Below are 144179 nucleotides of genomic sequence, written 5' to 3'. Positions count from 1 at the left end.
TTGCGGGTCCCCGGTAGAGAGAGAACTGGGGACGCGGTGGGAGATGTGATGCCCACCGCGGGGAGGCTGTAGCAGAGGCGGGCCCAGTTATTTGAGTTGTTACATACTTAGTTCTTTCTGTTAAGCAGTACTTCAAGCGGCGCCTGAACAGCCTGCCACACCCGGCCGTGGCCACCGGACGCCCATCCGTGCTGGGAGGGGCGAGCGGCTAGGTCCCCAGTGAGGCGTTCGTGAGCGTGTGCCTAGGTTCGGCTGTTCAGCGGAAGCTGGCGTTATTAATGATAACCACATGTTTTAGTTCTTTGTTAGCACTAAGCAAAATTGTTTTGCAAAACTCTCCATGCTTACGATGATCCTGAGCGACTCTGTCCGAGAAATTGGAGTTTTGCTGGAAAACTGCAAAGTGGTCCCAAAATATTTTACAGGGAATTGACATCGAAGGCAAAAGGAAATTTGCAGCTATACATTTGCTTTTACAGTTCCTTTTCTGTAAACCCTTATTTTTGGTGATCTAAAAAAAGCGTTGCCTGACATGTTTGAGATTTTTACAGCTATACTTTGTTGTGTAATGTTATGGTTCCCATTCCGTAAGATGTTATTTTTGATGATCTAAATAAAGCAGAGCCGGTCTTGTTGCAAAGAACCATGAGGGAGAGTTTTCACTGTGGCCTTGTCCTCCTTCTTTATCGCAAAGGAACGGCAAGGTAACATCTTGACCCAACTTTTTGTTTTACTTCGTTTTATCTTCGAGCCTTTTTTGGTCAGGTCTTTAGTTTTCCTTTCCTTTGATTTTCTGTCCTTTGACAGCTAGACTAGTATGGGGTTCCTGGAAGTTGGTGCAGCTCTTGGCTGTCTTGTTGCCGCACCCTGGGCTGGTCTAGCGCCAGCCCGTGGATCCACCCGCCCCGCCCATCCTGACCAGCCCATGATCTCTCAGGTCACCCCTCTGATCCTATCTTAGTCTCTCACAGCCTCCCCTTCGCCTCTCCACCGGGATGTTTTAGAAAACCCAACTCAGTCGAGGACAGGCCAGCACCACACAGGCCGTGACCATAGCACCTGCCCTTCCTTGCAGCTCGACTCAGTGGATCGCACTTTGCCAAGATCACTTCTCACGAACAACAAGGGCCACAGGGAACTTGTCACATTTTGTAAATGGTCTCATCCAAGAAACTTGGCACCTACTGACGAGTGAGAATCACAACTTCGAAATCAGACTAGACATTATCATAGTGCACTTAGTTGCTAAGTGACTTAGGTTTTTGGTGTCCAGTCTGGAGTTGCATTCGGGTTCATGATAGGTTTCATTGCCATTTGCTTTCTGCGGTGGCTGTTTCAAGGTGGCGCACCAGCTGTGTGCTCCGGATCGTTGAAAAAGTGTAATCGGCAATTTTTCATCGCCTGGGAAGGAGACACTCTCCCTGACAAGAATCTACTTGTCAAATGTCACCAGTGAAATGAACACAGACTGTCTCTTGGGACATTTCTATAGTTTTATGTACCTTGAGTTGACAATTAATTCACTTCCTCATAATGAGAAGCTACTTCCTTTCCCTGAAGGCATTCCTGATTCACAGCTTCCCTTAAGCTGATTATTTGCAGCTTAGGTTGATTTAAATAAATAAGTATTGAAAATATTATCTCTTATATATTAACTTTTCCTATAATTCATCGATTAAAATATAATTTAAATGCCTAGACCATCCTTATCCTTGTAAAAATCGTACATTATCCCCTTTTTGTCAATTTTTAAATTGTTACTTTCCTAAACTGCCAAACCTGCAGTTATGTGTCACATTATATTGTGTTAATGTTTTCCTTTTGAATCATGTAAAGGCATATTGAAATTAAAATTTCAATAACCTGCACGTCAGAATCTTGTACTAAAAACCACTGAATTATACACTTTAAAGTTGAACTTTATGGTGTGTGAATTATCTCAGTTAAAACAGAGATGTAGGTATTGGCTATGGCTAAAACTGAAGAAAATACACCATGAAAACCCATTTGCCTAAAACATTTACTTATTTTTAGAGAGAGGGGAAGGAAGGGAGAAAGAGAAGGAGAGAAACATAGTTCGGTTGCCTCTTGTACACACCCCAGCCAGGGCCTGAGCCGGCAACCCAGGCGTGTGCCCTGCTGCGAGTTGGACCCATCGTCTGTGGGACAGTGCCCAACCAACTGAGCCACACCAATGAGGGCGAAAACTCATTTTTGAGAACTTCAAAGGCTGTTGGATCCAATATTCCAGCACGTCCTTTTTCCTGCATCCTTGCCCAAGGCCAGCCAACGCATCCTTTTCTCCACTGAGTTCACACTTCCCCCGCAGTTCGGAACACCCAGTGCTGTGCCTTCGTATAATTTCCTTCATACGCAAACATGGAGTGGACCAGTGCTCGAACTTCTTTGACTCCCAAATTCTGCATGGCAGGGCGTAGGAGTAAGTATATACTGATTCTGTGATATAAGCAATAAAAGGTTAATAAACAGGCTAGTGACAGCAGAAATAACATGAATTCAGAAGAATGCAAATCGTAGTTCATCTTGACAAGTCTTCATTGTTTAGCATTTTGTGACATCCATCTTCCTCCTTCCGCAAGGTCATGAGAAACCGTAGGTAATAAAGAACTCGACTTTTCCTATTGATTTGTACTATTCTCACCCGGGTTTACAGCCTTCAGCGGAATGATTTAATACGTCATTTTGGAGATCTGCTTTGGCACAAGGTAAATTACAGCCGCCTGCAGTTCTGTTTACTGCTCAATATTCACTGTTGTAAAGGTGACTTTCGAGACAATTTCAGGTTGTCAGCGTCTATTAGTTGTCCATTATTGTCCGGAAAATGATTTGTGAGTTGTATAGAGACACACCTATTAGTGTCAGGATGAGCGCTGTTGGAATGTGTGTGGGCTGCACTGAAAAGAAAGCGAACACCAGAAATGCTGTATTGGAGCACATAAAGCTTAACCAGTCATTGCATTCAAACCCTTTGTTAATTTGGTGGTCCTTAAGAAGCCGTGGTATGGTAGACATTGAAAAATGTTTCTAGCCCTGGCTGGCGTAGCTCAGTGGATTGAGCGCGGGCTGCGAACCAAAGCGTCACAGGTTCGATTCCCAGTCAGGGCACATGCCTGGGTTGCAGGCCATGATCCCCAGCAACCGCACCTTGATGTTTCTCTCTCTCTCTCTCTCTTTCTCCCTCCCTTCCCTCTCTAAAAATAAATAAATAAAGTCTTTAAAAAAAAGTCTCAAAAGATCACATTTAAAAAAAAAGAAAAATGTTTCTAAATCTTCAGACACACACACACAACACACACACCATATCCATGTCCCTAACCCTTGAAATATGAATTTGCAGTTTCTCTTATCAAGAGGTAGGGATCTACTTTCTCTACCCTTGAACTTGGTCTGTTTTTTTCCTTCTGCTGAGGGCTGACTTTTCCATAGATCACATCCAGGGAGCTGCTCTGCTACGTACAAAGCCCAGACTAGAATGGGTTTGGGACTTGCCTTAGCCAAGAAAATATGGCAGAAGTGAATTTTGCTTGACATGTGAACAAGTCCAGACTGACCTGACGGATAAGAGACAGGTTGCCTAGTTATTCTCAGCATTCAGCCAACAACCAGTTGACTGTCCCAGAGGGTGAGTGAAACCATCTTAGGCCAGCCAACCCCCAGCCTACCTACCAGCCCACTACAGATGCACAGACAAGCCAACCAAACTGCCAAGTCTAGCTTGGTTTAGCAGAACCTCCCAAGTGACCTACAGATAGTTGATCAGTAATAAATGTGTATCACTTTAAGCCATGGTGTTGTGCAGTGGTTTGTAAGGCAGCGATAGCTAACAGCAACCTGCCTTTGTGGTGTGCATGTTTTGCACCTGTTGATGGAGCAGCTCACACCTCACTGCCTGGGCTGAAACTGCTGAAATCCTGGAATGTTCGGAAGCCATTTGCTAACCGAGGGGCATGTACCTGTTCCTGCTACTGCTCATATAGCAAGGAAGAGAATGGATAGAGACAGCCATGCATCTTTGGGATCTTGGAGCTAGCACAGCATTAGTTTTTGTTTTCTTTAAGATTTTATTTATTTCTTTTTAGAGAGGGAAGGGAGAGAGAAAGACAGAGAGAGAGAAACATCAACGTGCGGTTGCTGGGGGCCATGGCCTGCAACCCAGGCATGTGCCCTGACTGGGAATCAAACCTGTGATGCTTTGGTTTGCAGCCTGTGCTCCATCCACTGAGCTACACCAGCCAGGGCTAGCATTAGTTTTATTTGTAAGAAACTTAAAGTTTGCAGAACAGAAGAAAGAAGAACACAAAATATTTTTTCACCATAAAATTAAGTAGTAGTATTTTGTCAGATTTGTTTCCAGCCACTGTTTTAAAAAAGAAAACATTTCGGATTTTGCTAAAATTCCCTTCACCATTACCCGGCTCTCTCCCCCTGCACTTTTCCAGAGGAAGTACTACCCTGAGGTTGAGGTGTGGACTCAGATCATGCATACGCATCGCCTTGATCTTGTACTCTTCCTCATGCTTTTGACACGTGTATAGATGCATATTTACACACATGCAGATACATGTGTACACATAGGATATGTATAATACATGCTGATATTATGTACATATACATAACTACATCAATTTGTGTTCTTACATATACACACATCTAGTTTAATCCTTTAAACTGCTAAGAGCCTATCACATGCACGTAATATCCTGTATTAATTTCTTTACCATTGTTGCACACTCAGATGGCTTCCAAGTTCCTCTTTTACAGATAGTGCTGCAAAACAGCCCTGGCCCATAGTTCCTTGTATCCAAATGGCAGCCTCTCTCTAGGCCATGCACTCAGAATTGCTGGATGGTCAGACACATGCTTTTTCACATTTTCTAGAGTCTAAAGTTACCCCATTAGACAGGAACCTGGCTTTATAAGAGTTCCCGGGTGTTAAGTTTCAGGGAAGTCATCTTGCGGGACAGATTTATAACACGGAGCTAAAAGAAAAGAAAAAGTGGATGAAAACTTGAAATGATTTTGAGACATTCCACGTGACCTCATTTCATATCACCCCACCCCAGTGTTTTTATGCAGTATTAGGAATTGTTATTTGGTGGTCCCGTGGAAATGACAAAAATGAAAAAATTGCTAAATTGACAGTGGTAAAAAGCAGGGGAAGAGACGATGGTCTGCCACTTGGCTCCCTAATTGATTTCCAGGCCAACTATTAAGGACATTATGGAAAGGAGTTCAGTGGTCATCCAAGGAATATTTCAGCTATTGTGTTGAATAGAGCAAACTCACCACGTTCGATAATTTCCAGGGGATCTCGGGTTTATTACTCAATAAGGCAAACCAGTTCTTTTGGTTTTCTCAACTGAGAGGTCAAGTTGAAAAACCTGTGTGTACCATTCCAAGACATGATATGGCAAACGTAGCACGCGTGGTGTGAGCCAGCGTAGGTCAAACAATATTCTCTCGGTAAACGGGACAAAGTCGCTCTTGTTGGTTAAGCAGTCAGTAGCTACATGTCCTTAGTGTTTACACATCTCCTGTCAAAAGTGAGTTAGTCCACAAGAAGACTGTCCTCATAATAAACATTCTTCTCAAGAAATGGTGTATACCCTTTGTCCTTTGGATTCAGTGAAGACCAGCTGATCTAATAAGATGATGTCAGCATCAGCGTTACTGCTGTCACTGTGTAACCGTATTAGAAAGCTGCCTGAGGTTTTTCGATTTATGTCAGGTTACGTTACAGATGCTCGGTAATGCAGCCGGTCTTAGTTTACAAGTCTTACAACTGGTGATAAGAATTGTTGCTTTGTAGAAGACTGTCATGCATTTTGTACAGAAATATGTAGAGAAATAAAACTATTGGGAAACGCCCTGGCTGGTGTAGCTCAGTGGATTGAGCGCGGGCTGCGAACCAAAGTGTCGCAGGTTCGATTCCCAGTCAGGGCACATGCCTGGGTTGCAGGCCACGGCCCCCAGCAACTGCACATGGATGTTTCTCTCTCTCTCTCTCTTTCTCTCTCTCTCTCTCTCTCTCTCTCCACCTTCCCTCTCTAAAAATAAATAAAATCTTTTAAAAAACTATTGGAAAACTACATCCTGGTCCTTAAAACTTCCAAGCCAGATCTATCACAAAGTCAAGATTAAAATGAGTAATAGAATAATAATCATAATAATGAATGGAAGTCTTGCTTGTTCCCGGAAGTTACTCTAACAGGAACATCTGGTGCTAGTTTTTCAGTTCTGTCCTTTAAGGTTTTTAGAATGAAGGCTCTGGTTTGGGGAATGTCCAGTATACTTTGTACCCTCAAGGGAAATTTTATAAAGAAGTTCCAAGGCGTTGCCAGTTTTCCTTCGCCGCTCTGCTGCGCTGTTTTTCTGGAAAGGGGAGTCTGCGCATCCCGTCCGTCCTCTGCCGGCGTGCTTCCGATCTGTGCCAGGAGAGGGCGCTGGAGAGGGACCGGAGGACGCGCGCGGGCGGGGCTCTGTCCCCACTACCGCGCTCTTCCAGTCCCTGTTGGGATGGCTTCTCGCCCTGGGGACAGCCGCTGCTTCCAGGGGGGCCTCCTGGGCTGCGCGCCTTCTTCAGAAGCCGGAGCCTTAGCTCCCAAGGTCCCTTCCCCAAAGCCCGTGCCCCACGACAGCCAGGCGGCAGGGCTCCCTCCTCCACAGATAACAACACGCACTATCAACAACACTGTTAGGGCTCTTCCTACATTTGCCAAATTGCTGTCCAGACGGATTACTGTGAATAACCCTCTCACTGGTTTTGCATGCAAATGCCTCTAGAAAGCTCCCTCCCACTCAATTGTTGTTCATTAACTCATCATTGTCTTTTACTGATGTTTACCTTTAACTCTGCAATTCCGTGGATCCCAAGTGATAGTGGAGACAGGGGTGGGGGTGGAGTTGCGACAGAGACCGCATGTTCCACCAAGTTTCAAATAGGTTATCACCCGATCCTTTACAGGTAAAGTTGGCCAAACCCAATCTACCTTTTCAAATATATTGCAATCATACCTGCCTATTTTTTTAATTTTCAGAAACTGTTGTTAGATCCTTAACACTCGTAATTATTTAGGAGGCATTTTTCTCCTTATGTATCAATTATATTTATCAAAGGTGATCGCTTTTTTCTTTGCAAGAAATTTGCTCTTGTATTTCTAACAATGCTATATTTCTCTGTGTTCTAATATGTTTATTTGTATGCTTTAATTATTTTCTTCATGCTACTTAGACTTAAAAAACATTTTCTAAAAATGTGAAGGTGCTTATTCACTACTACTAGTAGTAGTAATAATACTATTAAACAACCAATCTCCATTTCTTTGAAAATCCCATGATACCAACATTTTCAGCCCCCAAATAAAACCAACTTAAAAAGTAAAAGGTGCAGACACTTCAGAGCACAATGAACAAGAAGGAAAACAAGTCATTGACTCCCTCCCCCACAAACATACTCAGTTGCCATAATCATTTTAGGGTTGTTTTCTTCTAGTTCCCTCTTTGAGGCACCCGTGTTTCAATAGTTAGTGGAAGTCCCTCTAGTCTTTGAGATTGACATTCAGCTTGCTGAGCCGCCATGTCCATACTCCACAGGAAACTGAGTCGCTTGCTCCAGGCTTCTGTGACCCCAAGGGGACTTGTATTGTCATGTTCACATCAGTTTCTCCTTTCATTGCTTTCCTCTCTGGAACAGTTTTCTCTTTTCTCTGCCAGTTGTTACCAACTTTGATCCTAGCACTTAGTCAATGACAAGTTGCCTTCATCAGCATACTTACTTCAACTCGACAACTATCTTTTTGGTTCCGGTCAAATCATTCTTTCTCCTGACCTGTTTTCTGTGTAATAACACAAGTAGAAGGGGAACGAATGCTGTCTCCAAGGATGAGATTCTGAAATTCCTAAAACTGAGGTGGGGGATTAGAACAAAATCTTTCCAGAGGTTGGTTTGTGTTTGGTAGCTTACTGCTGTTGCCAGGTGATTTTGCGGTCTTAGATGATTCTCCACGTGTTCCCTGTAGTTTAGGAGATGTTTTTCCTGCTCACTGCTCTCTAAACAGACTGGTGTTTCTTGCTCTTAAGATATAAAAGATGATGGAGTTGGCCTGTTTTAGAACTATTTTTTAGATATTTTTTAAGTCATCTTTTAAAATAATGTTTAAAAGAGATTTTATTTATTTATTGTTAGGAGAAGGGAGGGAGGAAGACAGGGAGAGAAACATCCATGTGCAGTTGCCTCTCATGTGCCTCCCACTGGGGACCTGGCCCGCAGCCCAGGCATGTGCCCTAACTGAGGATCCAACCAGTGACCCTTTGGTTCTCAGGCCGGCACTTAATGCACTGAGCCACGCCAGCCACGGCTATTTTTTAAACATGTTAACGTTTTGAAATACTAAAAGGAACATCAAAACCTTGAGTTCGTTTACTGCTGCGTAATGACAAAGGTTGGTGGTTTCAAACAAGGACTTCTCTGCGCAGCCCCGTTGGTTGCCTGGACTGAGCTAGCAGTTCACCATGTGGTGTTGCCACCTCTGTGACCGCATCCACCTGGGACTGACAGGACCTCTCTCTCCAGCAGGGGGCACCCACTTTCCACGTGGTGACTCAGGGTGCCAGGAGCAAAGCCGAGGCTGCTAGGCATCTTCTGCTATATTCTGCCGTCAAAGCGGTCGCAGGGTTCCCCAGATTCAAGGCGAGAGAAAGCACACTCCATGTTCTGGGTGGGGAGAGCGCGGGGAGGACTCTCGGGCAGCTTCAAGCAAATCCCATTCATTACATTCAGGAAAATAGCACTAGATACTGAAATGTTACGTATCTGACGTTTATTGTGCCACAGAGACAGTGAGGATAAATACGTAAATGTCTAGTGCATCTATTGGTAAGGGCCAGATAATAATTAATTTAGGCTTTGTGCCCTGACCAGTCTCTGTTGTAACCCCTGAACCTTCCCATCGTCGGTGGAAGCAGCTAGAGACAATATATGTTTACATATATACACACACACAAATATGTACATATATACACATATGTATACAAAAATAACAAGCACAAGCTCATTACAGCTCATTATATATAAATGAAGAGACAGCACTGGGTACCAATACAACTTTCTTTACATTACAAAAACAAAACAAAACAGGTGGTGGGCAGGATTTGTCCTGTGCGCTGTCTTTGGCTACCCTCGATCTAGAGAAATAGTACTTTTCCTGCATCCTAAAGGGATTTCAAATGAATTATAGGAAGGAGATTCAGATTCTAATCACCCCCACGTAAACCATCTGAAACTAACTAAAGTTAATATACTAATGAGCAGTAATGAGCTTGTACTTGTTTTTTTTTGTATCATTAACATCACCACATGCTATTAACATCATCCGCCGTCACGTGTGGAGTTTGTTTACTTCCTGAGAGCAATGCCCGGGGAGACAGGCTTTCTCTTCCCTTACCTCCCATCGCTTTTCAGACTCTGGAAACCCGCTTCACGTCCTCAGAGAAAGGATATCTGACAATGTGAAATCCTGCTTGGGAAGCAAAAGGTGAGCTGTGGGCCAGTTTCTATTTTGAACATACATTTACCAGCTTTATGTTCCCACGACTCCAAATATCTGAGTTCTTGGCTTCTTAATAATGAAGTGATTTCAACATCCTCTTGACCACTTTTTTTAACCTCTGCATTTTTCTTTTTTTTTAAAGATTATATTTATTTATTTTTAGAGAGGGAAGAGAGGGAGAAAGAGAGAGAGAGACATCAATGTGCGGTTGCTGGGGGTTATGGCCTGCAACCCAGGCATGTACCCTGGCTGGGAATCGAACTTGGGACACTTTGGTTCACAGCCTGAGCTCAATCCACTGAGCTACACCAGCCAGGGCTAACCTCTGCATTTTTCTGTAAACCCTCTACATCTCATATGTGCACCGTGATACATTAGTGCTTTGTAAGGACAGTTTGCTGGGGTTTTTTTCACATCCATGCACGTCCATAAGTGGGTGGTAACTGTGGAGAGATTTTCATCAGTATGCATACCATTTAAAAGTGCAAGAGATCCCAGGGAAAATCATTTCCATCCTCAGCACCAAAGATACTTCTTTTCATCTATTTTTGGGTGTGTGCATTATATAAATCAATTATGCCATTCTTCTCATTGCTGCACTATGGTTGACATTAAATCCAAAGAGAAGTATTTGTTCCTGAAATTGAAAAAAGGAAGCTAAACTATGCGATCTTCTGAAATTTTTAAAAATTTATTAATATGAGAGAGACAGAGAGAGAGAGGCATCGATTTGTTGTACCACTTATTTATGCATTCATTGGTTGGTTCTTGTATGTGCCCTGACCGTGGATGGAACCCACACCTTTGTGGTCTTGGGCAGTGCTGTAACCAAGTGAGCTACCCGACCAGGCAACACGATGCAATCTTGTATGCAAGTGTTTTCCAAAGTTTTAGTCATGTCATTGCTCTTTACAACTCGTAGGCAGACAAGGCAGCTTCATCTGCAGTTAGCACATTGCAGTTTCTTTTCTACCTGCAAAGGACACATCACAATAGAAAAGTCCTTGCCCACAGGGCCTAGCCTTCTCAGGTGTTGACCGACAGGCACCACCAGTCTGCCAGAGCCAGGGTGAAAATGTTACCTTTTGTTGTCCCTTGGTCACATTCTCCAGGGACCCTCCAGGCCACAGAGGGAGGGGCTTCAGGCCTAGTTCCCGGTGCATGCGCACTGGGAAGTGCAGTGGAGGTCTGGGAGAGTATGCTCCACTGTATGCAAAGCAGGGGTGAGAACCCCCACAGCTCCCCGGGGAGTCACGTCTCCCAAGCGCCTGCTTAGTTAAGTACGAAGGGATTGTTGAGCTGCTCTTGCGATCCTGCCCAGATAGCTCATATTTCGTTCAAATAGCGCTGGGCATTGTTCAGTGGCTTCCCGCAGAGAGCACTGAAGTCCTATGTCCCTCCTCTCAGCTCCTGTGCCCACCAGGACTCGAGGAGCTGTCTCAAGAGTGAAATAAAAGTAAATAGAGTCCATTGCTAACACCTTCGTTTGGAAGTGGGTTTTGCCTTCCTTCCTCCTAGGCCCTCTCCAATGGAAGCTCCCTTTGTATTATCTTGTCCTTTTCTGATGTTTCCCTTCAACTCCGAGCTCTCCGCATGAGGAGGGCTGGCTTCTCTCCTGACGGGAACGGATCAGGCTTCTAGAACGCAGCACAGAGCCTCGGTCTCTGGGAGGGCCCAGTCTTCATTTATGCTTTCTTGAGGAAACTCAATCCACAGCGATGCAAAGATTGTTTTGTGTTTTTTTTTTAAATTGCATCCACCAGCCAGCTGACTGGCACTTTTTTTAGACCTATGAAGTTACCACGCATTGCAGTTTGTTTCTCTGAGCTTCCTTTCAGAACCATCTCCTTTGATTTTTGTCCTATTTCCTTTTTCTACCATCTGTTGACATCTCTTCTTTAGAGATACCAGAATTGAGACATTACATATGTCTGAAGCTGTTGGCTGATGTTGGCGAGTCAAGGTTTAAGAAGGCAGTCAAGCGTCCGCTATGAAGCGGGATACAGTAGACCCCCTTATCCGCGGTTTCCCTTCCCGCGGTTTCAGTTCCCGTGGTCAACTGCGGTATGAAAATATTGAATGGAAAGAAGTCCAGAAGTCCACCATTCATGTTTTAAATGATGTGCTGTCCGGAGGACGGTGATGAAATCTCACTCTGTCCAGCTCCGTTCCGCCCGGGATGTGAATCATCCCTCTGCCCGCAGCCTCCGCGGTTTGTACGCTAGTTTGTATGCTAACCCCGCACTTCAGCCACTTAGGAGCAATCTTCGCTAGCAGGTCAACTGTCTCATTGCAGTCCTTGTGTTCAAGGCGCCCTTATTTTACTTAATCATGGCCCCGAAGCACAAGGGTAATGACGGTGGCAATTCAGTATGCTAAAGAGAAGCCATAAAGGACTTCCTGTAAGTGAAAAGGTGAGTGCAGTTCAATAAGATATTTTAAGAGAGACCACGTTCACACAATGCTTGTTAACAGTATATTGTTATAATTCTATTTTATCTTAGTTATTGCTGTTCATCTCTTACTGTGCCTAATTTATAAATTAAGCTTTATCATGGGTATGTATGGGTAGGAAAAAACCAGTGTATATAGGGTTCGGTGCTATTCGCAGCTTCAAGCCTCCACAGGGAGTGTGGATAAGGGGGAACGACTATACCCATTTTCCTCTATTTTCTCAAAGGCACAGAGTAGTGTGAAAGTGCCAGTCATGAGTTTTTTGAAGACTTAGAAATGACAGTTCCTTTATTTTGATTTCCTAGATGAGGGTGTAAATTGCTACGTCTCAAGGGTCTGGGCCTCGGCAGATGGGAAATGAACGCTCTGCCGCATGCCACTCACCTTGCAGTCTGGCTGCCTTACTAGAAACATCTATCTCCTTTCTGCGGACGGGCACGTATACAAGTACTTTAAAGAAATGATTATTTCAATAGACTGCTCAATACTTGTAAACTACTTATTTTATCTTTAATGTCTCACTGCAAACAATAGTATCCCAAGGACATTTTCCTCTTTCCCAGATTTCCCTCGTCTCAGTGAGCCAAATGCAATCTTTCCCTCTGATGCACCACCGCATCAGCTTGCTATCAGGATATGCAAAAAGACTCATGGGATGCACACTGTTGTCAGTGTTGGCGACTTCATGCTGTATTCCGACCAAGGCAACCCAAGAGCATGTCTTTTTAATATATGGAGTGACTTAAGACAGAACTGCACAAATAATACTTAGTCATTAGTGGCAACCGTGTCTTTCTTGCCGGGAACTTGCTGGAATCATGGTTTGGCCGCCAATCAGCTTGAGTCACACGCTCTGGTGGCCCATCGCGCCTACTGAGCTTCACAACGCCCAGGTTGACAAATAAAGCGTGTCTTGGCCCCTCTGACCGCAGCACCGTTTTTCACAGTTGGCTGTTTCGTAGCTAATTTGTCAACATGGCGTCTGCTCTCAATTGCATTAAATTAAGTGCTTAACTGGGGAATTACTCCATGGTTTTGTAGTGTTCTTTTGCCTCGGTGTAACAAGGAGCTCATGCCACGTGGTATGTATAGGTAGGAAAAAAACAGTCCTCGTAGGGTTTGCTGTGATCTGCAGACTCAGGCGTCTGCTGGGGGCATTGGAGTGTTACCTTTTTAAAAATGTTGGTCCAGGATAATTACTGCATGCCTTAGTCACATAAGATACTCAATAAGCATTTGCTAACTGCACAGATAAATGAATATTTTTACTATAATGCTTTCTTTTTTTTAAGATTTTATTTATTTTATTTTAGAGAGGGAAGGGAGGGAGAAAGAGAGAGAAAGAAACATCAATGTGCGGTTGCTGGGGGGTCATGGCCTGCAACCCAGGCGTGTACCCTGACTGGGAATCGAACCTGCGACACTTTGGTTCGCAGCCCACGCTCAATCCACTGAGCTACACCAGCCAGGGCTATAATGCTTTCTTAAAATATTAGGTATACAGGATTATCTTGCCTCTTAAAATGAATGATTTTAGATCATTGTATTTTATGTTTGTCTCCTTTAGAGTATCCTCTTGCAATTTATTTTCTGAAGAAATGAGTTCTTTGTCTTGGGAAATTGCTCACAGTCTGGATTTTGCTAATGCATTTGCGTGGTAATTGTTTAACATGTTCCTTTGTCCCTCTGGTTTCTCTACATCAGGGGTGTCAAACTCATTGTCATCGGGGGCCACATCAGCCTTGTGGTTGCCTTCAAAGGGCCGAATGTAATTTCAACTCCTTAACAGTTAAGGAGTAGTTACATTTATACAGGCCTAACATTATTTCAGCCCTATAAAGGCAACCGCAAGGCTGATGTGGCCCCCGGTGAACATGAGTTTGACACCCCTGCTCTACATTGGAGATAGATCCAGAGACTTTATCAGGTTCAAGATCAGATTCTTTGGCAAGACTACTTTGATAACTGCTGTTCTTGTTACTTAGATCAAGTGGCAGTTCATGTCTGGTTGTCTCCCTGGTTGTGATGGCAGCAGCCATTGATGATTATGGCACATACATCTCTGAACTCAATGGGAGTATGAGAAATGGTGTCCGTAATACCCAGCCTCTAAGCCCCCTATGCTTCGTGCCTCCTCACATTCATGCCCTTACATGACGTCCTTCTGCATTGTATCAGGATTGCTCTGCATAAGCGGGAGAAACGCTGGTATGCCACTTGTGAGGTGAGGACATAAAAGGAAGTATAGCTTCTGCCTGCCTGTCTCGTAGGTCACTCTCTCTGAGCAAAGCCAGCAGCCATGTCATGAGGACCGCATGGAAAGGAGCTGAGGTCTCCTGCCAACAGGCCCGGGAGTGTGCTTGGAAGTTGAGTCTTCATGTGGCTGTGGCTCCAGCTGGCACCTTGGTTGCACCTCCTGTAAGATCCTGGGCCAGAACCCTTAACTTAGCCACTCCTGAATTCCTGACCCAGAGAAAGTGGGTTCTTTAAAGCTTCTGTGTTCTGGGGTAATCTGTTACTCAGCAAAGAGAACTGATTTAGCATATTCTAATTCTTTCAATCCTAATTGATTAGGTGGAATACTTCTATAAAGAGAAACTTTCCTCCTGGCTGCCATAGCTCAGTGCATTGAGCGCAGGCTATGAACCAAAGTGTCGCAGGTTCGATTCCCAGCCAGGGTACGTGCCTGGGTTGCAGGCTATAACCCCCAGCAACTGCACATTGATGTTTCTCTCTCTCTCTCTCTCTCTATCTCCCTCCCTTCCCACTCTAAAAATAAATAAATAAAATCTTAAAAAAAAGAAACTTTCCTTCAACAACTATTTGGTTACTCTATGGTATAGTGGTGTAGAAAATAATAGTCATTCTTTTAACTCAATTAAAATCATACCGTGCATATTCTTTTGTACACACATACATGTCTATGTATATATATATATAAATATACATTCACACAAGTATATAAAAAGATAGATAGATTTAGAGGCAAATTTAAGGAATTTAGAGCATTCTCTTATATTTTTAAGGGTGTCCTGAGCATCATATGTTACTGTTTGTGTTATATTCTACTGAGTTTATTTAACCATTCCTCTTTGTTGGAAATTTGATTTGCTTTTAAGGTTATTTTTTTTTAGATCACAGTCCTAAAAATATAATTGTTGAATCTAAAGTTATGGGTATTTTGAAGGCCTTATACGTTTTTCTAAATTACTTATCAAAAAGAAAATACAATACCTACTGGCAAAGGCAAAATCTGTGTGGCTGTTTCACTGTTTTCTTGTCAGGGATGTTTGTTATTTATCCATTCAGCGTTCATACCACAAACATGTATAAAGTGCCTACTGTGTGCCAGATGCTGGTCATGAAACCAGCCCCTAAAACCTCAACTTTCTTTATCTGTCTGGTCCCATAGAACCTTACAAATTTCATTTGAATTTTTAAAAAAATTTTAACTTTTTATTGTTAACACTACTCCAGATGTCCCCATTTCTCCCCATCCTTTGCTCACCTCCACACAGCACCCACCCCTCTTCCCTCTGCCCATCACCACACTTTTTAAAATATATATTTATTTAATTTTAGAGAGAGGAGAAAGGAGAGAGAAAGAGGGGAGAGAAACTTAAACTGGGGACCTGCCCTGCAACCCAGGCATGTGCCCTGACCAGGAATTGAACCCGTGATCTTTCGGATTGCAGGACAACACCCAATCCACTGAGCGTGTCCACACTGTTATCTGTGCCTTTGGGCTATGCAGATAGGTTGTTTGGCTAATCCCTTCACCTTCTGTAGTTTAGTTCCCCCCTCACTCCTCCCCTGACATTTTTTATATTTACTTTTAAAATGTGTCTTGATACCTCTTTTTTACCCTCTGAGCCGGGCAGGCATCTACTTCTGTCTACCCCCTGCCACCAGCCTCGAAGACTACAGAACCTTTTCTCTCCAACTCGCCCCTGTTTCTCTGGGAAGCCAGATAACCACCCTCATTAGGACAATGAATTAAGTGAGGTGACTTTGATTCATCCACTGCCACTATCCATTCTAGTAAATGGAAGTGTACATCCCTTTTCAGGCCATATTTTATTGAGCTTGATTTATTATTTCTCACAAGAATAGCTTTCCCTGAAAGTCCTAGAGGGAACGCAACCTTGTAAAGACGCAGCAAGACATTTTCTAACAAAGAGTCTTTTGTAACGGATACTTTCTTCCTCAAGGAAAGAGACATGGAGCAGTTTCTTTTTAGCCAACATTTAGGGTGATAAACTGAGAGCTGAGATGAGATTTGCTTTGCAATTGCTATCTCCTAGGTTACATCTTTAAAGGAACCAGTGCTTAATTCTAGATCAAATCACCAAGTAGAGTTGTTTCTTGTGAGGGGCTACTACTGAAGTGCTTTCAAGTTCATTGTTGACGATTACTATCCCATCCTTCATTCTCAAAGTAAGGGGGGGAATTTAGCAAGTCAGACAAGTAGAAAATAGCCACTGCCTATAGCCGCACCACCCAGACATGATCGCCACCAGTATAGTCACTTACTCTGTCATGCAGGTGGCTCCTTTGGCTGACTACAGGTCATTTCTCAAGATTTTGGATCAACTGCCCTGGCTGGTGTGGCTCAGTGAATTGAGCACTGGCCTGGGAACCAAAGGGTTGCGGGTTGATTCCCAGTCAGGGCACGTGCCTGGGTTAACGGGCCATGTCCCCAGTAGGGGGCGCGAGAGACAACCACACATTGATGTTTCTCTCCCTCCCTTTCTCCTTCCTTTTCCCTCTTCTCTAAAAATAAATAAGTCAAATCTTAAGAAAAAAAAATATATAGTAGGCACTACAGGGAAAGGGTAGGATTCTAAGACCAGGGCTGGCAGGAAAGGAGAGGCACAGGCACCCCACCACCCGGTATTTCCCAGAACGGAGTGTTAACGGAGGGCTTGCCCCTGCTCAGTTTTCATTCCTGTAGCAGAGCACGGGGGGCTACCTTGTCAAGGGAGGCATGACCAGAAGGTTGGCACTGGGAGGTCTCTACTTGGTTGCCAGCTATCTGCAAGACTTGTCCAGAAATGCTGAATATCCCCAAGGCCTATGGTTGGAGTCCATGGGAACTTGTTGCTCCTTCTGGGTCAGGAAGGGGACCCATGGCAAGCTGAACTCAGGTGCGGTCCCTCTCACTGGGGGAAAGGGCGGAAGTGTCCCTCTGACATCTTAGTCCAGGTGACAGCAGCTGAGGTCGGGGGTGGGACCTTGAGGCACCCCTGTGCCCTAACTTTCTCTTAGCTGCTTGCATGTTTTGCGAGGCCTATTACACTATCTCCCTATGCACAGACACACACACACACACCTATTTTACACAGCCTTCAAAGTGCATTCTAGTTTACTCGCACAGTTCTTCATACTGCCTCGACAGCTTAAAGCAACCTTTCAGTTCTGCTTCATTTCGAGTATAATCTGAACTTGGACTTGGTTTCGCTAATGCTATCCTCTTGTTTTTACATTAAAACAGCAAATAATCATCTTTAGGTTACGAAAACTGGATTTGTGTGCACCTTGCCAGGACAGACCTTTCATGTCGGCCAAACCATGCATCCCATCTACGTCTGTGTCCGTCGCCAGATCTGGCTACTTCTCAGCTCTGGGGGATAAAAAAATGAGAAAGGGTGAGGTCCAGGCCGTGGCTCCTTCCTTTACCTGTCTATTTCCGTCAAAATTGGGATTTTCCCACAAAGAGGCAGGAGATCATTATAAGCCCATCATGTGATGTCTGTTGAATTCCTCGCACGGAGAGAACAAAGCGGGGCTGAATTGACCGGGCAGGAGATTGTAGAAACTGCGAGGCGAGGGCAAGGAGCAGATATCCGCTAAGCGCCCGGAAAATATCCGCCGCAAAATCTGGCTGCGGGTTTGCGCGAAGAGGAGACAGGAAAGGCACGTGCGCAGTTCGGCGCCTGCTGAGCCGGAGCACTTTCATGTATTTCCTGATCCCAGCTTCCCAGCAACTCCTGGAGGGCTCTGCGGCCCGCTGAGCTGACAAAGCGACACAGAACTAAATAACGTGCAGCTGATAAGGGGAAAAAGCAGGGCTGGCAACCTGGATCTGTCCGTCTCCCGGAGACCACGAATTTCCCACTAGCGGGGCCCCTGACGCATTCACGGGCCCCCATCTGCCACAGAGAAGATTGAAGATTCTGTTTCACTGCCGTTTTGGCATCGGCAAACATAATCCAGGCTGTGGTCATTATCATACGTACATTATTATTAGGTTCTTGTTTGGCTTCTGATCTTAAATAAAAATTGAAATAATTTTCATGGGCTTCTAAACAGCGCGGGCCATGGACCCTGGCCTCATTGTTGTGCGGATGGAGAAGCTGGCCCTGTCCACTCCATCATGATTCCTCCTTCAATTGCCTTGTCTTATAGGAAACGGGAGAGACGAGGGAAACCAGAGCTTTGAGGTCAAGAGAAGCAGAAGAAGCCACAGGAGCAGAGAATGAGTAGCACGAAGCAGAGTTTTAACGCCACTGTGATCAGTTGCTTTCAAAGTCTTCCTTTAGCATTGGAACTCTGTTGTAACGGGGGCGGGGGGGTGGTTCTTATCTGCATTGTCAGTGTATAAAATTGAAGTGGGTGGCTGCTGGAGCTCCCATTCCTGGCTACCCTCCCACCCTGAGAGCCTCTGGAGGGACCCTGTACAGACCCTTAAGGTACATCGGCACATAACCTGAAACTTCCCTTCTTTCCCAGGGGAGTTCAGTGGGACCCAGCGAAGCTAAGCTGCTCGCGGTTGCTCCGCACATCGATAATAACACTTGGACCCTTAGGCCAGGGCGGTTTCCACTAGCCTCCTCCCCTGCTTTGCCTTGCTGGGTCTGGAGAGTCACAGTCAAAGCCAGTTCTGAGGCCTCTACCCATGATGCCACTGGAAGACCGGTGAAAATAGTGATGGGTGAGCAGCGACCTTCTCTCCATCTCCAGATGACTTTTTAACCGCGAGTTCTCTGTCCCCTTGGCATGTTGGTGTGGGACCAGCGGCTGTACTGAGTCAAGCGCAGGACTCTCAGCCACCACGCTGCCCCTGCCATGCGGAGGGTGCTGTGAGCAAGACCTGACCAGCCAAGGACGGAGAGGCGTCCCTCATGCTCCTGCACAGTGGAGTCTCATGGACAGAAGCTGGCCCCAGCTCTGATGCCAACTCTCCCCTCCGGGCTGTAGGTCACAGCCGTGTGATGAGTTTCCCTGAGGGTCGAGGGAAGGACGGCTCAGACGGCAGTCCAAGCAAGGGGCCCATCTGGTTGTGACGTGGGAGTCACAGTCAGAGCCCAATCCCCTGAATGATATAGGTTTTGCTCGACAAGAGTGCCACACGTCATAGGTGGTTATAGAGAATGAATGAAAGAAGAACTGGTGACGGTGTTCCGACACCAGAGAGGTTTGGGGTTTCTCTGTGGGATCCTCTTGGGGCTCGAGGCTCGGCCCATCACGTCTGCCCCATCCTCCCTGTGACAGAGCCAGTCGTTCCTGTAAGATTCGCTCCTGAGGAGCCTGGGGAACAGTGAAAGCCTGGGGAGGGAGGTCCCTCAGCTGGGCTGGGGCGGAAGACGGAACGTGAGGACGGACTCACACAAACCCCTTGTTACCCTCTCGTCGGCATCAGCTCTGCGCTGGGCTTCATCCTTGGTTTTTGCATCCGCATGCAGTCAGTCATTCCTAAGGACAAAGTGAGGCGTGAGTTTCAGAAAATACAGACATTCCACTTCTAGGTCTGCTGGGTGACCTTGGGCGATTTATATAACCCCTGGAAGCTTCACGTTCCCTGTCTCAACAGTGGACAACAGTGCTGCCTAATTCACATCATTGCTTTGAGGATCCGTTGTGGTAAACGCTTAAGTGGCGCCGAGTCACCTCTCTCCTGGATGTGTGGTGTGTCTCAGGGAAATTCTCCCACAGATACATAAGCAGCGTTCTGAAGGTGTGCATTGTGATGCTCAGAGTAGCACAGTGGGGGAAATGCCACTGTGCTGGGGGTTCTTAGTAAACCGGGATGAAAGCGTACCCCGAAGTACCTGCTAGCAGTGAGGAGGAGCATAGTGAATTTGCGCACAGCAACATGGGTAGATCCTAAACACAATGCGTGTGAAAAAAAAAGTCAGAAACACAGTGGTGTGGGTTTACACCCCGATGCCGTGCATGTAACATAAAATACGGGTACACAAACGGACCCCGAAATGCTCTACAAGGTCACATACAAATGATACAAATCAAATGCGTTTGAGCCGTGGTGCGGAGGCATTGGAATAGAAAATAAATAAATAAAGCAAAATAAGGCCGTGTGATGAAACCCAGTGATGAAACTGTGCCATAAACTGGGGAATTTCAATGAACCCTCCGCATCTGAAACCCCAAAATCAGTTGCTTAGCAGGGAGCCCATGACACACCAGGCCTGGGTATACCTAACGAGTTCTACCTAAGTCAAGGGCAGGGTTTCTTAGTCTCAGCATGATCGACACTTCAGACTGGATCACTCTTCCTCATGGTGGGAGGAGCAGGTGTGTGCATTCTAGGAAATTCAGCAGCATCTGTGGCCTCTGCCAGCTAGACGCTAGGGGCATCCCTTCCCTAGCTATGCCAATCCAAAATATCTCCTGACTTTGCCAAATGTCCCCAGGGCCACGGAGTCACTCCTGAGGACAGCCACTGACAGAGTGCTGATAGCAGAAGTGAGGATGGGCTCCCAGGAGAAGAGTCGCCCTGCCGTGCCCTGCACGAAGTTATAGGTCATAAGTCTGTATTTTGTGTGGAAAAGCTATGTCCAGGCACAGAAGCAAAGAAAGAAATAAGGAAGAGCTAAGTATCAATAACAGTCAGACCTCTGTACCACTAACAAAACAGAATTCCCTGTGGACAGCACTCACCATTGGAAGACTAGCATGTTTCATTTGTAACAAAGAAAAAGCACTCCATTATAAAATGTGTGTATGTGTAGATAGATAGATACATGTGCTTGCAAATACATTCACACATACAAAATTCTTCCGTTACTCATTCATAAGAAGATAGTGTTCTGAATATTCTTATTCTTCCCCTGTTGGTTCTAAGTACAGTGAAATATTATACTTTTCTTTTTGACTTATCTTCTACACAGTCCACAATTTGGCAGAGTGAAAGACTATTAATTCTTCAGGAGAAATTTGGGAACGTTCCATCACATAGTGGCTATTCCGTAAATTACAAGCAGACACCCTGTCCTGTGATTTCGTCTGCTCTGTGGTATATAGCTTAAGGCGTTCTCGTGTCCCTTGTATTTTGTCACTTGTATGTCCCTGCGGAAAAGTCGTTCTTAGTTTTAAATATATTATTAGCATCCCTTGAAAACATCTGCTTTGTAAACATCCCATCAGTTCTGTTTCCAGACATGTTTGTGATCAAACTGGGAGATAGTAGACAAGGTAAAAAAAAAAGGGGGAATGAGGATGTTGCAGCTTTGTAAAACTCTGGCTGGTGTTAATTGAAAATGAAAGCACTTCATTCCCCTTGTCATTTTGATGTATCTCTGAATTTTTGTAAACGGATTTTCTTTTAAGCTTCAGAGATTACAAGCTATGCAATATTCCAGCGCAGCTGGTATAATTGATTAGCTGCATCATCCATTTTAACAGTGTAGTGGCTAGGGTGGAACATAATAGATTCTAGGTCCAGCTTTCTGAGTTGAACTTCAGTCTATTGCATCGCAACCCAGGATAAAACTGTTTTTTTTTTTTTAAATAGATTTTGTTCATTTATTTTTAGAGACAGGGGAAGGGAGGGAGAAAGAGAGGGAGAGAAACATCAGTGTGTGGTTGCCTCTCATGCACCCACTACTGGGGACCTGGCCCGCAACCCAGGCATGTGTCCTGACTGGGAATTGAACTCGTGACCCTTTGCTTCACAGCCCGGTGCTCAATCCACTCAGCCACACCATCCAGAGCCAAAACTGTTTCTTTAGACTAAGTTTCTGTTTGACATTAGTGTTTTCAAGTGTACTACAGCCTTAATTTTGCAGGAATGGTTTTTTACTCCAAGCTATGAATATATGCTACTTGGGTTATGGTTAGTTAGTTCCTGCACTCAGATAGATGGGTAGAAGACCAAAGGAAGACCTCTCTATTTTTAGACAATAAGTTCACTCAGGGTCAATAGATGTACCTGAAAGGAAAGACTTTTCTCAGATAACAGAAACAAATTTTTATGAAAACGTATTATTATCTTCTAAGTTTGAATATGTTTCTGTAGAATGACAGATATACATCTTAAACACCAAACTGAGAAAAAAGGATTTCAGTGTACCAGAATTCCAGTATGAGCTCCCTGCCCGCAGTTCTACGTCAGCTAGGAAATTTTTTCAACGACCATTATAAAATATGAAAAACTGGTTTATACATTCACACATAGCTGCTAATGTTTGAGTCCTCTAAACTTTCTCAATACAAGCTTTATATATCATATATAAGCTTTCTCAACAACATATTGCTACTTGTTAAACGTCATTTCTCAACCTCTGTCCGGAGTGATGAGAGACAGTGGAGCAGTGGCCCCGGACTGGACTCGGGTTTGGAATCTGCACGGTGCAGCATGGGATGCTGGGAGCCACGTGGTCTACTGAGGTCCCAGCCCAGGGAGAAGCAGCTGTGCTCCAAACTCCTTGAACTTTCTCTCAAGCAGCAGAGCCAGAGGGTTAGAGGTGGATTAGGCAGAGGTCAAGACTTCACAGTTCAGAACCCAGGAGGGATAAGACTGGAGGTTTGAGGCAAGACAGAATGGAGAAACCATTGTAAGAATAGCTCCTTGCACACTCTCCAATTTGTCCTCCAATCCCAGCGTATGGATGCCAGCCACAGTTCAAGGGAGAAAGGGCTGCAAATTCGAGGCTTGTTAGGATTGCCCGACAGGCTCGCTGGAGGCGCTAAGGGGGGCCACAGAGCCAACAATGTTTTTGGAGGGAACCGCAGCCACGGGGACACGGGACCGCACAGTTGTCATGATAGAACAGGCATAAGATGCCATGACATGTAGAACGAGGGAAACTACCTTGATGACAGTAAGCGAGCTGCAAACAAACGCTGTTTGCTCTTCCTCACGCGCCCTGGTGCCTACAGACTCCTCATGCTGTTACAGCCCAGAGAAACAGCGCGAAAGAGGAACTTCTGGTTATTCCATGCTGTCTCTTTGATAGAAGGTGAGCATTAGCAAAACAGTGTTAAAACACTCGCTGCGGTTTCTGAGGACATTGCTCTCTCTGAAGCCTTTGGAAAAAAATCTCCCTGCCGTTCTAAAATCGTGGCTGTCCTACAATGATTCTGAAAACTTGATTATGAGTGGGAAGCATGGAAGCAACCATGTATGCTACCCATGAAGAAGAAATTTCTATTCAGGCATAATATACAGGCAGTAAGATGCAAATACCTTAGGCGCACAGTTCTGTGAGTTCTGACGAAGGAATACAGGCACACGGCCGTCGCCTGAGTCAAGATATGGAACATTTCTGACTCCCCAGGAAGTTCCCTCACGTCTCTTCCCACTCAAATCTGCCCCTAGTTCTTCCACCGAACCCCAGGCCATCTCTATTTGATTTCTTCACTATGGAGGCTGTGTTTGTTCTGGGAGTTGATATAAACAGGAGTGTACCATCTGTTCTTTCACATCTGGTTTCATTCACCCGACGTACTGATTCGGAGTCATTCACGGTGTTGCATGCGTCCGTAGTGCATGCCTTCCTGTTGCTGAGCGATGTGACATTGTATGACTGTACCACACTGTGATTACCCACTCGCTTGTAGGTGGAAACTGGGTGTTTCCTGTTTGGGGCTGGCGTGAATACAGTTCCTATGAACACGTATATGCAAGTCTTTGTGTAGACGTGTGCTTTCATTTCTACTGGGTAACTAACTACCTAGGAGTGGAATAGCTAGAAGTAAGAGGATGGAAACTATATAAGAAAGTGTCAGACTCTTCTCCAAATATGTCAAACCATTTTACACCCCCTCAAGAATGTATAGGAACTCCTGTTACTCCATATTCTACCCACCACCTATTAATGCTAATCTCTTCTCTTTTTTCTTTTCTTTTTTCTCTTTTTTTATTGTTGCTCAAGTACAGTTGCCTTCATTTCTCCCCCACCACTCCCCTGCACCCCAGCCACCCCCACTTCCCACCCTTGATCCTACCGCCTTCGGTTTTGTCCATGTGTCTTTTATACATGTTCCTGAAATCCCTTCCCCCTTTTCTTGGATTTATAGTAGTATCTCATTGTGGGTTCAATTTGCATTTCTTGCTGACTGATGATGCCGACTACCTTTTCATGAGTTTATTGGCCATCTATAATCTTGTGTGAAGTTTATTTTCAAGTCCTATTTAAAAAACATCATAGTTGTTTGGTTTTTTATTATTGGTTTTGAGCAGTTCTTTTTATCATCTGGATTCACCATTATGGATTATGTATTGCAAATCTGATTAGAGTCTGTGGCTTGCCTTTTTGTTTTCATAATGGGGTCTTGGTGAACAGAAGTTTTTAATTTTGATGAGGCACAGTGTATCGCTTTTTATTTTATGCTTAATGTGTTTTGGGTCATGTTGAACCACATCTTTGGTTATAACAAGGTCAAAAAAGGTATTTTCCTATGAGCTCCTCAAGGAATGCTATGGTTTCTGCTTTTACATTTAAGCCTGTTTACTGCTTATATAAAAAACCTGTCAGGGACATGAACAACTATTTGACAAAACCTCTTTGTGAAAATAATGGCATGCCAAACATATGTCCTAAAAATAAGTTATTCAGAGTGGCCTATTCAATTGCGATCGTGTATTGGTAAGCAAGTGATTTAGAAATCAGCTGCCTTTCACAGTGTTGGAAGAGCTTGCTAATTGTTGTTAACTCACTTGGTAATAATATGGGAAAGACGGTCTGGCTGAATTCAGTTTTGCTAACAAAAGAATGCGCGGGCTTTCACATACATTTCTTTTACACAGATGCATTTCGCAGTTTGAAATAATGTCTTATCAATGACATATTGTCTCTAGAAATAGTTACAGTTTTGGAAATCTCTTCCCTTGGCATCTATGCAGAACAAGTCACCGGCCCTTTTCCTTTATGAGTGGCGCATGGCGAACCGTCCAAGAGGCGCTGAGGGTGGTCTTTATCAGCAGCAAGGCCAGTTGTTACAGACTATGTCCATCTTTTTTTTTTAAAGATTTTATTTATTTATGTTTAGAGAGGGAAGGGAGGGAGAAAGAGAGAGAGAGAGAAACATCAATGTGCGGTTGCTGGGGGCTGTGGCCTGCAACCCAGGCATGTGCCCTGACTGGGAATCAAACCGGCGACCCTTTGGTTTGCAGCCCGCACTCAATCCACTGAGCAACACCAGCCAGGGCCAAAGATACATCTTGATCATCTAATATCATTCGCTTATTAATTTGTACCCACATGAAATACATAAATGAATAACTATCAGTTTTCTCTAGACACAGAACTAATAGGATATATGTGCGTTTACATACAGGGTGGGCAAAAGTAATATACCTGTGTGTATATACACATTATACCTATGTATGTGTACATATGCATACATTAAAGAGATTTAATTTAAGGAATTGGCCCTCACGATTGTGAGGCCTGGCAAGTCTGCTGTCTGTAAGCTAGGCTGGCAGGTGGGAAACTGAGATAGGAGTTGATGGTATAGTCTTAAGTTCTTAATGTGCAGGGTAGACCAACGGGCTAGAAACTCAGGCAAGACCTCTCTGTTGCAGTCTTACAGCAGAATTCCTTCTTCTACAGGAAACCTCCGATTTTGCTCTTAAAGCCTTCAACTGATTGGATAAGTCCCACCCCCATTATGGACAGTCATTTCCTTTACTGAAAAAGGATGGACTGTAGATGTTAATCATACCAACAAAGCCCAATTGTTCAAAAGCAATACAACTTATCACAAACCCTATCACAGAGGACTGCATGCACTCAGAGCTTTGTGTGATCAAAATTTTTATTCTTACTTATTTGAAAATAAATGATGTCTACCATAGGCATAGAGTCATGGCTTAATTTCTATATGTATATTCATGGAGATGATTTCTATAATTTAGGGTTTTTTATGGGAAGGGAATTATTACTGAGCTCTTGTCAATGTGCCCAAATGTTTCACGTATACTAGGGCTTCTTATCAGACCACTTAAACCTCAACCCAGAATAAGAAGACAAGCCACAGACTGGGAGAAAAGATTTGCAAAAGACATTTGAGAAAGGACTGTTATCCAAAATATACAAAGAACTCTTAAAACACAACAAGAAAATAACCTGATTAACAGACAGACCGAAGACCTCAACAGACACGTCACTAAAGAAGGTATATGGGCCCTGGCTGGCGTAGCTCAGTGGATTGAGCGCGGGCTGCGAACCAAAATGTCGCAGGTTCGATTCCCAGTCAGGGCACATGCCTGGGTTGCAGGCCATGACCCCCAGCGACCGCACATTGATTTGTGTGTATGTGTGTCTCTCTCTTTCTCCCTCCCTTCCCTCTCTAAAGATAAATAAAATCTTAAAAAAAAGAAGGCATATGGATGACAAATGAGCTTGTGAAAAGATGATCAACATCATATATCATCAGAGAAATACCACTGTGTACTTATTGAAATGGCCAAAACCCAGAACACTGCCAACACCAAATGCTGGTGACGACGTGGAGCAACCTGTAGGAACTCTCACTCATTATGCTGGGAATGCAAAGCGGCACAGTCACTTTGGAAGAAGTTTGGCAGTTTCTTACAAACCTAAACATACTCTTACCGTAGGATCCACCAATTGTGCTCCTTGGTATTTACCCAAAGGAGTTAAAAACTTATGTCCACAGAAAAATCGCACAGGGATATTTACAGCAGTTGTATTCTTAATTGCCAAAACTTGGAAGGCACGGTGGATGGATAAACAGTGGTCCATCCAGACAGTGGGATACTATTTAGCTAAATAAGGAATGACCCAGCAGCCACCGAAATCCATGAAGGAACCTGAAACACCTATTAGTGAGTGAAAGAAGCCAATCTGAAACGGTTACATACTATGATTCCAACTATATGGCATTCTGGCAAAGGAAAACTATGGAGACTGTCAAAAGATCAGTGCTTACCAGGGCTTAGGGAGGAGGGAAGGATGAACAGGCGGGGCACGGAGGATGTTTAGGCAGTGAAACTACTCGGTACGATGTGGGAATGATGGCTACGTGTCCTTGTACATTTGTGAAAACCTTCAGAACGTACAGCACCAAGGGTGACCCATCAGGTGAACCATGGACTTCGGGTGATTGTGATGTGTCTGTGTCGGTTCGTCAGTTTTAAAAATGTCCCACTCTGGTGAGGTATGTTGGTAGTGAGGGGGGGCTGTACATGTGTGAGCGCGGGGAGTATATGGGTAATCTCTGTACCTTGCCCTGAATATTGCTGTGAATCTTAAACTGCTCTAAACAAAGAAACTGTTACAAAACAAAACTCAACCCCAACCCTCACCATATTATACTCATGTGTTTTTAGATAAGGAAATGGAGAGACAGAGAGGTTAAGTAGCAGAAGTGGGACTTTTATTCCAACTCTTTGTCTCTAAAGCCTATGGTCTTTCCGGTCTGTCACGTTGCAAGGTCACTCACAATGCCCTGCCCTTGACGTGTCGGTTCTCACTCTTCCCATGCATGACCACAACTTCCTATTAAGAGTCCCTGGGCCTGCAGAAATGAGCATGGCCTGTATGCAAGACAGGCCAGAAGGACCAGGAGTCAGCATCCCGGGGAGCACCCCTTGATAATAATGGGCAGGTGTCAGCGGAAAACTGTCCCAGCCTCCTCACCCCGGAAGAGGTCCAACAGGGCCGTGAACAGGGATAATGGCCATGGCTGAGGTCAAGGACTCAACCTGTCTGTGATAAGTTACATGTGTAACTTCAGGGTAATCATTTACAAACGTTTACAGCCATTGCGCAGAGACATTGGGTGTCTTTGGAGTCTAATCATTTTTAAAAAGTTGCATTTCGTATATCTGTTTCTTATTCCTTTTTCCCCCCCAATGATTCATCTTTTTTTGTATTTATAAAAGTCTTGTTTTGCAATGGATTGGGTATTTTTTAAAAATTGGTTACCACAGAAGTTTGAGAAACAGTATTCTACAGCAAGGGGTTGACAAACTACAGCCCTTGGACTGGCTGCCTAGTTTTGCAAATGATGTTCCATCGGCACACAGCCACACCCATTGATGGATGCACTATCTTTGACTGCTTTCACATTACGTTATAGAGGCAGAGTCGAGTACTTCTGACAGAGATCATGTGACCCACTAAGCTGAAAATAGTCACTTTCTGGTCCACTACAGGAAATGTCCACCAAGCCGTGTTCTACTCCGCCTCCCCAACTTTCCCAGCTGGATTGAGGTCCAGTGGCCCACAGTGATAACTTGCTTAGCTAACACACTTTCTGGTGCCTTCTTTGCCTATCCTGTCTAATTTTCTCACTCCCTGCCAGAGTTTCCTACATCTCCTCCCAAATAAATGCCTCGTACTCACATTCTTGACCCAACGTCGACTTCTGGCGAACCCAACCAATGCACACATGATGTCCTTGTTTGTCCTAAACCTAGGCTACACTCACTAGCAGAGGAGGGCCCACTTACTGGCGATGTCCACCTCAGCCCATCAAGTAAGCTATCACACACACGCCAACTATATATAAAAAGAAATTTAAAAAAATAAAAAAGTGCAAAAACCCCCTCCAAAGCTATCACACCGGCCCCACCCCCAGGATCCTGTCTCTTTTGCACACCCTGTGAAAATTCAACTCTGGGGGTGTGAATTTGCCTGATTCCTTTATCTTATCCAGCACCACCTGGCCACCTCAGCACCAGGGATGGTGGAGGAGAGGATAGAGAGGGGGAGGAGGAAGGAAGAGATCCCCTCTTGCCCTGCATACGGTTCTCCCCCTTTTAACAATAGCAGCCTGCTTGGGACCGGTCCCCAGGTGTCCACGCACCCAAGTCGGGCCAGTTGTCAGGCCAGTTGCCTCACGGGCCATGGCCACGCCATTGCCCTCCCCCACTTGGTTGCTGCCGCTTGCATTCGTCTCTGTCTGCTCCTCCTAATTACTCAGGTCACTTTAGACTGAATTCTGTCTTCTAAAGTGTAACGCTGCCATAATTAGGCCATATGTTAATTAGCAAGATGACGTCTTATCACTCGTGAGAAATGTGGATCATCCCAGAAAGTGCCACAGAAAGGAGGGTCCAGCGAGAAGAGGGAGTCCGGGGAGGCTGGACGTGACTCTGCTCAGCCCAAGCTGCCTGGAGAGCAGGGGGAAATGGCGGGATGCGAGAGAGGGAGCGGCTGGGGTCACACCAAGAAAAAGAACTCGACCTGACCTCTTTTCCACTCCCGGAATGAGATGGAAGCCAGGAGGCGCACCTGAGGCCCGGGAGCCAGCAGGCATGGCAGAATCTTCGGAAGGAGTGGCGGTGGCCGGGGCTGAGGTCAAGGCCCCGCTGGAGGCCGTGGGCAAGGCAAGTGCTGGGCGTGCTCCCATCTCTGACCCCTGGACCCTGAGGGCACGCCAACCAAAACTCAAGGCCGGTCTCTGCCTCTGTGGGCCCTCCGGGCACTCCGAAATAATGGGGTTCGGGTAGCTCGGAGACCATCTCTGTGTGCTGTTTACTAACTGAATGTTGCTTGCCTGTTTTCTATTACATAACCTGACTTACTGGCATTCTTGGGATAAGAAAGTTGGAAAGAGGATTGGGCAGGTGGTGATGATTTCCTATTTCAGATAGTGTCGCCTTTTCCACGCGGGAGACAATTTTCCAGGAAACTAATCACTCAGGGAGTCTGTGACCGGGTGCAAGGACATGTGAATTATAAAGATGTTAACCTCCCTGCAGTTTGCTGTCAAAACCTGGTGTGATGGGAACTTGTTCAGTCATCACCTAACGAACGGATGAAAGGGACCAGGACAGTTGTTTTAAGTTGTATATTTGCCTAGATTTCAAAAGGCATTTGACACAGGAATTCTCAAAGCATACCAAAGGGGAAATTTAAGGGGTCAAGTTGGTGATAATAATAATATTGGTAAGGGTTATTATCATCATGGCTAATGTTCGTTGAGTACCTAGTATACTCTGGATGTTTACAGGCATCACTTCTAACACATCTACCAATCCTTCAAGGCAAGTTTTATTGTCCCCCACTTAACTCGGGGTTCCTAGACATTGGCTCATACTCAGAGATCGCAGTGGCAGCTGAGACAAAACTGAAATCCATGGTATTTTTTTTAACTCTAAAATATGAGCTCTTGTCAGGGTGCCGGGGTCAGCAAATTTTTTCTGCAAAGGGCCAGATAGTGAATATTTTCAGTTTGCCGGCCACACAGTGTGTGCTGCGACTGCGCAGTTCTGCAGCAGCCGTGCGCAGGCATCCAGAGATGACACCTAAATGAGTGTGTGTGGCTCTGTTCCAATAAAACTTTATTTAGACACATGAAAGTTGGTTGTCAATGTATCTTTCCTATGTCATGAATTGTTCTTTGGAGTTTTTCCAAACTGTTTACAGGTGGTCAAGTCATCCCGCCCTCGGGCTGTACGAAACCAGGTGGCAGGGCCAGGTCTGGCCCGCGGGTTGTGGTTTGCTGGCCCCTGCACTATACAAAACTGCCGGTCCAGCGATGTCTTCTGAAAATAATAAAGTGAACACAACTGAGCTACATATGTTACCTAAGGGAGCCACATCCGCTACAGGACAATAACTTGCACTCTGACTCTCCCTTCACATTCAATGCAAGATTTAGGAGCAACTCAGAAACTCCTGGATCTTGCTGTCCTCGTCTGTCAGAGGAAGCTCACTAACAGCGCCGCTGTTCTCTGAGTCTAATGAGAGTGTGCCCGCACTGCGCCATTTCCATATATAATCAGAAGCTTCATTTAAGATGATTGATTGCCTGGATGGCGCCACCATTGATATGGGCAAGTCTGGAGGAGACGCAGGTTGGGAGGTGCCAGCAAGGTTTGCTTGTGAATGAGTTAAGTTTGAGGCACCTAATAGACAGAAGTGGAGACAGTTGCATGTACCAACCTAGAGCTGGGAGAAAAGGCAGGGCTGGAAATTGAAAGTTGGGAGCCATCAGCACGTGGACTGCGTCTGCGGGTGTCACGGCACTGAATACAATCTTTTAGGGCAAGGTTTCATAACGTTGGCACTGCAAACATTTGGGCTGAGACAATTCTTTGTTGTGGGGGCTGCCCTGTCCTCAAATGCACATTGTAGAGGGTTTGGCGGCATCCTTGGCCCCTACCCTCTAGATGTCATTAACACAGTCCCTACCCCACCCCCAGCTGTGACAACCAAACATGTTTCCAGTCAGTGCCAAAGGTCCTCTGGGGTGAAAATCACCTTTGGTACAGAATCACCGTTTTAGGGAAAAGGCTGGGGATGGTCCACGAGGACTGTATGCAGCTTTGGGCGTCAGAAGGAAGAGAAGGGAGGAGAAAAGGGACTGAGAAGCAATGACCGGGGAAAGAGGAGAAAAACTCATGTGTGTGTGTAGGGCGCCCAACTGTTTAGGCTGGAATCGTTGATGAAAGGCAGAGGAGGTCAGGCTAGAAGTAACGCTTCCTAGCTCAGGGCTGTGCCCCAGGGAGCTCCACCTGATTTCCTTTAGGGGACCCCAGAGGCGGTAGGAGGGACAGGAGCACAGGAAGTATGAAGGTCATCCACCTTCTGGCTGCACGGACCCTGATGATAGTGCAGTGGGCAGTGTTTTCTATTAGGGAATTCGACGACATAGCAAGTTACAAGTAACATTTAGAAACCAAGACAGAGACATGTTTCTCCTTCTCTCTCCTTTTATTTTTAGAAAGAATTCCCAGAGGATAAAAATGTTATTGTGTGAGTGCAGGAGACAAAGGAGAGCAGAAATAGAGGTGCCATGGTTTTGAGGAAAGGCAAAAGGGACCTGGGGCTTTCGCCATCCTGAGCTGCGGGACGGACCTTCGGTTTTACGGTCTCTTTGCTCACAGCGTGTCTAATGGCAGGAAAAGAAGAAAAAAAAAGAAGTGATCAGACTGCGTGAACTTACTCCTTACACATTTGAAAACTGAAGAGCTATGACTTATTAAAGGCCCAATTTAAAGGTTAAAAAAATCAATCCCTCTTATTGAACATAATGTGATTACACAAGAGAGCCTCTTAGCACATGCTTCATGCTAAAGGACCGAAAGAAGGGGAACCGTCTGTTTTGTCCTTTTGATTTAAGTCTTCTCACGCCAGAGAGGGGGAATGATAAGTTAACCTCGTGAGGTTATGATGCAAAAGCGCCTAACAGTGCCTAGTGCACAGCCAGGCTCCCATAAATGTTTAAAAATAATAACAACGTGTGCCCGGGTTCTCGTGGTGAAAACACGTTACTAAACATGCAATAAAATGTCATAGAACTAGACAGGGCACCCCACCGCCGAAACGTGCAGCCAAAAAGTGAACTACAAATAAGATTATTAGTTGAGCGTTGTATCCATGTCAGGTTCCAGGCTTTGGCAGTGGGCTATAGTTAGGGAAGATGTTCTCATTTGCAGAGGCTGGCTGCGGGGGTCCACAGAGATCTATATTGTTTTTGCAACTTCTTGTGAGCCTTAAAAGCATTTCAAATAAGTACTTAAAAAGAAACAAGTAATTAAATGTTGAAAGAGATGGATAAGACCCCCTGTGTATGAGTTTTGTGCAACTCGGGATCATTGGGTTTTGTGATCCAGTTTACTTTGTAGCTTCATTTTTATTGTCATGGTGACTCATATCATGAGTCAGCCAAATCATTAGGTTGTATTTACACATGCCAACACAGACTCTAATCACTGTAGTGTAGACCGATGCAATAGATTATAATCCAGATCATGAACTGAAATTGCTTTTCATAAACATGCAGTCACGGAGACCAAGGATAGGTAAAAGCCTGAAATTCAATAGGATTCCCATTTAGTCTTTACTTTTGGCATATTTTATTTTTGGATGGTCCAGGACTATCTAAGCTGGCCAAAGCGTGAACATTTTCACACAACACATCTTTAAATTCCCCGAGAGGTTGAAAGTAGTGGTGGCTTGCCTCCTCTTTTAGGTGAGAATTTCTACTTCAGCAGACTTTGGGGAGGGCAAGCCTCCTCTGTCTTGCTGATATGCCTCAGATGTGATCTATTTATATTACAAACCATATGCAGAGCCTGGCAAGCCTTTCTGTAAATGAGCTCATGGCTCTGCCTTAAAATAGGAGGCTGGGAGGGGGCACCATAGGCATTAGGAACCTTTCATAACCATTGCACCTCTTGGCGCTGATTGCACAGGAAGGGTAAACAAAGTCCATGAGTTCTGATGACACTGATAAATAGAAAATACCTGTCAAGGGGAACAAAATGCCCTACTTGGTCCTTGCAGGCCATCAAAGTCAAGTTCTTAAAGACTGGAGTAGTTTTCAATGCATTACCTTAGTTTGTGTAGTATACAAATTACAAGTACAGATAATTTCAGGTCCGTCTTACTGATGGGCTCCCTGCATGAGGTGTCCAAACTTTTGGCATCTCTGGGCCACACTGGAAGAAGAAGACTTGTCTTGGGCCATACATGAAGTACACAAACACTAACAAAAACAAAAAAAATCTCGTAATTTAAAAAAAGATTTTATTTACTTATTTTTAGAGAGGGAAGGGAGGGAGATAGAGAGAGAGAGAGAAACATCAATGTGCGGTTGCTGGGGGTCATGGCCTGCAACCCAGGCATGTACCCTGACTGGGAATCGAACCTGCGACACTTTGGTTCGCAGCCCGCGCTCAATCCACTGAACTATGCCAGCCAGGTACTTTAAGCTCTTTATATCAATATAATGACAGTCCTATGGTGTTTGTCCTTCTGTGACTGGGCTATTTCCCTTACCATGATGTCCTCCAGGTTCACTCATGTTGCCATACTGCACGAGTTCTTTCTTTTTTTAAGGCTGAGTAACGGTCCATTGTATGTATGAAGAATTCAAATACAATTTAACCTTTGAAAGTTTACACTTCCACAGCTTTTCCTATGTTCACAAAGTTGGGCAGCAATTGCCACTGATTCGAGAATATTTTATCGCCCCCAAAAGAAAGCCCATACCATTAGCAGTCACGCCCCTCCTCCCAGCCCCTGACAGCCACTCATCTGCTTTCTGTCTCTATGGAGTTGCATTGCGTACTGCAGACACTTCATATAAATGGGATCATACGATGTATGTGTCTTTGTGACTGGGTTCTTCCACCTAGTATGATGTTCCCAGGGTTTATCCATGTGTACCATGTGTCAGTACTTCATTCCTTTTGATGTCTGACTAATATTTCACTGTACAGATGGACCACACTGTGTTTATCCATCAGCTGGTGGACCTTTGGGTTGTTTCCATTCGGGGGCTGTTATGAACAAGGCTGCTATGAACATTTGAGTATGAGACTCTGTGTGGACATAGGTTTTTACTTCTCTTAGGGACACGCCTAGGAGTGAAAAGGCTGGGTCACAGGGGAACTTTGTGTATAACTTTTTGAGGAGCTGCCAGACCGTTTTCCAAAGTGGCTGCACCAGTTCTACGTTCTCCCTGGCAACGTACGAGGGTTTGGGTTTTCCCACTTCCTTGCCGGTCCTTGTGATTGCCTGTCTTTTTGGTTATACATCTCAGTGTAGTTTTGATTTGGATTTCCTTGATGACTAATTATGTTGAGCATCTTTGTATATGCTCATTGCTCATTTGTATACCTACTTTAGGGAAGTGGCTATTTAAATCCTTTGCCTAGTTTAAAAATGGAGTCATTTGCCTTTTTATTAATGAGCTGTATGCTTACTTTGCATTTAGTTTGCAATATATGTTATTGCCCTATTTTGCAAGTTTCAAAGTGGTTGAAAATTGGCAACGAACAGGGTTCAAACTAATATAAACACGCTCAGTTTCCTTCTGCCTTTCTCCCAAGAAGAGCCCTGAGATGTTAGGCTCTTTGGATCTTTTGAGGGCTCCTGATCCACGTGGGTGCTGCTGGTTTTGCTGGCATCTGCGTCTCACATCTTGGACGGGAGAACTCGTGATCTGGCCACTCTCGGCTTTGTGAGGGTCGTGTGCTGCTGTGGCTGCTTCGGCCTCGGCTGTGCCTATTTTTAACTTAAACGTTAATTATATATGCATATTTTAAACCCCGTGTTATATAACATATACCGTTCTACAGAATTGCTCGTTTCCACTTTCACATCTTGTGACACCGTTTTCCCCAGACGCCACACTTGCACGTTGACATTCATTTCTCCTTCCTCTGGAGCCACTTGAAAACAGTGCCATGTTCACTGCCAGCCAGCGGGCTGGTTGCAGCGTGTTCTTTTAATCTGTGCATGATACCGTCATTAGAAATCTTATCATGATTCACATAGATCCATTACTTTGTAGTGAGTTCCAGAACGTAAGCATTTAATGTACTGTCACAGCCTGACTTTTTCAAAAGGCTTGCATGCATTGGCACCCAGAGCTGCAGTTCGAAGTCATCTCTCCAGAAATGATGACTCAATCTGCATTACATTTATTTGTCTTCTCCCATCATCATTTCAGGTGACCTTTCTAAGCAGCCAAATTGAGTTTGATTGAGGTCATTTCAGGTTAATGTGACTTCCCCAAATAGTATTTTGTTGTTCAAAATCAAGTAATTGAGAGACTGCCTGTAATGTGAAAGTCTTAATAAGGACTTCATTTTTGATGGGATAATTTTGAGGAAATATCTTGCCTTATACTTGGGTATATACAGAATTTTGGGAAGGAGGGTTACTGGCAGCTTGGGAATGAAGGAAGCAATGTAACTTTTCGTCTACAGCAGGAGAAAATTAATAGAAATTTGATTTTGATAAACCAAGAAATTGTGACATGAAGCATGCTACCTAGAGATCTTGAGGCAACTGCTAAATGATCAAACACGAGTAATAGTTTCAATTTGTGGCTTGTGGAAAGCTAGACTGGGACAGGGTAAGACCAAGTCAAGAAACTGATCCATTATAAAAGTACCTAAGCTATTACATTAGTGTATTTCATTAATGCATTATAATGAAAAATGTAAAACTTTAAGCAGAATATTACAGTAGTTCAAATGTGAGATGATGAACCATGTCATTGGTGGTGAGGATGGGAGGAAGAGACCAATTTTAGAGCTATCTGGGGTACAGTTGATGGGACTTCATGCCTAGATGATGGGAGTCAATAGACAGGTAAACCCTGGCTGGTGTGGCTCAGTGGATTGAGCACTGGCCTGCAAACCAAAGGGTTGCCGGTTCAATTCCCAGTCGGGCCACATGCCTGGGTTTCAGGCCAGATCCCCAGTTGGGGGCTTCTAAGAGGCAACCACACATTGACATTTTTTTCTCTTCCTTTCTCCCTCTCTTCCCCTCTCTCTACAAATAAATAAATAACATCTTTTTAAAAATAGGTAAGAATGCAGGATGACTTCTGGGTTCCCCAGCTTTGGAGACTGGGTAAATATAGTGCCGCGTTGGAAATGTATGAGCAGGGGAGTGAATGACACTTGGATCCATCGTGAGCACACATACTCTTTGGACCTGGGGCTTGCTCAGTAGAGAGGATTCAGGAGTGCAGGAGAGAGGCCCTTGGAGACATACACATTTGAGATTCATCAACATAGGAGTGCAGATACAGCCATGGGAGACGCCAAATTGCCCAGGAGGTGTGGTTTATAGAATATTGATATAAGAAGGCCAGTGGATTGGGCTTTGGGAAAACCATCACTGTTTGTAGGGAGGGGAGAGAATCCAATGAAGGAGGCTGAGAGAAAATGGGATGGAGAGCAAGAAGGTCAGACAGGAAGGGGAACGTGTCAAGGAAAGCCTATGTAGTAAATGTTAGATTTCAAGGGAATACCAAGTAAAGCAAGGAATGAAAGTATCCACTCGATTTAAAGAAGTTCTTTTATATTTTCCAAATAAGGCTGCGAACTCCTTAGCAGATAGCTCTTGCTGTCTGCAAACAGTTTAGAAGAACCTATTGGGGAACATATTTAGGGATATTTAACTGAGAGAAACTCAATATTCATCAAGAAGAGGAGGACACTGGCAGAAACAAGTGGATGCGCTCTTTGCTTGAATTTGCCTGCGGCCCTGCACAGCGATAACCTCACACACTCGCATTTACTCTGTCTGGCTTGCTGTTCATTCTGGTTCTGTCTGGTTAGCCAGATCTCCGCCTCACTTTCTTCTGACGCCCATCTCTGTGGCGACAGCTTCGCATTTCTTGGTGGGGGTTCTGCTGAATAGATATCTGATTTGCCTCCAGCCACCCACTGCTGTCTTTCTGATTTCCATGATATACCTAAAGGGTGGCAACTATGGGGAGATAGATTCCGTCAAGGCGAGGATAACTTTCAAAGTAACTCAGGAGGTGTTGAAAGAGTTAACCAAAGAGGAAACCAAATATCCATTCTCTGAAGATCCTCTAGCGCAGACTAGATGACCTTTCAGCTGTCATCCTGCAGAGAGAAGAGTTCCTCCATTGGATGACCTTTAAAATCCCTTCCTGTCCTAAGGAGTCAGCGGTAGCCCAACACGAAACAGAGCATAGAAATTGAGGAACCTCAGAGTTGGAAGGAACTTCAAGAGATCATCTGATTCACTTCCTACCCCTCCTGTTGTCCTATTGAAGAGGAGCACCCCCAGCGTCTTTGTTTTTTAAATTAATGAACTTTATTTTTTAGAGCATGTTTAGAGTCACAACAAAACTGAGTGGAAAGCACAGAGATTTCTCATATCCGTCCTGCCCCCACACGTGCACAGCCTCCCCCACTGTCAACACGTCCCACCAGAGTAGTACATTTTATACAATGATGAACCGACACTGATGTGTCATTATCAGCCAAATCCACAGTTTCCATTAGGATTCAGTCTCGGTGTTGCATACTCCATGGGTTTTGATAAATATACAATGACATGTGTCTGCCATTGTATTTTCAGAGTAGTTTTAGCGCCCTAAAAACCACCTGGGCTTTGTCCATTCATCCCTTCCTTCTGCCAACCCATGGCAACCATAATCTTTTGACTGTCTCTATAGTTTTGCCTTCTCCAGAACATCGTGTTATTGGCATCACACAATATGCAGCCTTTTCTGATTGGTTTCTTTCACGTAGCAACGTGCATTTAAGTTTTCTCCATGGCTTTGCATGGCTTATGGTTCATTCCATTTTAGCGCTAAGTGGAATTCCATTATCTTGATGTATCACTGTTTATTTATCTGTCCTATGGAAGGACATCCTGGTTGCTCTCAAGTTTTGGCAGTTATAAACAAAGCTACTATGGACATCTGTGTATAGATTTTGGGGCATGCACAAGTTTTCCATTCATCTGGAGCTTTTAATTCAAGGAGCGTGGTTGCTGGATCATCCTGTAAGAGTATGTTTGGTTTTCTAAGAAACTGTCAAGCTCTCTTCCGAACTGGATGTACCATTTTGCTTTCCCACCAGCAATGAATGAGAGTTCCTGTTCCTCCACATCCTTGCCAGCATTTGGTGTTGGCAGTGTTTTGGATTTTGGCCATTCTTGGCTTCTCTATGAATGCTCAAACAATGATGATTCACCATGTTGGAAATGCAGAATGCATTGAATGGCCGGGCAAGGAAGGCCTCATGAGGGAGTAAGCTGAGAGAAAGAATGTTTGTGGCACCTAGGGTCACCCTTCTAACCAGCGCTTCCATGGGCTCTCCACTGATTTCTCAGAGTCTCACTAATACCAGACCTCCAGTCATGAGCCCCCTCAGTGACAATGCCTCTTGCTTTACCATTATCAAAGAAGGGAGCTCATTCGATTTTTAGAAGGGTCTAACTAACATCAGGTTTTTCCTTAGGTGAGTTCAACCTGCCTAGTGAAAAATGTCTTGTACCCGTTCAACTTCCAATTTGCGGAATTGTGAAAATAGCTTTTCCTTCTATGTGATAGATGTAACTGGTAAAGGAAAGCTACCATGTTCCTCCTAATTTCTTCTCTTACCTAGGGTGCCTGGTTTTATCCAGCTGAATATATATATGCATTTTTACAGAAGTGAAACTTTCCTGAAAAAAATGGAATGATAAAACGATATACAGTTCCGTGCATGAAGATAATTGTAACTAATATTATACATTTAACTCAAGAGAGATGAACTTGTTTTTGAAAAAAAAAATAACACATGTGTAGGCTGTATGGTTGTACCTATAATCCATCTGCTTTTTATACATCTTTCAGTTTTCTTGGTGAGATTTCACTCGGGGCTGATACTTGGCAAAGCCTTAGTCTGACAGCAATTTTTAAAATACAAAATGTGAAAAAAAGGAGAAGAGAATCTGTCATAGTTTTTAAATTACCAAGCCACCAAGGCAAAGAATGGCTCCTGTTTCTTCTTTCCATTTTTGTGAACTCAGAAAGTCAGAAAAAGGAGGGCTGGGAGAGTAAAATGCGAGCACCTTTCAACTTAAAAAAATAAAAGCACTTGCTTTAGATATTTAACTGAAAGAAGTAATCACTGACCTGTCAGAAGTCCAGGAGGCCACTGTAATTAAAAAATACAATCAGAAGAGCCCATCCTTTCACGATGTTGGCCCCGTGTTTCTTGACAAGAAAAAGTTCATCTTCTTTCAAAGTTGTGAGGCCCTCTGTCCTTGTCCTCTTGCTTCATGGAGCTCAAATGCGTGTTGCTGTTTAATCTCATCACTATTGGACTTCCCTCCCTCATCCTTCTCCATCCTTATCAAAGCAGCCAGATTACATAAAAGCAGCAGGAGCAAGGGAACAGACGTATAGAAGCAGAAAATAAAAAGAGACCTGTGCCACGCGGCATGGAAGCGGAGTGGAGGTGGGTGTCGGGAGGAATGGCGTGGAGCAAGGGTGCGAGAGGGTCAGGTGGCCACAGGGAGGGGCCAGATTGTTCAGCCTGCCTTCCCTGTTCCTTTTTTCTGCCTTCTTTCCCTGCCCTCCGTGTACTTCATGTGTTCTCTTTTCCTTTCCATCGTTTGTCCTTTCTCCGCTTTTCTCATTCTCATTACTCCTCTTGAAGTGTTGCCCTCTTTCCCCAGGTTATCACTCACCATACTTGTCCCGGAAACAGTTGACATAGCAGACCTGGAGCGTCTGCCTTTCAAACGCATTCTTACTCAGTTGGCCCCTGGCTGAACACATTGCCTTTCAAGTATTCTCTAAGGGGTAGGTTGTCTTGCCCATCTGGGGCACTGACCACCTGCTTTCTTCGGAAAGTCTGGAATTTTGGCAGCTATGCAAGGTCATTATGCCTAACAGACAAACCCCCAGTAAAAACGCTGGACTCCGTGTCTCCAGCAGGCCTCACTGGGCAGAACACGGCACGTGTGTCGCTGCATCTCATTGCTAGAGGAAGAAACACATTCCTTCCTGGTGCGAGGGAGAGAGCAGAGGAACTCTGGGAATGGATCCTTCCAGACTCCTCCTGATGGGTCTTTTCCCTTTGGTAGTTACTGTAATGTACTGTAACTGTGAGTGCAACTGCTCATGAATCCTGAGCAAAAAAGGCTAGAGACCTAGCCTTTGACCTTGATAAACAGCAACCCTTGAGGCAGCAGAAGACAGTACCCGAGACCTGACACTTGGCCACACGGTCTGGAGGTCGGAAAATACCATCTTGATCTAAGTTATGTTTCAGTTCCTGAGCCCTAAGGCGGAACAGCCTCCTGACTGCTTTCCCATGACACCAGACAGATGGACGGCAGAACGTACCTCAGAGCTGTCCTCAGGACCTGAAGAAATGATTCATCACCCTTATATCCCCTCTGACCGAGCAGCTCCCCATAGGATCTGTAACCTACACGCCATCAGGGAAGTTGGGCTTTTGTGCGTTGGGTTCCTGTTCTCCTGGATGGCACCATCAATAAAATAGCCAGTATTTCCCTGCTGCAGTTCTCACTGTCAAGGGCGTGGCTCTGCCAGGGCTGGGTGGACAGACTCATTTTGTTCTGTAACACTTCTAGCAAAGCAGTGAATGTTTGGGTGGTCTTGGACCCTTGAAACACATACCAAGGCTAATGTTTTTTTCCTGGCCCATTTTGCTGCCTTCAAAGTAGTACTTAAATGTCAGATAACAGCCCTGGCTGGTGTGGCTCAGTGGATTGAGCCCTGGCCTGTGGACCAAAGGGTCTCAGTTCAATTCCCAGTCAGGGCACATGCCTGGGTTGTGGGTCAGGTGCCCAGTAGGGGGCGTGCGAAAGGCAACCACACATTGATGTGTCTCTCCCTCTCTTTCTCCTTCCCTTCCCCTCTCTCTAAAAATAAAAACATAAAAATTTAAAAATAATAATAAAAAATAAAAGGCAGCTAAAGGACTGCTGATTTCTTTACCTTGTGAAAATAATTACTGTTTCCCACTAGGAAGAGACTTATTTTAAAAGGGGTGGAGTGAATGGAGACGACGACACACCAGGCACTGTGCTGAGCGCTTTCCATACTTGGTGTCATTTAATCAACAAACACGTGAAGTCGTTAGCACTCCTACTTTGAACGTAGGAAGCGAACTCACCAAAGTTTACAAAGATGGGAGTTGGAGGAGGCTTCCGTGGTTCAGTTCACTTCATGAACATTTATTGAACAACTGATATATGTCAGGCAGTGTGATGGGCACAAGAGAGAAAATGTTGAATGTGTCCAAGAACTAAGCATAGAGCTGCTGACTATTTAGGAAGGAGACAGCCACATACACCTAATTGTGATGCTCCCGTGAAAGCTTAAGACAAATACAGGGCCCAACACAAATAATGTCCCTTTTGTATTACAAATTTTTAAATATTTTATTTATTTATTTTTAGAGAGGGAGGGGAGGGAGAAAGAGAGAGAGAGAGAGAGAGAGAAACATCAATGTGCGGTTGCTGGAGGCCATGGCCTGCAACCCAGGCATGTGCCCTGACTGGGAATCGAACCTGCGACACTTTGGTTCGCAGCCCGCGCTCAATCCACTGAGCTACGCCAGCCAGGGCACAATTTTTTGTTTTTTTACAAAATCATAAGCATGTCATTCTGTAACATAACAATATCACACTCAAGCACACCATAGGACATTTTAGGTGAAATGTGCAAATTAAAACTATCAATTATGACACCCATATTATTACCTTACCAACCACACTCGAGCAGCCGTGACTTCTGCCGGACCCTGTACATGCCTGGGGCACTGTGAAAATTGAGTCGAAATATGTTTGATGGCAAAGTTAAGGCCTTTTCTTTGTCAAGTTCATTATTATGATAGCCCCCCCTCTCTTAAAAGGGAAATGCATATGAGGAGATGAAAAAGCTCCATTTTGTTCTCGAATACTTTTTATTAGGTTTTGGAATGTAAAAGTGGTATATGTGGATGACAAAAATGTCTGACATTTCAAAGAAGTAAAGTGAAAAGTCAAAATCCATATCCATTTTTCACCAATTTCCTCCTTTCTGTCCCCCAGGGAGACTCACTTCTCCATTTTCTCATTTTGAAGACTGGGAAATATAAAATAAAAAGATATGAGCCCAACAACACCTAAATGTAATGTTTAAAATAATAAATCACTCTCCTCACAGTCTTTCTGGACAGAGTTTAAGCATCCTGACTGTTCATGGTCATGCTGGGCTGAATTTGTGTTTCTCACTATGAATTGTGTTAGTGACTAGTTTAGTTTATCTTTCAGTTCATTTTTAAACTGAAAAAAGTTGTATTTTTTTTAAAGATTTTATTTATTTTTAGAGAGGGGAAAGGGAGAAAGAGAGGGAGAGAAACATCAGTGTGTGGTTGCCTCTTGCACGCCCCCTACTGGGGACCTGGCCCACAACCCAGGCATGTGCCCTGACTGGGAATTGAACTGGTGACCCTTTGGTTTGCAGACTGGCACTCAATCCACTGAGCCACACCAGCCAGGGGAAAAGTTGTATTTCAATCCTCTTTTTTTTTTTTCATTAAAAAAGCCTACAGGTCAATTTTTTAAGTTAAGAATCTTAACTATGTATGTTGATGTTGGATTTGAGAAAATTATTTTGAAACGTTCCCAAATTCAATTTCTCTAAAAGCTGAGATTTTTGTTTCTTCTTTCATAAGAACTGAAAGAAAAATCTTACTTTCCTAAAGATGTGATAAAAGAACAGTGTGACAAAAATAGGTTATTCATGCTCAACTACTACAGAAATAGGCGATAGTGGGTAGGTATGATAAATAATAGCCAGAAATGATAGGGGGCCATGATTCGTGTCAGAACTGGGAGGAATCTTAGAGCTCACCCAGTGTGTCCCCTCACTGTACATATGGGGCTCTCCACACTGCTAATGATGAAACACACAAAGGAATATTAATTCACAATGAGAGTACAGTTTGTGGTTTGTTCTTGGTCCCTGGATATGTGTATCCTTGTGTATGTTTGGGGAATTTGCAACAGTACAAGCTGAGTAATTAAGGAATAGAAAGGCTACTGTGTTAGATATGATCCGGGAGAATGGCTCAGACTCACCAAGCTTATTCCTAGGAATTTAAATCAAGTACGTTCAGTTCAAATGAACTCATCAAAAATCTAGCACAGATTCTTGCCCTATATTCTAAGGTGCTCTTCATTCTATGGGAAACAGGATCTTCAACATGAAAACTTAGAAAGCGGCATCAGAGTTTAAACATGAGACGGAGACAGAGGGTGGTGGAAGGATATTCATGCATTTTTACGGGCTGTAAAAGGCAATTTTCTTTGTGGAAAAAAAATATGTTGGATTCAACTGACCCAATGGTTTGCTTTTCCTAATTTTTAGTGAATATATAGAGTTGTGTGACCATCATCACATTCCTGTTTCAGAATTTCCCGTTTTCAGAATTTCCCTTGATCCCATTTGTAGTCAATTCCAGGCATGATGCTTCCGCCGCTGCCCCCCCCAGGCCTAGGCAGCGCCGGATCTACTTTCCGTATCTATAGATGTGCCGTTCTCAAATGTCACGTACGTGCAATTAAACAGCACGCAGTCCTTTGCATCTGGTTTCATTTATTTCGCAGAATTTTTGAGGTTCGTTCATGTTAGAGCATATACCAATAGTTTGTTTTTATTTATTGCGAAGCAATATTCTATTGTGTGCATATATCACATTATGTTTATGAAGTCACCAGTTGGTTGACATTTAGATGATTTTCCTTTTTTGACGATTATGAATAATACTGCTATGAACACTCACATTTCTCCTGGGCAGACTCCTGGGAGTAGAATTGCTGGTTTGTTTAAGACGTTTAATTTGTCAAGAGGCTGACAGACTGTTTTACAAAGTGGCTTTGTCGTTTTACCTCCCTAGCAGCAGTACAGAACGGTTCTAGTTTCGCTAAATGACTACTGATGTACGTCTTTTCATATACTCATTATTTATCTGTGTCTATTTGGTGAAATGTTTATCTGCATTTTTTACTCATTTACTCATTGTTTTACTCACTTTTAAATTGGCTTCTTTGCCTTTTTGTTATTTAGCTATCAGATTTCTTTTTGCATTCTAGGTACAAAAACCTGAAAACTTAATTTTTAATTTTTGAACTCTTCTTATGGATTTTGTTCAACATTGGGATTTTGGGAAGTACTGGACTCCAGCTTGGGTGTGATGACAATGCAAATATTCAAGAATGGCTAAACTCACACTTTGGAATGCAAATTATTTGCAGTTTGCCTACGGCAACTTTGGTGTAAATATATCCAAACAAAAAGCTGTCACAGAAACACAGTGAGGTCCTGCTATGAACTTCTAATTCTTTATCTCAAGGCAGTTCATGAAATCTTTTCATCTGGTATGACTTGTTTTGGTCTAGTGGCAAAACTTCCCTCCTCATTGAATGGTAGCTTCAAATGAAGAGTTCAGTCCATTGGGCCGAAAGTGGATATTGGGTGGGATGGGGGTTAGGCTGGGCCACGTTGGCCATTTCCCGCCATCGGAGCCACACAGTCCCGCCTCCTACATGGGAATTACTTGCGTGTCAGTAGGAAGCACCAAGTTTCATCAGTAAAGAAGGCCACACTGCCCATTCTGAGTCTGCCGTGAGAACACGCCGTGTATGATCTCGGCCTTTTCAAATATATTTCGACTGGCTTTGTGGCCCAGTTGATCATCTACCCTATAGAATATTCCACGTGTACTCTTAAAGGCGGCTTGCTGTGAAAACTCTTAGAGAAAAAAAAGAAGTTGATTCCGACTATAAAGTATCCTGCGCAATGTCCTTTGAATCACTTCGTGCTCCCCCTTGTGTAAATAAGGTTCTTCCTATTCTCCTAAGGTAAATTTAACACGAAGATGCATATTTATGATGCAAATTATTAAGGAAGCAAACATGATACTTGCAGAAGTCCTTAAAAATGCAGCTGTCAAAATAATGTATATTTCCCTATCCCTGGTTCTAATAAACAGTTGAAAGTGTAAAAATATTATTTGTTTCCTCACCATGTTTTTCAACATTTGTGCACATAATATAGGTTTATTAAGGCCATTCCTATTCTTGGACTGAACTGTTTGACATTTATTTAATTAAAAAATTATTCATTTACTGCACATGGGAAAAACTACACTTGCAGACAAGGCCAGCGTTATCAAGGATATCAATTTTTATTCTCTGCAATATGAACTCGATATTAGCTAAAAGCAGGAAGCCCAAAGCGGCAAAGCACAACGTTAGGCAATGTTTTGAGGCTGTCATGCAGTATTAAAGAGGAATTTTGGGTTTGCACTTGATAAAATTTTGCAAACATAGTTTTACTTCTGTTCTTTCAAACTTGGACTTGATCATTTTGAGACAGAATCTTGAGAGGAGGCCGACATTTTCAAGGACAGTTTCTTCAAAAATAAAAACCACGTTAGAACTCTGTAATTGCTTGCCAAGACTTTGAGTTCCTGCCTTTTCACATGTTAGAAGCTAAATAGTGAAGATGGCTTTTGTTATTCAGTTTCTCACTCTTCTTGGAGTAACAATGAGGTTCAAGGTCAGGGAGGAGTTATTGACATTTTCCCCATACATATTAAGAGTTTCGCTTTTCGGATTATCTTTTCTACCGCTCCGCCTCTGTCCCTTGTTACATTAAAGTGGTTTCCCATTGACTGTCAGCCAGCCCCTGCCGCCACTTAGAAATGAAATACTCGTTTCTGTTTCCTGATATGTTCACTCTGCCTATGTCCTTCTCCCTTTTGTTGGGGGTGCTTGTTGTGGTCTTTATACTTGAGGATTTGGACCCTCACGTCCATGAACTTTGCTTAACTTTTGCTTGTGTGTCACCAACATCCAAGGACGCTCGCTGGCTGAAATGAACCAAATTAGCCATTGAATGCAACAGGGAGACTTCTCCGGACAACAGAAAATTTAGAACGCATATTTGCCAGAGCACTGGAAATTTATAAGAATAAGCACATATTCTGGAAAGAATAGTTTCTCGATGTATTGTTTTCTTTTGAAGAAGGCGTTCCATTGGTGCCTAGGTGTCTATTTTATTCTAAACAAACGTATTACTCGTGGTTACTGTTTCTCAGATGAATCACCTTTTTGAAGTTGAGGCGTAAGGGTGAGAGAGAACCTCTTGGCCAAAGGTGTCCGATGGGCTTTCGGCCTGAAGATCAGCTTCTTCCAGGGTGTATCTGAACTGTCTGCGTGAAGCCACCCCATGACTCAGGTGGCATTTGCAACCCTGACTCATCCCTTGCCAGGCAGCATTTTGATGCCAGAGAATGTCTCCTGATTATCACCAAAGTTCCCTTTGCTTAGGTACGCTTGGTTTTTCCAGGAAAGGGAGTTGGAACTTACAGCCAGTTGGCACCTGACTAGCTATTAGTAATGTGTTCTTCTCCCTCCGCGGTGTCAGCTTGGAAAGGGCTCCGTGCCAGTCACACTTTCATGATATTTAAAAGAGAAGAATTGTCTTGGAGAAAATGTTTTTGCCCTGGAAGCCTCTTATGAGGTTCTTACAACCTGATTATAAATGAACTCATGAAAGAGATAAAAGTGTTATACATCAGTTGGATTTTTCCTAAACCGAGTTCTTAATCCGTGGTTCCTTCATTGCTCCAGGTGAGGTGGGATGAGTTTTAAGGGGTTTCTGGAATAGCTCAAATTTCTGTTATTCTCGGAGACAAAGACCGATTAATCTTCATTTAGTACTGGTTTTTCTTTTGCTGCACAATGTACATGGTTCTCTATTTGTATAAGAGTAGAATCAATTTGTAGATTTCCTTTTTAGGCTGAGACTCTGCATTCAATTGAAGTGTTTTCACAAAGTATTTAATTATTTTCTACAATAAAGAAGCAGAGAAATCTCTGCTATGGGACTCCTAAACAAGTTCAAGGCATTTCATGATTATATTTCATTGTATTAACTGTGGATATATTTGGTAGCAAGGTGAACAAGAGCCAGAAGCTCCAACAGAAAGTTGGCACGGACATCTGAGATAAGTGGTAGCTGAGGAAAAGGAGATAGGCTAGCCAAAGAAGCATTATCAGGCTTGTGAAAGGATTAAAAAGAGGCATATTACAATTTTTAAGAGTTTGAGCAAAAATCAGCTGGAATTGGGTAGCACCAGATTCCCTAGAATATCTTCTCACGTTTCAGCTGGGACAAGCAGAATATGTTCCCAGCGGTATTGAACACCAGGGACCCAAGAGGGGATCTCAGACAGACCACCCTCCGACGATCCAGAGCTGCTCCCAGAGATAACCAAGGAAAGAAAGATTTGGACGATTCTCCTGAGAGCTGGCAACAGGCAGTAGGGCCCTGGCTGCAAACGCAGTACAGCTCACAGTCCTGCCCCGCCAGACGTAGCCACGAATGGCGTGCAACCCACAATTCTGTCTGATCATGTTTGGGGAAAGGCTAACTTTCCCTCTATCCTTTATAGTGAGCGCCTGGCTGAGACCCCTTTTTCTCTAGGGCACCTCGGAAATGGATGAGGTGATCTAAGATGGTTAAACGTTCTCCGCTGTCATTCAAGATGGTCTCGGGTAAGGTTAATCTACTTGCTCAACCTTGCAACGAAATTGTATTCACCTGCGGCCTCCCCTGGCCCCGGTCCAGTTTCTAAGCAGAACCTAGTCTGTCCCTGGGTTGGAACCCGTCCAATTCCAGCAGTTTAAGACTGAGTCTGGAAACAGAAATGCTGAAATCAAGTCTGAAAGCTTGTAATGCAAAAGCTGAGGGGCTAGGATTCAGGATCCGAGAGGGGGACTGGCCCACCATCTCCAGAGGCAGCGAGAAAGCGGGGAGCTCCAGGGGCAGCGTCAAGCGGGAAGTCATTAGCAACACTCCAGCAGGAGCTCAAGGGAAGACTGTGTCGTGGAAAGGTGGGAGTAAAGTAAGGAAATCATCGATTGACTGTAGCTTTGAGCCTAGCTGGCCGTTTGTGACTCACTGTCCTTAGCATTTTGACTTCCTAACCTTGAGGCACTTGCAGGCTTAGATGTGGGTTTGCTTACGTCGGCCTCCACGGCATTAGAGCCGCCTCAGTCTAATAGCCTCCTTGTTGAATTTCACAGGAACTTATATTTAAATCTCTCACCAAACAGTCGTTTATTGGGTCAGTTTCCTATGCCAGCTAATTATACTGTGTGAATTTTTCCATGACCTCACCAGTGACGATGTCCTTTGCAAGGTCTGCTGGATTTTTTTGTGTGTCTTGAATGTTAGAATTGTTATTCATTTTGGTTTGGTCATTTCTGTTCATTTTATGAAATTTTAAAAAAATTTAGCACAAACATGAAAAAAAACAAATGTAAAGTTCTTTTATTTATTTTTTTAAAACAATTTTTTAAAGATTTTATTTATTTATTTTTAGAGAGGGAAGGGAGGGAGAAAAAGAGAGAGAGAGAAACATCAATGTGCGGTTGCTGGGGGCCATGGCCTGCAACCCAGGCATGTACCCTGACTGGGAATCGAACCTGTGATGCTTTGGTTCGCAGCCCGCGCTCAATCCACTGAGCTACGCCAGCCAGGGGGATAAGAGTTTTGACGACAGTCTTGGTGTTGGATTGGCACTTCAGGTAGACCTTATAGAGTATCTTGAAAAGAGGCTTTGAGGTGGGGGAAGTATTAGAGGGAGGAAATAGCATGGGAGAAAGTGTTTTGGTAACCTGTGGGGCTCACACGGGCACCAAGGGGGTGCTTCAACTAAGGTCAAGTTGTCAAAAAAGGAAGTGCTAGAAATTAAGGTTTAAACATAGGCTAGATAGAGATCAGGGAAAATTTGGATGCCAGGCTCAAGATTTAGTGTCCAGGTATAAATTTTGGTATTTCTACCTTGGAGTGGTGCGTCCGCTCTGAGAGTGCACCTTGTAGACCTCCTCCACTGGGGAGCAGTTGTCCCAGGTCCTCAGCCCCTGCCATCTAGAATGCATGTGGATCTTTTTTTTTAAAGATTTTATTTATTTATTTTTAGAGAGGGAAGGGAGGGAGAAAGAGAGAGAGAGAGAAACATCAATGTGCGGTTGCTGGGGGCTGTGGCCTGCAACCCAGGCATGTGCCCTGAGTGGGAATCGAACCTGCGATGCTTTGGTTCGCAGCCCGAGCTCAATCCACTGAGCCATGCCAGCCAGGGCTAGAATGCATGTGGATCTTGCCTACCATGGGCCACTCCCCAGCAACGACTAAGCACAGTGGGAATACTAAGACATGCTGCTCCAGATATACAGACTCTTTTGTTCGTTGACCTTGACTCAAGAACTCCCAGACAGTGTTGCTGAACCTTCCTTGAACATTAAAGGAGTCTAGGATGCTTCCACTCAAGTGCAGATGGATCGGTCAGCTCTCTTAACCTTGCCTGGCTCCATCCACATTTTCCTTTGCACAGGCATTTCCACTCATAAAATCATCGTGCATTTAATTTTGTCTTGACGTCTGCATCTTAGGGAGAGGACCAGTACTGACTTATTTCTTTATTTTCAGATTTTATTTATTTATTTTTAGAGAAAGGGGAAGGGAAGGAGAAAGAGAGGGAGAGAAACATCCATATGTGGTTGCCCCTCGCATGCCCCCCACCAGGGACCTGGCCTGCAACCCAGGCATGTGCCCTGACTGGGAATCGAACTAGTGACCCTTTGCTTCGCAGTCTGGTGCTCAATCCACTGAGCCACACCAGCCAGGGCTGACTCTAGGTATTTAAAGGTAGCAACATGTTCGAAAATGTATGGCTAAGGAACTTGTCTTGAAGATGTGTTTGTGTGGTAAGCACACTGCTTATATTTAGGTTGCATGGCTACTTAAGAAGACCTGAGGGGAGCTGGTGGAAATGATGGAGGTCTACAGCACCCCCCAGCTACCCGGGTTATTGGTAGTGGGGAGTCACTTAAAGTTTTTGACTTATTACAAGAACGATGACATTGTTTCATAGTTCAGCCATAAGCTATGAGTGAAGCCATAGGTCTGACTGAAGAAAACATTCTTTCAAGCCTAGTTAATGTAAGCTAAAAATACAGTTTCTGTCTCCAGTTTAGTGCTCCTGACAGAAAGAACTGCCGTCTTAAGCGTTTGACAACGGCAGCTTAGAAATTCTTTTCTCCATTATTTTTCCCCTCAGTATCCCTCTACTTTTTATAATGTAATCAGGACTCAGGTCATGATCCTACAATTCCCTCATTTACAGTGCTCCTTCTTCTATGATGTGTGCAAGAATTCTTATGACAGCCAGAAATTACTTTGGCTCAATGCAATATTAATAAAGACATATGTTGAAGCAGGTGCACTGCTCATCTGTTCCTCAGCTTGGTGTTATGCTTTGTCTTGCATTGAAAAAATGCTATGTTTAGGACCTTGCTGTTGGTTGCCTTGGATATCATGGGACTGTCACAACTTTGGGCTGTGACTTTGCTGCAGGTGCTAACAGGAGGGGACAATAGGCTGCTAGGCAGAGGCAGAGAAAGAGAGAACTGGATTCTGACACACGAGGCGGCCTTGGCAAGGCACGCACATTGCATGGGTCTGTGAAAATAACTTCTGCTGGGAATATGTGTCATAAATAAGCAAAGACTGTTCAGGAAGTTAACAAGAGTGAAGGAGGAAGCGCAGAGGATCCTGGGTGCAGACTGAGGGCATTTGAATGCCATTTCAGTCGCAGCACTGAATCGAGGGTCAGATACACTGGAGGGGCAAGGACAAACGGATGCTGGAGTCCAGGAGAGTGAGCGAAGACTTGAAACAGGGTAAGTGGAAGACAAGAAGGAACCGGCCAGTGGTTTGGATTTTCACGCACAATTGGACAATAGAGCTTTCGGTGTTCTCTGGGGAAAGCATGTGCTTCCTGAGTGACTGAGGAGTTATTTGGCCAATGCAAAAGTAGTCACACCGCTTGTCTTTACATGCAAAACTATCCTGTCATCCTCTTGTTGCCTTAGGAATATTCTAGAGAATTGCTGCCTTTGTCCATAAAGATTTCCACTCATCTGCTAATCCCCTAAGAACAAAGACGCATTCCAAAATCGAAGGGAGTCTAATGGACACTTTGCATTGACCTTATCGCCCTTTAGTTTTGTTGGCATTCTTGACTCCTGTTTCTAGTAAAATGTCAGTGCTCCCTTCTATAGTAAAATGAGTCTTTCTCTAGTAAATGTTTGGTCTTGTGCAGAAAAATGGGACAGAAGCCTTATAATGTATTGTTACCAGTTTCATTTAGCTAATCACTATTTAAATTTAGGGTGGTAGAAGTAGACAAGTCAGAAGACATCCACTCGTGACATTCCCAGGAGAAGAATTCTTGCAATGAGTGAAACCAAGTGAATTGTACTGTTCTTCAGAAATATGTAACACATTTGTACAAAGTAGAGAGTCAAAAGCAGACCTCATTTATCTTACAGGTGGATGGAAAACAGGCCAAGAGGAAAAAATAAGTGACTTAATGACCGAACTCTACCCGGAGATTGAAAAATAAAGCACAAGTTTCTATACCCAACCCTCCCATCTCATCTTCACCTTTGAAAAATACAGGTGAGTGTTTGGAATCGTTCTGACAGTTGACCTAGTGGCCATGGAAACCAAGTGACCAAGACAGCAGCGCTGATCTGATTCACAGATTGTTTTCATCTGCTTGCTGTTATAATAATCGAATGGTATTGTTTTCTTATTCAGGAATGTGAAAATATGTGACTTGATTTTTTCCAAAGTCTATCTACATGAGTTGTGTACATCATACGGAGAGGTGCTACTCAGAACGAAATGTCCACAGGAAAGACAACTCTGACCATAGCAACAGTGACAGCCACAGTGTGCGGAGCATTCATTCTATGCCTAGCACTGTGCTAACATGCATTCCACAGACTATCTAACTCATCCTTATGAGGTCCCTATATCTAACGTGATTAGTCCAGGCTTTTTTAATCTCTCTCTAAAGATAATTCTCTTGACCAGGACAAATTATGTAACTGGTAAATTGATCAGTGATTGGGACACAGCAGATCCTTTACAGATTTAATTTTTCTAAAAGGATATTCAGATTGTAGAGTAAGTGGAATCAGAACATACTGATTCATGCAAAGCTTTGGCATGGGAATAACTACTATGTGGCCTGGTCTTATGATGTCATATGTCCATCCATCACTTACTCTGGGGAGCAGGACTTCACTAGGGAGTTCAGTTTCCAGGCTACTGGTTCAGGTAATAAAGGATCCTGAACACTGAGTTTAAGCAATAGTAGGAGAAACAAGGGCGAAAGAGCACAGTTCTCTCAGTTCTAGGGTCCTGATGGCTACTGGTGGTCTGGGGTAGACAAATTCTGTGCCTTCCAGTGGTGGTCTCCACGCCTGCTTGTTCACGTATCACCTTAGCAAACACTGGTAAGACCACATGTGTCTGTGCACGCACCTATGTTTTCAGAAGATATGAATTAATCATACGAACCCTACTATATGAATTAATATTTCAAGAGCTCTTAAAAGAGATTTTTAAGTGTGCGTGAAGTTTGGTAAAGTTTTGCGAAGTAAAGTTTTGCTAAGTGTTGTCTCATGGTTTTTCATGTTACTGAAAACTGTGGTAGTGGTTCGTTTTCATGGTCTGGACTTTCGTTTTAAAATATCTCACAACCTGGGATGACTTCATGTTACCATTAGCCAATTTCTAAGGGGGAAAATACACTTTAGTGGTGAGACTGCTGATTAACAATAATGGATGTGAATCCATATTTAGATGGTCTTCTTAATTTCTATTTCATGTGGCTGATGTCTTCTTAGAACTGATTATATCCGTGTCTTTCAAACTTCATATCACAGCCTCTTAGTGGATTACATGAATAACAACCAACATTAATTTTTAATGAAATAGAAGAGAAAATGTTAGAGTATATTACTGATAAGTACTGTTTTGAGAAACTCTTGTTTCAGTTATATGCCTATATTGTTGTATCTGGATAAACAGTGGTGGGCAAAAGTAGTGAGTATACAAAACAGAGTTTATTTTTGTATTACTATTTATTGTATTACTTATTTGTAGTACAAGTGTGACAATTGTCATTCACATTGAATGACAATGTGAAATGTGGCAGGCAGGCACTTGAAAGTATTGCATTATCAGGGGTGTCCCACCTGTGGCCCATGGGCCGCGTGCAGCCCAGGATGGCTGTGAATGCAGCCCAACACAAAATCATAAATTTACTTAAAGCATGATGAGATTTTCTTCATGACATGTCACACTGTATTTAATGTGTGGCCCAAGACAACGCTTCTTCTTCTTCCAGTGTGTCCCAGAGTCGCCAAAATGTTGGACACCCCTGATAGATCATTGTTTTCACCCTGGACTTGTCGCTGTTTGAGAGGTCAAACTATGAGAAAGAAAAACATAAACTACTACTTTCCTGCTTCTCTCCTGGACTTGCATTATTTGCATTACTTCCAATTCTTGGCGTTTTTTGGCACAGAGCTTTGAAAGTCATTCACGTATTGTGTGAGGGTTCATTTAGTTACAGCTCGGGGATATAAACCATGCATTCACTTAGCAAGGCGTGTATCAGCTGCAACAGAACAAAAGTATTGCAAGTGTTTCACAGACGCTTTGATAACTATTTTCCCTCAAGAAATTTCCAGTAACATACCTGGTTCAGGACCTTCAGACATCCTGATGGAGAGAGAGGAACAGTGGCAATCTTTATACATTCCTAAAAAAGATTTTATTTATCTATTTTTAGAGAGACGGGACGGGAGGGAGAAAGGGAGAGAAACGTCAATTGGCTGCCTCCCCTATGCACCCCAGCCAAGGACTGAACCCACAACCCAGGCATGTGCCCTAACCCAGAATCAAGCCAGTGACCTTTTGCTGGACACTGTAGAACAATGCCCAACTCACTGAGCCACACCAGTCAGGGCCCCAGTGTCAATCTTTATATGACCTGTTACCAAAGCTTAATTTCCTTCCTATCATTTTATACAAAAATCGCTTTTAAATAAAAGTGCTAATATTTTTCTCCTGCCTCCCAGTGGATCATCTTAGGTTATGCCCCACAGAGCATGTTCCCTGCTTTGTAGACACTGACTCATAGGCAGCGTGGCCGGGGATTGCAGCCACCTTGCCTTCCGTTTTGACCTCGTCTCACACCGTTCTACCCGCTCCAGTCTAATCACGCTGAACGCGCCAGACAGGTTCCCGCCTCAGGGCACACGAGCTGGTGGTTCTAATTAATGTGATCCCTGTGAGGATGGCTCTTTGTTACCACGTAGGACTTGGCTCAAAAGACACCCTGTTGAAGATGCCTTCTCCAATCACTGCATTTTATACAGCCCCCTTCTCTCCCCACAGTTGTGAGTCACTCTCTATTTCATGAGTTCCTTTCATTTGCTTCTTTTCTCCAAAGGTATTGCTATCTGTTTCATGTGCTCCCCCTCAACTTTCAGCCCCTCTAGAATGGGATCTTGTCTGTACAGCTCGCCCCTGTATCTCCAGAATGTTGTTAGAGCTGGTAAATCTTTGTGGAACGAGTCAAAGAATGACTCAACGTTTCCCCTGCCCCTCTGCTCCACTTGAGCCGATCCATTTGGATCCAGTCTTCTCATTTGTGTCTGAAACCAGTTCCTCCCCAAGATGTCACTTGGCAGAGACGCTGTACTAGAAAGAATGGGGCACTTGTAGGGTGAGCCAAATGCTGTGAGAACTCCTTGGAAGAAACGCTCGTGACTCAGGGGTTCGGTATGGATTCTGGTCCTGGAGATCCTGACTGCTCATTTCTGATCATGAAATGTGCAGGCCGCCTGTTCTTTTGGGAACAGAGACCTACAACGGCAGGTATATTACACTATTAGTTCTAAAGGAGATCAAGTTTCTGCATCCATAGACAATTCTCATGATCAGAAATTTGATCTCTAGCGCTGGCTGGTGTGACTCAGTGGATTGAGCACTGGCCTGCAAACCAGAGGGTCGCAGGTTCGATTCCCAGTCAGGGCACATGAGTGGGTTTTGAGCCAGGTCTCCAGTAGGGGGTGCATGAGAGGCAACCACACATGGATGTTTCCCTCCCTCTCTTTTGCCCTCCCTTCCGCTCTCTCTAAAAATAAATACAATCTTTAAAAAAGAGAAAGACATTTGATCTCCAATTGGCAATTTTTTCTTTTGGATACATTATTACAGTCTGAACTTGGAGTCAGTCAACTGGACCTGAATGCCCTACCATCCTACCTCATGTCAGGTATTAGTGGACTCTTAGCAGGTATTAGTTAAGTGACAAATAAACGTAGCCAGTCATGGAGGCTGGGTCTGGCCTGTCCCTGACATCATTTAGCTGAGCAATCTAGATGGAGATCTGACAAACTGTAGTCCGTAGGCCAAGGCCATGTCCCCACCAGTTTTTGTAAATAAAGTTTTATTGTGACACAGCCACGCTCCCTTGCTGAAGTATTGCCTTTCACGCTACAGTGGCGGAGCTGAGTAGGTGTATAGCTGGCCCTTTACAGGAAAAGTGTGTTGACCCCTGCCCTGGAGAACATCGCTTAATGTTTCCAGGCATTGATTTTATCATTCGTAAGGTGAGTTGAATGAACTCAGTGATGTCCGAGACCCTTTTCAGAGCTCACATCTGGGTTTTCTGGAACCCAAGACGCTGTGTCCATAGAGAAACTCAAAGTGATACAGCCTTGAGGTTGCACTCATTGTTTTCTCGGAAAATGTATGATTTTGAGAGGTTATGTTTTCCTTAAGTGGATGTAAAGGTTTTACTACATATATCTTGAAGCCGCGTGGAGCATTCCAGGGTGAGTTCATCTCTGTGGTTTGGTATTTAAGTGCCTAGAGCGATCGACTCATTATGCTGTTTAGTACTTTCCCACTGCTTTCCCCAAGGACTTGACTAAAATAAACGTAAAGAGCTTGTAAAGTAACTCTGATAAGTGGGTTCACTTACCATCTATAATGCTTTATGTGTGGTATATTGAGTTAAGAAGTGAAAAATGGTGTTAAATATAACATTAAAATCCCAGCTGAATTTGACTCGCTGTGAATTCATTTATGGGCCCGATACGAAAATTATAAGTTGCTACATTTTGCAGGAGGAAGAATTCTGGTTTGGGAAGAAAATCTGGTCTTTATTAAGTTAGAATCTGTTACTTATCTCGATTGGTTTTCTTGTTTGGGTTTACATTATAAATGCTTAAGCAAACAAAAGCCTCATGGATACCTTTTCAAGATCATTACATTTGTACAAATTTTGTTCAAGCCCTACAATTTGCATTGGCTATTTCTTCCCACAGTTGCCACCCTTTTCCTTAGCTTCTCCTATTACTATTGACTGCCTCCTATGTCACAGATCACAGAATACAAACATTACAATCAAATCATGTAGTCAGGACTTTCTAACAAACTGAACAAAAAAAAGTAGAATACATTAACTTTTTCGGTTCAATAATAAGCAAAAAGTTGCACTGCAGGGACTGTGCCCTCACTCATTAAGAGCACCTACTGTGTGGCAGTTTGTACTAGGAGGTGTAATATGTGGGTTATATGTTTTCTTTTATAGATTACAAGTGTGTAGACATTTAGAGCTTTCATAGACAATCCCACTTGGTTTTCACCCCAAATTTGGAAGGGAATCGGAGCAAGGATTCTGTCTGCCTCTAAGGTTTGCGTGGGACCTCTCTGGAAAATACTGAAGCGGGAGAGTGGAGAGGGTAGCCCAGCCTGGCACAGTCCAGAGAAGCTCCATATTCTCCCGGGTGAGTTTCTTCATATGGGATCTCAGTGCCTATTGGGGGAGGCCAGGCGCCTTGTGGGCCTGAGGATGGGGAGCAGAAAAAGGGCCGTGACGTGGTGCTGGGACTGGGCAACCCATCAGGTCTCATGCAAGAGACCTGATTTCTAATTTGCATCCTACTCTGCCTTCCAGGCTGAACTGGGAGCCTGGGTTTTCAGCTCACAGTGAGAGGGTCCCTTCTACGTCTACCTAATGCCCAGATAATTCTGCTGTTGGCCCAACGCCCCACTCACAGCCAAACTCAAATTGCTGCTTCTCCCTTGGGTGTGGAGTAGTAGGACCAGGGTCTATGGCATGTGAAAATTCTTTGCAAACCACCCACCACTGATGAAAACCTAACAATAAGCAGAAACAGAATCTTGGACCTGCCAGTAGGTAACACTCTTTGCCCTTGGACGAGAAACTCTGAGTCATGACGTCCTGGTCTGTGAAATAAGGGAGTTGGACTAGATTATCTTTGAAGTCTTTCCCAATGATTACTTGCCAGGATTTTGGGGGCTTCCACTTGACTCCTAAATAAACTCCGATCCAGAGACATCGCTGTGGCAGATGCTGTCACAGCAGTGCCTGGTCATATCCCCTTGACACTGAGCATTTCCGCTGGCTTTGCTGGAAGCACCTATCACTCCCTGCCAGAGGTCTTCATCTGCCTTCCAAGATATGCTTAGCTGGAAATGTGAGGGGGTCAAAATCCCAAGGAGCGATCCCCAGCTAATGCCAAATGTGAGCTGAAGAAAGCACACATTGAGGAATGTATTTTATGTGCCCTGACTAGGGTTACCAGATCTGGCAAATAAAAATACAAGACTGCCACTTATACCTGGATTTCAGATAATATCAAATGATAGTTTAGTATCAGTGTGTCCCATTCCAAATATGCGGAATATACTTGTACTAGAAATTTCATTGTTTATTCAAAATCCCACTATAATGGGACCCCTGTATTTTATCTGTCCTTTTTTTTTAAAGATTTTATTTATTTATTTTTAGAGAGGGAAGGGAGGGAGAGAGAGAGAGAGAGAGAGAGAGAGGGAGAGAGAAACACCAATGTGCGGTTGCTGGGGGTCATGGCCTGCAACCCAGGCATGTGCCCTGACTGGGAATCAAACCTGCGACACTTTGGTTCGCCGCCTGCGCTCAATCCACTGAGCTACGCCAGCCAGGGCTTATCTGTCCTTCTTAGTCCCAGTGCTCATTGGGAGCACTGTGCATTGCAGCGAGACCCATTCCGAGCCGAGGGAAGTGGGGTGATGGGGACTGGCGTACAAGATGCAGAGTGTGGAGGCAGTGAGGCAGACCTCAATACCAGTGCCCAGGGAAAAAGCCGTGTTGAGAATCAAATAGTAGATGGGTGTGAGCTTGTGGATACGGAATGGCCACAAAGGCTCAGGCAGGGAGGCAAAAACCAGGTACAACAACACTGCAACCAGCAGTCTCAAACATTGTGGGGAGGGAGACGCTGAAGTCACTGGATTTGTCCAGGCATTATTCACTTATGCAGCCCCACTGCCTAGCACAGTGCCTGGCCCATTCCCGGTTCTCGGTAAACAGTGAATGAATGAATGCCAAGGAAGGAAGCCTGATAGAAATAGGAAATGCTGGCATTATGAGTTTTATGGAAAATGGTGCCCCCTGAAAAATGCACAGGGCCTTTTTAAGCAACGGTGTGTCTGATTAGAGATGCATAGGAAATAGGAATTGCTTTGTGGATTGTCATAATGGCTTTTTCTAATCCTTCCCTTATTTATTACAGGCACAATCCAACTTAAATCTGTCATGCCTAGACAGGTTTTGGAATGCGGCTTGTGTGTTCAAAGCTAATTTACTTAAGAGCCAAACTAGCTGAACCTTGAATAATATTACTGGAGCATTTAAATTGACCGAAAGTGTTTGGAGGAAATTTTCCCATTCAATTCCAAAGGAATAATCAATTTATGTTTTCAATAGCATTTCCTTTTCTTTCTATAGGAAGGATAAAATTTCCTTTTATGTTTATTATTTCTAACTGTAAACTCAAAGATGAAATGATCTGTTTTATCCTTAGCGAGCCATATGATATTTCCTTTCTCACTGACAGAAAATAAAGGGAAATAGAAATATATGCAATAGCATGTAGGTAACAGAGAAGTAGCGCCAACATTTCCTCACTTTTCCTTAAAGTCCGTTTTCATTTTTACTAGGGAAAACCATTTTTTTAAAGATTTTTTAAATTTACTTATAGAGAGAGAAGGGAGGGAGGGAGAGAGAGAGAGAGAGAAACATCCATGTGCGGTTGCTGGGGGCCATGGCCTGCAACCCAGGCATGTGCCCTGGCTGGGAATTGAACCTGGGACACTTTGGTTCACAGCCCACGCTCAACCCACTGAGCTACGCCAGCCAGGGCCGGGAAAAGCATTTTTACAAAACACTAAGCAGGTTGTTCTCCAAAGAGTGGTGGTTTCAACTTAAAATCACCTACTCTGTGGATGCTGCATTTGTTTTGGTGCTCACATGCTCATTCTGTGTTAACAGTATGTCAGTCACGATAGAATCTGTATATGGAGAAGTACTAAAATTGTACTGAGGAATTCAAAATAATACGTTTTAATATAAAATTAAAGTTTTCCTCGTTCTTAGCAGTCTATCAAAAATCAAATTCTCCCCTGATGCTGGAGAACCAATGCTATTTCTTTGGGGCTTATTGTCTTATTGTACCAAGTCTGTATGGTTCTGCCACGGAAATTTGTAAGAGAGCGAAAAGGCGGTCTCCTGTCTCTGAGAATGGCAAGGTCAGCGCTTCAGACAAATTCTCTAGATAAAACATGTTTTAGAAAGCTGAAAATTACCGAAGGGCTAACAAAAGTACAAAAGGGAAGGAAAACGTAAAATAACAAGTGTTGGCTAGGATGTGATGAGTCGAAGCCCTTGAGCTTCGCTGGTGGGAATAAAAACTGGTGCAACTGCCGTGGGAACGCGTCTGGCAGCTCCTCACACAGCTCGACACCCGGTCACTGTGGGGCCCAGCAATTTCCACCCCTAGGTACGTACTCCAAAGAACTGAAACAAGAACTCAAACAGATATTTGTGCACCAAAACTCAGAGCAGCATTCGTCATGATATCCAAAAGGTGGAAACAACCCAAGTATCCGCCAGAAGATGAATGGATGAGCCAGTTATGTTCCATCCATACATGGAATATTATTATTCATCTATAAAAAGAAGTGAAATTCCAGCCCTGGCTGGCGTAGCTCAGTGGATTGAGTGCGGGCTGCACACCAAAGTGTCACAGGTTCGATTCCCAGTCAGGCTACATGCCTGGGTTGCAGGCCATGACCCCCAGCAACCGCACATTCATGTTTCTTTCTCTCTCTCTCTATCTCCCTCCCTTCCCTCTCTAAAAATAAATAAATAAAATATTTAAAAAAATAGAAATGAAATTCCCATAGGTGTTACAACATGGATCAACTTGGAAAACATTATGGTCAGTGAAATAAGCCAAACACAAAAGAATAAATGCTGCATGATTTCACTTCTATGAGGAATCTAGAAATGGCAAGTTCATAGAGGTGAAAAGTAGAATAGAGGTTACCAGGAGCTGGGAGAAGGGATGATACGGAGTTAGTGGTTAATGCAGACAAAGTTTCGCTTTGGGAAGATAAGAAAATTTGCTTCCCTGACTGGTGTGGCTCAGTGCATTGAGTGCCAGCCTGCAAACCAAAGGGTCGCCAGTTCGATTCCCAGTCAGGGCCAGGTCCCCAGCTGGGGGTGTGTGAGAGGCAACCAATTGATGTTTCTCTCACACACTGATGTTCTCTCCCTCTTTCTCCTTCCCTTCCCCTCTCTCTAAAAGAGAAATAAAATCTTTTTCAAAAGGAAGAAAAAGAAAAAATGTGAAGGAAAAACTGAGAAACATGTCAGGTAAATGTGTACAGAAGTTGCTTTTTTTTAAAAAAAAAGGATTTTATTTATCTCTTTTTAGAGGGGAAGGGAAGGAAAAAGAGAGGGAGAGAAACATCAGTGTGTGGTTGCCTCCCATGAGCCCTCTGCTGGGGACCTGGCCTGCAACCCAGACATGCGCCCTGATGGGGAATCAAACTGGCACCCCCTTGGTTTGCAGGCCCTGAGATACACCAGCCAGGCAGAAGCGGCTTTTGGCCTGAGGGCATTTGTCATTTCTCAGAAAATCAGGGCCTTTCCTTCATAGCCTCATGCAGGAAGATGCAGAAATCAAAGCCCAGGGTCTTGTTGTTGGGTTTTTAATATTCATCTTCGTTAATTATATCCCGGATGTGCCCAGGGAGGTTTTCTGAATCTCAGACTCCCAGTTAGGGTTATTTACATAATAATCATTGCATTGAGCCCCTTGCCCCAGACCTTACCCTCGGGGCATCACAATGAAGGCCAAATGGAAACCTCTGTGCTGTGAAGGGCCAGGTAATCCATAGCTGAGAAATGGAGGAAAAGGGAGTTTCTGTGCTTATGTACAGGAGAAAGGGGCACTGCCTCCCCCCTTTTCTCTCAAAAAGAAGGAATAAAACTTCTGGACCTTTTGCAACCGGAAAAGACACCGGCGTTCGGGCTGCCTGTCACTACCAAATCCAATAAGCAATGACAGCGATGGAATCTTTTATAGGCGCTTTATTCAGATGGCCGGCGATCCCAGAAGATGGCGGGTTCATTCCCTAACCAACCATCTCCCTCTTTCTTTCCCAGCCAGATCTTTTATAAGGGGGTTGGGGGAGGGCAAACAAGGTGTCAGCGAAAGCCTTTGAAATTCAACAGTTGCCTCCAAGGGGGAAGGGTAGTCGCTTGCTTCTCCCTGGTACAGAGGTCTTCAGATGGGGTAATCCCCGCCACCCCCACCCCCTCAGTGCCCCAGGAGGTCAACTGCTGAATCCCAGGCGCCAGGATGGGCCTTATCTGTAGTTACTGAAACAAAAACTTAACATACACATGACTCACTAGATTTGTGACTATTTACCTTAAGTTAAATTTTCCCAAGTCTTAATCCCCTAATACTTTGAGGTGGGATGAAAAGGTCCTGGGTTCTCACTCTTTTGGAATATAATGAAATCTTTTCAAGGTCCTGTTCCTCATTTTCCCTTGAAACGTAAACACCAGAGTTAGGTAAAACTTTCCGGAGTTCTCAGTGTCTATTGAGTTCTAAATTGCCTTTCCAAGTCTTGCTCTTAGCTCAGGATCTCAAGTTTGGTCAGCAAAACTTGTTCAAGAACACCCAGCCCCGCAGAAACGCAAAAATATTTCCCCTACATCGAAGACCGTTGAACACTACACTTTAGAAATGTTGATAAAGTTCAGCTTATCAACTCCTCGTACGACTGAAGAATGCTTTCCCCATCAGATCAGAAACGTCCAAACCCACAGAGGATTTTGATGAGTTCATTTGAACTGAACTGACAGCAATTGCTGGCAAGCAAAATGTCAACAGATTGGGAAAATGGCAGTTTTGCAGTTTATTTTATATGTCACGATCAAAGTTGGAGGCGTAAGGAGGGTTAAATGAAATGCCCTGGTGGTAGATTAGGGAGGTGGGAGGGAAAAAAAAAACAACTAAGGAAACCTCTGAGATTGGATCAAGAGTAAACCGGAGAGACAAATAATACCTCATTTACCTTGGTGGGTACAGGATAGTTAATCATGAACATCTACAGCACATAGAGGTGGTGTGTGGGAACGAGATAACCATGAGGGATTCTGTGGGCTCCTGCTCTGGGGGGAGATTGGACCATTAGGGGTCTGAAGAAAGGAGATTACTCTGACATTCCAAAGGTCTGTTATCATAGAGGCAAAAAGACAATAGACACTCTTGGTTAAGGTAAAGACTGACCTTTGTCAGGGAAGATACCAGCCTTGCTCATGACTATCAGCCACGACAAACTTTTAGTGAAGAAGTTTTCATTTCAGACCGTCCTATGTGGTTATTCTGGTCTCTGAGTCTGTAAGGCCCACCATGCAGACCCCCCCATCCCGAGATTGTCAGGTTTAGTACTTGATTCTGATAGGGGACTCAAAACTTGGAAAATTTAAGCTTAAGGTCAAAAGCTGTATGTCTAGCAAGTCATGTGTATGTTAAGCTTTTGCTTCAGAAGCTGCAGATAAGGCCCATCCTGGCTCCTGGGAAAAGCAGCCGACCTCCTGGGGCCCTGGCTGGAGATGACCGCCTGGGGATGTGTTGGAGGCATCCGGGCCTTTTGTGTGACCCCACCCCCACCCCCACCTTGGGAACAGCTAACTGCAGAGAACAGGACGGCTGCAGCTTCCCTCACCTAGTCCTCCCTGAATCTCAAAGCCCTCACCGCACCTTGCTTGCCCTCCCCCGCCCCCTGATAAAAGATCTGGCCAGGAAAGAGAAGGGAAGATGGTTTGTTAGGGGATGAACCCGCCACCTTCTCGGATCGCCAGCCATCTGAATAAAGCGCCCATAAAAGATTCAATCGCTGTCATTGCTTATTGGATTTGGTAGTGACAGGCAGCCCGAACGCCAGTGTCTTTTCCTGTTACAGTTCCTTTCACTTCCATAGGAGGATTTCCATTCTCACCACTTCTGTTCAGCGTTGCCCTAGAGGTCCCCAGGGGTACATTCAGGTGGGGCATGGAGAGGGATGGGGAAGGGAAGAAGTAAAACTGAGTCCACTTGTAGATGATACGATCACCTATGTAGAAAATCCTGAAGGATCTATAGAAAGCCTCTTAGAACCATAAGTGAGTTAGCAAAATTGAATACAATTGCCTGCAATGTAAGGCAGAGTGAGATACATGCTTATATGCAGGTACCAGGTCTTCCTGAAGTACTGAGTACTGAGGTGGGGAGTACTGAGGTGGGGAGTACTGAGGTGGGGACAGTTAGTCTCTTGCAGAAAGTGGAAGGCATCGCAGGAGGGCAGCTGTGAATCAGGTCTTGGAGGAAGGACTGATTTTGGTCAGGAAGAAGGGAATTGGTGTTCTAATGGGAGGGAAGAGAATACAACCAATGTCTGAGGTGGAAAATCACGAGGAGCTGATTGCATTCTTTCATCAGATGGGTGCTGAAAGTGTGAGAAAGCAGGGTGAGGGAGGGCTGGAAAAGGAGGGGGAAAGAAATGGGCAGAGGCCTTGAATGTCAGACCTAGAATTTACTCGTTCTGTCTGAACAAGTAAATAATTTTCAGCACCTTCCTTAGAGGGGGAGGAATTATTTTCTCAACTATAAAATGGTAATCTTAAACCCTGGCTGGCGTAGCTCAGTGGATTGACTGCGGGCTGCGAACCAAAGCATCGCAGGTTCGATTCCCAGTCAGGGCACATGCCTGGGTTGCAGGCCACGACCCCCAGCAACTGCACATTGATGTTTCTCTCTCTCTCTATCTCCCTCCCTTCCCTCTCTAAAAATAAATAAATAAAACCTTTAAAAAATGAATTATAAAACCAAATCTTTAAAAAAAATGGTAATCTTATTGTCCTATTGGCCAGTCAAAAACGATGATGATGTTCATAAGTAATTTTAAAATCACTCAATTAGAGAGTACCTCTAGTTTTTTTTAACTAGGCAAAATAATCCAATTTTACAAAAAAGCAGGAAATGAAATCTCAAACCTGTTGCTCTGGGATGTTTATCATCTCTGTGTCCGAGAGAAGAAGCTCTTTGAGATTACACAAGCAACATGTGATCTAAGTCTTTCCCGTTTGCCAAGAACAGCCCGTTCAGTAAGTGTTTAATAAATCTGTGGTATCCAGCTAGGATATACAAGTGCAGTAATCTGGTTGGGAGCTTTTAACATTATTAAGAAATGAGCTTTTTACAGTTAAAAAAACAGAAAAGAAAAGAAAGTCCACAGCCCCCAGTCCAGGAATAAATATGGGAAATAAACTAGAAATAGATTGTATTTCTTTCGTTTAAAGATTTTGTTTATTTTCAGAGCGAGGGGAAGGGAGGGAGAGAAACATCCATCAGTGGCGGACCTGGCCCATCAGCCGGGCATGTGCCCTGGCTGGGATCAAACCGGCAACTTTCCGCTTTGTGGGCGGATGTTCAACCGCCTGAGCCACACCAGCCAGGGCGAGGTTTTCCTTCTTGTACCTCCTGTTCCGAGGACTAGTACTCAAGTCGGGGGTCCTTCCCCATGCAGGCTCCACTGAGTGCCCCGACATTCCCCAAGGCAGACAGCTTTGTCCCCCCACAATTTAAGTCACAGACGGGGACACGGTTTGCCCGTCTCAGAACACCATTCTGCCCTGGCTGATGTGGCTCAGTGGACTGAGTGCCAGCCTGCGAACCAAAAGGTTGCTGGTTCGATTCCCAGTCAGGGCACGTGCCTGGGTTGTGGGCCTGGTCCCTAGTTGGGGGCGTGCCAAAGGCAACGGATCATTGTATCTCTTGCACATCAGTGTTTCTCTCTCTCTCTCGCCCTCCCTTCCCCTCTCTATAAAAATAAATAAAATCTTCTTAAAAAAGAAAACACCATTCTGCTTTATGAAAAAATTCTTTTGAACCTTGAAGCCCCTCTGAGACTGACCCCTCCACACCCATGTCCAGAAATTAGCCCTGGAGTGGACAGACAGCCATGCTGACAAACCGAACCACAGGACGAAGTCGTCTTCCTTTTGCTCACACTCACTCCTACTCAGGAAATTCTCAGGCTCTGAAGGCTGCTCTCCCTCTCAAGACACCTTCATTGCTGCCAGATTTCTCCCTTAGACATGCCGTTCTTAATGAGCTATCCACCATCACCGGTGGACTTGCCCAGCCGCACTCCTGCTCCTGCAACCGTCTGCTAACTTTGTCAGTGTTGCATTTAAATAGACCGGTGGTATTGTTCTTTAATTGAAAAGGCTTTTCCTGCACTAACCCTAAGGCACAGAGGGAGACGTGCCAACTGGGGTTCAGGTGACATGGCAAGGCAGGGGACCTCTGTCCTCAGTGTCTCGGCCTTGATTGGTTTTGCTGGCAAAGATCAGCTCAGGATGGTCTGCCGGACCAAACCCTACCTGCCAGGGCATGACAGAAAGCAAGGTAAGTAAAGAATATGTAACTAAGGAGAAATTAGCATATTCCAAACAGCAGGGTTTAAAGACTTTGAAATTGTAGTAGTGTTGTTAGGATTCTCCAGAAAAACAGAGCCAGTAGGATATAAATATATTATATACATTTATATATATGGGGGGAAGAGAGATCGAGGTTTAGTATAAGGAACTGACCCACGTGATTATGGAGTCAATTAGCTTAGAAGTGCTATGATCTCCTGGCTGGCGTAGCTCAGTGGATTGAGCGCGGGCTGCGAACCAAAGCGTCTCAGGTTCGATTCCCAGTCAGGGCACATGCCTGGGTTGCAGGCCACGGCCCCCAGCAACCGCACATGGATGTTTCTCTCTCTCTCTCTCTTTCTCCCTCCCTTCCCTCTCTAAAAATAAATAAATAAAATCTTTAGTATTAAAAAAAGAAATTAAAAAAATAATCCTTAAAAAAAAAAAAAAGAAGTGCTATGACCTGCCAGCGGCAAGCAGGAGAGGCCGGGGAGCCCGTGGTGTAAGTTCAAGTCAGAGTGCAGCCGAAGACCCGTGTCCCAGTTCAAAACCAGTGAGGCAGAGAGAGCAAATTCTCCTTTATTCCAGTTTTTGTTCCATCCAGACCTCCCATGGATTGGATAAGGCCCACCCACATTAGGGAGGGTAATCTGCTTTATCCATTCTACTGATTCAAATGTTCACCTCGTCCAGAAGCACCCTCAGAGGGACACCAAAATAACGTTTAACCAAATATCTGGGCACCCTGTGGCCCAGTCAAGTGGACACAAAAGCAACCAGCACAGCCCCTGGCTGGTGCGGCTCAGCGGATTGAGTGCCGGCCTGTGAACCAAACGGTTGCCAGTTAGATTCCTGGTCAGGGCACGTGCCTGGGTTGTGGGCCGGATCCCCAGTTGGGAGTGTGTGAGAGGCAACTGATGTTTTTCTCCCCACCTTCACCTCTCTCTAAAAATAAATCAATCCAATCTTTTTTTTAAATCCACCCTCACAGGTAGTGAGCACTTTGGCACGTGTTCATGGAGAAGTGGTATTTCCCACTTTAGACACGTCTCCATCTGACCACTCCAACTGGTCACCTGTGTACGAGTCCTGTGGGTAACCCACAGCTTTCACCATTTACCCACCACCGGTTCGGGGCGTGATCCTGTCTCAAATGTAAACAACATTTCTCCTGTTTTGACAAGTTGCACTAGAGAAATGAGTCTAGAGCAGTGGTTTCAACCAGGGCTGATTCTTCCTTCCCGGGTGTTATTTGGCAATGTCTTGTTAGGTGGAACGATACTTAAATGGTACTTTACTGGCTGATTTTAAGAAGCAAGCTGACCACCCATTTTCCCCAGGAGGGGTAGGCCCGTATCACCCGAATGGGCTATTCTTGCACAGATAACTGGGCCCATTTAGTTGTTTGCTGCTCTGGGTCATACAGCTCTTAACAAGCCCGTGCCACTTGGCTAACCAGCCACCTGTGTTAGCACGGGCCACTTGGCTATATATAGCCAGCCCCGCTGCCTTTTGGGTGATACGGGCCTATCATCTTTGAGGTCTATCACCTTGCTGCTCGTTGGGGGTGCTGCTTCTGTCTGTAAGTTCCCTTAATAAACTTTTGTAATCCTGGTGATACCATTCTCTTTGTTCTCTCTCAGCCGCAGGAAATTCTCCCAAAATGTCTGGAGACATTTTTGGTTGTCACCACTAGGGAGATGCTACTGGTGTCTAATAAGCAGATGCCGGCGATGCTGCCGAACACCCCCCAATGTACAGGGCAGCCACCCGCAAAGTAACCAGCCCGAAATGTCAATAATGCGGAGTGTGAGAAATTGTGATCGAGAGAAAAAGAGCCTTTCCATGCCCCTCAACACGGGGTGCCCCCGGTGTCCCCTGTCTATGTCACAGGAAACGAGTGTAATCGGGACCAGCATTTTCTCACTCAGTTGAAATCGCTGGGTAAGGCTGTAGCATTGAAATTGGCAACTTTCAAATAGCTTTAAGGTAGACATGTTAAATCTCCAATTTGGATGAGAAACAAGAAAGCCACGAGAGAAGTTAAATAGCACTTTGGAATCCGGGAGAGCTGTAAGAATTGTGTGCAGGTGGCTTCCGTCCAGCTCACAGCGCCAAATATCCCACAGTGAGTTCTTAGGTGGGAAGGAGCAAATACTCATTTTCATCAGAGGCAGATGCTGGAATTGCAGTTATGGCCTCTTCAGCCCCTCAGAAGGTGCCACCTGATTCCCAGTGGAATGCCACTTCAGTTCCTACTGCACTGGGTTGTCCTAATTCCTAGGGGTCAGCGATAGAATATCAGAAATCTTGTTTCTCGGCTCATCAACCTATGGGCTCCATGCCAAACCTGATTGCTTTTTTGCTTTTTTTTTTTTCTTTCTGAAATGAGTAACCTGTGCCTCTTTGCTCATGGTTAGGGGGAAAAACAGTCCCTGTTAATAATTTACAAAAGACACAGCTACTCGTCTTTTGCATCTCCAAATCTCTCAAAGCACGTGACTGTGTAAGCATATCTGGTTTCCAAGTAGCTGAGTGATGAAATATGATTAGCCTCCCAGCATTGATTCCCCTCTCCTTCCCCTCTAGCTCTTGTCTAGCAGTTATTAGGATACTGTCGTTCTTATCAAAGAATAAAGAACAGGGTTCTTCCTTTCCGACCTTAGGCTGCTTTGCCTTCCTACCATGGATGAGGAGCTTGAAGGAGAAACTTGGCAGACTTTCTCCATTCCCTGGGGCTTCGGCAAGGCGCTGGAGGATGAAGGACACGCGTGCCAGTGAGTAATAGTCCCCAAGTTAAAACAGCGGGGGGTGGGGGGGGGTCTTGTCACATTTTCTGAGATTAGCTCATGTTTTCCGTGGGATGCATGTGTCTGGACAAGGGCAGAAAGCCACGTCTCAGAATGATACGTGGATGATGCCTTTGCTAGAGAAGCGATGAGATCCTTCTGAGGTGCGTTCAGGCAATTCTAATATTTAAAAAGAACATTGAAGGTGAGGCAGGGATATCTTGTAAAAGAACATTACAAAAGCATATACTACTTTGGTTGTTTGTTTCCTCAAGAGTAAAATGCCCAGAGGCACTTTTGGGAAAAGAGAAGCTGGTTTTAGCTGCTGGTCCTTATATGTGGTATTATGATGAACTATCATTTACAGTAAACTTTTGACTACACTTTTTGCCTGGAAAATTGATTTTGTGCTGTGTTTATTTTCTTTTACAAATGTTTTCTTCTGGGTGACAAATATATCTTTAAGTATGAAAAGTTTGGATTTTTAAACAGAAAATGTTGTGTTGGTTATGCACATTGGTTTGTATTTCATTGCTTCTTTGTGTTCAACGGTTTTGATAAGTAAGTTTTTTTTCTTTTGGAAAAAACCACACATGTGTAGAAAGTTTAGTTCATTACTGAGCGGCTTATGGTTTAGATAAATATATAATTCCTTCTTGGGCTTTTCTAGGTTCAAGAATGAGAAATTTGTTAGGAATGCATACATTTTGGAAGGCTGATTGGAAAGTTTCCAGTCATTCTGCTGTTTAATGCTTCCCCATTAATCATTGGTGCTGTGTTATAAGCCACTTAAGAATTTGTGTGAATGATATTCTTTCAATAGGTTCTATGATTATTGAGTGTTTAAGCACTGCAGTAAGAACATTATGTGGAGGCCCATGTATAGAGCAACTGCCACAGGTTAAGAGAAGCTCTCCAAACGGATGAAATTCATTACCTTGACTTTTACTGCTTGGGATTTTGAGCCAAGTACTTTTGAGAGTTGCAATAATTTTCCATGACTGTAATCACTTGGTGGCACTATTTGTTTTAAGACAGTTTTGAGAGTTTGCTTGAGTGCAGATGAAACCTCTTTCTGTTATACAGTTCACTGTAAGGAAAATTGAGAAATGAATGTTGTCATTGTATGGGACTAGAACACAAAAGTCTGACATTTTTGAACTTGCAACCATAATCCCCAAAATGACTGCTTGTGACATAATTTTATTCATTTTTAGTGCATAGATTACACACACACACACACACACACACACACACACACACACACACACACACACACACACACACCCCCCCACCGCCGATTTCATGCTTGAAGGATGAAATGATTGAATATTTGGGCTAAGGAATGTGACCACTAACGACATAGGAACTGGGATTTGTGTCTTTTCCTTGCCTGGTCAACAACATGAAAAGAAATAAATTCAGCTCCAAGTTTATGGTAGCATATTATTTATGGATCTGGGAGAAAGTATGCAATAGAAGAGAGAGGAAGTCTTTTAAATCAAAATACTAAAGCCAAACCACTGAATTTCAGTTTGCTAGTTTGTTGGCCATCATTTCAGCAAAAAGTCTGGTGTGTCTTGTTTGATTAGAGTGAATGCCTGATAGGTCTCTAAAGGCTGAAGTTCTGTGTTGTCCCTGGATATGCTTTAGTCATTAGATGATTCAGGTGCTTTATTATTCATCTTATTTCTTTAATATGTAAAATACCATTTTACTTTTATGACTCAACATAAAAAGCAACCATTATTATAACTTCAGCCTATGTCTCCACTGGAGAGTGCTCTCAAGTATAGAACCATGTAAACTTGCTTCAAGATTTAATGGATGGGGATCATTGTCATAGCGCAGCAAGTGATATTGGTCCAGTTTGTTCACCTGAGTCCCACTCATGCTGCTGGCTTCACATGAATTAAATCTAAAGTCCATAGTCTGTCTTCCAAGAGACAGTGCAGGCTGCCCAGACTGAGGGTCCCACACCCCTCATTCATGTGCCTCATGCTGATGTGAAGGAGCTGTCATTAGACTGATGTAAAGAGGAGAATGGTTCACTTTCCTGAAGTTGTATAACCCTTGAAAAATTAAAGTGACTTGAGATTGTTTTTGCTGTTGAGGAAAGAGTAACCGACTGGTTCCTTGGCCCAGTAGAGGAGCCATACAGGATGGTTAGAACCATGGTTTCTGAACCAGCCTGACCTGGGTGTGCGCCTGGCGCCTTCACTTATTGGCTGTATGACTTTGGGCAAACTGGTCAGCTTCTTTAGATCTCAGTCCTCACGTCTGCAAAATAAGAATAATACCCACCTCTTGGGGTTGGAGGGGTGAATTGCTATAGGAACAGCCCATGGCACAGTGCCTAGCTCATTCATCATCTAATTGCTGATGGCGATTCTTATGGTTAGGTACCAGTAATAGTGATCGTAGAGCCTTTCACAGCAGTCACGTTTGCAAGTCTTCCAGTTCAGTTTACGTTTGAGTGGAAGTTATAGGTTATATGGCTATATCAACCTTCTAACAGAAAGAATGCTTCGTTTATGGGAAGGCAGGGCAGAGTTTGATGCTTCCATGCAATTTCTTTGGATTTAAACACCAGGCTTGTTGGGAAGCACAACAGAAACATTAGTGAATTTGCAAACAGGAATAAAAATATGGGGTGAGTTTATTTCAGTTCAACAACTATTTATTGAGAAGCTACCAAGGTGCTAAGTGCTGGAGTACAAAGGTAAAAGGCAAGAGGACTGTGAGATACCACACCATGCCTACTAGAATGGCAAAGATGAGAGATCCTGGCAATGGGAATGCTGGCAACACCAAGTGCTCGCAATGATGGGGAACAACTGGGACTCTCATGCAATGCCAATGCAATGAACCAGCAAAGTGCTAGAGCCACGTTGGAGACCTTTTGGTAGTTTCTCATTTGCCACAAAACCCATATGTGATCCTTCCTGGGTATTTACCCTAGAGAAGTGAAAACTCATGTTCACAGAAAAATCTTTTCACCAATGTTTATAGCAGCTATATTCAAAATTGCCTCAAACTGGAAACAGACCAAATAATCCTTCACTGGATTAATAGATAAACAGTGTTAAATCTTCACTGTGAAATACTACTCAGCAATAAAACAGAACAGACTATTGATATCCATAACACTTTGGATAAATGTCAAAGGGATTATGCTGAGTGAAAGAGGCAAGTTTCAAAAGGTTACATATGATATGATTCCATTTTTATGACATTCTCAAAAAAATACAAAAGTATAGTGACTGAACAGATCAATGGGTGCTAGGGTTGGGAGCAGGGTGTGCTAGTACCTTATATGATGGAACTATTCTGTGTCCTAATTGCGGACCTGGTTATAAGAATCCATGCACATGATGGCATTTGTGAAACTATTCATCAAAAAGCTCATTTTACTATGATAATTTAAAACATGAAAATTGAGATTGCAAGGTTCCTGCCCTTGAGAAATTCAGAGGTACACTGAGAGACAAACACAAGTCATGATAATACAGTGGGATGAATGTAGTGATTACGACATGCTGAGATCACAGCCACCAACCACTGTGACATGCCATACTGGCGTGCCATGTCTAGGTTGCAGGTGTACTCAGATGTTGCTACGCAAGGACTGTGGTCCCCCGGAGTTCTGGCCAGTTGCTTATGACCATTTCCCCTTAACCATATTCTATGTGTACCAACACATGAAAAGGTCTGGGATGTCTTGATTTGGGGTGTTATGAGAGCACGGAGGAAGAACGCTTTGTCTGATTGCCTGGGAGAAGGAAGGATGGTACCAGCATAGTCTTCCTAGGGGAGATAATACCTGCAGTGGGAAGTAAAGGATAAGAAGGAGATAGTTGGGCAAAAGGGGGCTTTCCAGGGGAGTGAGAAAAAAATAACCATTCCTTGGAATACAAAGTGAGATGGGTCTGGAGAAGTGAGACTATGAACACATTTATAGATAGCCTTATATAATACAGCAACATTTTGTTTTATGATAGATTTTGAGCACACTTAGCAGCGGATGGCAGTGAGGCAGCAGAGAGGGTGATTTGATAAAAGAAGAGGCTGGAGGGATGAGATAATGGGAAACGATACAGGATTTGGTCTCAATTGTCAAATGCTGGAGAAACTTCTTGTAACATGTTTCGAATTAATGGAGGACTCTGCCTCCTAGGAAGAGCTCTTCACTTGTTCACTTGTTTCTCATCAATTCATTCACCAAATGTTTATTGAATACCCATCAGAAATGCTAGGCATTATTTTAGGTCCTAGGGATCCAACAGTGAACAAAAAGTCTTATGGTGCTGATATTTTAAGGGCTAAATGATCTCGGTTTTGGACACTTCTTTAAAAAACATTTTGTTTATTTTTAGAGAGATGGGAAGCAAGGGAGAGAAACATGGATTGGTGGCCTTTTGCATATGCCCTGACCAGGGACTGTGCACACAACCCAGGCATGTGCCCTGACTGGAAATTGAGCTCGTGACCTTTTGCTTTGTGAGAGGATGCCCAATCCACTGAGCCACACTGGCCAGGGCTCAGCTTTGGATACTTTTGAAGTGTAATGAACCTCTGAGCTACTACCTCCTGATAGACAGGATCTGCAAAGAGCCATCTTGGTTGAAAATACGTATTGGGAATCACTGGCAGAAAGAGAAATTGGAGCCTTAGAAATTGGTTCAGTCTAGTTTTATAACTCAATAAAATTTGAAAAACCTATTTCTTCCCCGAAATTCTCAGTGATTTGCCATTAGGACTGGTCCTTATGTGAGACAAGGTGATGGTTTATGTTATCTCAGTGCTACTTGTTTATCTAGCCATAGTCCTTTCCTATGACATTCTGATAAAGGGTTCTGTAACATTTCTAGAAGAAACTGTCTTAACACTAACGAGTGTCTCTGACATGCAGAGCATTATACTAAGCTCTGGGGTCAGGGGATGGGTAAGAAAGAGTAGATCTGGCCCCTGTTCTGAAAACACTTAGAGTCTAAGGAGAAATAACCCCTGTACCCTTTGTAAATGTTCATGGTGCTTGAGAACAGCCATAACCACGTAAGTGGAAATTCTAGGTTTGCTAAGGGGACTGAATCTTCCAGCACAGATGCACCGGCAGAAATGTAAGCCAGTCGTCAAAGACTCTTGCAAAAGGAGTATGTTCTGGAGCCCATTATTCATCACCTGATTCTGTAGCAGCTTGGAATGACATAGGCCAATTTCTTGGGTTTGACTTTGGATACCATAGATGGGCACATGGGGTTTTGAGGAGATTATTTTAATGAAACAATTTTGACCCAGCTGTGTTGGTAGAGCTATTGTGACTTGGGTACCTATTGATGCCACCATGTTGATTTGGCCCCCAAACCAACTTATTATATGCTAGCTATTCTGAGAACCAGGAAATAAATTCATGGATGTCCTTTTTTCACTGTAAGGCCTCATCTGCCCTGTGGTGGGCTTGGGACAAGGTGGAAGTTAGAAGTGGGAGTTAGACATGACTGGGCAGGGAAACTACACATGACAGGGAATCATGTGCTAACCATCATCCTTGGATCATGAAGGACTTTTCTGTTTTCTAAACTGAGTGACTGCTCATCCTTGGAGCCCTCATGGACATCTTGAATGGTCTACATTTCTTTTTTTTTTAAGATTTTATTTATTTATTTTTAGAGAGGGAAGGGAGGGAGAAAGAGAGCGAGAAACATCAATGTGCGGTTGCTGGGGGCCGTGGCCTGCAACCCAGGTATGTGCCCTGCCTGGGAATCGAACCTGCGATGCCTGGTTCACAGCCCGCGCTCAATCCACTGAGCTACGCCAGCCAGGGCTTTGAATGGTCTACATTTCATGTTGACTTATTCCACCCTTAAAATTACATTGGCTTTAATTGTTTATGTTCAACAAAGAATTACACTTACGCAACTGAAAATTTAACCTATTTCCTTTTCCATTTGGTGATTCAGGTGATAGACACCTCTGATATTTTGAAGGCTTCTTTAGCCCTGATTGTTGTGGTTCAGTGGACTGAGCACCAACCTGTGAAATGAAAGGCCTCTGGTTTGATTCCTGGTCAGGGAACATGCCTGGGCTATGGGCCAGGGTCCCCAGTTGGAGGGATGTAAGAGGAGAGGCAACCATTTGATGTTTCTCTCCCTGTCTTTCTCTGTTCATTCCCCTCTCTCTAAAAAATAAATAAACACATAAATCTTTGAAGGTGTCTTTAGTATACCCAGTTTCATTGGTCAGTGTTCTGTTGGACACTAAAGTAAAAGAGAGGGAGAAATTTGTGTCCTTTCCTTATTCTCTGGTTCATACTGCAACAAAGTCTTAAATACATTTCTAACAGATCTCTTATGTATATATTCATTTAGCGAAATTTATATGATACACTTTTTAATTGACATTCATAAGAGATGGTTGAGATATTCTTAGGTACTTAATTCTAACAGACTTTTAAAGATCTTTATTGCCTTTTAATTATAAAATACTTGAAAAAAATTTAAAAAGATTGAAATAAGTAGAAAGTGAAATCCACATAATTGAAGAGGGACCAAAGAATAAGGGTCCCTCTACATAGAATAAGGGTCAGGAAGGTTGTTATGTGCATGACTTGGCAGTGAAACAGCAAGTTCACATTTTTTAAAAGATTTTATTTATTTATTTTTAGATAGGGAAGGGAGGGAGAAAGAGAGAGAGAGAAACATCAATGTGTGGTTGCTAGGGGCCATGGCCCGCAACCCAGGCATGTGCCCTGACTGGGAATCGAACCTGCGACACTTTGGTTCGTAGCCCACGCTCAATCCATTGAGCTACACCAGCCAGGGCGCAATTTCACATTTTGGAGGGGCCTTCTAAATGAGGACCTGACTCAGAATTGCTGAGTTGTTGTGTTCCTTGCATCCAAAGGGTCCATCAAATGGCTGCATCAAAACCATCCTGTCATTGGACTTCTGGAAGTATATGCAAGAGAATGGGAAGCAGGATCTGAAGGAGACAGCTGTGTACCCATGTTTATAGCAAAATTACTTACTATAGAGAGTAAATAGAGTCAAGAGTTGCAAGCAACCCAAGTGTCCATTGATGGATGAATGGATAAGCAAATGGAATATTATTCACCCTTTAAAAGGAAGGACATTTTGATTTATGCTACCACCTGGATGAACCTTCTGATCATTATGCTGAGTAAAATAAGCCAGTCACAAAAAGACAAACACTGTGTGATTCCATTTGTATGAGGTACCTAGGGTAGTCACATTCATAAAGATAGAATGTAGAATGGTAGTTGCCAAGGGCTGGGGGGAGGAGGAAGTGGAGAGTTGTTGTTTAATGGGTACAGAGGTGTTTTGCAAGATGAAAAGAGTTCTGGAGGTTGGTTCTGCCATAAAGGTGGATATACTTAACACAACTGAACTGTACACTTAAAAAATGGTTACGATGGTCTGCTTGGGTGTACACATGACCTATAAAATTAGAACTCTTGCCCTGGCTGGTGTGGCTCAGTTGGTTGGAGCGTTGTCCCATGGACTGAAAGCTTGCAGGTTCGATTCTTGGTCAGGGCACATACCTGGGTTGTCACGTTCAATCCCAGGTCCGGGAGCATATGGGAGGAAACCAATAGATGTTTCTTTCTTACGTAGATGTTTCTCTCTCTCTCTCCCCTTCTCCCCTTCTCCCTCCCTCCCCCCTCTCTAAAATCAATAAGCATGCCCTCAGGTGAGGATAAAAATAAAAAATATATATAAATTAAAGTGACAAAATAAAATTAGAACTCTTCTCCTAGGGTCATACAGAGCTGAGGTGTTACTGTTGTCAGATTCTTTGCCTACCCGTGTCGCTAAGGCAGGGGCCTTCAACAATGGATCGGGGCTCCATGAACTCCTCCATACTTAATGCAAATCCTTATCTGTTTAAGCATTTTTCTTGGGAAAAGGGCCCATCACTTTTTCATTTGTCAAAGAGGCGTGTGTCTCCTTCCCCCTCAAAAAAAAAAAAAAGGCTTAGGAGTGCTGTCCAGTAAATTGTCTCTATTCAATAGACTTTATCAAATTAACTGGGCACAAAAGCTATTTTTTCCAAGCTTTGAATATATACCCAAATACAGCAAAATCTTATTAAGGTTCATTTATGCAATTGATTATTCCTTCTATGCTTTCAGTAGCTGGGATGAATTTATGGGCAAACACTTATAAAACCCAGCTGGCCCTGTGAGATGCCCAGCGTAGAGAGCGCTTTATTCTGCACCCCCTCCAGGAATCATGCCTGTTCTTTTCTCTGCTTTTCCCACACAAATCAAGAAGGTGCATTCACTAGTAATCAGTGCTTCAAACCCCATCTGTCTGAGCTCCCAATTCACACTTTTCCTCCAAGATGCACTCCTATTTTCTGAAGATTTTTTTAGATGACAATTAGGGAGTTTTCTCAATAAAGTAGATTTCCAGAAGGAGACAGCTGGGAAACTTGTTGGAATTACACAGAGCAGATCAATTTAGGTTTTGTTGTTTTTTTTTTTTTCTTCTGGTTACAAAGCACAAACTCAGTGCTTTGAAAAGCCAACAGAGATGTCTAGAGGTCTTCCCCGCTGGGCAATTCAACGTGAACTTGAAGGACCCTTCCTGGACAAGCTCTGTGCTTTGCCCTTTGAAAGCTCGCTCTCAGGTAGAGATGGTTATCCTGTATTACAGATCGTTGCTGACGGGGTTGAACACAAGCTTCCCAGGGGACCGCAGCTAATGGGTTGGAAGTTGTCGGTCTTTAATATATTTGCTTGGGGAATACCATCTCCCCTTTCCAATGCAGAACTCGAACTCCCAAAGCGGGCAACGCACACACACAGACACAAAGCCAGCTCTAGGTTGCTGTTTAATTTTTTTTTTTGCTTATTCTATTTTGAATATTATTTTTGTTATCTGATAATCACGTCTCAATGCCAACTCTTCTTTTCGACTCAGGATTTTTGTGCTCCTTGTAGCCTTTCTCTGCGATGTTCGATCACTCACATGTCTGCTCAGATGTCTCCTTTGCAGAGAGATTTTTCCTTTAATACCCTCCCCCAAAATTGTTTCTGCTCACTGCTCCCCCTTCCTGACACGGCTTTCATTTTCTTCAGACTCCTTGCAATCATGTAGCATTTTCTATATTTACTAGTTTATGCATTATCTCTTTTTCCCCCATGAATGCATAGGTACTCAAATATCCCTTTATTCCAATTTTAAGTTATTGAAATGTTTTCAATATTTGTCTTTTATTTATTCATTGTCAAATGAATATATGAAGGAATGTTGGATGGAAGATTTTTTTTAAAGACTTTATTTATTTATTTTTAGAGAGGGAAGGGAGGGAGAAAGAGAGAGAGAGAGAGAAACATCAATGTGGGGTTGCTGGGGGCCGTGGCCTGCAACCCAGGCATGTGGCCTGACTGGGAATCGAACCCGTGACACTCTGGTTCGCAGCCCGCACTCAATCCACTGAGCTACACCAGCCAGGGCTTTGAATGGAAGATTTAACTATAAGAGGTGAAGAATAAAGCCCTATGCTCTCTTACTTCCTGTCTCCAAGTCTGTCCTTGAGAAAGCTTGCATGCATTGACCTTTGTTCATTTAATGACTCCTGGAGCAGTAGGGTGCCTAGCAGGGATCTGAACGTTAGTGGGACGATAACACTGTGCTATTACTAAACCAGTTTTGTGTGTCCTCATGATTATTCAGACGTTTGCCTGATTTGGGGCTGGAACTTTTGTTTAATGCAGGTACTATTCTAAGGTCTCACACTGCCAGGACAGCGTCCTTTCCCCCTGTCATTTCATGGGGAAAGAAGTAGCAAAATGATACCACAGATAAATGGAGTTCTGAGAAGGTGCTTACAAGATTAATTTCCTGGTTTTTTTTAAAGGGTTTATTTATTTATTATCCACTACAGTGGAAATATGATTTATAAGCATAATTTAACTTTTTTACATTGTATTGATACACATTGAACTTATTTTATTGGAATATTACTGGAAGTTTTCAAATCTGAGTGTCCACAGCACCAGTGGCAAACACTCAGTGGAAAATATTTTCCAAAATGAAGAACATTATAACTGGGATGTGGGTGAGAGGGCCCAGGATGATGTATCACTGCATACATCGAATCCTGTGTATTTATTTCCCAGTTGGATTTTGTGTACACTTTTCACCTTCAAAATTCTATGTCAGCATCTTTTGACTTTTACATTATACCTTTACAGGTTTTACCTGTCTTACACCTCTGAAAATCTATATTTATGTAGCATATATTCTAGAATATTCTGAAATCCCTACAATTTACTAATTTAGTGAAATTACGTGTGCCATGTTCCATAGCAACTGAGAATTTGAAAGATCTGTTTAAAATTGTCATTCTCAGTATAAAGGACATTGACAACTTTCTAGAATATATTTATCAATAGGGCTGACTTTTTCATTTTTGAATAGCAAATTTGACCACTGTTACTCAGTTATTATATATCTTTTTTTAAATTTTATTTATTTATTTTTAGAGAGGGAAGGAAGAGAGAGAGAGAGAAACATCAATGTGCGGTTGCTGGGGGTTATGGCCTGCAACCCAGGCATGTACCCTGGCTGGGAGTCGAACCTGCGACACTTTGGTTCGCAGCCTGCTCTCCATCCACTGAGCTACGCCAGCCAGGGCTGTATATCTCTTTTTATTCCACCATTTGTCCAAGTTTAATCTGTACTTCCTCTGGTGAACCATTCTCTGAAAATTCCAGAATATACTGACTGAAATTCCAAGTGTCCATGGAGTTTGATTGTTGCTATTAAAATATTTTTATCCTCAAATATATGCTTGTTATCCATTGATGTGTGTTTTCTAATTATTTTTGTAACATACTCGTGTCCCCAACTATGTTACAATTTCTTGGAATTACCTCCATCTTTTTTCACATTACCCAGGAGCCTTGAATTGGAATTGATTTGAGAGTAGAAGAGACATCTGCATTAAGAACTCTTGAACTGTAAAGTCAACCCTTGGCATATATTCTGCCTTCCCTTTGGTAGGCCTATTTCTTTATGGTTCTCCTGAACATTCTGACATTTGAAACATCCTGACATTCTATTATCTCCTATGTGAATACAAATTTGTATCAGCTATCAATTGCGATGGGACAAACTGCACCCAAAGCATAATGGCTTAAAACAATGGAGATATGTGACTGCTTCTAGTTCTGTGGATTGGGCTCAGACCGGCGGTTCATCTGTTGCAGGAGATCTCAGCGGGGATCACTTGTTTAGCTGCATAAAGCCAGGAGGTCAGCTTGGGCTGAAATGTCCAAGTCAGCTGTGCTCACGTGTGTGGTCACTCAGCTGCAATGCTTGGAGCTGAGGGCTGCTTGTCCTTTCCATAATATTTTTTAAATTTTTAATTTTAATTTCTTTTTAGAGAGGGGGAGGGGAGGGAGAAAGAGAGCGAGAGAAATACAGCAGCGAGAGATACATGGATGCGAGAGAGAAACATCAATAGGTTGCCTCTCGTAGACGCCCTGAACAGGGACCAAACCCAAAATCCAGGCATGTACCCTGACCAGGAATCGAACTATAAACCTTTTGCTTTGTGGGCTGATGCCCAACCACCTGAGCCACACTGGCCAGGGTGCCCTCTCCCTCTTACTCAGCAGTTCAGCCCGAGCTTCTCCACAGGGCAGGTGGGTCCTAAGAAGGCAGAAAGGAAGTCTACCAACCTTCCCCAGGCCTAGACCTGGGAGCCCCACAGCCTCACCTCTGCCATGCTCTCATAGCCCAAACAAGAGTCGAGCCAGATGCAGGGGGGAGAAACTGCATCTCTTCACGGGAGCATCCACAAAGTCAAGTTGCAGAAGGGCCAGTAGGGTGGGAGGAAAAATGGCTGGAGCCATTTTCCAGATAACGTGTCACAAAGCGCTATCACAAAAGGAATGCGAAATGGGTCTAGGTAAACTTCAAAGTTTTTGCATTTGAGAAAACTGAAGCCCAGAGAAGAGACGCAGTTTGTCCAGGGTACCACCGCTGCTTTCCTAGACCCTTGCTACACAAAGTGTGGTCCCTGGAACAGGGGTGTCAACGTCACTGGGAGCTCATCAGAAATGCAGCCTCTCGGGCCCTACCCCGGATTTACTGAACCAGAGTCCGCCTCTTCCCAGCATTCCCAGGGACTCTGAATGCGTGTGAAAATGTCTGAGAGGCTCCATTGCACTTTTTACTTCCAAAACTCAGTCAGAAGACCACCCACCTACCCAAGAATGCTTTCAGCCAGAGGCTTGACTCACCATAGAAGAGGCTTTGTTTACTCAATATCCATTATCTTTTTTTTAAAGCACTGCCTTTAGCTTCGTGCAGTTATAATTGAATGTAATCCTCACGACAACCTTGAGGGGTAATGTGTTTTCCAATGTTAAACCTATTTTTTAATTTTTCAATTATATCTGACATATAATATATCAGTTTCAGGTGTAAACCAGTGATTGGACATTGGTATAATGTATGCATGATCCCCCCAGTGTGTCCAGTACTCGTCCGACAACACACATAATTATTGCAATATTATTGACTGCATTCCCTGCGCTGTGCTTTACATCCCTGTGGCTATTTTTATAACTGACAACTTGTACTTCTTAATACCTTCACCTTTTCCACTGAGGGGTAGTTACTCTAATTTCCATTTTACAAAACAGGAAACTGATGCTCAGAAACCTACACTTATAACTGGACCAGAATTCAAACCAAGGGTTTTCTGACTGCACACTCCGTGCTCTTAATGACGGGACCACGTGCACAGGCAGCTGCCATGTGGCAGCAGTGAAGGCGGCGAAATGTTTAGGAGAAGTGGTTAGAGGGGCGCCGTGGCATGCGGTTGGCTTGGGGAGCTGTCGCTCCTTTGCCGATGCCTCCCACTCCCACCTTGCCTAAAGTGAAGAGGCTGGCATGGGCGTGTGACAGATGGCGCGGCCCTGCTCTGCCATGTGTGCTCCTCCCTGTTCCTGGGCACACAGCTGCCCCTGACATAGGCCTTGCCAGCTGGGCAGCTGCCTCTTGAGGTGTCTCCAAGGGCTGCTGCTCAGAGAATGCAGTCCAGCATTTTCCCTGTTTTTTTCCTTTTAGACACATCTTTCCTCTGCTCCTTGGGTCTCCACCTGGAGCAGAGAGTATCTTCTGGGTTCCGACTGGGAGCCCGCATCAGACCTGGAGGGGCCCAGAACAGGTGGCATGTGGATGAAGCTCATCCCAAAGTGGGAAGAGCCAAGGCAAAGAGCAGGGAGCGGCCGCTCCTGGATTCCCGCTCCCGAGAGAGCGTGGCGCCAGCCAGTAGCTTCCTTGCCACAGCTGTGTGTGGGATGCAAAGGTGGTTCCCTCCTTGCTGTTCCCTTACCAGGAATGAGAGGAAGGGATGAAGGAGGAGGAGGAGCAAGTGCAAGCAAGGGCATTCCTCTTCCTAGACCCAGAAGCTGGGGGAAGGCAGGGGGCCAAGAAAGAAAGTTCCAGAATCCTTCCACACTGGAATAGAGAGAGCAATATTTATGTTTCTTTGGTCCCGTCAGCGCTTGATGCCGGCACTGGATAGGTTAACAGTTGACGTCTAATGCTGAAGGTACTGTTATTTGCTGGCTCCGATACTGCAGTACCGTCTCTGGGTTCAAATCTCCGTGCCATCACCTTCTTTGTGTAAATTAATTGATCTTGATAAGCCTCAGGTTGTCATCTGGGAACTGAGAGTCATAATGTTATCTCCTCATACGGTTGTCGTGAGGAGTATGTGGTAAAATATATGCAAAAGGATTACATCGTCCAATAACCGACATTTGATACAGATTTGATGATTGTTATTTAATAATGTTAAAGGGTTTTTTTTTGAAAGATTTTATTTATTTTTTTTTAGAGAGGGAAGGGAGGGAGAAAGAGAGAGAGAGAGAGAAATCAATGTGCGTTTGCTGGGGGTCATGGCCTGCAACCCAGGCATGTGCCCTGACTGGGAATCGAACCTGCGACGCTTTGGTTCACAGCCTGCGCTCCATCCACTGAGCTACGCCAGCCAGGGCTCTAGTAATGTTAAAGTTTTCACAATGGTAGGAACCATGTGTTGTCTACTGTTCTGTCCCCAACTCCCAAAACGTAGTAGGTACTGAATATTTGATGAATAAATACATTATTTGATGAATGAGTTAATGAACATATTTATGGTTCTCTAACAGTTATTTTTGTGCTTGATCATAGGACTCAATGGCTTTAGGCATAGAGGGGTGAGCAGTTATGCATGTGTGTATATATATATATAATATGCATGCCTGTGGGTATCTATGCCTGTGGGTATCTATGCATATATGTATTATATGAGGATAGACAGATTTTTTCCGATGCTGCTCAGTTGGTCAGATGTGATACTGGCTTTATTTTTTCCCTGGAGTTAGCTAGCTTCCTCCCTCCCTCCCCTCCCTCCATCCTCTCTCCCTGCCTTCTCTCTCTTTTTACTTGCTTTTTCTTTCTTGTTCTTATTTTGGCTTTGGTGTTAAAATCCTCGGTGCATATCTAAATAGATTGCTTTCATGCTCACAGTAGAGCAGAAAAGAATAACCTGGATAGAGGCCCAAGGTCTTTGCCAAGTGAAATTGCACAGCCTTTCTGCTCTAAAGAGGGTCTTTCAACAATGCCCTTGCTTTTGTTGTAATTTAAACCAAGCTGTAGGACAGTCCTTCCACAATCCTTGGGCAAATGAGCAGTCTGCAGGAGTGGGACTCCACTTGACCTTGGCCTGTTGGAGGACTTCTGGCTCTAACAATGACTGGCTCCTTAGCTCCCACATGTGTTAGGAGGAAGACAGGTTGAGCAAAAAGACACATGCACTAGGATCCAACCAGAGGCACAAAAATCGGTATATAAACATCTGCTCTGCAGAGAATAGAGTTACTGTGTTCAGGAATTAATTTCTGAGATGGTGAGACTGGGGGGACTTTTCACACTTAAAGAAAGAATGAAAGAAGACCAATCTTGCATTTCCTAGGGGTCTGCTGCTTTTGGTCAGGGACTGGGGGAGCCCAACCAGGATCCTGGGCACAGATGGCTCTCTTGTCCCTCAGGTCTCCTGTGTTTTTCGGAAGGGATGATTTTATAGCAACAATAGGGAATAGGATATGTTTTGGAGACAAAGCTGGAGGTGGGTCTCAACCATGGGGTTTGCATCAGAGTCAATGAGAGCTTTCTTAACATACACACATCTGGACCTCTGAACTTTGAGCAAAATTCCTGGAGGTCCTTCCAGGTTTGTTTATTTACTGTGTTACTAAATAACTCCGGTCATTTCAGGATATTTTCAGATTTACAAAATGGTTGCAAAGATAGCCCAGACAGCTCCTGTGTAGCCCTCGCCCAACTCCTCCCATTGTTAACTCTTAGATTTCCTTGATACATTGGTATATTTCTATTAATTAGACTCCAGAGTTCATGTAGATTTAACCAGTTTTGCTACCAGTTCTTTTGTGTTCAAGGATCTCATCCAGGATACCACACCACATTTCATTCGCTAGTCTGCCTAGTCTTTTCTGGCCTGCAACAGTTTCCCCATCTTTCCTTGTTTTCTACGACATTGATAGTCTCAAGGAATTTTGGCCTGAAGTAGGTTTTCTTTTTAAAAGTTTCAAGTTGATTCGGATTCTGAAGGACACCGCTGTTAGGAACTCCTTCCTATATAGGTGCTTGAGGTGCTTTGTTTCATATATTTTTTTCCTGAGTTTTTAAAGGTTTTATTAAAATTTCACACTGCCTGTCAAGTTATCTATGACATTTTGGTGACAAATAACCTATTTGTGCCTAGGGATAAAAATATGTTTTGGCTACAATATAGGCTAACGTCAAGTGGAAATTGAGATTTGACCATATCAAAATGCATTACATGCGTAAGCACTTTCATAGGAGAATCTTTGTCTCAAATTTTTTTTACAGCTTTGGTAAGGACAACAATCACCATGTACTGAGTGCTAACTGTAAGCAAGGTGCTGTCCTCAGTGAATTAGGTATGGTAGGACATTTAACTCTGTGATGATGGCTTTGACTGTGTCCTCTTGGCTAGTCTCAGCGACAGTCCAAGAAGCATGAACTCAAAGGACCAGAGATACTCCCAGATGGTTGTTTTAGACAAGATGGTTCTTGTAGGGCTTCTTAACAGCAACACTAATCGATCACTGGGGCCAGCTGATTCTGTTTTGTGGGGCTACCCTTCACATTGTAGATGTTTAGGAGCGTAAAGTAAATGCTGCCAGCACCCACCTGTTGTCAACCAAAAATGTCTCCAGCCATTGCCAAAGGTGCCCTGGGGGCAGTATCACCCTTGGATGAGATGCACAGAATGGACTGAAGGTTAGCACAAGGCTGTTGCACTGGGTTGCAGGACCACATCTTGGGAGTATTATTCATGAAAACTGTAAGACAGACTGAATGACGGATCCAATCACCACCCAGGAGAACAGGGAGCATTTGGTTAATGGGGAGAAGGAAATTAGGACAGAGGGCCTCGGATTCATCCAGTGTAACGATCATGACCTTTTCAAAATCAACCCAGATTTTTCTGAACTTAACAATAAAAATCAGGCAGTTTTACGAGAACACAACAGGAGAGTCCTGCTGCTAATGGTAATGTTGCAGAGACCAACGGGTGGGAAGGTAAACTGTTGCAGTGTGTGGGCTCATTTTATTTATGTTAGGATGGAAACATCTTCTGTCTTCCAGTCTTGCATTAGTGCCCACCCAGGGCCTGTATGCCTTCTTGTTCTGGAAACCTCTGAGCCATGTTAAGAGAGAGAGCTCTGCCTCGTATAGGTTATTTCTTCCTGCAGCTGGGTCAGTGTTTGTTTCTGACAGAGTTTGTGTATGCACATGGAGATTTTTGTAGCCATTTTAAAAGTCATTTTTTGTATTTGCACCTAAGTGTGTATATGCGCGCGTGCACACACACACACACACAGAATACAAACTTTAAAAAAACTGATTTTCTATTAGGATGTTTCTACTCATGATGAAAGCTTTTTAGGAACGTAGGACACTTTGTCACCAAAGACTACTTTCCTTCATTTATTCAACATGTGTTCATTGTGTACCTACTGTGTGCCATGTAATGAAGATACATGAATGGATGAAGATGGGGAAAAAATCCCTACTGTCATTGCATTTGCATTCTAGTGCAGAAAAGAGGCAGTAACTGATGAACATAACAAATAAGTGGATTAATTCTGTAGTGTGCTGGACAGAAGTGCTGTGAGGAAATTGCACCAGGGTAAGGGGAGCAGAAGTGGTGGCAGGAGGAGAAGGTGAGAGGGACAGGTAAGGGCTCACTTGAGGAGTTGGGTGCTTAGTGGATATCTTCCTGAGAAGATAACATTTGCATCAAATCCCAAAGGAAGTGATGGATTTAGCCCATGCAGACAATGGGACAGGACATTCTACAAAAAGAGCAGCCAGTGACAAAGTTTGAGGCAGAAGCAATGTGAGGCTCAAGCGAAAAAGGAAGAGGCCCTTGTGACTGAGTGGTGTGTACATGGGAGGGGAGGGGACCATAAAAGAAGAGCTTGGGACAGTGACAGGTCTGAACAGTCATTGTAATGACGGTCACTCTAAAATGGAGGCCACCTGAGAATGTTGAACAGAGAGTGGTGTGACCTGGCTGCTGTGTTGAGAATAGACGTTAGGGGTCAAGGCTGAAACTAAAGGAGGCTGACAGGCAGGTGTTTCCACTCAAGTGCTCTGTCCCCACTGCATTCTCTGATGAGCTGCGTGTACATGGCTCTGTACTCTATAATTCACAGCCAAGAATACCATCCTCTTGTCGAGTCTTTCCTCTCCTCTCAAATATCCTTCAGTTTGAAACGCTCCAGAGCCTTGCTCCCAAGTGTGGTCCCTGGACCAGCAGCATCAGACTCATCTGGGAGGAGCCTCAGAGACGCCCCATCACTAGACCCACTAGACCGGGGTGAGAGACTATGGGAGAGCCAGGCAAAATGGAAGTTCTGGAGGTAGGAATAAGAAGCCGGATTCTGGAAATAATGTGAAAGTGGAGCCAACAGGATTTCCTCACCAGTTTGATGTAGACTGTGTGAATGCCAGTGAGTGAGTGAAGGTTGTCTCCAAAGTTGGAGCCCAAGTAAATGGAAAGATTGGAGTTGCCTTTGTGATGGGACAACTGCTTTGGGAATCTTAGTAAGAGTTTCAAGGTTGTTTGACAAGCCCTCCACTCTGCAATGAATATAACATCTAACTTCCTTAAAGACAGCCCAATTTTTGTGCAATAGCCTCATAAAAATTACAAGGTGGGTTTTCCACCCAAGAAAGTTTGAAAAGGTATTGAGACAGGCAGGAAGTCTGATCTATAAATTCACAGCATATTTTGTGTGATGTTAGCAGCTAATGGCAATAGCTTCTTGACCCCTCTCTGTGGCATCCTGATTTTTTATGCCTAAAATGCACTTCGGTGATTGAGGATGTGTTTGCTTCCTTTTATGATGTGGCTGGTTACTGCAACAAGAGGAATATTGCAGAATAATTTGCTAGTACAGAAGAAAATGGCTGAAGAGTTTTACTGCAGACTAAATGCTGACATCAGACCTAATCTTATTTTCACCCATTTTCACTTATTTTGACTCAGGAGTGATGTTGACTCTCTTTGCAGCTGACACTTTGTGCTGCCAACGTCCCCCTTTATGTGTCTGTTTGTTTTTATTGTCACCCCATTGACATCTTTCTCCTTCTTCTCATGAGAGCTAAGGATTAAGTTTCAAATGACAGACAACAGTGATTATTCATTTAGCCATTGTCACTGAGTTACCCAATAGTACTTTCATTTTTATGAAGAGTTTTGAACTTAAGTATGCTTTCACTTAAGTGGACTATTCTGTAAAATCATTCTTATGTTGGCTACTGGGGTCATTCTATAGCAACAATAGAGAGCACAATTGCAAATGGACAGTATTCCTTCCTTTTCATCAATTTATATGCCATCAGTATAGCAACGTTCTTCCCTGAATCATTTTCTGCTATTACCAAAACCCCACCAAAAATACAAAAAAATGGGTATTCAAGAACCATTCAAATGCCTAGTCTTTGGAAACGTATTCTATTAGCGATTCAGGGGTTCAGGCTTCTGAACAATTTTGGCTGGAGCAGTATTTTTTCAGGTCTGTTAAGAGCCAAGTTCTTTGTTTCTCCTTTGCTTTTTCATGCATTCGTGAGCAATCATATGTGAAGGATATAATAATTTAACAGATTAATTGAATCGCCTTTCAGTGAGATTTGTTGTTTAACTCTCAGCTCAGGAAAACAGAATTACTAGGGATCTGCTCTGTGGCTGCTCCCACTTGCTGTGGGAAATCATCTCTTAGACTAGAACAGGGATGCAAATGGCGGTGGCCTTTTACCTCTCCCTCACACCCATTGTGAGGGAGAATTTCCTGCAAGAAAATGAATGACTGATGAAAGAGCAAAGGGGGTGGCCAGGAGACTGGTTTGCCAGGTTATTGCAATAACCCAGGGGAGTGAGGCTGGCACCTCTAGGCTGGCTGTGAAGCTGGTGGGAGATGGGAAGATCCTGGATAACTTTTAAATACGGGGTTAACAGAATTTGCTGATGGGATAAATACATGATGTGGGTCAAGAATAACTCCCAGAGTTTTGTTGAAGTAACTGGAAGAATATAGTTGATAGGCAGGGTGTTTTTAGAGGGCTATAGGAAGGAAACTGAGGAAGACAGGATTTGGAAGAACAAAATAGCATTGAGCAGGAGACAACTGACATTTTTCATTTTGTTTATAGTCTTTTGAGTGTGATTACCAGTCTAATCTACCACTGGATATTTTCCAAAGCTTTCTAGTAAATGAAAAATGCTGGGAAAGATAAGTGGTGTGTGTTTATATGTCAGTATTGAGCATAGACTTCAACTCCAAAATGGAATATATTTCCCTCATTTTCTAAACTGTAATATTTTCAATTTTAATATTTATGCTAATGTAACACTCTTATTGAAGAAAATTGAATCAAACTTTGGTTGAAGAGCAAATTAAAGCAAACCACATTTTTATATAGTCTGAATTCCTTGATTCAGAAAATCAAAATATTCAGCGTAGCTCTCAAATAATGAAGCTGATTAATAAACCTCATGGAAATTGCAGCCCTAATTCCTCTTCTCCAATTTAAACCCAAATCACAGTTCCATTTCGTTCAAGTTCTATCTTTGAAATTCCATGCTTTCTGGTTTGAGCTCAAGACATTTTTAAATTACGAATTTAAAATTCATTCAATTGTATCAGGAACCCAATACTTGAACCATAGTTGTAAATTTAGAGTCTATGCTCTTCAGCCAAAACACTATAGAAATTTCTCTTTGTAGCCCTCCAGCTTGTCTTTTTTAAAATGTTATTTTAAATCCTGTGCTATTTCTATTTTAATGTGTCCTGCTCTTTTGAGTCTAATTTTGAGAATACTAAGTAAGACATCAGAATATTGTGGAAGCATTGTTGATTTATTTTGAAATGGTCACATTTATCTCCTCTTTCTCTTGTAAGTGGGCAGGTACAAACAGTTATTTCATTTAAATCAATGTCATTTTTATTTTTGCAGTGTCTATTTCGAGAAAAACCACACAGAGCTCTCCACCATGAAAGGTAGACTTCATCAGGTGTTGCCTTACTCCCTGAACCCCAGTAATTAAGGAGACGCTTTGCCACTAAGATCTAGGTAAAGGAGGGTGTATATTTCTTTCATCAAATCCTGTTGATCCATGACCTTTTTGGTTGAAGGGCAAGGGACACTTAAAATGTTGGCTTCAAGGAAGCCAACATTTGGGTTCTAAATTTAACATTCAATTTTGTCCTACCAATATCGAGTCAAGTGGTTTTACACAATTAGCTGAAACCAATATCGAATTTCCTGTCTTGGTCCTCACTTTCACCCTTCTCAGGAAACAAGTCAAAATCGACTCTACATCTGCCTTGACCTCCAAGACCCCTGGGAGGTCAATAGTCATCCTCCACCTTTTCGGAATATCAACAGAGACCGTACTAGGACTGAGTCATCGATCCTTTGATTGGTGTTCTCACTTTAATGTGAAGATTCTGAAGTCTTGACCTTATCCCTATAGCTCTTGAGCTTTTATGTTTATTTTTAAAGAGACAACAGTATTATTGACATGTAGAGGGGGGGAAATCTATTTTAGGTGATAATGGAAGTAGCTCCTCAAATAGTAAGACTACTTTTTCCATTGCTTTCTGTGGTGGACAAAATTAGTTGTATCCATAATAACATTTCCCCTTTTATCTTGCCACCAGAAACTCTATTTAGGTGGCAACGTGCACAACCATTGGGGATGAGTCTAAACCGGTGGTCTAAACCGGTAGTCTACATAAGTGTATGGTAATTCCATTTCCTTTGGACAAATACTCCCTTTTTCAGCCCCTCTTGCAAATTTGGTGACTTTTGGCCAATGGGATATAAGGGTAAGACTGCTGAGGGATAACCAGGAGAGATTTTACTTCCAGACAAAAGAGAGAGTTTGGAAGGATACCACCTCTGTACTGCATTTCCCTTCTTCTTTCTGCTTTTAATGTGTTTATAAGATGTGATATCTGGATTTGCAGTATCCATTTTGCAACCATGAGGTTATAAACTAAGACAAAATGCTGAGGATGGTGAAGTGGAAAGATAATGATCCTGAGACACTGGTGATTTTACAGATTTAAGGCATCAAACTAGCAACTCCCTATCTGCTTTTATTTTTGAGATAATAAAATATATTTATTTTTCACATTTTTAACAGTTCTATTTATCAGTAAGAAACATTCCTTACTGATTCAGCTTCTGTTATATTCTTGAGGCAAGTCATCCACATACTTCACTGTGTAGAAGCCAGCTGTGTCTCTTACAAAGAGCCCTGAATTAGTACAGAGTTGGACTCTAGTCTTAGAGCATGTATACTTGAATGCATACTATTCATCAGATTCTGTGCTACATATTGGGAATATTAATATCAATAACGTGTTCTTAACCTCAAAGTATCTTCGAAACAAGTGAGAAAGATCAGCTTTAAATAGATAATTTTGCTACAATGAGTCAAGTGTAACAACAGAGGTACTGACTGGCAGCAGGCAGTCTTTTCCTGGAGACTGAGTGGATAGGGGAGGGAGACATGGTTAGCAAAAACAAGAAAATAGACCAAGGTAGGCATCTCAGATGGACTGCAGCCTGCAGATATTTTGGTGGATACATGGATGTATCCTTTTGAAAACAGTCCAGTTGCTTTACAAAAGAGTGTTCTTGTGCCAGAAGATATTTAAACAAGAAGAAAAAAGAGCTGGGATGAGCCAAAATGGTTCCACAGCCTGATATGGCCAGAGAAGAGAAGATGGGCAGGCAAGACCTGTACACCTTTGCCCAGGGTGCTTTGATGGCAGCATGGAGGTGGCATGCTGGCTCCACTTGTGGCCATAACTGACTGGTTGCTTATCAAAAAGAGATCAGCAGTGCAGAGAGAGGAAGGCTTTCACCAGTTGTAGAGGCTGGCTCCTCCTACTGAGAAGCCAACCAAGAAGAGGAAGAACGTGCCCCTTGGTCCTCTGCACTGAAACTAGCAGTTAGGGGGAAAATGAGTTTCTGTAAGCCACTTGCAGCCTCTTTTCATATTCTTTGCCTCTTACTATAACCTCATTGGCCTCACATTTCTGTATGTAGCTCAGCCTTAGAATGTTATCTTTGGAAATGGAAACTCATGGTTGACACAGGACAAATTATAGTCTTCCCTCCGCAGAAATCAAAAAGGAGATTATTTACCAGAGAGAGATTTTCCTCCCCATCTTCCACGGAAATGACTGGCACAATGAACAGACAGTTTTCATTTACTACTGCTCTTGTTGGTGAGATAGCAAGCGGCTTGTTGAGATAATAGCACGTAAAAGAAAGGCACAAGCTCAGATTCGTCTAAGGACAGCAATGCCACTTGACAGATGAGTCCACTGGCCTGGCAATCTAGTGAACTTATTTTATGACCTACGGAGAAAAACAAATTCCTATGTATACACGATGACAAAGTAAGATTCAGAGCTCTGCCTATGCATTTCCTTTTGGTTAAACAGACAACTTTAAAACGTTTCATCAATTCTTGTAAACCTTTATATGTGAAAGTACTCTGTTGTCCAATCACAATTGTAGGACGTGACAACAAATTGCATATTTTCTTCTATGTATAGCAAAATAAATGAGATTACCCAAACCAGAAGCTTCTTCTATACAACAGCAAGATGGGGAAGGGAATTTATAGATCACTAACTGTGGCCCGGTTATGGGACTCGGTGCTGTGGTTTTATGGCTTTATATTATTTCATTGAATTCTGACATCATTACCATCCCCGTTTTAGAGATAAACTAACGCTAAAGGAGATTAAGGAACTGACCCTGAAATGGGGCCCGTAGCTTTTAAGTGGCCGAGTTGAGATTAATGTTCATATCTGCCTCCAAAGCCAGTGGTCCTTGTATAGTTCTCTACTTCTGTCTAGCCTGTGATTCAGTCTCTATTGGGCCCATGTATTTCACAGAGTGCTTGGAATATGCAGATTCCCATACCCTGGCCCCAGAGACCCTAACTCTCTTGCTTTTTGTGGGGTACAGTCAGGAAGTTCCATTTTCCTTAGACATGGCCTATGATCATGATGTTGACTGTTTGAAAACAGTACTTGGAACAATGCTGGGCTAGACCTAAAGTTCTCCATGCTGGCTGCAAAGTACCAATGCTTGATGCCCTATCCCAGATTCTCTGGAGTGGAGCTCGGGCATCAATATGTAAAAATAAAGTCCTAACGACCCTAGGCCATGGTCATTCTGATAGACAGTGAGGGCTGTGAATTGCTGGTCTAGCTGCTTCTGGTCTGAGTTTCATCATTGAGTTAACTGCATGGTTACTGACAGTCCTTGTTCCTCTATAAAGTATTGAACTGTGATGGTTAGTTTTATGTGTCAACTTGACTAGACTAAGGGATGCCCAGAGAGCTGATAAAACATTATTTGGGGCTGTGTCTGTGAGGGTGTTTCTGTAAGAGATTAGCATTTGAATCAGTAGACTGAGTCCAGAAGATCTGCCCTCATCAATGTGGTCAGGCATCGTTCAACCTGCCAGAGGCCAGAATAGAACAAAAAGGCAGATGAAGGAGGAATCTTCAGAATACATGAGCACATGAGCTAATTCCTATAATAAATCTCCTCTTATACATCCCTACATATCTTATTGGTTCTGTTTCTCTGGAGAACCCTAGCATGTGGACTCTACCTTCAAGATCTCTTCCAGATACCTGGGTCTTAGAGGAAAACTAATTGATACTGGACGCAGCATTCATTGTTCAGTAAAAAATCCAAAATATTCTATATGGTTGCTTTTGGAGTTAACAATATACATATCATTTTCCCCTTGGCAAATAGGGGAAAACACGATCTTTGCAGGTAGAATATGATTTTGTTTCAGCACTCCCTGTAGAACGAAGATAAAGAATTTTCCCACAGCTGTGATATGCAATGGGAAAAGAAGGACCAGGGCTGAAGATGGGATAGGTAGAGTGAGTGAGCAGAGGTGGGGTGTGATCCCAGGTCAAGTTTCATGTTCCAGTGGGATTCCCAGAAAGCTCTGGAGAAAACACATGTGAAGAAGAGATAATGGCAGTTCAGACTTGGTAATTATAGTTATTCTTCACTATGGTAGGCAGTGAAAGCTGCCAATACATCTAAAATTGAGTTTTCCTGGAATTCTGTGAGTTGAAGAACACTGTGACTGAAACAACACGGGTCCACAACTCTGTGCCCCATAAATATAACTCTGCATTCCATAAATATTTCCTTGATGAATTAATTTCTCCAGATTTACAGAATATTCATAGATATGGAAAGTGAATTTGTTCTCTTTTTTTCAAAGAATTACTACATCCAGCATGGTGAACTGATGGTGTGTCGCATCTGAACAGTACAGTGCACAGTGCCCTTTAATTTTGATGTCCTTGAATAATAACTAGCTGAAGCCCTGGCTGGCATAGCTCAGTGGATTGAGCGTGGGCTGCGAACCAAAGTGTCACAGGTTCGATTCCCAGTCAGGGCACATGCCTGGGTTGCAGGCCATGACCCCCAACAACCGCACATGGATGTTTCTCTCTCTCTCTCTTTCTCCCTTCCTTCTCTCTCTAAAAATAAATAAATAAAATCTTTAAAAAAATAATAACTAGGTGAGAATATGACTTTTTTAAAAAAGTCATGTGAGTACTCTGAGTTCCTGTAGTGGATCAGGGCCTAACCAGGGGTTACAAAGGCCAATGCCTGCAGGGGCCTGGGCAGGTAAACTAGCTAGGAGTACTGAGCCCATGTAAACAAGAGGGGGCCAAGGAACCCTTGAGCATGCAAATCCTACCTGAAAGCATTGGGCTATACATTTTTTAAAAAATAGTGTGCATGGGGAATAAAACATGTCCAAGGGCCATCACTTTTTCACCCTGATCCAAACAAAACCAAGCAGTATGGCATAATCCCTTGAATTACTGGAAAATCCTTTACAACTTTTTTCTTTGAATCCTCACCCAAGAATGTTTTTTCATTGCTTTAGAAAGAGGAATGGAGAGGGGAAGGGGGAGAGAGAAACATCAGTACGAGACAGAAACTCGATTGGTTGCCTCCCCATACGCACCTGGACCAGGAATTGAACCTACCACCTAGACATGTGCCCTGACTGGAATCAAACCCGCAACCCTTTGGCTATGGGCCAACACTCCAACTAACAGTCACACTGGCCAGGGCTCTTTACAGCTTTTAGCATGCCGCTTTGTTGGCAGGCTCTCTTCCCGTCCTGAGAAAGAACACAAAACTCAAAATGCACTAATGGTCCTATGTGTTCTTGAAACTGTAGGAACTGGTAGCTGAACCTATGGGGACATTGTTTCTACGGATGTTGTTATTCTTTGTGCATTGTGCTGAATGGGGAAAAAGAAATGTTTTTTTCATGCATAAGTGAAATAACATGGTGTAGATCCTACGTACGCTGCCTCTGTCACTTAGTTTCACACTGAGTTGTGAATAGTGTTCCGAAATTTAAATTAATGTATCTTCTTGCTACAGATACACACCACAGTTTCAAAGCCTATATCTTTATAGGGTATATGTATTGTTAGGGATGAGAGAAAATAAAGAGCTTCCCAGCAACAGAAAACTAATAGCTTTTAGGGTACGCTTGTTTTTACCGTAGTTGACTTTTATTCCCTATGCTGAGGCACAGTATGCTGACCTTATAAATGTTATTAGATGTTGACTTGTAAATATGAATAAGAATCGTCAATAAGTGGAATTCTATTTCTGAAGACAGAGGCCAGATTCTCCTTTAAGCTGCATGCTGTTGCTTTTTCAGCTTGTCGTATCAAAAAGTAATAAAACAATTTTTTAAGGATTTTATTTCTTTTTAGAGAGCAGGGCAGGGAAGGAGAAAGAGACGGGAAACTGACGTGAGAGAGACATGGATTGGTTGCCTCCTGCACGTGCCCTAACCAGGGACCGAATCTGCAACCCAGGCATGTGCCCTGACTGGGAATAAAAACTGTGACACTGTGCTTTGCAGGACAATGCCCAATCTACTGAGCCACACCTGTTGGGGCAGTAATAACACCGTGTTTGAGAAGCATTTTCAATTGGAGTAGTTAAGCAGATTTTCTACTAATAGGGATAGTTCAGCCCATGCTGCAGAGTGGGAACTCAGCAAAATAGTCTTGCCCCTCAGCTGTAGGGGTGGAAAAGCTGCCCTACATTTTTATGGCAGCGAAGGAAATAGACCTCACTATTTCAGTCTCACAGGTATCTAAGCTGGGCCCTGGGGCAACTGATAGAAAACCAGCCATAGTGTCTGCCCTCATATGGAGCGGAATATCATGTTGTGCAGTGTGAGTAGCCACTAGTCACATGTGGCTGTTTAAATTTCAATGAACTAAGCCCTGGCTGGCATAGCTCAGTGGATTGAGCGCGGGCTGCGAACCAAAGTGTCACAGGTTCGATTCCCAGTCAGGGTACATGCCTGGGTTGCAGGCCATGACCCCCAGCAACCACACACTGGTGTTTCTCTCTCTCTCTCTTTCTCCCTCCCTTCCCTCTCTAAAAAATAAGTTAATTAAATCTTTAAAAAACTTTCAATGAACTAAAATTAAATAAAATTCAAAATCCAGTTCCTTAGCCACACTGGCCACATTGCAAGTACTCAGTAGCCACAGGGGGCTCTTGGCTACCATATATAATAGCAAAGATGTGGAACATGTCCATCATCACAGGAAGTTCCACTGCACCGTGCTGGTGTAGAAATCATGAACTTACCTCTAGAGTCAGGCTGATTAGGTTGGAAACCAAGAAGAATTTCCTGAGATCACTGGGCCTCAGCTTCCCCCATCTACAAAATTGGGAGGATACTTATTACAAGAGGATTGCTGAGATGATTGAATGGGTTTATCATGTGAGATATTTTTATAAGTACCTGGCCTAGAGGAAGTGTATAATAGATACAGCGGGGCGTTCCTCAGTAGAGGTTCCGCAGAACATCCCGAACACCCAGACGATGCAGCAAATTAAATCCAACACCGAGAGGCTGAGGAAGCTTCATGGAGATGGTGACATTTACGTTGAACCTAGAAGGATGAATTTTAATAAGCAAAGAAGGGGAGTGGGTGGGAAGGAAGGGTGCTCAGCCTCTGCAAAGCCATGGAGGCGTGACATTCTAGGACACATCTGGGCAACGGCCAATCACCTGATTTGTCTGTGCAAAAGGGGAAGGCAGAAGGGGAGGCTAGAATGGCAGGAAAGCTAGGTAATGCATGGCCTTGTCTGCCACAGCAAAAAGGCCAGATTCAATTTCATACAAAAAAAAAAAAGAAGAAAGAGTCAGTGAGGGATTTTGACATGACCACACGTAAGTTTTAAAAAGAGAATTATATGCTAATATTGTAAAAGATGGGTTAAAGTGGAGGTCCAGCCATCAGGAAGGAAAAGGGGGGATGATGAGCTCTTAAATGACCTAAGTCTGCGACCTTGAAGTCAGTCAGGCTGAGAAATGGGGAGGTAGAGGAGAGAGGCGTGTTCATAAATCTTGGGGAAAGTAGTAAAGGGTGATTTGAGGATAATTCCTCGGGCTTCCGGCTTGGTTGGAGATGTTCTTACTGAAATCGGGATTTCAGGAGGAGGGTCAGGCAGGCATGGCCTATGAAGCAAGTCTCCCTTGACCTCTCCAAACTGTGCTGACAGCTCCTATTTTCTCTTACGTTTTAGCTCTAGATGGCAGCAAGCTACCAGCCATTGGCACTGCCTCCTGCTATTGTGACTCTCCCTTCAGTAGGCTGTGAGTTCCCCGAGGAGAGGACTCAACATTATCTACCCTGTCATGTGTCTTTTTGTGGAACCTCTTCCATCCTCCTTCTTACCGGCAGACACTCCCTCCCACTAAAACACCAGAGCTCTGTGTTTGCAGCCTCCCTGGTCCAATGTGAATTTGGGCAAACGTTGGCGCTGGGGCTGGCATTGGGGCTGGTGCTGGGGCTGGTGCTGGTGCTGGGGCTGGGCAAAGCCTTTCTTCCTTGACAGAGGAGCAAAATGGGAAGCTTTCTTCCCTTTCCTGCTTTAAGACATTGGTCTGTGCTCATGTAACAATTAGAGCTGTGGCCGCCATATTGTTGCAGTGAGGCAAATGTGAATAGATCATAGAAGATGACTCGAACCTGACATTTTGGAGGCCCTAGACCAAAAATGGAACTGCCTTTCTCCTCACACTTCCTCTGACTCTTTATATCCCTTTAAATAGGTGTTCCCTTCCCCTGACCGGTGTGGCTCAGTGGGTTGAACGTTGTCCTGCAAAGCGAAAGATCACTGGTCTGATTCCTGGGCAGGGCACATGCCTGGGTTGTGGGTCTGGTCCCCAGGCAGTGTACACACGAGAGGCAACTAATTGATATTTCTCTCGCACATCGATGTTTCTCTCCCTCTCTTTCTCCCTCCCTTCCCCTCTCTAGAATTAATAAAAGAAAAAAAAATTGAAATAAATAGGTGTTCTCTTACTTATGTCTCCAGGGAGGCAAACTCTTGACCCAGTTGAGAGCTGTTGTTCTAGGGAAATGCTTCGATTATATGTCAAAGTCTAAAGAACAAATGATAGCCATGCACAAATATCTGCTACAAATCACTGATGAGTCCATCAGAATGCATCAAACAGCCGAATTGGTTGGATGCGGAGGAGGACAGGGCCCATGGGGAGCAGGAGGCTGTGCGCAGCCATTGGGGGGGAGGAGGGGGACTGGGTAACATCATGGGGGCCGCAGAGAGAGGGAACTCTCAGGGAGTCAGGGTCAAGGGCAGCTAACTCAAAATCCCATGCGGCAGTTATCATTGGAGGAGTCCCATGACAATTCCTGCCAACTTCAAGAATTGAATTTGGGGATGGACATCTGGGGAAAAAGCTGCCTAAATCAGGAGTTCCACCATGAAAAACTTGTTTATGTTTCCAATCCAAGGCTATTCATTAAAGCTGCCTTGTTATATGCAATTGTCTACGCGTTAAAGCTTGAACAGAGTAGAGCATCTTTTTCAAAAGGCCTGCCTGCTTTCTTGAGCTCTTCTTCAGAGACTGTCAGTTTGTACATGGCGCAGAGCTCGGCATGTGTGACAGCACAGCGTGCTATCTGCTGGGTGACTATTAAACTGCTCCGGAGTCAATACTGAGTCACTGAAGGATGAGATGGCAGCGAGGAATAAGGAAATGGATATTTATTAGTGAGTAAATCTCTTTTTAGCCCGGCAATTCCTGAATGAAAAGCAACACAGCTGTCATTCTTTTATGAAACATTACAGAAACACACCAAACTCTCCCTCCCATCATCTCAATTCCTGATATAATTTCCAAAGCTCCCCTCACCCAACTTTGGTTTCTAACAAAAGCAGAGAATTTTTCTTTTGGACCATTGAGGTTGTGCACGGCTCAGACCAGAGGGAAATCAAGGGGGTAGGGAGTCAAGCACGTTTTCAGCTTTTGCAGTAACTGGGAGCTTTAATCACAATTGATGATTAATGCTAACATCTTTATTGAAATGCCAGCATTGTTATGACAAGTAAACTGCAGTCAGCTGCACCTATTAAATAAACACACTGAACCTTTCTCTTGCCTGCAGGTTGGCTCCCACGGCCTCCGTTCTTCCTTTCCCGTCTCCCCACACAATTAATCACACTATCTTCTATACGGTAATTAGTCCTGTAAGATGAACTCCGATTTCAAATAATGATTTATGGACCAGAGGAAAATGTCTCCTTTGATAAGACTGATAGATGCTAAGCTCTCAATTCCCCTCAGGCTGAATTTCTTCAGTTCTTAAGAAGAACACGGAAAGAAAGCAAAATCCTGTTTAAGGAAAACCTACTGTGTGCTAGGGTTTTGCTCTCATCTTCTGCTCACAGCAGCCCTGGGAAGCAGTTGGCAGTATTCTTATTTGACAAACAAACAAAATAAAATGCAAAGAGTTAACAAAATTTGCCCAGGGCCACAGCACTGATAAGTATGAAATCAGGTTCCGAGGACAGAGTAGTGCGGCTGTCACACCCTTCTCTTCCATGGACGCCAGCTGCTGCTCATTCCCTGAAGTCTAGGAGCAGAGTCAGCTCAGGACCAAAGGAGGAGAGAACGATATTTTATCTTTCGTGCCCCTGAACTCTCTTTCTGCATGCGTCTAGCTACACACACCCAATACCTCTGAAAAGTCAGGGTAATCCTGACCACGTGCTTTAACAAACATCCCCCAGCTTCAGTGGCCTAATGTGGTAGACGGTTTCATTGTCCCCGATTGCTTATCTCCTGCTGTGTAAGAAGAGGGTCATCCCCTTCTGTTACCATGTGACCCGCAATGCGTGTTTGTGTGGGTGTGTTAGTCTGCACGGGCTCCTACAGACTAGGTGGCTGAAACAACAGAAATTTATCTCACGGTTATGGAGGCTGTGAGTCCAAGATCAAGGTGCTTGTAGGTTTCGTTGCTCCCGAGGCCTCTTTCCTTGGCGTGCAGATGGCTGCCTTCTTGTTGTATCCGCACATGACCTACTCCTGGCATCTTCTTGCTTATAAGTAAACCAGAATTGTTGGATTAGGGCTCCACTCATATGACGTAATTTATCTTTAATTCCCTCTGTAAAGGCCCTATCCCCAAAAATAGTCACATTGGTGATTAGAACTTAAATCTGTGAATTGTGCCCTGGCTGGCGTGGCTCAGTGGATTGTGTGTGGGCGGCGAACCAAAGCATCACAGGTTCGATTCCCAGTCAGGGCACATGCCTGGGTTGCAGGCCATGCCCCCCAGCAACCGCAGATTGATGTTTCTCTCTCTCTCTTTCTCCCTCCCTTCCCTCTCTAAAAATAAATAAATAAGTAAAAATCTGTGAATTGTTGTGGGGGCAGTGGGGGATCATTCAGTTCATAACAGGGAGTAAGTAGAGTTGCCACCCTGCTGAGGTTTGGCCATGTGACAGGCTTTGGCCATTGGAATGTGAGCACATGTGTTGAATGCCACATCTGTGCAGAAGTTTGGAGAACCTTGCATAGTGGCTGTGCTATTGGTTTGTTTTCCCCTGTGCCATGAAACCAGTATGTCCACAATAGGGGCTGATTCTTCAGCCTGGGTCCTGGAATAAAGGAAATACAAGGAGCCTAGCTATAGCCAAACAGCAGTTATCATGCAACATGAACTAAAAATAAATCTTTGTTGCTACTGAGATTTTGGGGCTGTTTGTTACTACAGCATAACCTAACAAACACTGACTGATATGCGAAACCGTACACAAATGTATTTCTTGCTCAGTTCCAGTCTGATACGGGTTGGATAGCTTTCCTTTATGTTTCTCTTTTCAAATAGTGACTCAGGAATCTGAGCTCCTTGCATCATAGGCTTCTGTCATCTTGAAGTGCTCATTTCCAGCCACGGACATGGAAATAAGAGAATGCCAAGGATCTCTTGGGAGATTTTAGTGTACAGACCTAGGGATGGAGTATGTCCCTCTGTCTTTGTTTCTTCATTGAGAATTAATCTCATGGTCCAAACCTAAATGCAGAGGAGGCTTAGAAATACAGTTTTCCAGAATCCGGATAGAAGTCCCAGCCCTACATTCTAACGTAGAGACATCTGCACCATTTGTGGAAAAGGCTGCCAGGTCCAGAGTGTCCGCATTATTCATGGATCATCAAAAATAATTGTTCCTCTTAGAAGATGGCTCATCATCAGTATTTATCCCTTTGCACTAACCATACCCTTGCAGTGCTTTTTCTGATGATAAGCTTCGTACCTTGTTTGACATTCCCCCTCACTCCCACGGGCTGCCCTTCTTTTTTGTATTGAAGGTATGAACTATCTCAGCAGCCTCAAATGATTAGTTGAAAATACCTTCCATTTGGATCATTGACAGTTTTCCAGTATACCAGGAAAGAGTGGAAAAATCAAACATGTTATTGCTGCAAAATGATTTTCAATTCTTCTTACACTCAAATCAGTGCCCAGAAATTCCAAAGGATCAAAAACATCATTACTTTTCAGTGCCTCCACCATCAATTCTATTTCAGGAAACCAATTGTACCCACCCACTCTCATTTGGGGAGAATAATTGTATGCATTTGTCGGACTGAAACTGAGTTTCCAAAATATTTGGTGATGTCACTGACATTAGTTTTGCATCTTTAGGGACGATCAATATCTCGGTAGAATAAATGTAGCCAAATTGCATTATTTCAGTGGCAGGCTTCTAATTATGATTCTGTTGATAAATCTGGTGCTAAGCATGCAATAACCTTGCCTCTTCATTTATGTTTGTCTCTGTACTAATTTTCTTTTTAAATTAAACTCTTCAGAGGAGAGCTTAATGTGTGGAATTTTTATTTCAGTTAAATAGTCCTAGCTCATTTGTGGCATATGCCTTGTTCTCTTGGCCCATTGCTAGTCACACTGAAAGGGTTGAGGAGCTTATCAAGATAGGAACTAGTCTATGACCTGACAGTCTCAAGCCCTGGCCAGGTAACTCAGTTGGTTAGAGCGTTGGCCCAATATGCCAAGGTTGTGAGTTCAATCCCTCATCAGGTCACATACAATAATTGACCAATGAACGTATAAGTAAGTGGAACAACAAATCAATGTCTGTCTGTCTATCTCTTTCTCTCCTCCCCCCACTCAAATCAATAAATTTTTTAAAACTATTAAAAAATACAGAAGTTCAAGCAAAAAGTATTGATTTAGTCTCCAGTGCTAGGTAAGTGGGAAGACCACTGTATGCTTCCTGGGTCACTGTATTGGGTATTAAGACTTGAAGTTTTTGGTATTTTTGTTTGCTTGCCTTACATGGGTCTCCCTAACTTTTATCAAGAAAATGAACATATGTTTGAGTTCTCACATAACCATGTTTTTGCTAACCTGCAGGGCAGTTGTCTACATAGAAGGGCTGGAAGAAATATCTCTTTTTTAAAGATTTTTATTTATTTATTTTTAGAGAGAGGATAATGGGGGGAGAAAGGGAGGGAGAAAAACATCGATGTGGTTACCTCTTGCGCACCCCCGACTGGGGACCTGGCCTGCAACCCAGGCATGTGCCCTGACTGGGAATTGAACTGGTGATCCTTTGGTTTGCAGGCCAGCACTCAGTCCACTGAGTCACACCAGCCAGGGCTGGAAGAAATATCTTGACTCCCAAATTCCCCAAGCACAATAAATCAAAGGTTGTTGAGAAATGGAGAGCATCCCTCTGACTGCTTGGGACAGTGGTTTCCCAAAGAAGTCTCCATAGTAAGGGTGGTTTATTTAACTTGTGAGAGAGACCGACCTTCATCATAAATATGAGGAATGCAGTCAGGGAAACATTTTCCGTTCCTACATTAAGAAGTCATGTGTTCTTGACAAATATATTGTACTTGGGTAGTCTTTAGTATTTTGAGAACATAACCTGATAAAGGAAAACTTTGTCTTTTGTAAAACCAATTACTTGAACCCTGGCTGGCGTAGCTCAGTGGATTGAGCGCGGGCTGTGAACCAAAGTGTCGCAGGTTCGATTCCCAGTCAGGGTACATGCCTGGGTTGCAGGCCATGACCCCCAGCAGCTGCACATTGATGTTTCTCTCTCTCTCTCTCTCTATCTCCCTCCCTTCCCTCTCTAAAAATAAATAAATAAAATCTTTAAAAAAATTGTTTATAGTGATTTGCCTGTATGTGTCCCCATGAGATTATGAAATCTTTGAAATCATAAACAATGTCTATCTCTGCCACCAATATATCCCCAACCTAGGACAGGGCCCAACACGTGCCAGAGAGTCACCAGTTATTTCTAGATTGAATGATGAAGGGATTAAAGATATCCTTGAAGTCCATGGCAATTTACTACCCAAGGTTATTTTGTTGTTGCTGTTTAACTTGTTTGCAGAGGAAAAGGAACCTACACTGTATGATGTGAACAACAAAACACGGGCAAGACAAATTATATGCAACTGGTCTTTCCTTGTGAATGTTGAAGGTCAAGTTCATTCATATATACCAGTTTGGCAATACACATTGGCCTTTTGTGACACTGGATTTCTAGCCGTTAAATGAACTATGGGTGAATTTTTTTTTTGCAGTGCTCTCAGGAGCTTTAAGAGATGATTATTATGAGAAATGCCATATGTTTACCTGTAGGCCATTCTGGTATTTGCTAGTAAGAGCATTCCCCAGGCTCCCAGGTCTTAGTGAAATATAGAGGCCTCGTGCCCCTTCCGCCCCCACAGTTAGCCATATGCCACTTCATATCCATAGGGAATCCTTACCTATCACTCCCCTTTGGGAAGGAAAAACAGTTTCCACATACAAAGGCTCATTCCAAAACGAGAAGCGTGGATGGTGTTTAGTTTGTTTAAGAAATACTTCAGCCACAACTATTTAAAGCTTAAAGAGAGCAGTACTTTCGTTGGAATAAATCCAGTGTTCAAAGTTTGAGGAAATCCAGTCGGCCTCAAAGCAAGCTTGTAGGTTTATCCCCGGGTTTAAAAGACTTAGGCAAGGGAGATCGAAGGCGTGGAAGTTATTTTTAGGACTGTTGAAACTGCGTAGGGACACCTTTATTGCTCTGCAAGTTGAGAAGTCTTTTCTGCTGTGCTGAAAAACATCGGGTCTTCTTATTCCTTCCTAAGGTAATACGTGTGAGGCTATTAGGAGCCCTGTTAATCATCAGTCATTATTCCTCAGTGGTGACCAGGGGTTTCCAGGAAGGACATGCGCAGTGGAGAAGTGAGGAAAACACGCTACCCAGATGCATATGAATGCCAAAGCTTTGAAGATAGACAAGGGCAAAACACTGTTGCAAGTTGGCTTCTGGTTTTGATGCATATAAAATAGCAAGGGAAAGGCCTCTACTTAATGCTGCCCAGTGTCAAGCACTGCTTGAAAGAGTTGTGTTTTAGTGGAAATTGATGCTAGATTTTGCATTTTCACAGTAATTTCGCTTCAAGCTCTTAGCCTATGGAAATGTACTGGATGATTATGCTGATTATGATACTAATTGCAGGATGCATTTTTTAAAAATTTATTATTAACTAAGAGTGTTTAATTTAAAAAGCATTAAATAAAAAGGCAGCGAGGAAGCACAAGTAGAATTCTGGCTATGGTAGAATTAAGGGACTAGTATGCTCCCTCCTCATGAAATCAATTGCAGATGAGAAATCAGAAGGTCCCCCAAACGTAGTGACATTTATTATTATGCATTTAGGACTAGATGTTGTGTCTGGTGAAGGTAAAGATGAACTTGTCTTCCATAATATTGTTCTCTTAACTTTTTTTAAAAGATTTTGTTCATTTATTTTTTAGAGAGGGAAGGGAGGGAGAGAGAGAGAGAGAGAGAGAGAGAGAGAGAGAGAGAGAGAGAGAGAGAAACATCAATGTGCGGTTGCTGGGGGCCATGGCCTGCAATCCAGGCAAGTGCCCCGACTGGGAATTGAACCTGAAACGCTTTGGTTCGCAGCCCGCACTCAATCCACTGAGCTACGCCAGCCAGGACCTAAAAGGATGTTTTGACATGGGAGAAGAAGTGAGAAAACTTTAGAGTGTAACTTCAGTTGTAGAACATCGTATTTTTAACATATAGGAATGTGAGGATTATATCACATTTTAGGTGAAATTTATGCAGTAGTTGAAGCACTTTCCACATATTGTCTCACTTAATCCTCATAACAACCCTGTGTGGGAAGTATTATCATTTTCATATTTTTACCAAAAACGAGATGAAGGGACAAGGAAGGTAAGTTACTTGTCCAAAGTCACATACAGGAAATAAATGCAAAGAAGTCTATTTCCAGGATTCAAGGTCATGGTTACACTGCCTCTACATTTAATTTTGCAAAACAGATGATATCTTTATGGGACAGAATGAAATTATAATATAAAACTGAGCAAAAAAAGATAAATCACTGAGCACAACACATGTCCACAAGCCCTTACCTTAATTCTGAAAGGTGTAAAGCTTGAAAGACAGAGTTTGTAAGTTTGGCCCCAAACCTTGCTTGTCCTTAAGACTGGAGCTGATCCAGTGTGAGGTCAGGCATGATCTTTTATTTTTTTACTCCCCCATCATATAAATATTATTTTTGTTGTTGTCGGGGGTCAGTCGTTGGGTTTTACTATTCTTTGCTAAGGTAGACTCTGCCGAGGTTGTTACATAATATATGGCTGTGGGAATCCAATGGCCCGTGTGTATTGAATGTTACCAGCTCTTTACTCTCTAGACATATTGTGAGGTTGCATTTCCCTGCCCCTTTGAAGTTATGTATGGCCATGCGCTTGATTTGGCCAATAGAATGTGAGCAGAAGTGATATGTCACTTCTGGGCAAGAAGTTTTAGGGAGCAATCTGAAATTAGCTGTAGCTCTCTTAACCTCGGGGACTCTGAGCAGCAGCACTCTTCCCAGCACTTGGTCTGACAGCTTGGACCTGGCGTAGATGCAGAGCACAGCTCCCACCAACCTGGATTTGGGGGATATTCGTTCCTGTAGCATAATCTAGCCTGTCTTGACAGATATATTGGTATAAAGTCTACCTTAGCTTTCTGACATCAGAAACATTCTGAATTCTGAAACAGATGTGACACCCAAGGTTTCAGATAAGAAACTGTGGGATCTGTATTTGAATATTTTGCATCAGGATACTTCCCAAGAAAACCTGAATGGTGGCATTGCTCGGAGCGCAGCCATTTCCTGAAAAAATGTCAACTGGCATCGGAGCAGTCCTAGGGACTGAGCTCTTGGAAGTCAGGAATTGTCTCATTTTTCTTGGTAGCCTTAATGCCTGATGTGGACGGAATGCTTGGTAAATAGGCGCTGAAATAAATGGATGGCACACAGTTTAATACCTGGAGCTTACGCTCCAGGGGAAAGAGAAAAAGGAGATATAAGAGGTGAAGACAAAAGTTATCTACTTCATCTGGTTCACAGTTTTGCCGTGTTCAAATCAGGAACGGGAGGCAGAGCAAATCCTGTTTGAAGGGACAGTACAATGGCTCTAAGTAAGTGCTCATGGGCGGAAGTCAAAATTAACTCAGTAATTTGACAAAGTAAGGCTCTTAGCACAGAACTGGTTTATAGTTCACCTGTAGTAATTTTAGCTATTGTGATTAATTTAAACATAGGTAGCAATTGTCATGAAACTGTAAGAGGGGAAATGTGCTAATACTATGATCTTCAAACCGTGCTTTCCTGTGTTCTACACATGGTGAAGCATCTCTTCAGCATCCCTCGGGTGGGGCCTCTCCGGGCCCTGGGGAAGGCCTGCTCCGACCTCAATAGCTCTGTGCTGTCGCCATCAGCTATTAGTGTCCACATAGGATTCTGTGGGGGCAAAGGGTCTTGTGTGTAAAAACAACCTAGAAAGACCTTCAGAAAGAAGTATGGAAGACTTAGCCTTTTTGATAAATTTCATTTTTTTTATTTTAAAGATTTTATTTATTTTTAGAGAGGGAAGGGAGGGAGAGAGAGAGAGAGAGAGAAACATCCATGTGTGGTTGCTGGGGGCCGTGGCCTGCAACCCAGGCATGTGCCCTGACTGGGAATCGAACCTGTGATACTTTGGTTCGCAGCCCGTGCTCAATCCACTGAGCTACATCAGCCAGGGCTTGATAAATTTCATTTTAAAATAAATGAATGAGCCCTGGCTGGTGTGGCTCAGTGGACTGAGCACTGGCCTTCGAACCAAAGGATCGCCAGTTCGATTCCCAGCTAGGGCACATGCCTGGATTGCAGGCCAGGTCCCTAGTTGGGGGCATGAGAGAGGCCATCCATCCGTTTCTCTCTCACATCGCTATTTCTCTCCCCTCTTCCTCCCTCCCTTCTCCTCTCTCTAAAAATAAATAAATAAAATGTTTTTTTAAAATGGAAGATGCTTTTACTCTTCGCCCTTCCTCCTTGTTGGTGCTCCCAGAATTCCTGTTCTGGAAGCCCTTGTGAATAAAGCAAAAATGAAACGTTCAGAGTACTTGTCTGTTCAGACGTGGATGAGGGAGGGGGCACTGCTTAGGACACCTCATCCAAGTTAGAGATGTTGAAGAAGGGCAAGCTTCCAAAGACAGGTGTGGTTGATTATTTTGACACTGTGTCTGGTGCGAACCCGGAAGGGGTGTATATGTATGTGTTGGTGAGGAACAGCTAGAGGGCATGTAGAATTTTTCCTTCTTCCTTTTTTTTTCCTCCTCTCCAGAACGTCTCTGATTTCCAGGATTGTCAAGTGAGACCGCTATTATTAGAAGTCTACTTGAGGTCAAGTACGGTTGCACTTGGCCTAGGACCATGATGGCCCTGAGCAACCACATTATCACAGAATGGGGAAAAGTGCAACCTGGGCCCAAACTGGTTTACAGTGGGCTTTCAGAACAAGCGCTGAGTTCCGTGCCAAAAGGAGTCAGTGGTAGGGATTTTCACATCTCATCTAACATAAGTCTCCTTGATGGTGATGATTAGTATTGCCATTTAATAGTTGAAGAGTCTAAATAACAAAAGTTCAATTTACTTTTTAAAAAATTTATTTATTTTTAGAGAGAGGGGAAGGGCGGGAGAAAGAGAGGGGGAGAAATATCAGTGGGTGGTTGCCTCTCACGTGCTCCCCCACTGGGGACCTGGCCTGCAACTCAGGCATGTGCCCTGACTGGGAACCCAACAGGCGACTCTTTGATTTACACCCTACGCTCAATCCACTGAACTACACCAGCCAGAGCTATAAGTTTACTTTTTTAAAAAGATTTTATTTATTTATTTTTTAGAGAGGAATGGAGGGAGGAAGAGAGGGAAAGAAACATCAGTATGTAAGAGCTAGATCAATCGGTTGCCTCTTACACGCCCCCTGCTAGGGACCTGGCCCACAACCCAGGCATATGACCCGACTGGGAATCAAACCAGTGACCTTTGGATTCACAGGCTGGTGCTCAATCCACTGAGCCGCACCAGCCAGGGCAACAAAACTGAACTTTACACTCAAAATGGCTAATGCCAACTTGTGCCATTTTTCTGTCGCTTATGGAAAAACCATCCATATGTCTGGAACACAACTGAAAACATTCCCTATGCAATGATATTAATTCTGTTGTGATGTATGCACCAGTGCCTGATAACACCGAAATCGTGAGCGTAGGCCTAATAAAATCTGGCAGACTTTTCACAGGCTTGATTGGTTTTGGCACGCCATCTTTGGCTACTACTTCTAGTGTGAGTTTTATTTATTATCCCACCCTAGGATTAACTTTGCTAAGAGAAGTAGGATTTTTGTTTGTTTTTGAAAAGCGGGCTTTTAAGAGGCTTCCATCTGATGGAAGGGATGTAAAGTATCTTTTAAGGCACAGATGTAGCTCTCCGTTGGGCTGTTGCTAAGTGGCTGGAGACCACTTACTTGAAGGGACTACATCGTATGCACACTGACCCAGAAGTCCAAGCGCGGTGGGTGGGCTGTGGCTGGGCAGATTCTGGGCATTCTGCATTTGCCTGTGATTTGTGTGATGGCTGAGAGACGATCACATTGAATTTTTAGACTTCTAGAAGGTGATCAGTTGCTTTCGATCTTGTTTTTTTTTTTTTTTAGGTGTGTAACTATTAGAAGGCAATTTTGTTTTTAAAACTTGAGATATAATGGACATACGAGAAAATTCGCCCTTTTGAATGATCTAGGTCAGTGGTGCTTAGGATATCCACAAGATTGGGCCCTTGGCGCTAAGTCTCCCATGCCTAGTGGGTGAGTTGGCCCTGCTTTTATGAATACTGTAGCCACTGGTCAGTTGCACAGGTGGACTGGGGGCCCCTGGGAGTCTTTTCCCCCTATGGGGAGCTTTAAGGGAATAACAGGATGCACACTTCTTCCCAGTCAGACTAAGCTTGCTGCGTCTATTTCTTGAAGCTGCAAAATCGACATTTCTTGGGACATCAGAATAGGAGTGTTAAATCACAGCTGGAGCTGTACAAGGGAAGTCATATTTATCAGGGTTGCTTCCTTCTTAGGTTTATCTCAGATGCTGCAGTTTGCATCCCAGGGGAGCAGAACCTAATCTGCCTTCCCCAGAGCCCAATTGTAATCTTCGAAAGGCGCTGGTTACTGGCAGCTGTCCAGCCCGCACCTTCCTTCTTCTCCCATCTCACAAAGTGGGCGCTTGAAATGGAAGCAGTTAGTTCCTCAAAGCTAAAAAGAGTGTATTTTAAGGGCCCTGAGTTTTTGCATTTCCTCTTGTCCTACAGACTCCGGGAGGAGAAAAGCTGGTTCTAGGAACATATCTGTACCTATCACACCATGTACGTCCTATCACCTCCCCTGGGACCAGTACCTCCCTTGGGGATGGCTGTGCTCGCAAGGGGGCTTGGACTCCATGGCTGAGGGCGGAAGAATAGTGACTAGGCCAGTGCTACACAAGGTGGGGACCACTGGCAGTTTCAGCATTGCTCTGAAGCTTCTTAGAAATGCAAATTTTCAGCCTCCACCAAAATCAGAAGCTGAGGGTGATATCCAGCATCGAGCCTTAACAAGCCCTCCAGGAGATTGTTTTGCATGTTAAAACTAATTTATTTTTTAAATGATGTTATTTCTTTTTAGAGGGGAAGGGAGGGAGAAAAAGAGGGAGAGAAACATCCATGTGTGGTGGCGTCTCATGTGCCCCCTACTGGGGACCTGGCCCGCAACCCACACATGTGCCCTGACTGGGAATCGAACCACCGACCCTTTGGTTCACAGGCTGGTGCTCAGTCTACTGACCCATACCAGCCAGGGCTGCGTGTTCAAATTTAAAATGCACTGATAACATTCCTGATCAGGGAGGGCGTGGAGTGCTAGACATAACGAGACAGCCGTGAAAGCAAGTGCAAAACCAACAAAAAAAGATCAGGTGAGTAACTCCTGAAACCTCTGCAGCTTGTGCACGGCCGCATATTGCGCCAATTTTAGATAGGCTCACAATCAATGGGGACTTCCCCTCCCCTACCTGCATCTGTTGTTTTCTCATCTAGTCACGTCCTTCCTCCTTCAAGAAGCTCTTTGTTGTTCACTTCTGCAAGTGGATTAAATGAAGACAACAACAATAAGAAAAAACATAGTGGAGAGGGAGTGAAAAGAAGGGAATATATTTTTTCTGATCCTCAGATTTAGGAGTCTAAGATTCCTAACTTCGGTGCTATTTAAGACTTTTACCCAGATTTCCATTGTCAAATAAAAATCCAATAAAGACTTAGGTCAGGAGTGTCTTATTCCTTAAGTGAGGGGCTTTTGCAGTAAGGAGAGAGAACTTGGCCATCAGAAGAACAGTTGGACCATAAGATCCAGAAGCCTCCTAAATGCCATGCAGAAAGGAACTCTTTCATAAGGAGGAGGAAACAAAGCTAGAGAGGACCAGGTATGGGGGAATGGGATGAGCAAGTGGTAGGATCCAACAGCTGGTCTTCCTGTGCTTATTATGCTCAACTGTTTCTCCCAAGGCGCCAATGAACAGGGGTTGCTTGGTCGGCATTTTAATGCTGTTAGATATTTTATCCAGACTGGTCCATGGATACAACTGGATCAGCTAGCCATTCGTGGCAAGGAATGGAAAAGTGAGGGGTCTGTGTCTGATTTTGTCGTGTAAATTCACAGCTCTTCTAGGAGTCATGTGGGGAAGGTGCTTCTGTGGAGTAAGTAAGCCGTTTCCCCAGAACACAAAACGATGGGGAGGCTTCTTAACCTGTGCTGTTTTCCAGGCCCCCAGGGCTCAGGAAAAGTTTAACATTGTCACTGTATATCATTGAAATATTTTAAAACACAGACCTCTTAGCATTTATATAATAAAACCATTCTCTTCAATATAAAATACAATTGTTCAGTTTAATTTGGTTAACCTACTACAGAGAATTTGCTTTACCAGAAAGCCGCTAAACTTCACTTTTAGGAGAGGAACCAGGAACCAGACTTAGCATGAAACAAATGCAAATAGCCCTGGCTGGTGTGGCTCAGAAGACTGAGCACTGGCCTGTGAACCAAAGGGTCGCTGGTTCGATTCCCAGTCAGGGCACGTGCCTCAGTTTCGGGCCAGGTCCCCAGTAGGGGGCATATGGGAGGCAACCACACATTGATGTTTCTCTCCTGCTCTCTCTTTCCTTTCCCCTCTCTCTAAAAATAAATAAAAACAAACCAAATGCAAATAAAATACACAGCATAGATTTTTGGAAAGTAATTTGAAGATACAATTCAGTAAACTGTTTAAAGTTAGATACAACAGTTGCAACTGAAGAAGATACTACATAGTTTTTTCTCTTGCCAGTAAATCTGGTGTACACAATATGGGACTTTGGTGACCAAAGACACGCATTAATTACAGTCATGAGAGAACAGTGTGGCAAAGAAAGTTGTTCCCAGGTTATCCCATTGGCACTTCCTACAAATAATCATCATGCCTGCAGTGTTTTCTTTCTCATGTGGAAAGCTTAATAATGAAAACAAAACAACCAAGAGCAAGGGAGTCTTTCAGTAGAGGCGAGGGAAGAAAACAGGTTAACATTTTAAACATTTTTTCCAGGGCTGCGATCCACTCTGACCATCAGCGGACCGCAACTTCTATAAAACAATGCAGATCCCTTCTTAATATCATCCTGGAATATTGCCATAGCGTTTTGTGCTATTGTTCTCTATCATTTTATCTTTTATTAGAGGAGCATAAATTGATTGTAGGAACTGCTCATTCTTCACTGAGGCTTTGTTCTTGACCTCATAGGTGTCTTTGAGGGCTTTTTTCTTTTTTTTTTTTGCAAAGTAAGAAGGTCTTATCACCAGAGGTGAGTTTAAAACTCCTCCAAAACCACCACAATGACAATAACAAGAAAACCATTTATTAAGAATCAGTGGGACACTGTCTTAGGTAGTGATGCAGTTAATTTGTGTATTGGGACCCACAAAACGGATGCCACCTCACTGGGTCAGTACACGTAACAAATCTAAACCTCCGTCTGTTTGCGCTTATAGGAAATGTCTCATCGTCAGGGAGACCTAACACCAACCACAATCCTCCAACTCAGCTTTAGCCAACTCCTCATGCCCCAGGAAGTGGGACCTGCTAGCCTCATCAGGAAATCCTTGACTTCATAGCTAACTTAGTCCGTTTCTGAGTTGCCACTTCCAAAGTTCCATAGAACTTGCTCTTGCCCGTGTGGGGCTGGAACAAGTAATTTTCCTTCTGCCCTACTGAATTCTTCTGGCTGGACTTATAATCAAATGAATGAGATAGCTTACCAAGAGAAATTGACCAAATTTATTGCATATGCGCATATGAGGGCTTCCTAAGACTATGAGACCGCGGACAAATCTGGCATTTAAGGCTCATCTGCCATCTAGAGCTAAGGAGAAGAAGGCACGGTAGGGTTAGGGCAGGGGGGCAATTCACATACAGACGGAAAAACAAAGATTCGGTAAATAAATGCTGTGCTATCTTTGACAATGGGATATAGAGAGGGCTGTGATCCAACACATCTTGCTACCCCAAAATATAACACACTGGAATATGGAATATGTTAAGCTGAAGAAATCTCTGAGAAACCAGAGGTGCAAGAAAGATTCTCAAACCTTCCTGTGAAATGGGGCACAAGACCCTCATATGAGAGGGGCCCTCCCTACCCCCAGAAGAAAGGAGCATCCTTATCTCTAAAGATGGAGACACTGCAAGGATTCTAAACAACGAGACTTCGTTATGTTTTCTCCAGTTTACTGCCCTTACATCATACCCTTTTGTCTTACCACATTTTCCCATGACATTTCACTACTGTCCACTCTCAGTCAAGGCTAGCACAAACACACGCAGGTTTAATCGCTTCTTCAGGTCTTCTCTGATGAAGGCTCCTGTGTCACACAAAACTTATATAAAATACCTGGCTGGCGTAGCTCAGTGGATTGAGTGTGGGCTGCGAACCAAAGTGTCACAGGTTCGATTCCCAGTCAGGGCACATGCCTGGGTTGCAGGCCACGGCCCCCTGCAACCGCACATTGATGTTTCTCTCTCTCTCTCTCTCTCTCTCTTCCTCCCTTCCCTCTCTAAAATAAATAAATAAAATCTTTAAAAAAACTTATATAAAATAGATTTGGATGCTTTTCTATTGTTAATAACCCAGCTGAGCAACCTAGAAGGATACAAAGAAAAGATATTTTTTGTGCCCTGCAGTGGCTGGCACCCTTTGGAAGATGACTGTAGTTCTTGACTGTCTGCCATGTGCTTGGTTGCTGACGTGTCTCCCAAGACAGAGCCTTCCCCAGCCCCACCCAGCTCTCCTTGCACGGAGAACTCCTCGCCCCATGCTACTCAGTCTCATTAGAATGCCATTTTCTCCACTGGGACTGGCAGCTACCCTGACTCTGTATTGTATTTTTTTGCTTTCCAAAAGGTGGCATTATAATACATTCTATTAAAAATGCATGTGAGGTTTGGAGAGAGGAGGAGTGCTTTAGATTACCTTAGCTTCTCAAAGATAATGCAAAACCATTACATTAGAAGACACTGAATATAGTAGCAGTGGGAGCTCACTTTACTGTTAATACATGGTTGGATTAACCCTTAATGGGATTCATTGGTGCTATGGTCCCATGATAAATGTATGCACTTTAAAAGTCACCTTCTGTTGTAACCTAGTTCTTCCTTGCTTATGGACAATTCATCTTTAATCAATATGCTTTCTTTTGCAGAAAAATTCTTTGAAACATCCTTCTGTACCAGTGTTAAATAGCATCCTTGTTCTTTCTTTTTTTCATCCTTGACCTTTCAGAAACAAACTTAGAACATTTCAAGGGCATTGGAATCTGCCCCCACGTCCCATGTTGAAGTTAGAGCTCTGAGATAGGATTGTTATCAAAGGGGGCAGGCTGGCACTGACGTATGTTCCAGCATCTGGTCCATGGGTTCGGAGCTTCAGAAAAGGGAATCGTGTGGTGCTCTGAGTCCACCGGCCTTAAGTGCAACCTATTCTTATAGATGCTGGTTTACCATCAGAGTTATCCCTTATTTTTTTTTAAAAGATTTTATTTATTTATTTTTAGAGAGGGAAGGGAGAGAGAGAGGGCGAGAAACATCAATGTGTGGTTGCCTCTCACACGCCCCCTACTGGGGACTTGGCCTGCAACCCAGGCATGTGCCCTGACTGGGAATCGAACCTGTGACACTTTGGTTCACAGTCCAAGCTCAATCCACTGAGCTACGCCAGCCAGGGCTTACCACTTATTTGTTTACACTGGGAAATCCAGTTTGCCTGAAGACTAGACTATGGCTGTATCTGGGTGTCCTCTTTTCTCTTCTACAAAAGCTATTGTTTTTTGGAAGCCCGAGAAATAGAACAAGAAAGAGCTAGATGAACTCACTGGCTGGTGTCATCTCACCCTAGATCCCTTGAATATTAACAACTTTCTGAATAGAATCTGCTAAAAGATCATTTTTAACAAAAAGATCATGATTTAACAAAATCATGACTCATGCCATATAAAATGAACACACACAATATTTTATGTAACTCACTAATTAAATGAAAGCCCCAACAAAATATTACAACGAGCACAAAGTAGAATTAATGAACCACTGATCTGTATGGAGAAAAGAAAGGTTGAAATGAACTTACAAATGGACATAAAACTGGCATTTTCCTTAGGGAGGTGTTGCAGGGAGTTGATTGAACTGCCAGCAGACAATTTATTTGCATGTCTATAGGCAAGAATTATTTTACATTGCTATTATTTATCTCCAACTTATAGAGCTGTAAAGTAGCTCAAAGAAAATAAATCAGATAAACCAGAAAGTTGCACTCTACACAAAGAATAGTCCAAATTCTTAGAAACTTGTCTATATCTTCTTTTGATTGACAATGGTAATTTTGAAGGTCATTTGTAGGACTGATTTCTCCTGACCTTGGGACACCTTTTCTCCTCCCTTCTCCCACACCTGGTCGATCAGAATCGTCAAGTTAGATGTTCAGAAATAGACACCCAGGCAAAGGAGCCTGAAAAGAGGAGATCTCAGCATTGATGAAGAGGATGGTTGGGCCAGAGGAATATTTGAGGTGAAATTCACCAGACCTAGTGTCAAATCGAATATTGTAATGGATGGTGGGGAGGAGGAGTTTTCACAGTGATTTCAGGTCATTGAGCAACTTGTTGACTGGTGATAAGGCCAATTATCTTCTTTACCATATTTCAAACATCACCTGGCTGGCGTAGCTCAGTGGATTGAGCACGGGCTGCGAACCAAAGTGTCGCAGGTTCTATTCCCAGGCAGGGTACATGCCTGGGTTGCAGGTCATAACCCCCAGCAACTGCACGTGGATGTTTCTCTCTCTCTCTCTCTCTCCCTCTCTCCCTCTCTCCCTCCCTTCCCTCTCTGCAAATAAATAAATAAAATCTTAAAAACACAAAACATCAAGACACATTAGTATACCTTTCCTTCCACTACAAATCTGGAATTAATTCCTACATTTGCCATCACTTTACAAAGATGCATTTTGTGGTAGAATGCAATTCTTTATATATAGCCAATATAGTATTTTATACCAAAAACCAGTATGCAAATAGAGGATGTGTGCTAATTTTAGACTCCATTAAGTCGAATTAAATAGGCATTAAAAATCATAATGCAAAAAAAAAATCAGAATGTGTTTGTGCCCTGAAAAGAATTCTAAATGAAAAGCCCATACTCTTTATTATCGTAGGTTGTTTTTGCAAAGCTGTGGTGCTGGGGAGGAGAAAGTTTTTCTCCACCTTCTTAGGGCCCCTGGCTGGGTCTGAAAATTAAACAGACAAAGAGAATATCAGGAGAAAAGCATAACCAAATTGATTTATTATAAGCTTTATGGGGATTTGGAGCCCTCGTGACAAAATGAAGACCAGAGGAAATTATTCAACCTAAGTATTGGGTTGCCCAAAAAGGTCATTTGGTTTTTTCTCTAGTAGCGCTTGGTTGTCTTTAACTTCATTTGAAACAATTTTGTTACATTGTATTATGACAGCTGTCATATCAGCATGCATTTTTTAAAAAAAAACATTAAAGTTGGTGAATTTTTGTATGGCATTTTAATATTGAAGATGGAAGAAAATATGCAGCAATTTTGGCATATTATGCTTTATTATTTCAAGAAAGGTAAAAACGCAACTGAAATTTAAGAAAAAGATGTGTGCAGTGTATGGAGAAGGTGCTGTGACTGATGGAATGTGTCAAAAGTGGTTTGCAAAGTTTCATGCTGGAAGTTTCTGACTATGGACGGTGCTCCATGGTCAGGTAGACCAGTTAAAGTTGATAACGATCAAATAGAGACACTAATTGAGAACAATTAATGTTATACCACGCGGGAGATAGCTGACATACTCAAAACATCCAAATCAATCAAGTTATTGGTGAAAATGAAAAATGTGTCTTATTTTACAGACAAAACTGAATGGACTTTTTGGTCAACCCAATATTAAACGCAGGGGTCGGGGAGTCCGCTTAGCAAGACCTGTCTGTTCACATTCCTCTCCTTTAGTCTTCAGACAAAAGGATGCTCTCCCATCCCCAGCAAACCTCCACCCTAATATAGGTAGGGCCTTCTTACTTGAGGGTTTTTTGACCTGTTTTAGGGAGAAGGCCGTAGGGGCAGAGTGACTTTCGTGCTGTTTTGTTTTCTCACACTCCCTGAGATTCACTATGCCAAAGTGCCCGGTTTGGGGGTAGCATGTCCTGATCCCCATCAGTCATTTATAAGAACAAATATACATTTGGTCTTCGTCCCTGTTCCTGGCACAGAGCTCTTAAGTTTTTGTAATTTCCTGAGAGCTATAAAGTGTTTTGTTCAAGCACACCAGAGTTGACGTTAATGAGGTGGCTTTTGGAAAGCCCCAGTGACTTCATCAGCCATGCCTCTGTAACGGAGCTTCCATAAAGAACCCTGAAAGTGATAGGGGTTTAAGACTTGGGAAAATTTAGCTTAAGGTAAATAGTCATAAATCTAGCAAGTCATGTGTATGTTAAGTTTTTGTTTCAGTAACTACAGATCAGGCCCATCCTGGTGCCTGAGAATAAGCAGCTGACCTCCTGGGGCACTGGCTGGAGATTACCTCATCTGGAGACATCTGTACCAGGAAGAAGCAAGCAACTACCCTTCCCCCTTGGAGGCAACTGTTGAATTTCAAAGGCTTTCACTGACACCTTGTTTGCCCTCCCCCAACCCCCTTATAAAAGATCTGGCTGGGAAATAGAGAGCAAGATGGTTTGTTAGGGTATGAACCCACCATCTTCTTGGATCGCCAGCCACCTGAATAAAGTGCCTATAAAAGATTCAATCGCTGTCATTGCTTATTGGATTTGGTAGTGACAGGCAGCCTGAACGCCGGTGTCTTTTCCGGTTACAAAAGGACTGAGTTCAGAGAGCTTCCAGGTGGGTGAACAAGAAGCATCCGTGTGCCAGGAGGGGGACACACCCCAAACTCCAGAGGGCAGAAGTTGCTCTGCCCAGGACCCTTCCGGATGTATGTATCTATTCGGTGGCTGGCGTTTGTGTGCTTGAATAGCATTTGTAATAGGCCAGTAGTCTAGTGAAACTGATTTCCTGATCTGTGAGCTGCTCAAGCGAATTCATCGAAGTCTAGGAGGGAGTGGTGGAGACCTCCAGTCAATCCGAAGCACAGGTAGAAACCTGGACTTACTGTTGACTTCTAAAATGTGTGTGTGTGTGTGTGTGTGTGTGTGTGTGTGCATGCGTGCGTGTGTGTGTTTTCATGGGGTATGGGGACTGAGGCCCATAACTTGGGGTCCGATGCTACCTCCAGGTCGATGGTGTTAAAGTTGAGTTACACTGCAGGACACCCGGCTGGTATCACAGAAGTGCTTGACCTGTGGGAAACGCACACCCCTGGTGTGCAAAGTGAAGCAGTGTGGTAGAGTAGTGAGAGTGCAGGCAGACACGGGAGTGCTTTTCTTCACCGTATTTCTTTAAACAATTTCCATAAGTGAAGCAGAGACATGCCTCGTTCCCAACACAACTACCGAATTGACAAATGCTCTGTCTCATAGGGGGGGAAATCACTTCAGCAAACAGTAATCGATGATGCCAGAGAGAGCTCTGCTGGAGGTTCAAGTGTCTCAAGTGATGGGACATCACTAAACAAATCCAAGAAACCCTCATCCATCAGCGTTGAAAAGGAACCGCATGCAAGGAAAGCAGCAGGTGTTAGCTTTCTAACAGATGGGTTGCGCATCCCAGCACCCGCCCAGCCCTGATCGTTGCAGGACTGGTTATTACAAGTGTTGGGGGATAATATATCAATACCAAGCTGCCTCCTTATGGAGCATTTAGGATTTCCTGTACTTCCGCTCCCCTCGCCTCCCTCCAGCTTTCCTGTCCAGCTCTAGTGCCAAAGTGATGAGAATTGCCAGGAAGCAAAGTCTCAACGGATTGGGAAAATGCTTGGAAAATGGTCGTTTTAGCACTTATTTTATACGTCAGAATCAAGGGGAAAACGTAAGGGGTTACATGAAATGTATTGGTGGTAGATGCGGGAGGTGAGAGAAAGCACGGAAGGGAAGCCTCTGAGATCGGATAAAAAGTAAAACACACATAGTTCTTTTACACAGGTGGGTACAGGATAGTTAACAGTTAGCAAAGAACAGGAGAGCAATAACTGCGAGGGGATTTGTGGTCTCCACCGGTTGTGCTTTGAGAGGGGTTCAGAAAAGAGGAAATTACTTTTTATCCCAAGACACGCTATCAGATCTTAGATGCGGAAAGGAGACAGGCTCAGTTAAGGTCAAGACTGACCTTTGGTAGGGAAAAATACCGCCCTAGGACACGACGACCCGACAGGAAAAGGTTTAATTTCAGGCCGTCCTATGTGGTTACTCGGTCTCTGAGTTTCTCAGGCTGCCACGGGCGGGCCTCCCCTAGGCTTGTCGGGTTCAGTACTTGACCTCCTTTTTGGCCACAAAAGTAAGACAAGTTCTTTCTCACCTCGGGTTGACCAGCTCCCAGCTGCTTCCTGCGGGTGTCAGTATATTCAGTCTGTCCCCGGGGAGACGGCCCATTGCTCTGAAAAGTGATTCCTTTGTGCCACTTTAGTTCACACTCCAGAATAATTTGAAGTACCTTTAATCAGGACTAAGACCCATCGATTCACTATAACTTATCTCTGCTGGAAAGGTATCAGGTGTGCTTATTTGGAGCAATACACGGGCAACTCGAGCTGTAGTCAGTGCTTCAGGACCGTGGTTTTTCTCATTATTTCATGAGGAACGTTTTAGTAAATGTTTTCGTTCTTCAGGAGTCCCTGGGTTGCCAGGATGAGTGGAGCAAAATCATCCTCCTGTTTAATCGTTGTTGTCGTAACGAAAAATCAGTATTCTTTTGTCAACACGACATGGCTCCTGTATGCTGCTTTCTACTCTCTCAGCATCTTCAATTTTACAAAATGCATGGACACAAAAGAAAATATTACCTATTTTCTCTCCACTGTGGGATTTGAATAGTGTCTGAATAGCGCCTTGATTCGATTGTGATTTAGAAGCAGCCTCCCTACGTTCCTTAGTCTTGCAGGGCAAGACGTTCTTTGTTCTCTAACAAGGAGGGAATAATAGTTATCTTTTATCTCTCACAATATTGTCATACTTTCTGAACTCTGTGTTTTTAATATTTAGTAAATCACTCGGGGAGTATTTTCTCAAGCGCTGTGCTTGATAAAAGACATCCCAGACACAAACTTCACCTAAAAGAAGCTTCAAGATCTGGCAAAAATATACACAGGGGTGGGCAAAAGTAGGTTTATAGTTGAGTAGGAGAAAACACAGAGTTTATTTTTGAAATAAACTCGCATTTATGAATTACTATTTTCCCTACAAATAACAAAGAGTAGGATTAATGGAAATTTTTCTATGCCATGGAAACATTTGCATCTAATAATCAAAATAAAATTATTTCCGCCTTAATTTGCCTCTGTGCGCCGCGGCAATGGGGTGAAAAGATAATGTGGGTATGTAAAAGTCATCTGTGATCTCAAAATCTTTTAACTAATGAAACCAGAAAAGCTGGTGTTTCATGCTGCCTGTGACCTACCAGACCCAATAAACAGAGGCAGGGATTGAATCTTTATGGGCGCTTTATGCAGATGGCTGGTGATCTGAGAAGGTGGCGATCTGAGAAGGTGGCGGGTTTGTACCCTAACAGACCGTCTCCCCTTCCTCCTCAAGTCAGCCTTTTTATAAGGGGGCAAAAGTGTAGGTAAAAAAAAAAGTGTAGGTAAGGGATTTGGAATTCAGGAAGGAGGTTAATCAGATAAAAACTGCAGTCCAGCGTTTTCTCTCACATCCCTTCATCCGCTGACCAGGGATTTTTCTTCATCTGTGTCCTGTGTCCTGGGCGGCAGACCCCCTCCCCAGAACACAGTGGCTGGGATACCACCTTGATCACTTCTGGTCTCTTCTGGAGCGCAAAGGTCAGTCGCCCGTGGTCTCCTGGAGTCAGGGTGGGCCGGACCTGCAGTTCCTGAAACAATAGCTTTCCACAGGCATCACCACTAGGCTTATTAACCATTACCTTGAACGAAAGTTTTCCAACTCTTGAGTCCCCCATCACTAAGACTCAATTTTCTCACAAATCTTGTATTTTCTGAAGTAAAATCAGTATGCAAAAGCAAACGAAGTTGCATTTCCTTTCTCCCATTTAACCTTTTCAGTAATACCAAGTGACAGTTCCTCTGAGTCACGCATTCTTGCTGTGATCCCGAATCCCCTTGCGTGCTTCATCCCTTAAATCTCCAGTTTCGTTTATTTTTAAGGGACACACTTTATGAATGCAGGTGATATTTTTCAAGGAGGATACAGTCAACATCCCGGATGACCACACTTATTTGGGTTGCACTGGAGGATTCTCTCCTAATTATGTTGATTTCGGCTGCCACATCATCAACCATAAGCAAATGGGTAACTTTTAATCACTTATCTGGGTTTCTTTCATGCTTTTCAGGACAAGAAGTAACAAAAATATTCCTTTTTTTCTTTTTTTTTTGAAAGAATGCTATTGTTGACCTGGAGTTTGAACTGTACAAAGACTTTAGATGTAAATGTATTTTCTCCATGTTGAGGTTTCTTCCCATTTCATTGTCTTTAGGAATTGGAGACATTGCTGCCGCCCCCCCGCCCCCCTACAAGTCATCCTCAGCCCCCGACCCCTACTGAAAACGTACAAACTAGTGAACTGGTTTGCATGGACAGCGCTGTTATATGATGGTGCGTGGTGAGACCCTGGCAGATGCATTGTTAAGTTTATCTTTAGAGTCGCAATTTATTGCTTCAATTAGAACCGTGCCTCCAGAGACCCTGAATGACTTATTTGCACTCTGCATTCATAGCAAAACGCTTTTGAATTTGTAAATTTCCAATGCCTGAGCTCTTACTGCCCCACATAATCATTTGCATTTTTAGCGTGAGCACTTGCTCTTACAGACTCAGGGATGGAGGGGAGGTCCACCAGCTTCCTTCAGAATAGGCCAGGACTGACAGGAGCCTGGGATACAGTGAAGAGGTTGATGGCACCTTGGAAATTGTGGTGATTTCTTTAAGGAAGCTGATAAGACAGAGCTGAAGTAGGTTTGTTCATTGCAGATGTTATTGTTACTGTCCTCTTGATTTTTTTTTTCTGAAAAGGAGAAATAGAAGGTTGGCAGAACTCTTTATGGAAGTGAAACCGGAAAAGACACCGACGTTCAGGCTGCCTGTCACTACCAAATCCAATGAGCAATGACAGCGATTGAATCTTTTATGGGCGCTTTATTCAGATGGCCGGTGATCCGAGAAGATGGCAGGTTCATACCCTAACAAACCATCTTCCCTTATTTTTCCTGGCCAGATCTTTTATAAGGGGGCGGGGGAGAACAAACAAGGTGAGGTGAGGGCTTTGAAATTCAGGGAGGATTAGGTGAAGTGGGAGGGTGGGGGGGTCACACAAAAGGCCAGGATGCCTCCACAATGTCCCTAGGCGGTAATCTCTGGCCAGTGCCCCAGGAGGTCGGCTGCTTTTCCCAGGAGCCAGGATGGGCCTTATCTGCAGTTTCTGAAACGAAAGCTTAACATACACATTACTTGCTAGACTTATAACTTTTCACCTTAAGCTAAAATTTTCCAAGTCTTGAGTCCCCTATCAGAAGGAGCTGGCTGATATCTAGAATTCATTTTTTAAAGATTTTATTTTTATAGAAAGGGGAAGGGAGGGAGAAAGGGAGAGACGCATTGATGGGTTGACTCTTGCACACCCCCAACAAGGGACCTGTCCTCAACCCAGTCTTGTGCCCTGACTGGGAATTGAACCTGTGACCTTTTCAACTGCGGGGCAATGCCCAACCCACTAAGCCACACCAATCAGAGCATCATCTAGAATTCTGCGTCGCCTTTTTTCTCTGTTTGACCACATATGTCCGCCAATTTTTTTCCATTCCAGTTTCCCTTGCTCTAGCATTCCCTTTTCCTGTGGGCCCTTCATCTCCCTTCATCCCCATTGTTTGAGCCTTGGGTCTAGTTCATGGTAAAGGTTACTGTTTTATGCCAGGCACTGTGCTAATATTTGCAACAGTCCCATGAGAAGATGCTAGTATTTTCTCCTGTCCCCTCTTTTTTCCAAGATACTACAACAGAGGCACAGAGAGGTTAGGTAACTTGTCCAAAGGTACAGATGAGACAGGAGACAGAGACTATTCAAACCCTGGCCCCTGGACGTCAGCACCTGTGTTCTCAGCCAATAAGCTGCACTGTCACTCAGTTATGCTACAGGCCATCGCTGCCCCATCCTTCCCGGGTATGGGAGGCAAGCAAGCTATTTCTGCAACTTGCAATCATGTGAGGCCTGACAAATAGACAAACCAAAATCCCATTTGCTTTATTTCATTCCCCTGCTTACTCTCTGGTCAGAGAAAACAAGGACCCAGTAGGGGGTTTACTTTCCAATATTTAGGCTGAGTAAAATTTTAGTTTTCATTCCTATTTATATGGTGTTCCTTCCAATCCAGATAGTCTTTAAACGGATGGATGCTACCATCGTAAATAGCACTGTAAACAAGAGTTTCACGGAGGTGCTATTAGCTATTGTTTAGTAGTGACAGGGAAGTGTTTTTAGAGGGTGAGAGTCCCAAGGAGGACAAGACAACCATGACATTGTTGGCAGGAAGGAGAAGGGTGCCGCTGGGGCAGAGGAAGCCCGTCTATCATTCTATGTAGAAATCTAGGATTGTGAAAATGTTTTTCCACGGCAGTGTTGGTGATTATCTAAATCACCTGCTAGTTTTGAGCTCCCTGTGCTTTGCTGAAAACATGCCTATCATTTATCTCGTACTATTGAAACTGAGAAATACATCCCCAACCAAGAGTCTCACAGAGGTCGGATCACTGTTTGGGACAGTTAGTGGCCTTGGGTTGCGAAAAAGAAACTCATAAGAGGATGCTGGGGTGGGAAGACAATGTATGAGACCATTCTGAGCAAGCCTGTTACCAGAGCAAATCACACTGCCAGGCTGGCCATGAATAGGTGCAAACTCAATACACTGTGGCCCGAACAATCTGGATGATTGCTTCTTACCTCCAGCTGTATGGTGTGAGGGGCGTATGGACTGAAAACAGAGTTTCTTTCTTTTTTTTTAAGATTTTATTTATTTATTTTTAGAGAGGGAAGGGAGGGAGAAAGAGAGAGAGAGAGAGAGAAACATCCATGTGCGGTTGCTGGGCGCCGTGGCCTGCAACCCAGGCATGTGCTCTGACTGGGAATCAAACCTGCGACTCTTTGGTTCGCAGCCTATGCTCAATCCACTGAGCTACGCCAGCCAGGGCGAAAACAGAGTCTATTTCTCATCCCCATTTTCTCTCTGCAACAGGACCGCTAAGAGGGACCCCTTCTCAGGCCTCTCAATATGCCCAAGTGCCCTGAAAGTCTTCTTGGGTGACACTTCTAGCGGAGCCTCTAATCTACTTACTGAAACCAGGACCAGCTGTTGAACTTTCTCCTCAATGTTGATGAACTCAGCTGTGAAGCAGCATGTCTCCCCCACCCCCAGACTGTTCCCGATGAGGCACTGCCATCCTAAGTGTGAAAGTCCCAGAGGATTACCACGGGCTTACACCTTAGACCTGAAAATGGGAGCCTTTCATCAATGGCTTGGACAATGGAATAAGGGAATCATGGGTATTAAGATTCCAATCGGCCTTAAAAACCACTGTAAGGGGTTGTCCTGCACCTTGGAAATCAGGTGCAAGTCTAAAGTTGCCTTGATAAATGGCAGTGATTATCAGGATCAAACAGAAGCCTGTGGCCATCTCGATACAGATCTACCAGTGAATTCATGTGTGAAATTCTGTGCTTTGTGAACGGCTGGCTACGTTTGGGATTAGGGAGATGTAGAAAGCCTGGAATCGATATGATTTGATAAAATATAATTGTCTTTGTTATTTAAAGTATGTAGCAAACACATCAATTCAGTCTCACGTGCGGCTGTCAAACTTATTTTCACCGGGGGCCACATCAGCCTTGCAGTTGCCTTCAGAGGGCCGCATGTAACTTTAGGACTGTATACATGTAACTCCTCCTTAACCAGGGGCAAGGAGCTCGGTGCTGCTGCCAGGTAAAAACAAGGTGCTGGGCGGGATAAACCAAGGTGGAGGGCTGGATTCAGCCCACGGGCCTTGTGTTTGCCACCTGTGGTCTTATGTCTCTCAAAGTAACTAGCTTGATAGACTGAAAGGCTTGCGTCCCTCCCCAACCCCCACTACTCCCATCAACCGTCCTTGGAGTATCCAAAATACAGCTCTTGGCCCTGGCTGGGTGGTTCAGTTGGTTAGGGTGTTGTGCCAATATGCCGAGGTTGAGGGTTTGATCCCCAGTCAGGGCACATACAAGAATTAACCACTGAATGGGTAAATAAGTGGAACAACAAATTGATGTTTCTCTCTCTCTCTCTGTCTGTCTTAGATCAATCAATAAATAAAAAATAGTAGTCTAGTCCGTTCCTCATTTCTGTGCTTTTAAGTGTTCAAAACACAGCTAGTTATTGAGTTACAGTAATAAACTGTGACGAGTACATTCCTTCTCTACCCTCAGATCCAGTAGCTATGGTACTTGAGGGGTTTCTAGGATACTGTAGCAAAACCAGAGACAGATATAGGTTGCTCTATTCTGGGAAACTTCACCAATTTTTTTGATGCCTGTTGGCACCAAGAGAGTGGGCTGTTTGGGTCTCCTGCCCAGATCAAAGAGATGCTTTTTCCAAAGGTGTATATTATTAGTGTTCTTTTCCCTTTTCCTTTCAAGGCAGCAACCTTCACCCCTCCTGTCCCCATAACAACTTTCATCACATAATGAGCAGCGACTATTGAGAGAGGCTGAAGAGGAAAGGTTTTCATGTTGTTTTTGCCTGTCTTCCCGGGGCCTGTCTGGTGAGCTGATCTTCGAGCAGGCCTTTTGCACTTTGCAGTACATGATGATGGCCATTGCACCTGGCGAATGAGGCCGCCACATCGTGTGCGAGCTTTTTGATCACTCTAGTCTCTCCGTTGTCCAGGGTCACGTTGACTCTGCCTAGAGAAGGGGAGGGGCTTGGCCCCGGCGCGAACCACCGACGTTCCAATCACAAACATTAACTGATAATGTTCTGAGCAAACGGGCCGCGGGATGTCACCCCTCTTCACAGACACGAGCTATACAGGAACCACTGGGGAACAGGAAGAGTAGGTGTTTAAGCCAAATCAGGAGTACATTTTCTGCTGACTGCAAATCTCTGCCGCTTCGGCTGGGTGGAATGATTCCCCCCCGCCCCCGGAAGGTTTCAGTGATTGCCTGAAGCACTTGCTAGTTTTGATAAGGCGGTTTGACCTCACTGGGGCTCTCGTCACAGATGTCTGTCATTCATCGTATAGACACACAGCTGAGGCAGAGAATCTATTGCCATCCAAGAGCGCCAGAGAAGTTGCATAGTCACCCTTTGGTCCTGTCTAGTTCCATTTGATCGTCTCCTGGTTCAAGCCTCCCCTACAAGCAAATACAGTGTTGATCTGCTGGTCCATATGTGTAAGTGGCAATTATTCTTCCATTCTTCCTGATTGCTTGTGTGTCTCACGTGGCTTACGATGGCTGAAGGTGTCAGGGCTTTTTCCACTGGGCTTCCTAGATTTCTGCAGCTCATGCATGGTCTGATCCTCGGGGTTTCTTCATTTCCTGCCTTTCTGGAATCGATGCGTCACTGAATGTGTCTTAACCATGGGCTGGCCTGCCATTCTTAGTCCAGAATTGGAATCCGAGTTGCCACCTTACATACGCCAGCTTTTGGTAGGGCCAGAGAAACGTGTTTCCCTTCACTTCCAGCAAGGCTTTGTACGTCCAGCATTCCATGCGATACATTTTTTTTTGCCAATTCCCATAGTTGATTACTTGGTTCTTATTTATAGAACATGACTCAGGAATCATTACAATATTAGTCTCAATAATTATGTAGGCATAGGAATGTAATATGTAACAGTGTAAATACCAGCGTAGGGTGTGCGCTGGTCAATGGCAAGATCTGTATCTCATTCATGATTTCTATCCTAGCACTTTGAAGACTACCATCTCCTAGTTGGAATTCACTAAATACATTCCTTTTCATGAATAAGTGAATGAATAAAAGAATGAATGATTTTACCCTGTTGGGTGTTTCCACAGTAGCATAGGCCTAGTAACTTCAAGAACATTTCATTCCACCCTCCCCAATGGGTAATGGCAGTAATGCATTTGGTGCAGGTATTGCCTCCCCACTGCCTGCCCCCCCCCCCCACCAACCCTAGCTCTAGGGATAATTTCTGACTGGTCTAGGCCTATTGTCACAGTGTTTGACACCAAAAAGGACACACTGCTTTAGGTACCATTAAGGAACATAATGAGAAAAAAAATCCTGACATCATGTGTTTTACTTCAGAGCTGTTACAGTATGAAAAGTGTGTCTCTTACAATGGATGCAATATGGTGAGTTGGTTCCATCATTGACGTTCAGGACTTTTGTGTGATAGTTTTGAAGAGATGCTCTTCTTCTCAAGTACAAAGGAGGAAGCCAGCAGCTCTGAGAGTCCCTGGCTATCAACATCCTAGACTGTGAGGGGTAAGGGGCGGGGCGGGGAGTGGGGGGCGGGCTGGCCCCAGACGTGGCCAATAGTGGCAAGAGCAATGTGGAATGCAGGCTGTAGGAGACCATTCTGCATGGCATGGGCCCAGCTCCCACTTGGAGATGCACAGGACCCACGCCCACGGATAGGTTCTCCCGTGGGGAATCAGGCCTGCCATGTACCTAGGCCACTTTGAGACTTGCTTTTGCTAAAACTCCCTCACCCTGAATTGAGCCAGCAAGTGCTTAAGGCAACTTCCTAAAATCCATGCTAAAACTCCCCAGTAGGGAGTGTAACCGGTTCAACCACTTTTCCCTTTTCACTTGCAAATACCCCTCTTCTGTGATGTGATTAGCAGCATTAGCTCCTTTGTTTTCTGTAAAACGTAACCACCTAAAGCGAACCCGTGCTTAGTAAATAAGGACCATCATGTAATGTGCAAAAAAAAAAAAAAAAAAGAAAGAAAGAAAGAAAGGCCTGTCATGACGGAGGCCGCAGCTTTTGGCTCCCCTTGAAAGCAAAGCCGCTCGCCCTTTTCCTCCACTGGACTCAGTAGTCCGTGTGAATGTGTCTGCCCCATCCACAGTGCCACAGACCCCACGAGCCGCTGTGCTCTGCATCAGCAGGGGAGAAACTGGGTTCTTAACATTACCCTGTCTCCACAGTTCTTCAGGTATGTGCATCCATACTGCATGATCCTTTATCATTTAAGGCCATTCTAGTTTTATTCTTCAGATTTGATACCTAAAGCATCTTAAAATCCGGTACGACTTTTCATAGAGGATACTGGGCTCAGCGAGGACAGGCCATACCCCGATCAGCTATTAGAATTATAGGGAAAGAAAGCCGCCATGCAGCGTGGAGTGGGAGTCAAACAGTCCTCCTCTGAGTTCACCCTAGCTAAATGCTCAGGTCGGGACTAGTTCCTGCGCACTTGAGTCCACTTGGAGGGCTTTTCTTTAGAATTCCAGAGGAGTCTTCCAGAGAAAGTTGGTAAGAAAAGAAACTGGAATTGTCCAGTGTGGGAGGGGGGAAAAAACCCCACGTATACTAACAGAGAGGCAGGGTGGTGTAATGGTTGAAAGCTTAAGGCTAGAGTCACATACGTGAGTTCAAATCCTGGGTCTGTTGCTCCCTCCTGAAACCTCAGGCACATTGCTGGCTTCTCCTCTCTTCTTTCCTCGGCTGCCAAAGGGACCTAATCGCATGCCCGCCTTTTGCATCATGAAGAGAATTAAGGGAGATTGATTCATGTAAAGCATATAACGGACGTTCGTCACTGAGATCATAAACATGAAGAAATCATTTTCAGTTGTATGCTATCTCCAAAAGAGATAGCAATTAGGTAGCCTTCGCTTCATGGGTATGTAGGAATAAATTAGTTCCTATTAAAGCTCAAAGATTTAGGTGGCGAAAAAAGGGGAAACTTCAGCCAGTAAAAGCTGCTAAACCGCAAGTTAGATAATAGTCAAGTAGCATCCTTATCTGTCTAAATTCAGTCAAGTCCTGTCTGGAGCTGGCCAGTTGCAACGTTCTGAAACATTCTGAAACATTTTCTGAAATGGCTTGACTTTGCCTCCCTCTCATATCGCTGAGGGTTTTGTGTTCTTTCAGCAGCAGAATTCAGTGACTTGCATTTTGCCACGTTGCCCAGTAACGTCCTCTTCAATGCCTCATCCTCATTCACACCGTCTCTGTCCTTTCTCCTCCTTTTGTTGAAAGAAACAACCTCTGGGTCTATTAATTCAGGCTCCCATCTGGAGCGATGAATAAAGAAGTCATCGTGATGTTTGAAAACATTTCATTTTGCTCACGCGTATTATAAAAACGTGCTATTTCAAAGCAAAGGGCTAGGGTTTGAATCGGAGACCGGGGCTGTGGGATCTTCTGTGCGCTGCTTAAGGGGGAGGCCAGGCGTGAATCCACCTCCAGGTATTGGTAGATCTAGGGCTTTCCTGCTAAAAGTGTGGGCCATAATGTAGCCAGGGCATCACCCGGGAGCCTGTTAGCAATACACCCCTCCATGCCCCCCCCCCACTGACCCAGAATCTGCATTTTAATGGGTACCTGGAATGACCATGGAAGTTGGAGAAGCAAAGCTCTGTTATCTGGACACTTGTGAAGAACTGAATAGAAAGTCCATCTATCTGAAGAGGGCCTTTGTGTGATTCTATGCTGATAAGTGTTCATTCTTTGTTTCCTCTGCTCGCCACTCACTAAGAAACTAAAACAAAAGAGAGTGCTGGTGATAAGGAATACCGTATAACATTCGGGAATAGGGAGTAAAAAGTGGCTTCTGCCAAAGAAAGCTCAAAGGATGTAAGAATGGCAGTTAATGAATTCAACTCAAGTCCGAGGGGAATCAGCATTCTCTGCAGCAGCAACTGGCAATGATTGCCGTTTCCTCTGTACCCTGGGATGCAAAGGGCTTGAGCTAACAGACCTCGGACAAGCTCAAAGGGGGCGCAGCTCAAAGAGTGGGCACAGAGTCAGTCCCAGGAGGCAGTGGGAGCTGGGAGTCAGGCTGAACCCGAGAATCTGTGCAGTGGAGCTCTGGTCAGCAGTGGAGTTGAAGAATTTGCAGAGGGAAAAGGTCAAAGTCAGGAGACAGAGATATGCAGGCAGCATAGGAAAGAACAAAGAAAAAGGTTCAAAGCCCAAATCAAAAATCAAAAAACCACTGGAGTTGAGGAGATGGGAAGACAGCAAAGCAGATTTGGGGCTTCAGGCCAAGAGCATCTTTGCTAATGAGAATCCCTCTCCGCCAGCAAAGCGCTGTTGTTCGGTGCAGAACAGCGAGCCTTGCCGGTGCTTGGCCAGGAATCTAAGGTTAATATTAAAGGGAGCTCCTGGTTGGGATGAGGAGAGAGGGTCGCGGAGAGGCTGCTACTGAGCAGGAGCTGCTGCGCCAGACCTAGCACTGTAGTGTGGATGGCAGCGGGGCCAGACTGGGCAGGAAGGATGAAGTCCACAAGGTTTGAGAAGCTGCGTGAGTTAAGCTAATGGAGGAGCCCTGGCTCCCCACTGCGCCAGGCCCCACAGCAAAGAGTTCCCAAAGCATTGTTGGGGGTGGGGGCAGGAAAGCAACGGAAGGAGGTCAGCTCGGGTCGAAAGGGAAAGGCGAGAGGAGTCTGGCAAACAAAGCTGTGGGCCTGGGATGCTGAGATTTGCCTGTTGGATCCCCGGGCTCTTTCATAGAGCCCAACGACGCTGGGCAGGGGTGACTGCGAGCATACCTCACATCTCAGAGAAGGACAGAGGCTCGCAGGGGGACGAGAGCAAGGTAATGACATCAGTGAAGCCTCATCCCCCTTCTAGTATGTTCAGTTTGTCTTAATCCAAGGGAGAGGATGCCCTTTTAAATGGAGGACGAAGCATGCTATCCAGGACTTTTGCAGGCATTGCAATCAGACACGTGGGGGCTTTGGAAACGTATCTTTGAGCTTCAGTACTGTTTGCATGAAGTTGAGAAAATGCTGTCTTTGCAGGGTTGTTGGAGAGGTTTAAAACATGTAGACCACCTAACTCAGTAACTCAGAAGAAAGCATTGGTACCTGCTCCCCATCCACCTGCCTACGATGACCTCATTATGGACATTTCATCATTCATTTGCATTTGGGGGGGGACTAGTTTTTTTGGCATTTACTGCACGAAGATGATGATGATTCCATTTCTGGTGGGAAATGGATGAGAACAAATATAATTCTTTTTTTTAAGATTTTATTTATTTATTTTTAGAGAGGGAAGGGAGGGAGAGAGAGAGAGAGAGAGAGAAACATCCATGTGCAGTTGCTGGGGGCCGTGGCCTGCAACCCAGGCATGTGCCCTGACTGGGAATCGAACCTGCGATACTTTGGTTCGCAGCCCGTGCTCAATCCACTGAGCTATGCCAGCCAGGGCCTAGAATTCTTTATTAAAGGTATAATTGATGAAAGGAGTATTGAACTCTACCTAGAAGCCGCACACAGCACATCTCTAGGAAGAACTCCCATTTCTGCCCCCTTCCCAGCTAGTGGAGCAGCCGTCCGTACAGTGAGGGCCAACGTCTCAGCTTCAGCCAGTCGAAGAGCTGCTATTGGGTGAATTATGTGTAAGGCCAGCAGCTATTGAAGTTAGTGGGTGGGTAATGGATTAGTCCCTTACCCTTTCCAGAAAATGGATTTGCATCTTTAACAGGGAATCCTCAGAGAAAGATGCCACCATTCAAAGCAACGACTCTCACACTGGGAATTTGGGCGTCTGTGGCAGATCCATCCACGGGAGAGCAGTGTGGGGACAGGAGGGCTTTGTGATAGTCCTGTCATGGGTGCCCCTGAATGACCCCTCTCAGCATGCGTCTGTCCTGTGCCAGATGAACCTTCCCTGATGTGCAGGTGCGGAGTAGGTTCTTAAGCTGTTTTCTGGCCTGACAGTTTACGTTCTGCATCAGAGGCACCTGAATAATCTGTAGCTTCTCACACACACACACAAGTTGAAGACAAATTCTCCTTGGAAGAACTAAGGGGCACAAAAGAAGGACCCATTGGCCTTTTGATAGTAACTACCATAGAAGATGAAAGCATTTCCCGTAGAAGCTATTTTTTCCCCCTTGAAAAACTCACGCAGCTTTGATGTTCCGGTGCTATCTTTCTTTTCACAAAACCCTTTAAAATGTAACACTCTTGACTACCCATCTATTTTCAGGTAAGCTGTGGCCTTGGTCAATACATGGATTTTGATTTCAATGGGAAGGGAAGCCTACTTCTCTGGCAAATGCACCCACCTGCTTGACCCTTTGAACGTGTTCATGACAATTGCCCAAGGAATTGGAAGACACAGCTTCAGAAATTAGATCACTTGATCAATTATAATGTAATTCCTCAGATCACACGCTTATGTTTTGTATCAAACAGGCCCATCGCTATTCAAGTTGTTGCCTTATGAGAATTCAGGCCAAACAAATTACCAACGAGTAGCCAAGTGAAGAGATGAAACTTGCTCGGAATGGCTGGGATTCAGCAGTCTTCCTTAGACCTGGTTATTTTCCTCCTTATTTACCGTGACCCATGGGCCTTGAATGGGCCCGTTCCATGATCATTTTCACTTTATTTCCTCCTTTTAAAGTGCACCGGATCTTTAATTTCCCATTGCGTGGGATCATGGTGATTGCAGTAGGGTCCTTTTTCTGTAAAAACAAGCAAGCAAACAAACAAACAAACAAACAAAGATATAAATTCTGTGTCACGGAACCAGTGGCAAACTGTGTACTTGACTATGAAGCCAAGAGTGTTTTTCTCGTGTATAATGAAAGAGAAATGTTAAGACGGAGTTTAGGTCAATACGTTTCACGGCTGCTGCTTATTGAAAAGCAGCTGAAAGAGTGGAAAACAAATTTGGAGCAAATGGCTGCATCTGTGTACATTTTGCTTTTTAGAATGAGCTCATTCCAGAGCAGTCCAGAGCTGTCCTGGGTCTCAGCAATGCGATTTCTGGACAGAGCAGACGCAAGGACATCTGCCCGCCAGGACAGAGCAGACACAAGGACATGTTTTTATTCTTGGGTGCTCGGGCAGGTGCCCAGAACAACCTTGATGTCATCGGGGCCTCACACAGGTTTTTCCTCCTGGCAAACCTCTGCGAGGCTGCTGTCCTTCCCTGTGATTTGGAACGGGGTGGCTAACTTTCAGGAGGGGAGAACGTCTTCAGTGGTGTTACCTGGATCTGTAAGAAGCCTGGCCCAGATTCTGCAGCCGACCTGCTGGAGCAAGATTGAAATATCCAGCCCTGGCTGGCGTAGCTCAGTGGATTGAGCGCGGGCTGCGAACCAAAGCGTTGCAGGTTCAATTCCCAGCCAGGGCACAGGCCTGGGTTGCAGGCCACGACCCTCAGCAACTGCACAGTCATGTTTCTCTCTTTCTCCCTCCCTTCCCTCTCTAAAAATAAATAAATAAATCTTTAAAAAAAAGAAATAGCCAGGACATTCTGCCTATTAAATAAAAACAAAACAAACGCATTTAGAATTGACAACGGATTCAAAGGATATATGCTGTCCATCTTAAAGGAGAAAAATCCTTCTGATAATTACTGCAGGAGAAATCTAAACTGAATCACTGGAGTAATTAATTGGTTATTATGAGCTCTGGAAGTCAGGGCTGCTGGGAAAAAATGGAATCTTAATGAGTAGAGAGTCTGTAGAAAATAACTCACGCCCCACAAAACCAAGATTTTATTTTGAGGCAATTAGAACATTATGGGACATCAGGAAAAAAATCATTAGGATTTTATCGTTTTAATTTTTTTCCAGCTTTATGGAGTTGTAACTGACAAATAAAAAATGTACATCCTTAAGATCAACCACCTGATGTTTTAATATAGGTATGCATTGCAAAATTATCGCCACAATCAAGCTAATGAATATATTCATCGCGTACTTACCACTGTGTGTGCGTGGTAGTTACTCTCTTAGCAAATTCAAGTTTACAGTACAGTATTGCTGACGGTACTTGGCATGCTGTGCCCTGACCACCAGAACGTACTCTTCCTGCTTCCCGGAAACATTGTCCCCTTGCACGGACATCTCTGTGCTGTCATCGCCGCCCAGGCAACCACCATTCCACTCCCCACTCGAGTTCACCTTTTCTAGATCCCACATATAAGTGCGATCAGGTAGTATTCGTCTTTCCGTCTGGCTTCTTTCACCCAGCCTAATGACTTGCAGGTTCATCTGTGCTGTCAAAAGTGACAGGATTTCTGTCTTTTTTAAAGGCTGAATACGATTCCATTGTGTGTGTGTGTGTGTGTGTGTGTGTGTGTGTCCCATTTTCTTTGTGCACTCATCTGCTGACAGGCACACACGTTGCGCTCATGTGGTGGCTTCTTGAAGCGCTTACTTCACATTGGGTCAGTCAGTCCTTCTCTGGAAACTCGGGGTGGTTTATAGAACTGCAGTGTTCCCTGTATGTCTCCCTCTCTCTATATTCCGCTGCCTCTCCAACAACTCACCCTGCAGCAGTAATTTACTCTTATACCCACAGTACTTGATTCTCGGTGACACTAAGCTCTCTTGCGATTATTACTACCTTCAAACGTTAATTATGGTGAAATATGTCAACACCATGTAACGGGACTCCTTTGGGGTCACCTTAGGGTCTGTCTGCTGCAGCGTCTAATCCTTAACAACATTTCAAACTGAGGCCCAATGATTCAGGCATCAATACTCCCAAGTTATGATTCCATAAACTAATTATCATGTGGAACAAGGAGCCAGCCTTTTATTCTTGCCTGTAAAGATCCTGTGCCTCTGAGTCTATTTTCTCTTTTACTCAGAAACAGGAAATAAATAAGATGCCTCAATAAAAGACCACGTAGGTGCACACTGCAACAGAATTTCTAACTTGGTATCCCCATTCTAACAACAGACAGGGATTTAAATGGAGACACTAATTGTAGTTGAACAGACTTTTCAAGTCAAGCTTAAGGATAGCGATTGTTTTTAAAGCCCCACACTCTCCTCACATCCTCTTGAATCTGGAATATTTCTTCTGTGCTTTGAGCAATAGGAAGAATGATTCTTTTCAATTTGTCATTTGCCTCATAGTCAGTTGCAAACATTTAGAAATTTCTTCCTCCAAACAGACTAGGAGACGACACTACCTTTGAAACCAATAAAGCTCGCGTTTCAGCTGAGACGCATCATAAGAACTCAGAGAGGGGAGTCGAGTTGATTTTAGGTTTGCTTGCTCCAGTTGCAGAGTGGCAATTGAAATCATATTGAAGCTGTGTTGCAAGTGCACTCACATTCAGACCGCAGGGAACCGTCGTATTTTTATATCCAGACTACTATCCAACGATTTAAAAGATAGATCTGCTCTAATTTTATTCAGTGTGTTCTTTCTGCGTTCTAGAATAGGCTTTTGTTTGCACGCCAGCACCTAATTAAGAGAGGGGGAAAAAAATCCCTTGTTAAAATCAGCTGGGAATAATCAGAATGATCATTCCGTGGCTCATAAATATTACATGAGCAATATGGGTGCATCAGCGAGGTTTAACCGTGTTTCAGTTTCACTTAGAGTTTTTCTTCTAGAAGCCTCCAAGCCCAGGAGAAGACAGAGGCTTTAAATTCTTAATCGCAAGAGCTCACAGGACTTCTATGCGCAGCCATTTGGTTTATTTACATACTTGCAAGGATCAGTATAAAAACCAACACATAATGCTGTGGCCATGTGTGTAGCCTCTGAGGATAGGATCCAGGAGTCTGGCTTACCCAGAATCCCAAGGGCGAGATGCCTGCATTTCAGGGGCTGTTTCACCACTACCCATGTTTTATACCTTAATATTTTTACTGCTTTCTTTGTTGTTTGAATTCCACTGCCTTGGGAGAACTTGGAGCAATGGGATATGATTACATAAATCTTCCCCCCAAAATTAAAGTGCGATCAGAATTCTCATTCAAAAAATTTAGCCGGAATTTCAGTCAAGAGATACAAAGAGAATAGAGATAGATGGTGAAAAGATGTACTTAAAGGGGGAGAAAGATTCAAGCCCCACTGCAGTTGTCTTTATTGACTACTGTTTGCCCCTATTCTCTAGCATGGGGGTGTCCTTGTGCCCTCTGAGAGTCCCTTAGGTCCTGACTGGTGTGGCTCAGCTGAAAGGTTGCTGGTTCAATTCCTGGTCAGGGCACACACTGAGGTAGCGGGCCAGGTCCCAGGTTGGGGGAGCGCAAGAGGCAATCGATCCATGTTTCTCTCACCCACCAATGTTTCTCCCCCGCTCTTTCTCCGTCCCTTCTTCTCTCTCTCTCAAAAGAAGTAAATTAAATCCTGAAGAAAATAAAGTCCCTTAGTATTGTTGTGCATCAGACACTGCCTCCTCTTGGTGGAGGACTATAGGGGGTGAGGGGAGCGATTGAGGGTGAGGAAAAGAGCCTTTGAAATGCGTAACCAACAAATACTTTGTTCGCACAGAATCAATGATTTATGACTTGGATGGTCCTTGTTTTTTTTGCAAATGTTACATTCATCCATTTAAAAATAGGATTGTGCCCTGGCTGGCGTAGCTCAGTGGATTGAGCAGGGGCTGCGAACCAAAGCATCACAGGTTCGATTCCCAGTCAGGGCACATGCCTGGGTTGCAGGTCACAGCCCCCAGCAACCGCACATGGATGTTTCTCTCTCCCTTCCCTCTCTAAAAATAAAATAAATAAAATCTTTAAAAAAATAGGATTGTATTCCAACCATACTTGAATGTTTTGGGTGACCAAGAGTGTTATAACTGAAAACAATAAAGTCATTTCTTTGTCCTCTCTTTCCAAAACGTCCGAATTTCTAGGTAACATCACATGGGGGACCTGCAGTAGATATAATGCTATACCAAGCATCGTAGTCATCAAACAAATAGAGAAGTTTTGGGTACCATTCCTTTCCCATAGGTTGTAACCAAATCAGGGGTTGTGAGTGGGGGGTTCTCATTATGTATCTAGACCAGGTTTTGTGAGCCTTAGCACTATGGACTTTGGAGACTGGATAATTCTCCTGTGGTGGGGGTTGCCCTGCACATGGTGGGATGTTTAGCAACATCTCTGCTCTCCATGCATTAGGTATCTGTCACATTTTCCCTCTTCTCCCTCAGTTGTGACAACCAAAAATAGCCCAGAACATTGAAAATCCCCCCTGGGGGCACAAAATTGTCTGCGTTTGAAAACCACTGTTCTCAGGAAACCATAGAGAAGGGAGATGAGGCATATAAAAAATAAGCGAAAATAGATAGTAATTTTAGAATCAATATGTTGTATATATGTGTTCTATAGATTATTATGTCTAAATCGAGCTAGAGACATGTATATAACAAGTTAGGGTTCTAATATTCATGTTTTTGTCAAAGCAAGGCTGTGCCTCTTTATTTGTTTATAAAAGTTATTTTTCATTTCAATAGTTTTTGTGATGCAGTAAAATTCAAGGGCTGCAGTGAGCCCAAAGGAATATAGTCAAGTTGTTTGCCCTTTAAATACATTTTCAAGTAGGTATTTGTAAATAAGTTTAAGGGCAAAGAATGTGACAATGTATTGAGTCCTTGCTTGAGAATATTATTCATGTGTAAATGTTTCTTCTGTGAAGTAACAACAGCAGCTCTTGACTGGCGTCCAATTCTGTTAATTATTTTGTGATGAACAGGTTTCCTGTTTTGTTTTGTCCTTTGATTTCCAAAGAGCAGTTTATGTACTAGTAACACAGCTGCACAACAATAAAAAATAAAAGCTGAGGCACTGAATTTAAGATTGCTGGTGTTTGCAAGTAAGACGGAGCCCAGCAGTTTCCAACTGGGTGATCCATGGCCCCCACCCTTCCCCCATGTGGCACTGCATAGGGGTGACTGGTTTTCACACCCCAGGGAAGGGCGGGTATTGGAATCTAGTGCGTAGAGGCCAGGAAAGCTGCTAAATATCCTCCAGTGCACAGGACAGTCATCCATGACAACAAATTCTCCAGCCCCAAACTTTGGTAATACCAAGGTTGAGATGTTGCCGAAAATAACTCACACGCGGGAGAGATGGTGGAGCATGATCCTTTATTACACGCGGGGGCTCAGAGGAGAAACCCCAAATTCTGAGCATTGAGGTCAAGCTGGAGTTTCCATTATATGCTTGTTACACAGGCAGAAGGAGGAGGGGAAGGAGTGCAGCTGCTAAAACGAGGATTAGCCTACGACCTTGAGATAACTGCTTATCTGGAAATGGCTGCTGTCTAGGAATGGCTGCTGGTCAGCTCCTACCTAAGAATAGCTACTGCTCAGCTACGTCCTGTCACACAGAAACCCTGATATAGACATGATGAGAAAGGAAGGCTTTATCACATAAAGTGACTCAAGGGTCTAAGGGGTTATTTTGTCCCCCAAATTCCCCCCGTATTGGCCAATGGGAGTTGATTCCTTTGAGTCTAGCATAGACTTTTTTCATTCTTTTCTTCTAAAAGGCAGATTGTCTTGGGAGAGGTAAGGTTTGAAGTTGCTAAAATGTAGTGAGAACCCTCCAGATGGGTTGCTCTTGTGGAAAGAGGTTTGGAGGATAGAGCGAGTACCACGGCTTTGTTTGGGGAGTGCACTTGGCAGTGGGAGAAGTGTTTCCCATGAGGGAGAAGCTGCTGGAACAATCTCTGGAGTTTGTAAAGTTAAACTGTATTATTGCTTCATTTTCTCATGATCGGTTGTTTTCGAGAGCATTCTTTGATTTATGAGCACAAAATGACAGCTTGTGTTCAGGGGCATATGTGTGTGTGCTTGTATTTTAGATTAAATCTAAAAGGTAATTCCTATACAATGTGATTTCCATGCTTGCTAGTTGGACAGATAATGAGAGATGGTGGGACCCATTCACCCCAATAAATCAAGCACCTAAGAGTCTACATTTAGTTCATAGACTTCTATTCATCAACTCTGTTGGAAGCTCTATGCTTAGTCCTTCGTTTCAGCTGTTTCCACACTCCTTCTTTCATTGTTGCATATTTAATGCCATATGTCTGCTCTGAAGTAGGCCCAGAATAATTTGAAATACTGGTATCACTTCAAAAAAAATTCTTTTTCCCCCCAGTCACTTTCCACTTGAGACTCTGAAATACGTACAACAGCTCTCTCTTATTTTTCTTTTTTCCCCAAGAACAGCTTGGGTATATGGACTCTGGACCTTTGTGTCTCTCCCCAGATTATGTATTTTGTCTGTGTACCGAAATGTTTCTCCTTGCTAAACTGTAGTTCTTGACAAGGAAAGTTGGGTTTAGTGACGAGTTTCGCAGAAACGTTCAAAGGTGATTCCAAGATCAAGGACTGCCCTGATGGGAGTGGCTCAGTGGATTGGGCGTTGTCCTGCAAAGCAAAAGGTCCCCAGTTTGATTCCCTGTCAGGGCGCATGCGTGGGTTGCAGGCCAGGTCCCCAGTTGGGGGCAGGAGAGAGGCAACAGATCAATGTCTCTCCCTCCCTTTCTCTCTCCCTTCCCCACTCTCTCTAAAAGAAATAAATACAAAATTAAAAGAATGAAGATCAAAGACAATTACCCAAAACTGTCACACCATAGTGTGATACTTTGAGACACAGTTTCCCCTAAATTTGGGTTTTCTGACATCTATTTCTTCACAGTGGCATACTGTAGCACTTTATTATTATTATTTATTATTTTTAGTCACAGATCAGCCTGGAAGAAGTCCCAGAGAAATTTAATTTTGTCACCTCAGTCTTTCCCACTCTTGCTTGGATTCTGCTATCTCTGGTTTCTTAGGGTTCCTATTTTAGTTGCCAATGAGCTATAAAGAGAGTTAATAATGTCTCAGACTTCTTTCCCCCACTAATAAGTGCAAGGGAAGACTACTTTCCTTGGAAAACACTCCTGGAAATTGAAAGATTGAGAATGGAAGATAATGGATTTTTGGATGCTCTTTTACCAGGGAGATTTTAAACATGCAGTTCTTTAAAGTATGAAGAGAAACATTTAAAATGTTAAAAGCTCACTGTGTCTGTCACCATAATAATTTTTTTTATTGTTGTTCAAGTGCAGTTGGCTGCATTTTCCCCCAACCACGCCCCCCTACTCCAACCATCCCCACCCCCCACCGTTGATCCTAGCCCTCTTTGGCTTTGTCCGTGTGTCCTTTATACATGTTCCTGGCAACCCTTCCCCCTCTCCCCCGCACCCCCATTCGAACCATATTTTACCAATACAGTTATCACCTCCTCTTGTTATTTGGCACATGTCATACCTGGGGACCATCCCGGACTTGAGTGAGAAGTTGGGTAAATCATTCACTTATGCGGTTAAATGTCCACTCCCATGATGAGTGTCCAATTGCATTGGAAATAGCCAGCATGCCAACTCTTATCTTCATTATGACGTGATTGAAATATTGGAGGCTGGAAGTGGCCTTCAGTTAAATGTAACGTAATAAATTCATCAAAGCTATTTTTCAGAATCTTGGGCAGTGTCACGTTAAAATTCTGCTGCTCAGTTCTGTTTCAGAATCACAATAGGGACTTTAAATTTTCCTGAAAATGTGCCAGGTATAAAGATTCAGTTATTTAGATGGGCTGTCCATTTATAAAAAGAAAAAAAAAGAGCAGACAGTGTACCTAGAAAATGTAATTCCATTACTTAGTGCATTGATTTTGTAACACAATGTGCTGCCTCTTTGATAGATTATGGAACTTGCTACGTTTCTGTCAGATGACAAGGGGAAAATTGAGAAAACACATTTAAATATTTGTTTCTGGTAAACTGAGAAACTATAAATAGTGTGTTTTAGCAGAAGATTCCCTCCCCAGATGCCCTTTGGGCCCTTCCTCAGAGCCTCTGCAAAGAAAATAAAGAAGATTGACAATCATGTTCCCAGAGTGGTGGCAATTAGGTTAAGAAAATTCTCTGGGTAAGACATGATTGTGACTGCAGGAAATGCATCTATCACGGTCTTCTTCCATGTTTTTAGTCCGGCAATAGATATAACACTGAAAATATGTACAGCAAATACAATGAAATCCCTTCCAAGGAAAATAGTAATGCTTCCCTTCGTGTATTTATTTGTTGCTGCTATAAAGTGGAAGGCTCTCGAGGCCATAGGCCATGGTTTGTTTATCTGCCATTACATATCACAGTGCCTGGCACATAGGAAGGGCTTAATCGATATATGTTGAACAAATGAAAGCTTATTTGGGGATATTGTACAAGTGACTATTGCCTATTGTGTCCAGCTACAAAGAGGCAAGAGAATATAATAAAATTTGCCATAGCTCTTCTGACTTTCAAGCTGATTTCAAGGTAGTTGATAAGGTAGATATGTATGCATAAACGCCAAGTCAGTGCTTAATTAGATACTGGGTAGATGACCAATGTCGTAGGACCATGGACAGTTCTTGCAGCTCTGCGAAATCTGGGAAGTGCCGTTACTACACAAAAGATGGCTTCATGTTATGATATGAAGCTTTGTTGATGGGGTAAAAAAAAGTGAATATTCTAAATGGGAAGAAGGTTCTCTTGCCTGAACAAAGATATGGCATAAAGAATGAGTCTGGGATGCCAACACTGAAGAGATGTAACTGTTTGGTGGTGTTTGAAAATGAGGCAGAATTTGAAATCTGAAATGCGATGTAACGGGAACCCCAGTGGATGGTGAGACAAGATGAGATTACATGAAGGCTGTGTTGAAGAACAGTCTAGATGTAGACTTCAGGATGAACGGTCACTGAGCGAGACCAGACTCAGGGATATTGGTTAGGAGACGGTTCCAGGAATCCAATTCTAAGGAAGGATTGAAATGGTGTGTTCTGGGCCCTGGCTGGTGTAGCTCAGTGGATTGAGAATGGGCTGTGAACCAAAGCGTCGCAGGTTCGATTCCCAGCCAGGGTACATGCCTGGGTTGCAGGCCATAACCCCCAGCAACCGCACATGGATGTTTCTCTCTCTCTCTCTCTCTCTCTCTCCCTTCCTTCCCTCTCTAAAAAAATTTTAAAAAAATCTTAAAAAAGAAAGGGTGTGTTCTTGGTATTTTGGATTTGGAAGAGGAAGGGATACAGGGTTAACTGGGAGGCAAAAATTGTTGTCATATTTCCTCACACGCAATGATCAGTTAGCTATTGCTGCAGGCAGTAAAGCTGCGTAACAAGTCATTCCCGAGTGGAGTCATTTATAACAATAAGCATAAGCTCCTAAGTTTTGGGGTTGGCTATGGTGGCTCTCTGGGTTGGTTGAAGTGGTGGGGCTTGGTTCCAGGTTTTGGAATCCGTGGGCCGCATTTTGAACTCCAGGCTTCTCATCTGCAGCATGCGTCTCATTATGAGGCCCACGCTGAAGTGACAGAGGCTACTCAGAGGGCGCTCTGATCATGGCCACGATAGGAGGGCCCACTATACTGAAAGCTTTTGTTAGATTCATAGTCTTTTGGTCGAAGTCAGTCACGTGACAAAGCCCATGTCAGTGGAGCAGGAGTGTTTATATGAGGGAGGCTCAGGGAGTATGTTCTGAGCAATAATCCAAACTTTCAAAATTGGTATTTTTTAAATGCTTCCGAACAAATCATTCACATGGCTCCTTACTTGTGTAAAGGTCAAACTCCTTAGTAAATTCGGTTCTTCATGATTTGTTCACACTCCCAGCCCAGTCTTACTCTGCTCCCACAGCCATCAATCTCTCCCCCTGATTACATTGACCTATTTGGAATTCACCATGAAATCTTATGCCTTCTTTTCATAAATTGTTCCTTTCTTCCTTGAATGCTCCTCTCCTTTCAATCCTTCAAGAATCAATCTAAGTGCTGTCTTCTCTCAAAGGATTTTCCAATCCCTTGCAAGGCTGTGATGGATGCCACTTACCTTTATTACCTGATACGTCATACGTAACTGTCACAATACCTACCACACACATTTTAATGATGTGCCCTGGAGGTTGGACATGTGGCCTATCCATCTGTATCTCCCTTGCATGTGTCAATTGAATGAGGCTAGAATAATGGTGATACCTTTGGAAGCAGTTGGGATCTTGGGAAGCAGGACCAAAGCTCTTCCTTGTTTTGTTTTTATTGTCATTATTGTGTGGATAGATGAGGAATGAGAAACGAGAAGTTTTCCTTTTGGGCCTTTTAAGGTTTGAGGTGAGGGTGGCCCATCCAAATGGCCCTCCGTAGTTCAAAGTCCTGAGACTTAAGCAGAGGTGAGAGAGGTCTAGGTTAGAAAATCCAATTGTCCAACCATCTGCATTAAACTTGTACAGAAATCTTTCAAAGACTTTATTTATTTTTAGACAGAAGAGAAAGGACGGAGAAAGAGAGGGAGAGAGACATTGATGGGAGAGAAAAGCATCGATCAGTTGCCTCCTGGGGACCAAACCCACAACCCAGGCATGTGCCCTGACAGGGAATCAAAACAGTGACTTCTCACTTTGCAGGACAACACCCAACCAACTGAGCGACACCAGTCAGGGCTTGTACTGAAATCTTGACTATGGCGATACAGCCTTTTCTGCCTAATTGTTGTATAAAATCCTGCTTTTCAAAGTGGTCCCATAAAGGAGGGTTTTTAAAAAAGCGTTTTTGTAGTCAACCCTTAAGTCATATCTAAATAATAGGAAATGCGTGTCTGGGCATACTCTAAGGAGAAATGACTGTTTCATCAACTTGACACATCCTACCTCCAAAACTCTTACTTCTTAGTGTTGATGAGAAGTTATGCAAACTTTACTTCTTTAAGAAACAACTTGTCTTCCCAAGCAGCTTGCGTCAGGAACAGCTGCAGTGGCACTTAAAAGAACTGGTTGACTAGGAAGTGCTTTTCAGTTTGTATGGGAGAATGTTTTTCCTCTGCGTAATTGAAAAAATCTGCTTTGATTTTTAAAGCAAGGACAGCTCAGTATCCCTATCTAAGTGGGCTATTAGTCTTTGCATAATTTCACACGTCTATGGGACACACAGTAAATAGCAGTTGATCATCTGATTGCTGGTGTATAAGGATCTCATCTAGAAAGCTGCTTCCTGGAGACGCCTTGGGAGATGGCCA

The 144179-nt window shown here is 43.7% G+C and overlaps 1 protein-coding gene across 2 annotated transcripts in view; it reads left to right on the top strand.

Moving 5' to 3' along the window:
• Positions 1-643, top strand: part of MSL3 (MSL complex subunit 3) — a 15030-nt gene extending 14387 nt beyond the window's left edge. For both annotated transcript variants that reach the window (XM_045856125.1, XM_045856124.1), the window contains exon 13: positions 1-643. This exon is cut by the window's left edge and continues 147 nt beyond it. The gene's annotated coding sequence lies outside the window, so the exon portion shown is untranslated.
• The last annotated feature ends 143536 nt before the right edge of the window (positions 644-144179 follow it).

The sequence above is a fragment of the Phyllostomus hastatus genome, unplaced genomic scaffold (assembly GCF_019186645.2).
Source record: "Phyllostomus hastatus isolate PE091 unplaced genomic scaffold, TTU_PhHast_1.1 phas_scaffold_12, whole genome shotgun sequence".
Lineage (NCBI taxonomy): Eukaryota > Metazoa > Chordata > Mammalia > Chiroptera > Phyllostomidae > Phyllostomus > Phyllostomus hastatus.
Note: the sequence above shows the minus strand (reverse complement) of the source record. Positions and strands in the feature narration are given on the sequence as shown.